We start from the raw sequence: 144,179 nt of genomic DNA on the forward strand, positions 1-144,179 counted from the left end.
TGATTGGGCTGCTTGCCCAGACAGCAGGAGATCTCTTACGGGCTACTGCATTTTTTTGGGACCTGCCTTAATCTCCTGGAAAATGAAGAAACAAAGTATAGTTTCTCGTTTTACAGCTGAAGCAGAATACGGAGCCATGGGACTTATGTGGATTTCTGCTCTTTTACAGGACCTCCACATTTCAATTCCTAAGCCCATTTCCTTCCTTTGCAGCAACAGAGAAGCACTATACATTGTTAGCAATCCCGTTTTTCATTAACGCACCAAACACCTTGAAATTGACTGTCACCTTGAATCCGGTTTTTTGGCCCTTCTTATGTTCCTTCTAATGAACAATTGGCTGACATTTTTACTAAGTCTTTAACAGGACCTCTCTTCCATTCTTTGCATGGCAAGCTTGGGCTCAATTGACTTTGTCCCAAGTCCAGCTTGAGGAGGGATTGAAGACAGACATTGATGACAGTGACGAAGCTTGGTGAAGACTCTGAAGCAATTTGAAGCTGGAGATCGTTGAGATCATGGAAAGTTGTTGTTTAAGCAAATACCACTAACCTTTTTATTAGTCATAGTTTTAGCAACCACATATTTTCGAGTAACCTACGTTAGCTCAAGTACCATCGAAAGATTTGGCCGGAAAAAAGTTATAGGACGCATTTTTGCCGACAGTTATCCATTTCAAAAGTGGAAACCTGCCATTTCTAATTTTCTAGGATGCAAAATGCATATTACATAAGTATATAATAGATATACAATTTAATTGCATTTAATTAGCGTCATGTATATAAGAAAGTGGCAAAATAAGGACCCTAATATAGGGTTGACAAATAATACTCTATATTTTTTTTTTTTGGTAATTATAGGATTTCAGCCACCTGAATTTTCAAAATGGTCGGAATTTGATTACATGGACGAAAATTAGGTTTTGGGGGGGCTTTTGCTTATTTGGATTTGTTTTGAAAACCAACTGCCACCTAAGCGCTGATGTGGAACAATCTTGCCACATAAGCCATGACATGGTGAAAAAATGATGAAACACTTTTATTTGGAGGTTTAAACCAACTAGACATTTTTTTTGTCTCCTTTACCATACAAATGCTTACGAATTATAAATTTATATAATATACTAGTTGTCGTTGCACAACGTCCTTAACTGCATATAATAAATAACCTTATACGCTTTAAAATATGTCATAAATTAGAAGAAAAAATATAATCCAATATACAATAGTTTCAACAAAACATTAAAATATCAACTTAATCGTATTATTGATACAAAAAAAAAAATACATATAAAATTATAAAACCTAAAGTTATTATTTTATAAACAAGTATAAACTTTAAAAAATAAAATTATTATTTTATATAATATAAATTTAATTTAAAAAAATTAACATCCTAACCACCCTCCTCTACCCCCTTACCTTGCCATCATACCTCCCCCCAATCCCTCGGGGGCGGCCCTCGAGAGGGGATGGATTGGGGGTGGGAGTTTTGTTTTAATTTTAATTTATATTATATAAAATAATAATTTAATTTTTATAATTTTTAATTATATATGTAATATAGATTGACGATAAAAAATATAAAATGCCCAACCAAAAAAAAATTCAAATTAAAAAAAAAAATTTTATCCATGTCAACAAATTCTGATTATTTTTAAAAATTTGATGGCCAAAGTCTTATAATTGTAAAAAAAAAATAATAATTTTGAGATATTATTTACCATCCCTATATTTTAGAATTTTTTTATATGTCACCCTATTATATACAGAATAATAAATGCAATTAATTCTTAGATATTTATAATATAAAAATATTTAAAAAATCGAGTTGGGTCGAATCCGGATCCACATCATCAAACCCGATTATCTTCGCTACCTCCTTCAATTGGGATGGCTATGGCTTTGGGGTCCGATGAGTTACGTGAATAGGACAAGACATGCTAAATGTAGTAAATGTCAAAGAAGCATTAATACTCGGCGGGGATAATTATATTTGTTTTCTCCTAAAATTTGATGTAATTATACACAAATTTTTTATTATTTGAAAAATTATATCTAGCACCTTAAAAATCTATTTTTCTCTAACAAATAAATCTCTCTATTAGTCAAAATTCACTAAATTTACTGATATTAACAAAAAGCAGATGCAAATTGTTATTTACCATTGATTTTGACTTATTACTGACTTACTGCAAGTCAAATAATATTTTTTGGACTACACTACCCTTATAACGATGAAAATATACGTTCTCACATATACTAATGCGTGAATGCGTATGAGGGTAATTTGTTATAAAAAAATTATTTGACTTGCAATAAGTCAATAGGGGGTAAATATATATTTAAATATATATTTTTTCTGTTTTTTTTTTTTTGTTAATATCAACAATTCAGTGAATTTTAACTAATAGAATGACTTATTTGTTATATAAAAATATATTTTAAAATACTAGATATAATTTTTTAAATCGTAAAAAATTTATATATAATGATATCAAATTTCACGAGAAAGGGTGTAAGTACCCTACTTTGTAAAGGACACTACCCCAAAACCCAAAGGTCAAAACTACACGTGGTAGTTGGACGGCATGAGAGTGTCATAATTCAAAGCTATGGGAAGTGGAGAGAAGCATTCATTGCCCACTCCGTTACCATCAACCACTCCGATTTACTCCTTACCTAAAATCGCCATGCACATTCTCTTTTTCCTTTTTAATAATATTTCAATTTATAGTTTCATTATTTTATTTTTTAAATACAATTTATAACGAGAAATTTCAAAATTCAAATAATTAAGGTAAAATTTAATTAAAAACACAAATTATAATTAATATCAAGACATGATTTTAATGAAATTTAATTTCAAACGTGATAATTGAAAAATTAATTAAAAATGTTCATGTTGGAAATGCATGGGTGATTTGCAGAGCTAAACCAACGCTAAGAAAAGTGGATGATAAAAAGTACAAATTTTGAGTTAATTGAAAATTATATCTAGCACCTCTAAAATATGCTTTCTTCTAATAAATAAATCCCTTCATTGAATCTGTTGATATTAACAAATAGTACCATTTTGGTTCAATTTTCAATTTTCAAAAATCCCGAATCGAATTTTTGATTAATCGAAAATTCGGTTCGATTCGATTCGTTTAATCGAAATGCATAGACCTATTAAGTATCCAGCTATCAGGGAGGGGAACCGGCCTACTGATTATTTGGCCAAATCAACCGTACTTGATTATTATTTAAAGAATTAAACATATATATATATGGTATAAAATTTAAATATAAATTTTGGGATTATATAATTTGGTATGAAATTCTTCTATAAAATTAAGTCTTTTTATTGAATCATTATATATATAATTTAAAAAATTAATTATATATTTAGCATTGCTGTACGATTTTTGGCGATTTTTTTAAGTTTTAAATTAAAATCAAACTAATAGTGTAATGCGATTTTATTCTAAATTTAAAATTGTGATTTTGAAAAAAAATCATGAAAAATAGTTTGATTCGATTTGATTCGGACAATTTTATAATTTTTTGATCACCCCTATATAGAAGGTCCCGTCGCGCTATTGCATTCGGATGGCACCTTGGCTATATTAGCTTTAGCAAATAGGAGTTTTTATTTTAATAAACAGGTAGGGGTCAGAGGCATCCGCCCAACTCCCGTCTTAGGTATAGGCGGTTTTATAAAAAAATTAATAATAATTATACTAACTAAGAGAATGTAATTGCCACAAAATGTTTCTTAATAGAAAACTTATTAAAATATTATTCGATTTGATCACCGTAAATTCATCAATATATTAGTAAATTAAGCAAATTTTTTTCAAAACATCAAATATTATGGACCAATCCCACCATTCCATAATATTTACATAAAATGACGAATGGATGAGGTTTGAATTTGTAATATTTGAATATTTAAAAAATAAATAAATTTATAAGATTTAAGTGAACAATTGAACATTTGACCATTAGATCGACCACCGTGTTGATGGAGAAAATTTTTAATCCAAATTGAGTTTGATCGGACCTGAATCAATTATATGGTAAGTATAATATATTTTTGAAAAAAATTCTAACCCAAACTGAGTTTGGTCGAACTTAAACCAATTATATATAAGTCCAATACACTTGCCGTATGATTAGAGCACAATACATGAACAGTGACTAGTCAAATAGCAAATATATCACAGTTGCTCTGTAATGAATTAGGTCAGGCCAAACCTGATCTGGGTAAGAATTTTTCGTAGTGTAATTAAAATATAATTTAAAAAAATTGACGAATCATATGATAAAATTATTATATTTACTTTGTAATTAATTTAATTGGAGAAAAGCTCCTTTGAGTAAGAATTGATGGTTGATGGCTTTGTGACTGCCTTTGATATGGAAAGAACAATTGAATAAGGTCATTTGAGTAAATTAGCTACCTTAATTTTCTTACTAAAATTGAAGGATATATATGTCGGAAAAAATGGAAGAAACCTGTCGACTGGCATACACCATGGCTGTAAACAACTCATCTTCCCCTTTCCTCGTACGAAAACGTTTTCTTATATAAAGGCAAAGAAACGCTTTACTTAAACAAGCGAAGTCGCATAAACACACCTAAAAAAAACACTTTGCGGTGTGTGTGTGTGTGTGAGAGAGAGAGACAGAGAGAGAGAGAGTGAGAGAGATGGAGGGCATTGAGCACAGAACTGTGAGCGTCAACGGCATAAACATGCACGTCGCGGAGAAAGGCCAAGGCCCCATCGTGCTGTTCCTCCACGGCTTCCCGGAACTGTGGTACACATGGCGCCACCAGATTGTGGCGTTCGCAGCCTTGGGCTACCGCGCGGTGGCGCCCGACCTCCGTGGATACGGCGACACGGATGCCCCGGCGGAGGTGTCGAGCTACTCGTGCCTCCACGTGGTGGGCGACATAGTGGCGCTGATTGAGTCCCTCGGCGGGGGCGATCAGGTTTTCTTGGTGGCGCATGACTGGGGCGCCATGATTGGGTGGTACCTCTGCTTGTTCCGGCCGGATTTGGTGAAGGCGTACGTGTCGTTGACGGTGCCCTTCCGGCCCAGGCATCCGAATGTCAAACCTGTTGAGGGAATGCGAGCTTTCTTTGGAGAAGATTATTACATGTGCAGATTCCAGGTTTCTCCTCTAGACCTCCCCCCACCCCACCCCACCCCACCCCACAATTGATTGGATTTTTTTTTATTTCAAATCTACCCTCTCCCACCAGTTTTTAATATATCTTGCTTTATTTTTCATATAATTTCAAGAACTCCAAGTAAATTATGTTGTGTTATCTCAATCCGTCAACCGAAAAATTACCCTGTCACTGCCATCACAAAAAAAAACAACAAATAATTTATTTTACTTGTTGTTCATGGTGATAGTACAACTTGATTTTTACTACTTCTGTATATTTTTTTTTATTTCACATACATCTCCATATACAATTTATATGAAAATAAGATAAAATAAACAAAACGATAGAAAACAAATAAATATAAGTTAATTTTAAGGGCAAAATATTATTTAGTTCAATAAAATGAGGGCAGTATTTGTTTGGTACCACAACTATGCATACAACACTTTTAGTTCCATAAAACCCAAAATCACATCTGTTTTAGTCCCCAAAAATATGATTTTGGACCTTTTTAGTTTGAAAATTACAACGCCTCTTTAGTATCAAACAATGTCTTTTAAGTCCCACAACCACAATGCACTTTTTTGGACTAAAAATACATGATTATGATGAGTTATACGACTAAAAACGACATCCGCCATAATTGTGGTATCAAAACGAATTCTGTCCTTATTTTATGGAACTAAAAAGCATATTTACCCTAATTTTAAATACGTATTAATAAAAAAATATTTATAGAATTAATTAATTAAAAGCATGTTTATTTATGAAAGAAAAGAATATATGAAGAGTATAAATTGACCCGTTTTGTAAAACAAATGTGGTAAAATTAAGGTTTGAGTTTTAATATATATATTAATACAGGATATATATATCTCTTTCGTTTTAGAAATGGAAATTTCTATATATGATTGTATTGTTTTGGTTTTTGTTTTTTTTTCGAGAGGTGTTTTCTTTTCTTTTATTTTTTCTGAACTGATTAAATTCTTCAACAGAATTAATTAGATTCATTAATTACCGAAATTAGAAGAAGAGAAGCTAAAGGTAGGGTGTGATATATATATAGAGAGAAAAAGTATTATTTTAGTCCGTTAAATATGCCTAATTTTAATTTTAATTCGATAACTATGTCCATTTTTATTTAGATCGAATAACTTACGAAATTGCTTACTTTTAGTCCTTTGGCTGATTTTTGGATAATTTTACCCCTATGAGTGCATATGGACTAAAACTGCATTTCAAAAAACTTGCATAGGCGTAAAATTATCTGAAAATCAGCCAGATGACTAAAAGTAAGCAATTTCGTAAGTTGCTGGACCTAAACAAAAATGGACATAATTATCGGACTAAAATTAAAATTAGGCATACTTAGCGGACTAAAATAATACTTTTCCCGATATATATATACATCGTGTTGATTTTTTACAATGTAAGTGTATTTAAAACACTAGTTTCCAATCTTGTATGGGTTTTTGCATGAAAATGTGACTACATTTCAATTAATTTATGAAATTCTATTTTATATTGTCAACCGCGTCAAAATAATATGTTTTTTTTCCTATATCATGTTTAATTTTTTGTTACTGTTGTAAAGTAAAGTAAAATTTTTATTCAAGTAATTTTATTAATTTAAAATTGTTAGTAATATTATATCAAAATATTTAAAAAAAAACATGTTATCAATTTAAAAAATTAATGATTGGAAAAACTATATATATATATATAATGAATCATATGTTAACAATTAATTAGTGTTTGGAATGACGTATTTATAGGAAAGAAAATTTAATAAGTCAAAATAAAGACGAAATAATTAGCCTTTATTTATTAAAATTTATTTGATATATATTTCGCCTTTTAATACTTAATTAGTCATAAAATAAATTAATTACGTTTGATTTTTTTTTTCTTGAATGATTAGTACGTAGTATATTTATATTCTTGTTTAATTATTAAAATAACATTATTGAGGTGCATGATATTTTTAATAATTGACAAATTATTAAACTATATAATCTTTTTAATTTTACTTATCATTGGTGGAAATTCCATCAACTTCGAGATTTCACTAGAACTCAACAGATGTAGATGATTGTAAGATTTATTTAAAAAATGAGGGACTATTAAAATATATTTGTAGGATTAAATTAAAAAAAAAACAAAATCGTGTTTTGGTACCATTAAGAAAGGTCAGTTTTATTTTTGGTATCACAAATTTTGCAAGTTCGGATTTTGGTACTATTAAACCAAAAATATATTTTGCTTCATGTTTATGAATTCTATTTTTTATTTTGGAATGTATTGTATTACTTATTTTGTGCCGCACATGATTTTATGGGACCAAAAAAGCTTATTTTTAGGTTTAATGGTACCAAAACAAATATTAGAAGACCAATTTTTCATCTTTTTTCTCAAACTTATGTGACGCCAAAATTGTGAGGTTGACGGCCGTTAAGGCTCATTTGCACGGCACATGGGCTCTACCGTTAAGTTGATACCAAAAATACTTATTTTTTTATTTAATGGTACCGAAATCCGAACTTGCAAAATTTGTTATACCAAAATTAAAACTAACCTTTTTTAATGGTACCAAAACACGATTTTGCCAAAAAAAAAATAAGTGAAGAGAACTGATTTTCTTTTATTTACACTACAAAAAATTGACTATTAGCTACAATATTAATAGCTATGGACTAAAAATCGTGGTAAATAATTTTTATTAACCACTGTTAAATAAAATCGATGCAAAAATATAGATTTTCCACTAAAAAAATTTATTTGCCACAACTAAAAGCCATAGTAAAAATACTTGTTATTGTTTTTAGACATGACAAATATTTTAACCACAATCGCAGACGCTACGGCCAATAACTGTTGCATTATCGTGATCAATGACTATTTGTTATTACTATTTATTTTTAACCATGGTTAACTAGTTTTAGTTAAAGAATTTAAAAATAAATTTGAATTTCTTACAATATTGTCTTCCCAAAAGCACTGTAGTCAGTGTAATTTGGTGAAGATTCAAAGCTTCGATTTCAGCTATTGGATGGGATTGGGAAGAATGGGTGGCGGATCTGATCAGTCATTGCAGCCACAACTGGCAAAACTGATGCATTCACATATGAAAGTATTTATGGTCACCTGCTATCATCCTTTCCAATATTGTAGTTGGAAATATAAATGATTCTCAGACCTATAATCCCGTGTCTGTTTTCTAGAAAAACATCCTTTATGTTATGTTTATAGGTAAAAAACCCCGTGTCGTGTTTATAAAAGAAAAATTTATTATGTTATTTAAACGACAGTAAAATATCCTCTTTTTATAATTTAATCGAGATTGATGAACATGTACGGGTGGTACGAAATGGCATCATTTTTGGCCGTTTTACTGTTATATTAATTAAGAAAATGTCCATTTTGTCTCGTTTGTTAGATATTTAAGTGTGTAAATATTTTTCCGCTCTCATTTTACAAAGCACGTCGTTTTAATAAGTTATATATTATCGATTGATTTAATATATTATTTATTTTTAATATGTTTTACTAAATTATATTTATTTATGAAATATATTAGCTAAATATTAAAATACCTAAAATGTATATAAGTTTTAAAGTTAAATTAACAAATCACAAACAAATATTAATACTAGTATTCACTTTTCAAATTAAATATTATATGAATATAAATAAGAATCAATTATAACAATTACATCTTACTAACTAAAATTATTATTTAGTTTGAATATATATGTTTCAATGAATTATATTTATTTATAGAGTATATTAATTAAATATCAAAGTATTAAAAGAGTATATAAAATATTTTTAGTTATATTATTTATACAAAGCATGGAGTGTTTGTACAAAATTATAAGTACAATCTTTATTCAGCGATAAAATTTTATAAACGCTTCCTAAGGCACATTATATTATCACTAACACCCTCTTCGAGTACCCTTTTAGAAGGTCTACTTATAACTTTACGAAGAGCATAGAGTGTTTGTGTAATTAGACCTAACCTTCGAAGATATTGTGTTATATACGATGTTAGTCCGCTTCTTGTACTAACAACCGTATTAATAAGCAATGCAACAGGAACCAGGGAAAATGGAATCAGAAATCGCAAGGTATGGAGCTGAGGCGGTGATCAAGAAGATCCTCACGGACCGTACACCTGGTCCGCCCTACTTACCTAAAGAAACCCCGTTTGGATCTAACATCGACGACATCAAATTGCCTCCATGGTTTACCGAAGACGATCTCAAATACTACGCTGAAAACTACGAGAAAAGAGGCTTCACGGGAGGGCTCAACTATTACCGCGCTCTTGATTTGTACGACAAACGTCCTTTTTTATTACCATATTGATATTCTTTCTTTTCGTTATTCCTGAAAATATGCTAAAATATTGATATGAAATGATTGTCCTCTCTAACAATTTAAAATTTCAGATGAAGTGGGCGTTTAACATATTATGAGAGTTAGGCCAGAAAGAAGTTTGAGTTTCAAATCTCATTGCCATCATTTATGAAAGAAACGTTCCACGTGCAGGACTTACACATGAGAGGAGTGTGTTAAAATATGAATATTAAATAATTCTTTGTCTGACAGTTAGAACACACACGACGTTTGTTCTTGTGGGTTGAATGATGCAGGAATTGGGAGCTAACTGCAGCATGGACGGGAGCAAAAGTGAGAGTCCCGGTGAAATTTGTGGTGGGGGATGTTGACATGGTGTACACTACGCCAGGGTTGAAGGAATATGTGCATGGAGGAGGGTTCAAGAATGATGTCCCGCTGTTGGAGGAATGTGTTGTGATGGACAACGTTGGACACTTCCTCAATCAAGAGAAAGCTGACGAGGTTAATGCTTATATTCACGAGTTTATTAAGAAATTTTGATCATTATCTTGATCGAGCTAGGGTTATGATTTAGTCCTGATCATGTTGACTATTGAGTACTTGCCCTTTTATTCCTTGGTAATCTTCAAAAAATATGTTATTAACTCTTGTACTTGAGAAGGTGAAGTGTATTTCATGCGTTTGTTTTTCCAGTTGTTAAATTGTCTGTTGCTTTATCGTTGAGGAAATTATCTCGACATTTTTTGAAATTAGATTTAATTACACTGATATTTTATCCTTTAATAAAATATATGTCCGTACTATATATTTGAGGGGGTGTTAGTGTAATGCATTTCAACTGAACATGGAATGTAGTATTACAATTATGATCTTGCTAGGTGTATTTTGCAATTTTATAAAATGCAGAAAGTATTTGTGTAAATAGACTTGACCCTAACGAGTATCAATATAATTTATTCTTAGGAAAAATGCACGTATTTCTAATGTACGTAACATATGTTAATATAGTAAAGATTGACATAAATTTAAAAATAGATATATCAAATAATGTTACAAGGAAAATTATATTTTACGTTTGAAAAGTTACTACTTTGCAATTTTGGTTCTATTGTTTTTAGACTCACCGTATTGCATATAATATTTTAAAAAAAATTACTATTTTAGTTTTAACCCTTGATTCCGTTAAATTTATGACTTAAACATTAGCAATACCCTTCAAGACTTCGGACCTCGTGCCATACATGTATTTTCATAAGAGAGTTGATGGATGGGCTAAAATTGTTATTTTTTGGACGTTGTTGTGTGCAGTATGATGACTTAAAAAATAATGGGTCTAAAATAGCAAAAATAAAATAAAATAATTTGTGGCACGTAAAATAGGATTAGTTTTAATGGTACACTATGGCGAATTTATTGATAGAAGAGAAAGAAAATTTGCCTTTGGTTTTATTTTTATTCTCAAATCTGCAGATTTTCACAGCGGTTTGGTTGGGTTTTCTCGTATTGGTTTTCTTGCAGAAATGAAATATTTTTAGATTATATATTATTAATGAGATATGTGTAAGTGTGGAAATGAAAATGTGGTTTAAGAAAGCCTATTTTCACTTCTTTGGTTGCATAAAAAGGAGTGGCAAACTTATAAATGTTGTTTATATATGAATGCTATTTCGTAAAGATTTTTTTCACGGGTTCGCAATATGCGATCTTCTTTGGGCGATGCAAATCAGCCATGTAATCTCCCCAAATTGCTAATGGGTCCTGAGAATTGAAACACGTATGTTAGGCTTACATGGTTTGTCCCCGACTAAAACCCTCCGACACGTAAGTTAGTTCCGATCGAAATAGAAATATGTAATTACAAGGTGTACGTTCGAAAGTAGTAAATGCAAAGTTACCTCAAATAATTTGTATTTGGATATTTATAGGGTCCAAATGTACACTGTTGACAAGGTCATGTGTCATAATCTGGATGTTCCTCCATTTTTATCGTACGGTGGACAATCCATCGTACCATTCTGGGTCGGTTTATGGCTTCTGGTTCGGGTTGGAGCTCCATAGACTTGACCCGCGAGCTGATACACGAATCCTGCTATATTTTGTCTGTTTCACCATTAAGACAAGGGCTTTTTTTGTCCTTTTGGTATGAAATAGGGGTAATTCCCATCATTACTCTCCCACTTCTTCTAAATGTAATTAATTACCTTAGAAGAAGGTGATCAGTTATAAGCCTTCATTCGAATTGTCGCCTCAATTCTCTCCCCTCCACGTGTCATCACCTAAATGGTCCTTTACGGGCGCGTCTCTTCATGTCGTAACCTATATATACCCCTCACTTTCAAATTCTTACTCACTGTCTGCACTACCTACTAGAGCTCGTTGCCTACTCCTCTTCGACCTTAGCAACTTTTCTAAGGTATTCATGTCTTCCTCTAACTCGAGGTCTTCTGCGACCTCCCCATGATTAAGGGAAGCGATCTCTCCACCTGTTGTAGGTCCCACTAGGGTTAAGTCAAAACATCATATAACTGATTCTGCGCAACAAGAAGTACCCATACACATTAAATGTCAAGAGATGTTAACTAGGAGCTCTTGGGCTAGCATCGTTAGTACTTAAAACTCCCTATTCATAGCATTAAGGAGAAATATTATAGTCCCAATAGTTATGAAGTCATCATTTCTAGGTAGTTTGATCGCATGCACCGTCCCCCTCAAGGTTTTTGCTCATTTTCTCTTCTTCATTTTGAAGTTGGTTTACATCTGCCTTTAGCGATGCCAGTAGCCTATATTCTTCAAGGTCTGAACCCCTGCCTCATGCAATTATCTCCTAACTTCATTTTTTTATTATAATAATGCGGGTTCATCACTTTGAACTGATAGGAGCGTATTTTGTGCTTATTTTATATAATATTTTAGCCTATTTTGTGATCAAATGCTCCTAATTAAATATTATTTTGCAGCATTAGGACAAAAGAAATAAAAAATGAAGAAAAGCACCAAAATAGAAATTCAAACAAGACTCAAACTCAATTTTTGGCAAGAGTTTGGAGCTGCTTGGACTACCTCTGATGAAGGAAGAGTTTAACTGGGATTATAATTTTATCTCTATAAGTCTTTTAGTTCAACTAGGAATCTACTTCTAATCCTAGTAGAACTAGGTATCTAGCTATTATAAATAGGTGATATAATTCACTTCAAGGGACAACTTTGGAACTCCTTTATTTCTCTACGTTTTTTTTGATATTTTCTTATTTTGCTTTTCATGCGTTCTTCCATGAGCATGTCTAGCTAAATCTCTCATTCCGGTTGAAGACTTGGTGAACGCTTAAATCCAACGAGTTGTGAGATCTAATTTATGCTTTCTACTTTTATTCATATTGGTATTTGTTTTGTTCTCTGTACTTTTATTACAAATAATTTGATTTATTGTCAAGAATATTTGCTTAGCCAATTGAACTTGCAAATCCGTAATTGTTTGTTTAGTTCAATAACTAGTGGTAACACAACATAATTGATTATGTAGAAGTTTTCGATTATGTTGTGGGGAATGCACAATCTAACTTAAATAAATCCTCGTAGGAATTTATTGGTTAGAATTGGGCCTTTCTAGTTCTTAATGCTGTCGGTAAATTAAATCTTGAGAACGTTCCCAAGGTTGTTTACTGATTAGGGATTTAGTCAACGGACGTTCCTTGACTATCTACAAGGTAAGAAAATGTGAGGTCGTTAGGTCGTACCAATTGCCATAACCAATTTATCTATCATGAATAATTGTTATCTTTGCATCTATCATCAATCGTGGAATTAAGCGTAATCCTATCTTTAACTGAAATACTCTTCTCTTATATTTATCTCCTCTAATTTTATTAGCTTTTTAGTTTTATTCTTCTTTACAATCAAAACTCCCCCTAATTATTTTTATTTTTGAAGGAATTAATTTAAAATCAATCTCTGTGGATTCGATCCTACTCACACATCTACAAAAATGTTCGTAGGAATTTTTTTTGGTGGATTCGACACCCATCATGAACCCAATTTTGACAACTTCTGGTCCTTGTATTTTTTTACTACCTCCAAGAGGAGATCTATCTGCTCGTAAATATTTTCGTTATTTAGATACTCTCAAATCCAATGTCGGTCCTTGGAAATAGAAGCTTATCTTTGTTCGACCTCCTCCTGGTCAAGAATAGCTTTTTCGTTGTGATCGGAGTGTCGACAAACCTGAACCTAAAACTGAAGGAGATCAAATTAATAGCCTCACTTCTTATCGGTATAACCCAAAAAAGCTTCTGGGAAAAGAAGTTTTATGGAGTGGTGGAAAGAGGCTCGACGGGAATTAAGGACTGATGCCCATCAATCGGCTAAAATGGAAGGGGATAGACTTATCCCTAGCTAGAAGGTTTCTGATCGCAGTTCTGTGCTACGCAACCAGGCAGGGTAGGACTCATGGGAACTATACAATGCCTGTTGTCTTCCTCGCAATCAAGCCGCTCTCCTTTATGCTCCTCACACTCGCCTTGAGAAGCATCATGTTAATTCTCTTATGCAGGTAAATCATTTACCTCCTCTTTTGACCTTGATTAAATATTCTAAAATTTAACCCTTCTAATACAGGCTGCTGCTTTCAACTGAGGTCTATCCCTCAAATGCACGGGCTTCCATTGGAAGCAAATTTTGTCGGATCACAAGACTCACGAATTGAGGAAGAGGCTTTCTGAAGTCACCACCTGCGAAAAAGATCTTGAGAGCCAATAAGCGATCTTAGAGGCCTGAGTTAAGGAGCTAGAAGATCAACTATCCCGATGAGTCTCTGAGGTCGCGAAAGCACGAGAAGCGATTTTTGCCAAGGGGATAGATGCTGGGTTTTCAACAGGACAGGCCAATGACGAGATAGAGGATATGATCGAGGGTCATGATGAATACCTTCAATATGAGGAGTTCGCAGCCGGAGTTCGCGAAACATGACTTCAAGGAGCCCGCGATTTCATTAAAGCCCTTGCCTTCAAAGTAGCCATGGAGATTAAAGCTGCAAAAGTGCAAGGCTCAACTGAACAAGTTGAAGGGTTCGTTGATGGCTTCAACCAGAACTTGCTCGACCTTTCATTAGATGGTAACCTCGAACCCTATCCTAAGGAAGAAGAAGGTCAAGGCTCCCAAGAAGATGAGTTTGCTGCCTTGGTGGACAAGATAGAAGATATGAAATTCTCCAGGGTTTATTTTGCTAGATCAACTAGCCCTTTGCATTAAGGCAATTTTGCTAAGTAGATGGTTCTTCGATCCTCTACCTGTAATTTTGAAAGCATACTTATGAGAATCCAGGAATACTGTTGTTTGAACAAATTTTTGATCAGTGATTGTTAATCGGTTCAACTATTTTGGTCAAAATATAGTTTGATGATTCTCTGAGTTCCTTCGATGATCTTTTCCAAATCAAAAAATTCGTATATTAGCCGACCTTTTCCAAGACCTGTCTTTTTCAGACATCTTTTTATATTGATTACAACTGTTCCATGATGACGTGATCTTTCTCAGATTAAAAACGACAGACTAAACTTGCGATCTCATTAAACAATTTATGCATATACCAGAAATTAAAGCGACAATTAATTTGAACGCCTTTTACTTGATCGTCTTTCTCAGGCTCAAAAAATTCGATTGCCTTTTCCAGGCTAAAAAATAGTGATCTTTTTCAGATCCCTTTACATTCAATAGCCTTTTTCGAGCTCAAAAAATAACAAACTTTTCCTTGCTTAAGCATAGAATTTCTTCAAGTTATGGATGGTCCAAGGTCGAGGTAGATTTTGCCCTTACATGTCTTGGAGTTTGTAAGTCATTTTTTTCTTGATTTCGACCACTTTAAAGGTTTTTCCCATTTAGGATCTAACTTACCGACATGCCTGGACACACTTCAATTTTTTTCAGTACCAAATCACCCACTTGAAATTGCCTTGGTTTCACCCTTCGGTTGTAGTTTTTCATCATTATTCCCTTGTGGTGCAGTATCCTTGCATAAGTTGCTTCTCTCTTCTCCTCGATCATGGTGAGATCGAAAATCTGCTCTCTCCATAAGTCGCTGGATCGTAAGCTATTACTCGTTGGGATTCTTCTCCTATTTCTGTAGGAATAATTGCTTCGGTACCATAAACTAAACAAAAACGAGTTTCACCTGTCGTTGTTCGCGTGGTCATCCGATATGCCCGTAACACTCCAGGTAGTTCTTAAACCACGATCCTTTTGATTCCTACCTTGTCTTCAAATGTTGTATGATAGTTCTGTTCGTGACTTCTGTTTGACCATTTGCCTGTGGGTTTCCCATAGCTGTGAAGTTCTGTTGTATCTTCAGCTCTTTGCACCAAGCCACGATTTGTTTTCCTTGGAATTGGGTTCTATTACTGATATCAATACTCTAGGGATCTCAAAACTGTAGATAATAACTTTCCAAATAAATAATCACCTCATTCTCCGATATCTTTGCTACCGCTTCAGCCTCGACCCATTTTGAAAAATACTCAACCGTGTTACAATTATGAACTTCTTTTGTGTAGGTGCTGGAAGAAAAGATTCTACAATGTCAATACCCTATTCATCGAACGGACATGCGATCTTGATGGACTCCATTGGGGTCGCTGGTAAGTGCATTAAAGATACGTTATCTCTGGCAACTTTCACATTTTTTCACGAACTCCATTGTGTCATTTGCCATAATTGGCTAGAAATATTCCTATCTCATAATCTTTTGTACTAGCGACCTTCCACCAGAGTGATTTCCACAGCTTCCCTCATGAATTTCTCTCATTACATACCTGGCGCTTTCATCATCCAAACACTTTAGAAACGGACCATCTACTGTTCTTCTATACAACTGATCTGCGATGAAAGTGAAACGAGTAGCTTTAAATTTTATACGTTTAGCTTGCATAGGATCTTCTAGCAGGGTACCCTCTTTCAGGTATCTCACTATCTTATTTTTCCACGACCTGGGCTCCTCTACCATCTGTACCTCTGAAGCTTCCTTATTCGCTAACATTTCTTTGACCATCACCATAGCCTTTCGATCTTTTATACCCGACATAATAACTCCGAACATAGATAATGCATCCGCTCAATCGTTTTCACATCTTAGGATCTACTAGATTGCACATCTATTGAATTTTTCCATCATGAACTTAGCTTTCTACTGATACAAAATCATAGACTTCTCTCTAGTTTCTTATGCCCCTTCAATTTGCATTGCCACTAATTGGGAGTCAGTGTAAACTTCTAAATTCCTCGCTCCTGCCTCATATTCCAATTCTAAACTCAATATTAGAGCTTCGTATTCAGCTTCGTTATTGGTGGTAGGGAATGAGAACCTAACAGCGACCTCGATCTCGATTCCATTTGGACTTTATAGCAATATTCTTGCTCCCCCCTTATTGGCATTAGATGAACCGTCTGCATGCAACATCCAACTTTCTTGTTGTTCTGGGGCCGGTTCTCTTGCGAGCTCAATCACAAAGTCTGCAAGCACTTGAGCCCTTTCTGCTGTTCTAGCTTGATATTCAATGTTATGCTCCCCCAACTCCACGACCCGCTTCACTAACCTTTCGAATGCTTTTGGTCGAGCCATAATGGGTGATTTGTCAACACTACTACCTTATGCAACTAGAAATATGGTCGCAGTTTGGGAGCGATTACAACTAAAGTCAAAGCTAACTTTTCTATCTCTGTTTATCTCTTATCTGCCCATGCAACATCTTGCTAACATAATATACACGGCATTGAACCCCTGCAGTCTCGCGTACCAACACAGAGCTCACTGCATTCTTAGAAACAACTAAGTACAAAAACAATGGCTCATTTTCTTTTGGATTTGTCAATAGCGGTGGTGAAGTTAAATATTTCTTCAAATCTTATAGAGCTTGTTCGCATTCTTCAATCTACTTAAAATCCTTGATCTTCTTCAATATTTTAAAGAAATGTAAAGTTTGATCAGCAGATCCAGATATAAAGCAATTAAAAAATGCTACCAAAAGCTTCTTAAAAAACATAGTTATAAAGCAACAAGGAGCGAAAGCTCATTGGACACAGTTTGGAGATTTTAACACTTAGTATTTTCACACATATACAAGCCACAAACGACGCACAAATTTTATTCAAAACATTAAAAATAATGAAAATCAATGGCTGCATTATCCTGTAGAAATAACCCAACTCTTTTCAACAATATTTTAAAACTTTTCCTATTGCCCCAACCCTACTCACTTTTTCTCATTCAGACTGAGTTTTTTTAATGGTCTTTTGCCACAAGACCAACAGTTGTCATTACGGATTAAATGCAATTTCTCATATAACATGTGAAATGAATAAATACCCTTTTACGAAAAATTTAGTAATGAGGCGGATGGAAGGCCAAGATTATTTGATTTATCTTGATTTCAAAAAATCTACTTTGCATTGTAATGTTTTTTCTTTCTCGTTTAGGATTTCGTCTTGAAATTGAAAATTTTGTACATATTGACATTGAACCGAAAATTTTGTTCAATATTTATTTTTTTAAAAATTCAGTATTCGATTCAATTGTAATTTTTAGTATTAATTTATCAAACTTTATCGAATATTAAAATATTATTCTTTTATATACATATTTTTTATATATTAATTAGTTTTGTAATAACTTTATTATTTTACTCGTAAAAAATATGAAAAAAAGTAAATAAAAAGTGTAATTATTATTTTTACTATACCAAATCAATACTACCCCTTTTTGGTGGCATCTATGAGGAGACAATTTTGCTCATTCCAAGCCTCTTGTTCGAGGATTTATATACTGTTGTCGTGGATTTTACATCGAGAATAGACAATGAATTTGAACGGCTTATAAATTTTAAAATCTCATTTTTCTAGCGAGACTTTTTTTAATAGTAAACTTTGAGGTATGTATTAATTGAAAATAGACAACACCCCATATAGGGAGTGTTTGCATAAATTTTGCTTTTTTGAAAAAGTAATTTTTGTAGAAAAGTTAAAAGTTGTAGTAGAATCAAAAGTGGGCAGTGTTTGTACAAAAAGTGAAAATCAGATAAAAGTTAAATTGGATAGTATTTGGAGAAAAAATCATTTCTAAAATAAACTTAATTGATGAAAAACTGTTTTGTCCATAGAATATACTACTTTTTTGCTTATTGTTTCACTTGTTTGTCACTAATAATTATTTTTTCTTCAAGAAAAATTATAAATTTTATTTTGATTAGTATTTCATATTTATGTTTTATAAAATATTAAGAAATATGATTAATTCAATAATGCTTCCACTAAGTAATATAATTATTCATTCATACACAATAATTAAACTTACATGATTGTAAAAAATAAGTATTTTATTAAAGTATGTGAACGAAATAATTAAATTAGATGATATAACACATAAAATATAAAAAACTTAAAATATTAAATATATGAAAGTGTAAATATAATTATTGTTAAAATATAAATTATTAAAAACTCTGATATCAACTTTAAATATATAATTATAAAAATAAATTAAAAATAAAAAAGTTGAATTAAGATTATTATAATAAGGGTAAAGTAGTCAAAAGTAAAATTAGATTTATTTACAAAAAAGCCAAAACAGCTAAAAAAGCACCTTCAAGGTACTTCTAACTTTTGGTTTAAAAACGCTTTTTTTGGTCGTTTTAAAAGTAGAAGTTGACATCTCAAATACTTCAAAACTGATTTTAGGAAGTGAGAAACCGAAAAACACTTTTCTAAAACGCTAGCAAACACTACTGTAATATAACACCAATCATATCACAACCACGTCAATATTAAATAAAATTCAATTATTCATATATTTTGGAATAAAAAAATTATTTATAAGACAAATAAAAAAGAAAATCATATAAGGAGTGCGTGTCACATTATGGGAGTTCGCCATTAGTTTTAAAATTAGAGAAAATTGCATAATACCCCATGTGTTATTGAAAAATTACTAAAAACTTCACCTGTGTTAATTAAATAGTAAAAAAAGACCCTTTATAATTATATACCTTATAAAAAAAATCCGTTCCGTTGGAGAAAAATGGAGAGTGCCTTACACGGGTTTGAAATGAGAGCTAAGTAATATTTTGACATATTTTCATCTTTCGACCTATTTGTATGGACAAAATTACCCTCACTTATGTAATTATATCCTCTCTCTATTTGTTTTGATTAATTTCTTTATTTTTTAATAATTTTTTAAAAAACCTATAATACTAATAATTAATATTCATCAATATTTATATATAAAAAATATTATGATATCGAATTAAATTATTATGCATATTTTACATATGAAAATATTATTTTTTATTACTATTTTAATATTATTTAAAAAAATAAAACCAAAAAACATTATTTAATTTCTAAATATTGTTAATTAATTTAATTTTATGTTGGATATATTTTCAAATAATATTATTTATATAAATCATAGTAATTTTTTTGAACTTTTTAAAATATAATATTTAAACATAAAAATAACATAATTAACTTTTTAAAATATTATATTTACACATAATAGTAACATGATTAAATTAATTTTTGTATTAAATTACAAAACAAAAAAATACAATAAATATATATTTATAAAAAGAAAAAGAAAAAATATGTGGTCTCCCCCATGTCGCAACCACCCTTCGCTTCCACCTCCTATCCTCAGCCTCCGCGTCCGCCACCATTTCGCCTCCCAACGTTTGGGCAATGGGGGTGCCGCACAAGATTTAAGTGGCGACAGACCTTGTCGCACACCTAGATCTGGGCACGATGTCGCCACCCAAAGGGGCGACGCCTGTTGAGACGAACGGTGGCGCTCCACGTCCCACCTCCATCGACGTAAATACATATATATATATATATAAATTATGTATGTATGATAAATATATATTTAATTATATATAAAATATATTTTTTAAATACTTAATATCTTGACCATTCATTTTAAAAAATGGAAGATTAATGATTACTAAAATTTGATTAGATACTACACTTCTAATGCAATCATATAAGATTCAACGGTCATTATAATAAAAATTATAATAAATAAGGGTATAACGAAAACTTACAAAAACATATTAATATTTCAAGTCAAATAAACGGAAAGGGGAGAGTGTTCGGATTTCGAAAAATACAAGAGATTTTTTTGTATATACTTTTAATACAGGAGGTTTTTAACTGAAATTCTATAACAGGTCTAGGTTTTATGTAATTTTCTTTTAAATTAAAAGGCCGGAAAAAGCATATGCACAGAAGATGAGAAAGCGAATCCCTAACAAACATAATTCCTTGAAATGTACAAGATACCAAGTCTGGATTCCCTGATGTGACCATTGCTATATTTAAAAGAGTAAATAAAATGCCGAATTGGGGACAAACCTTCTCACTTTCTGATTCTTGTTTTCGTACTATAATCCACAACACTTTCATTCCTCTTTTATTACCAACTCAAGCTTTCTAAATGGTGACAGATGCTGTGCGGCTGAGATAGGATTATCCGTTTTTTGGGTTGCAGTAAAAGAATAACTTTAGAAGCTAACATATTGGGAAAATTACAATAGTTTTTCTTGAAATTTAGTGTAATTATATATAAATGTCTTATAATTTAAAAAATTATATTTAGTATCCATGATATTTACTTTCGTCTAACAAATAAGTCTCTGCATTAATCAAAATTCATCGAATTTGCTGAAATTCACAAAAAATAAAAAAAATATATATTTACCCTCTATTGAGTTATTGCAGGTCAAATAAATATTTCTATGACCAAATTATCCTCATACATCTTCACGCGTTAATGCGTGTGAAGAGGTTCATCTTCATCGTTAGGAGTGGGAGACGCTCGCTAGCCGGCTCGATTTGGGGATTAAGCTCGAGATCAAGCTCAAAATACTCTGTTTAGAAGGCTGGCAAGCATTTCTCATTTTTTTAATTTTAATTTTATATATATATATATATTTAACTTATATATTATAATTATTAAGTATTATCACATATTTTCAAGTTAGCTAATAATAAAATCTGGTAGTTTTATTTATATTTCTAGTCTCTATAAAAAATAAGCTTAATCAACAAGTTAGTAAATTCATAGTATATTTTATTTTATATTAATTATTGATGTTTTAAATTATCTAATATATTTTTGTTAAAAAATAATTTGGGCTTGTCAATCAAACATAATAAAAAAAAATTCTAAAATAACTTTTATTTTAATGATAAAATAAAAAAAAAGAAAAAAATTAAAAAAGCTGAGCTCGAGCTTGTACTCATGCTCATTGTTACAATACTAACTATAGCATTGGGCTTCAATACTTGTGTTTGACAATATTAGGAATGCAGAAACTTCCAAATATTGGCATCCACATCTAAACAACCTATAAAAGCAACACCCCATTTCAATCAAGAATCTATAATTCAGGACCGAGGTTGTTTGTGCTGCATATATACTTCCGACAACCTCAGTTCGATCCAATGGTTGCATCAGACTTCATCGTTGGCATCATAGGTTCATTTCCATCTTTCCCTTTATTTCATGCAAAATCTAAAGTTTTTTCCTTTCTTTTCTGGCACTCCACATGTAATATATTTCCTATTGGAAGTTGGAACTAACTTAGGTACGTTCTTATTTTTTGCAGGCAACATTGTGTCTATCATAAGTTTTGCCTCTTCAATGTAAGTATGGATCCTAAATAGAGCAATATTAGGTTTATTAGGGCCTTACGAAAGTTAAATCTCATTTTACGCCCAGTGAAAATACTAATAGGCACAAAAATCTCTTGTCGAAAGGAAAAACGGCAACACGACTTTGGTTTTTGATTTCTTATAAGGTGCCGGCGGAGTCCTAAAACCAACATCAGTTGATCTTTGATCGACATCGTTTATGGTTGAGACTAGCACAGTATTTGATCGTCTTCGAGTCCCCCAACTTTCATTCTTGATTAATGAAAACATTCTTGACAAATACTTTTGCAGATGTTCGTCTTTCATAAATTCAAAAGTTTTACCTCTAATTATGAATGCCTCCGACTTTCCCTATATTCATCACTCCGATCCCGAAGGCCAACAAAATAGGACCGAAATCCTATAATTTTAACCATAGCTATTTGCCACAATAAATAGTCGTTGACCATGTAACGTTTGTTGGCGGGGTATTTGTGAGTATGGCTAAGAGCCATGATAAGTATTTTTGCTACGACGGGTAAACTAAATTTTTACATCGATTTAAATTAATCACAGTTAAAACAATCATTATCATACTTCTTAATTCATAACTATTAAAATATAGACAAAATAATTTTTTTTCCAGTGATCATGCTCCTTGTCAGAGGTAATTAGCACATGCTAGTGATAATCTAAGCATCATTACCAAGCTGGAACGAAGCCCTGGAAATTTGAAATATTTTCAGGCAGTACTGATTCATTTCACGTGGCTTTTAATTAATTTCAGAGGGACATTCCGGGAAATAGTGAAGAAGAAATCGTCGGAAAACTACAAAGGCGTGCCATATGTAACAACGCTTTTGAGCACGAGTCTTTGGACATTCTACGGAGCTCTCGACCCTGATGATGGTGTCCTCATAGTGACAGTCAATGTGGTTGGTGTTGTCTCACAGGCTGCCTACCTTGTTCTTTTTCTCTTCTATGCTTCCAAGGAGAGAAAGGTAATAAATACTCAGCATCCTACACTTGATGTTATAAAATGGGCTTAAATGCATCAAAAAATCATTTTTTTTTGAAAACTTAGTTAAAAATTCCTTTATATTTTAAAAATAGATTGAAAACCTCCTTCTATTTTTTTTAAATATAACTAAAATTGTTAACTTTTCTACAAATTGACTGTTATGCCCTTATTTACTATATATTTTTTTCTTATTTTAACGACTATTAAATCTTTTTTGAATGAATAAAAGCCGTAAATTTGATCAATTCATCTCGATACTTGATTTTAAAAGATTAAGTGTTAGATTTAATAAATTTATATTATTTTATTGAATATAAAATTAATAACCCCACCCTCAAACACACACATCCTCACCAACAACTTGGGTGACGTCGCTGTCGACCAGCGACCTGTGCGCGGTGTCGCTGGGGGCAGCAGTGACGCCATATTCCCCAATTTTGGAAAATAATAAAAATTCTTAAACAAAATTTTAATTAAAATTAAATTAAGAAAAAATGAGTTTGTTTTTTAAAAAAAAATAAGATTTTGTTAACATAAATTAGAAAATTAATTTAAAATTTAAAAACATAAAATATAGTATTTAAATTTTCGTTTTAAATTAATATAATAGGTATTATTATTATTGGTTAACATTTATATTAATATAGATTTATATTTGAAATATAAACTTTTATGTAGTATTTTTTATTGTGGCTTTAGTTTAATTTTTCAATTTAAGTTATAAATTAATAAAAAAATTATATATATTTTAATATTTTGATATTTAAATAAATATAGTTAAGAACTGAAAATTATAATTTTAGAAGGGTCGAAAAAGCAAAAAAAAAAGTCATTAAAAATAAGGTTAAACAAATAATTTTAAGAATATTAATTTTAAACACGATATAGGAACATAGTAATTTTAAACAATTTTAACCGCATCACTCACGTGTGTAATACACCTTCCCTTAATTACTAATGAAAAGAGTTTTTTTTGCTAAACTTTACAAAATACAGGAAGGTCTTTTGCCTATTTTTAAAACACAGAGAGATTTTCAGCATATTTTTAAAACATAATTTTTTTAACTATTTTAATAAAATACAGGGGTTAAATAAATTTTAGTCTTATTAAATTACTCTTAATTTCCCTTGGTTTTCAGCTGAAAAGAGCTTTATATTGTAACAATATAAATTGTAGTAAATTAATATTATCTAAAATAATAAGATAAAACCGAAGCGAGAACTTTAAATTTTGACCAGGATCAATCGACATTTTCTATGATCTTACCTATGACCAGAATATATGCCACGGTTTTTAGTTGTAACAAATATTTTCGACTTTGCTTGTAAAAAGAATTGTTTATAACCGTTGCACAAATTGTAATTAGTTAGTATTTTTTTTATAATTTTTTATTTTTAATCATGATAATTAACTGTAATTAAAAAGCAATATTTCTTTTAGTGGGAATAAAATTAGTTGAGTGGCAAAATAGTAATTTTCTTCAATGGCAAATAATTTGAAGCACACGACAAATCTTATTGCACAAGTCTCCAAATTGGCCCCTTATGTTCATTTTTTGGTGTAGTTAATATGAAACTCAATTTTATTAACCACAAAAATATAGATTTTTTCATTAAGAAAAAGTTATTTATCATGGCTTTTAGTCATGACAAATGTTTTAGCCACCTAGCAGATTTTACGGCAAACAACCGTTGTATGTCCGTGATTAATGACTATTTGTAATATAAAAAATAGGTGAAAAAATCTCTTGGAAAAAACATAGTAAATTATTTTTTATGTATTAAAAAATGAAGCAAATTACCCTGCTATCTAAATCATTGTTAGGGGGGTAATTTGTTTCATTTCTCAAAACACAGGGGGTAATGCTGAAACAAAAAATTTCGCTAGTAAGTCTTTTGCTCACTTCCCATATCACAGATATGTAAATTGCACTTAAGCCAACAGAAAAAGGGTCAAATACAATTTACATCTTGTGATATGAGAAATGATAAAAAAAGCCTCTATGAAAAAAAAATAGCAAATTACCCCCTGTATATTGAAAAATGAAGCAAATTATTACTTCTTATCTAAACCATTGTTGGGATTATTTGCTTCAATTTTCAAAATACGGAGGAATAGTTTGCTAATTTTATTTCTCACAAAATAATTTTTTTGCTCATTTTCCATATCACATGAAATAAACAATGGAAAAATGATTTATTTATCTTCATATCGTCAGGTGATAAAAAAAAAGAGGAAAATCCAAGGAACCCTTGTGATATTGAAAATGTTCACAAAACCGTCAATAAAAAATAAAATATCAATTACACCCCTGTAATATGAAAAAAAAATCCAAAAACCCCCAAAGGCCAGAGTTTGTGATACACTCGCGTTGAGCACAAGTATGGGTCTGAAAATTGTATTTTTTTAACGATTTTGCCCTTCTTTCTCTCATTTTAAAACTACACCCAATTATATAAAATACCATATATATATATATATATGAATATAATTATATTAATATTTTAATAACATAATTAAAATTTATTATTTTTTTTTTAAAAAAAACAGCTACGGAAAACAAAGAAGGGCGCGACCACGCCCTCAGTCGCCCCCTCACCCCTGGGCGACAATGGTTGCCCAGCAGCAAGGGCGATCGTAGTCGCCATTCGCTGCAAGGGCGACGGCGTTGCTGTTGCCTCCTCTATGAGGGTAGCAGGGGGGATTTACGAAGGGGCGTAGGTAGGGAGCCGGGGATGGAGGAGTGGGGGTGGGTGGGGGAAGGGGGTGCCAGTCTTGGGGTGTGGGTGGGGGAGGGGAGGTGAGGTGGGTTTGATTATTATTTTTTTAAATAATAATTTTATTTTTATAAATTATCATTATATAAAAATTATAATATTTTTATTATAATTATAATTATAATATTGTCATTTTATTTTTATAAATGATAATAATTCATATAATATGATTATATCCAACATGTCATCCAATTTATTTTCCAAAGCGAACTAGGACTAAAAGTCTCCAAAAACTATTCAATTGACATGCCATGTTATTTTTTCGGTTAAAAATCAAAATTTCAGTATGAGTCATTATTCACAATATAGGAGTGATTTTTTATATTAACATTTTTATAAGGGTTTCTTTTTTATATTTTATCATATCACAGGGGTCAAAATGAAATTAACTCGATAAAAAAATATGTTATTTTTTCAGACCAAGTATTTGGGGCTTGTACTCTTGGACTTGCTCTTCCTCGGAATAGTGATCGCTACAACCCTCACTGCATTCCACGGAAGTGCTCGGCGTACTTTCATAGGAGTACTGTGTGCAACATTCACTATAGCAATGTATGCTGCACCCCTATCGGCTGTGGTAAGAAAGCCCAAGTCGACATACCTATGTCGTTAAGATCTGAAATGTCGACATTCTAACCTTCTGTTCTCACAATTGTGTTTATCGTCCTATCATCGGACAGAGAGCGGTGATACGAACGAAGAGCGTTAAGTACATGCCGTTCCTCCTCTCTTTCTCCTTGCTTGTCAATGCTGCCGTTTGGTTTACGTTCGCGATGCTTCTCAAAGACTACTATGTCCTAGTAAGTTTTTTTGAATCTACTCTTTACCTTTGTCACGATACTTTTTTCGTTTTACCATGGGTTAATTGAATTTTACCCCACGTGGAAACACTAATAGACAAATTGTTCTTAACATAAAAAAAGAGCACTACAATCGCCGAAACTTTTAAAGTTTAGGAGGTCGTGTTATTCTTTCTTTTTGCAGTGGATTATTCGTCTTAATTTCCATATCTGGCACTATTATAGGTGCTTGCGAATTGGTATATTATTTCTGTAAATTTACAATTTGAGGACACATTTCGTCTTAAATTTTAAATCTGCCGAAAATCGGGACTTGCATGTCATATGCCTCGGGAATACACGTGTAGTTTTTCGCCCAATTTTTCATTTTTTCGCATTTCAGGTGCCAAATGCAGTTGGAATTGTGTTAGGTTCACTGCAGCTAATTGTCTACATTGTATATAAGAACAAGTCGTCTTCCTCAGCGTTCAAAGATACATTGGCCGACGGGGAAAAACTTGCAAACAAGGCCAAGTGTGCCACAGAAACACAGGATGTTGAACAGGGCAATGATATAAGCTGGAGAACTGGAAAGGGACTGGAAGGTTGATATTGAGAACTGACAGTGTAGATTGAACTCACGACAGTGCATACATAAATTGCTTGGTTTGTAGGAGGATGAAAGACCACGACAATTTGTACCTCAACAGTTTCATGAAAAGAAATTTAAGTGTACGAGGTTTTGCAATTCTCAAATAAACTACCTAGTATACTGAAATTAAGCACTGATATTCTCCATTAGTAATAAAAGTGAATTTGAGATCATTTGACTGGGTGTTGCGTAATATATGATCATTTGTCAAAAAAAAAAAAAAATATGCTGGGTCGAAAATTGACCATGTTGCGTAGTGCGATGAGTTGAGTTGGACTAGTCCCAGATGGATTGACCTATTTCAACTAGCGGGCCGATTTGGCCTAGGTTCAGTTGGAACCCGCTTGGTCCTGGGCTGAGCCTAGATCGGGTCTAATTGGGCCTTTTTTTTTTTTTTTTTAATAATTTGTGCTATTTTTTATTTTATTATTCTAAACATATTGGTAGGTTTTGAAACTTTAAAATTTTTATCTTTGTTGTTCTACTTCTGTATTTTTAGTACATTAATTTATTAATAGTACTTCTTATTTCTTGCAAAGTATATTTGAAGTATTTTTGGGGTTTGTTATTATTTAAGTTCTTATTGTAATCTTATTAGTCAAATTATTATTTAAATTCATTAATTATGTAATTTTAACTTTTTTGTTTTTAGTTATAAAATTTTATTATAAATTACTATTTGATTAAAATTCATTATTTATCTATTTTAACATACAGTCATAATTTAAGTATTGTTTAGAAGAATACCTCAATTATTAAATTGAATATAAATACATGTGAAATTAAAAAAGTAAATCAATAAATAGAAAAACTATTACATCTTAAAGAACATATAGTGCATATTGCAAAAAATTATTGGGTAATCATTTGTCCCTCATGCATATTTGATGATCATTTCCTATGCCAATATTGTCCGTGTAGATAACATAATCCTTCAAAATCGATATTTTCTACCACCTCGCTTCTGATTGAAAAATATGGGAAAAGTATTATTTTAGTCCTCTAAATATGTATAACTTTAATTTTAGTCCGATAACTATGTCCATTTTTGTTTAGGTTCAGTAACTTATGAAATTGCTTACTTTTAGTCCTCTGGCAGATTTTCGGACAATTTTTACCCCTATGAGTGCATACTAAAACTGCCTTTCAAAAGTTGCATAAGGGTAAAATTATCCAAAAATCTGCCAAAGAACTAAAAATAAGCAATTTCATAAGTTACTGGACCTAAACAAAAATGGATATAGTTATTGGACTAAAATTAAAATTAAGCATATTTAACGGACTAAAATAATACTTTTCCCGAAAAATATTGAAGGTACAAATGGTTCTTCATCTTCATTATCGTCATCCTCATCATTAAACGTTGAAAGTTTGTCTTTGTTCCCTTCATGTTCTATTTGTTTCTTCATCTTAATCTAACCATTCTTTCCATAAAACACAAAATTTCATCGATTTTGAACTTAATCGACTTCTTTTATCTGTAATTGTCCTTTCACCTGCACTAAAAGTATTTTCAGAAGCTACTAAAGATATTTGAGACGCTAGTACATCACGTGAAATAAAAAAAAAAATTGACAATTTTCTTTGTTCTGACTTCCAGCATCGCAAAATTTCAAATTTCCCTATCATCTTCTAATGGTAGTTATAAATAATGTGTTAATTCATATGAGGATTTACGTGTATTTATTGTTTTAGTTTTCTTACATCACTTAAAATAGAAAAAGTTTCAAATGGTAGACTTGATAATTTATATTTAAATAGAAAAATATTTATCTATCAAAATATCTAATGAAAATTTTATATCACTTATTTCTTGGTCTAGATTATTTTACTATTAAATTTAAGATATAAATAATAAGCTCTTGATAGATATTTACAATCATCAAATTTGCATCTAGGAATGCCATTTCTCTTCCATTTTTGTTATAATTGCATTTATAACATCATCGTATCCATACTCATCAAAATATTTTACAATTCAAAGCATATTATGCAATATTATATTAGAAGTAGTGTAATATATACAACTATTTTATATTTTAATTAAGTGGAGCAATTATATTTTATAATATAAAAATAGTATAAATGGACAAAATTTTGACCGTTGGAACCACATAATTCATCATTGTATAATTGTGTAATTACTTTATAATAGGATATATTTCTTTAAGGAATTCCACCAAAATTTAACATCAAGATTTATATAGAATTCTAAAAGTCATTTTCGCTAGTATATCAATCTTCTATGTTTTTGAGTTCTTACAAATAAGGACGTAATGTTTGATAAACAATACGTAATTTTTTCTTCGCTAAGATCTATGGCATGTGAACCATCGTTTAAACAAATATATAATATATGACAAACACACCTAACATGAAGCAATTTTTCACAAAATATTGAATAACTTTTATATCATTTGTTGCATTATCAAAAGTAATTGATAATTTTTTTCATTATTTTCCAACAATTTAACAATCATGAATGTCATTGCAACATGACCAATTGTAACAATTATTCCTTTTTCAAGAAAAAATTATTCATTAATCCAACTAGAATCACAAATATAATGAGCATTCACTACAAAAATATATGGGATTTGGAATGAGTTTCGAAATAATATTTTTTTATATAATTGGAACAAGAAATTACTAGCTAGATACTGTTGGATCGAATTTTGAAACGATCATAGAACGGAAGCTATTTCATCCTAGTTGTCGGTATACCTAATTATTTAGAACGGTAGTGTTGTGACCATTCTTAAGTAGTAACGAATTTTAAAATATGTATGACTATCTTAAAATGTAAATTTTCTTTTGAACTACTTCTTTTTCTATTTGGAACGGTTTTGTTTTTTTTATTTTTTTCATATTTTGGAACGGTCTTTATAAAATTATTTACATAAATTTGAATATAAGGAAGATGCATGCTCCCACTCCTTTAAAAATATATTTTGGCATGGTTGTTGTACGTCAAAGTGATATATATACTTTGGAATGGTTGTTTTCTTTGTTTGGAATACATTATTGAAACGGTTGTTGAATTTTATTTTGAAAAAGTTACCACCATATTTAGTCATTAAATTTGGAATGATATTTATTTTGTTTGAAAAAGTTGGAACAGTCGTTGGAACACAATTTGAATCTTTCATTGGAATACACTTTGGAACGACTGTGTCCTTTATTTGAAATACAATGTTCAATGATTTTAGGATTTGTTTTGGAATGGTTCAGACGATATTTAGTCATTACATTTGGAATGACATGCATTTCTTTTAATCACATTCAGAAACTGTTCAAAAGACCGTTTCTAAATTATTATATTTAAAAAAATATTTTTTAAACTTTTGAAATAATAATTTTTTAATTATAATTAAATAGTAATATTAATTATTTTCTTTAAGATGATTAATTAAATAAACACTAAATAATGGAATGAAATTAATATTAAAACATGGATAACTATGAAAAAAGTATTATGTTAATATAAAATGTTTTTGTTTACAAAAATTAAAAAAAAAACTAATCTACACTCCTTCGCCCTCGTCAGCGTGGTCCATGTCATCATCGTTTGGGAATGATGGTCTGGCGAAGGCTGTGATGGACCGTTACTAGAGGCGTTGGGCTGTGACGGGCCGATAGTTGAGGCGATGGCCTGCATTGACTTCATCATGCCCATCATGTCGATCATCATTTTATATATATATCTAAAATTAGAATGGGCACTGGAATGGTGTTTGGAACTTCAAAATTAGCCGTTGTAACGCAAGTGAAACAGGTATTTAATACAAAATTTTCTATTCACTAAGGCCGTTCCAAATTACAACTCAATTCAAAATGGTACTTGAAACACATACATTTTTCCACAAATACTATATTGAGGAAGGGTAGTGTAATATAAGTTTGTCTAAGTATCTAAATCGTTTCAAATTGTACCTTATTTTGAAATGATTTTTTCAACTGTCCCTTTTTTCAACGAATTTTAGACCTCATTTCGGAACAATAGATTCTATATATTGGCAGGCCGTTCCAATGTTTAAAAATCATTCTAAACTTTGTTACAATAGTTTTACCGTTCTAACTTTGGCATGACCGTAGAAACACAATTTGTAACACAAAATCTGGAACGTTGTTCGTAATGGTCTAGCTGTTCCAAAAATAAATGATGGCATATAAAGGATGATGACATTGTCGACCTGGTTCCATTCCTCAAGAGTTCCAATGTCCGTTCCAATTAGAAAAATCTTTTGGAACGATAGATTTATCCGCCCCAAGAGTTCCAACTATTAGAGTTGTTGGTCCGAAAAAAAAAGTGAAGAAAAATTATTCTGCAAATGTAGAGTTGGACAATGCAATTTTTTTAGTTGGTTGGAGCCAATCAGTGTATCCCGTAGAAACTCACAAAGTTTTCAAATGCCAAAAATGGAAAAAGAGGTAGAATCAAATTTAAGAGGTATTGGAAGAGAGATTTTCTGAATTGATCTCTGTATGGAGACCTCACTGGCAAAGTGAAGCAGCTAGATGGCAATTAGAAAATGGGCACTAATTGTAGCTATTTTATTTTGTATGATTGTTGTATTCTTTAAATGAATTTGTCAATGTAATGTTGTTAAGTGAATTTGTTAATGTAATGTTAATGAACCTACAATTAAAAAGCAACAAAATGCATAATCACAATTTTCCAACAGCAAAATCAACAACCATTATGAATTTCATTTCACTTTAAAATGGACAAAGTGCATTCACTGAATCATGTATATCAACTAGATTTTCATCCTGATTTACAACTAGATTTTCATGCCAACATCTATACATCCAAAAATCCTAATTTACACCATCAATTTTTGTAAAATTCATCACTAAACATCACAAAATAGACAAAAAATAGAACCACGGTTGCACCTTATACATTACTTGTGGGTTTTGATGTTCCTGAAGTATTTCTCATCATTTTTCTTGGTTTGTCCTGGCCTATATGAGTTATTCAAACCCTTTATCAGTGAAGAAATAGACAAACTTTTCTCGGCACAACATTTTCTCTTGAATTGGGAGGACTGATCTAGAGCATCTTGTTGTTGTCTCTTAAGTAATTTAGTTGGGGAAGATATGGACTTTTTCTGCTTTTAAAGAGCTTTAGGTTGTTGCTGTAGTTGCATGAAATTATTTTAATTCATAGTAATAAAGTTAAAGGGTCATATACTCAATGAAATATTTACGAAATTACCTGATGAGCTCCTGAGGATTGTGGATGTTGTTGTTAGATAGGTTGTTTAGTTATTTGCTCGGAATGAACAACCTAAAACACAATAAATGAGGCATTGGTATGAATAAATAGACCAGTAAATTCTACTTTATTAATACAACAAGTGACACACCTATTGATGTGATGGTTTATGCACATTAAATCCTCTAGTGATAGTCTCATCTGGTGTTGTCCTGCTACTCTGCTTAGGTATCTATAAAGTAGATTTTTCATTATAAAACCTCATAAATTGAAGCATGGTTGATATGCTAAAATTACTTACCTTAGAAGGTTGTCTTGGGGCTGTTTGAGGTGGTGGATCATGAGCTGAAAAATGGGATTGAACTGGAATTTGGGGCTGTGAATCTTGAGATGGTTGGGAATAAATTGGAGGTACCAGCAGCATAAGATAAAAAGTCAAAAAGTGGTGTAAAGCATTTAAAAAACTAATATTAAAATAGTATTACCTCTTATTTTTGTCTCATTCTCATTAAAAGGTGGATGGGGTAGGGTACTAGGTCCTCTAGATCCTGGTGCACCATGTAACGTGCTGGATTTTTGTCTGCTTTGGTTGAGATTCTGCAAAAAAATAATTAAAGTTAGACAAAAAATTAGTGACTGAAAGCTATTAAATAACGTCTATTAGGTAATAAATGAACAAATAAATAATTAAAGTTAGGAAAATACTTGTTTGAATTTGGAATTGGGGTCTGGGGGATTGGTGCAACTTCTTTTATTGTGCCATTTTCTCATGCATATTACACAGGTATGGGTAAGATATCTTCTTAAAACTGTTTCCTTCACATTATTTGTGTCCTTCCTTCTATATTTTTTTTTTGGCTTCCCATCTTGATTGTTACATGAGGAGGATCCACTGTTACCATCTTTGAATCTTCAAAATCATGCATCCTTGGCAATGGGTGGATCATGTGGCTGTATACCTTCAAATATACTTCCTTCTTGAAGCATTCATCAATGATATCCTCTACTTTCAATCTATGATAATCAATTGTAGCAATGGCATGACAACAAGGATATCCCACAAGTTGAAACATGCATAACTGCAAAACTTTTCCTTGAGGTAGACTATGTGGTTTTGCATAAAATGCATTACCTCATATTTGTCTTTCTCTGCCTAAGAAGGAAAGCAGTGTCTACTTTCTACCCTTTGCACTTCAATTTTCTTCATGATATCTGGACACACACAACCTCTTCATATTTCTTCATCCCCTCTCTTTTCACTTGAATTCTTCACATGAACTTCTTCCTTATCCATTCAAACATCTGAATTATTAGTAATTTTCTTGCCTCAAGGATAATATGATTGAAGGATTCATTCATATTATTCACAAGCACATCACACTTTGTCTTACTTGGAAAGAAGCATCTTGCACAATGCATTAGAGGTATTTCAGCCAACCATTCATATGGTGTTTGTTTAGTATCTTTTCTTGGGAACATTTTTTGAATTTCAACCTTTATTTTCAAGTGTTGGTTAACACAATAAGTTGAAGCAGCTCTCTAAAACATCTTTTTAAGTTATTGTCTTTTAAATTTTCCTTTAAAATTATTGTACATGTGCCTCAAACAGAATCTGTGTTCAGCTCCAGGTGTCAGTTCAGCAATAACCTCTAGTAATCCCTTCTGCCTATCTGAAATGAAGGCCATCCTCTCTTATTTTGTGACCCTATATCCCTGAGCAAAAGGTTCAAAAACCACTCCCAACTATCATATTTCTCAACCTCTACATATGCCACAGCAATTAGATAAATGTTGTTATTTGGATCCCTCTCAATAGCAGCCAACAATTGCCCTTTGAATAACCCCTTCAAAAAGCACCCATCCAACCCAATTAATGGTTTACACCCCTCAATGAAACCATTTCTCATCCTCTCAGTAAAAAATACAGTCTTTGTAAAATAGGTGAATTAACTTCTTTATCCAACTTTATTATTAGGGAGTTCCCAGGATTATGTTTGACTACTATATGACAATAGTCATAAAGTCTTGCATATTGCTCTTTCACATCACCTGTTACTAATTTGAGAGCATGTTTTTTTGGCTCTACACACTTTATGAGTTGAAACGTCAATCTGCAATTTTCTTCTGACTTTGTTCTTCAATGATTGAAGAGACTCATTTGGATTGTCTTTTACAAACCTTTCAAGTATCTTATCAAGGTACTTGTAATTGGCTTGCTTATTTTCAACTTTACGTGCACAAGCATGTTTTTCCTTAATAGACTTTATCTGAAATGTTATGGATTTCATGATAGAAGATGTCCTCAACTTTCAATTACACCCATTTTTACAAGTTGCAAGTATCAAGTATTTTTCATTCTTCACCAACTTCAAATCCATCCCCTCTTCACAGCCCAATCCCTCAGCACATCCTTAAATTTGGCTCTTGTCTCAAACTTCACACCTACTATCAAGTGTACTTCAGCTATATTCATCATCTCATCCCACAATGGACACCCATCTCCCTCATGACCCAGCTCTTCATCCTCACAATCGGTAAACCATTGTCCATCTAACCTACTACTCCCTTCACCCCTCTCATTTTGTTGCTCTTGCTGTCTTTTTTTTTCTTCTTTCTCTCATTAAAGACCTTAGAGTCTTTAGCATTGTTCTTGTATAGTTTTCAGGCCTACTAGTGAAAATATCATCATCCCAAAGACCCTCTAAGCCCTCTAACATTCATGAAGGGCAATCAAAAACTAATGATGAATTAGAATTTGACTCATTATTTTGCACTTCATTCTCAATTCCATTTTCTACCCCTATCTCTCCCCTACTTCTTCACCCTCTACACCCACCACCTCTTCCTCAACATTCCTAGCCTCAGCCCCAGCCCCAGCCCCTACACCCTCATTATCACCCTCAGCCCCTTCCTCAACTCTTACACCTTCACTATCACCCTCAACCCCTTCTTCAACCCTATCTCAACCCCTACACCCTAAAAAACAAACCCTACACTTTGATTCTCAGCCTCAATCCCTGCCTCACCCCTTGCACCCTCAATATCATACTGTAACAGTGGCACAAGTTCTTCAAAATTAAGAATATTATCAATAACATCTATAGACAACAAAGGGTCTGCTTTTTCTTCAATGTAAATTGATATAACATTATAGCCTTTATAGTTTCTCAATAACTCTCTAATCCTCTCATCCCCTTCTATCTTCTTTATAGACATTTGTAATGTTTGTTGAGAAAGTGAATAATCGATTACTACGTTGCTACCCTTGCCCCCAGCTTTAGTTTACATTGTTATTAAGTTATCATAGAATAATCTTTTTTTATCAACCCCTGGAAAAAAAGACCTTATACCCCCCTCCCCCAACATATCTAATGGTTGGTACCCATTCTATAGCCCCACCTAACCACACAAAAAAATCTGCAAAGTCTCTCAAAACCATTCTCCGCAAATTGATTAAGAAACTAACTTAGCCATAACATATAAAAGTAACCATGAATTATTACAAAAATTGTAAATATTTCTATGATTTACCAGTTATACATAGTGGGGGGGTGGGGGAAGGACCAAAAACAGTAATACACAAAAAAACTGGGTTTGAGGGGGGACCAAAATACAAAAACAAATATTAAACAACAAAGTACACAAATAAAAACAATAACAGTATGTTTTTCCCAAAACTTTTACAAGAATTACAACATTTTTCTCAAAATAAATAAAAATAACAAGCTATCGGCCTCCTTCAAGAACACGAACGGCCTCTCCTCGACCACAAACACCAAATCTAACCTACAAAATCTAAAATTGCGGTGTTTTTGGTTCTATTTAGGGTAAACAAAATTAAGTTTTTCGATCAAATTTCCTCATTTTCGCCCTCTCAATCTCAGACCCAAAAACCCTAATTTTTACTTTGGTAATTTCTCTCTTCTCTCTGTAACTCTTTCTCTCTCTTCGAATTCACTCTTTGACTGTAGTCAAAATGCAGTAAGTACATCAGAGCTATAACGGTCAAACAGGAAAAAAAATATAACGTCGTGTGCTCGTTTAAAGAAAGGGCACGTGAGCTGATTAAAACAAAATAGGAGGAGGTTTTTAGCCTATTCTCAAAATAGGAGGGTGTTTTTTACAGACTTTTTAAAATAAATGGGGGTTTTATGTATTTTGTTCAAAATGTTATTTTACAAATATGACAAATATCCCGTTTTTTTCTCATTATTAAACAAATAATAAATAAATTTTACTAGTTTATTTCTACAGGGTGGAAGACTATAACTCATAGAGATTTTTTTTTTTTTTCAATAAGAGGTGGTTGTTGTGCAAATTCATTAATTAATTCATTTTCTTCATAAATTGTTTGAGGTGACGGTGTAGTAAAAGTTTTAAGTGGACTATTGAAATATTCTATTTTTTGGTATTCAAAGCATATTTTGGTTTTATAGTAATCATAATAGGAGGGGGAGGATCGAGGGAAGGCCTTCTAGAAGAGGGTGAATAAGTAGAACTAACATTATAGGACCACCCAATATAGCACTCCCCATGGTTCTACACCTTATTACCACTAATTATCACCTTATCATATCCTTTCCTTAATTCCAACTCATTTTATAAAAAATTCCCATTTAACAAGTAAAATAAATTTAACTTTTATAAAAAAAAAAATATAAATGTCATAAGGGTTAATAGACATCATTAAAAGTCAATATTTACTTTTCATGGATGTACTCATGTGTACAACCTAAAAAGGAGATAACACAATATCCAACTATATAAAATTTTAAATACAAACCAGACAAAAGGAAATACCACATAGCCCTTCTCAACTTCATACATCACAACTGACCCACTTAATAAGAGTGACGGCACAGGCAAAATTCAATTTGGCTAGTCAGTGTGACCTATCTCCTACAAAAGTACGTGGCATGGAATAAGCTGTCTACGCAATAAGTATAACTAACCAGTATATATATATACATATGCAGCAAGCCAAGCATACAACAATCATACCAACCAACTAATATTCGTCATATAATAACAGCAGATGTAAGACATAACACTTGACTACAATCACATATCAATCCACAACATAATATCTGATGTTATCGTTTATTTTCTTAGGGCCCTGCTTACCCAATTAGGAGTGCATAGGGAGAATATATTTTTTTCCAAAAAGTTTTAGTTTACTATGTTTAAAAAACTAATATAATATAACGATTTAAATGCATTTTTAGTCCCTTGACTTGGGCTATTTGGCGTTCTCATACTTTAACTTTCTACTGTAGCATTTTGGTCATGCAACTTTTGTTTTGTTTTTTTTTTTGTTTTTTTTTTTTTGTTTAGAAAGGTCTTGCATCTTTTTAATTTTCGCAATTTAAGTTATTTTTCCTTGTGAATTTCACACTTCTCACTAAAAAAATGTATTTACATCTCACCTAACCTTTTAAAATTGGGGCTACTGTTCCTATTGTCTTTTAATTTTTCATGGTAGTATTTGGGTTTAAGACCTTTTTAATTTTCACGATTTTAGTCATTTTCTTTCGGAGTTCACTCTTCTCGCAGATGGGGGTGAACTCCGGTGAAAGAAAGGACCAATATAACAAAAAATTAAAAGCTGCAATACAATAATGTAGGAAAAATATTATTTTTTGTTCCATATATTAGGCCTTGTTTAATTTTGGTTCAATTCATTACAAAAATCTCAATTTTAGGATAATATCTTATGATTGGACGCACATGAGAGTATGTGAGACGCACGTGTTTATCCTGAAATTGAGATTTTTGTAAATTGAGACAAATCAAAATATATTGTCTTAAAATTAAGATGTTTATAATGAATGGGACCAAAATTGAACAGGGCCTAACATATGGAACGAAAAATGAGGTTTCTTCCAAAAATATTATAGTAGAAAGTTAAAAATCGAAAATGCCAGATAACCTTAGTTACATTACAAAAAATGCTTTTAATCCTAAAAAATTAAATAAATAAAATAATCAAGTAATTGCAAGACTAAGAAACAAAGTTACCAAACAATCGACGAAATCTTCAAAATCAATAGCCAAGTTTCACTTTGAAATATTACAACTTACAATCACAAGCTCAGAATTGATAATAAAAGAGATATTTTAGTGAAAATAATATAAAAACATCTCTACATATTTATAGGGAAAAAAAAGAAAAGAAAATAAAATAAAATGAGCAGTTTCCATTCAAACTTTTTTTTTTTGTCAACCATCTGAACTTTGTAAAATTTGCACTTTGCCATATACGAGCGATTTTTTGTTGATTTTTCTGCCGGAAAAATTTCACATGCTATGCATATGTGAAAAACATTGGATTATATAATCCTTAAATAACACATGTGAACTGCATGTGATATTTTTTTGACAAAAAACTTAGTTGAAAAAGAGTTATAAATAGCAAAATGTAAAATTTTATAAAATTAAGATGGTAAGTTGACACAAAAAAAATATATATATATGCCAAAGTGTAAAAACGTTCATAGTTCGGATGACAAGACGTATTTAACCCTATATTAAATGATAAGTTAGTTTTATTTTCTTTTTTTTATTTTTCAATATGATGTATTGATCTATATATTTTAATTTTATTTATAATATATTTAAAAATAACAAAAAAATATTTATTATATCCAGAAAGAACTTCGTGCCACGATAACTAAACGAAAAGGGGTTTAAGCCCACCAGCCCAGGTGGAATTCTTATTAAGCCTTCATCCTATTTAATTACCGGCCGATCTCACTAACATTGGACTCTCCTATTCGAATATCGGACAGAAGTCCTAAAAACAAACATGGCTAAGGGATAAATTCTTTTCTATACATACAAATGGAAGGTACAAACATAGAAAACGACGTTTGTTTATTTTATGTATACCTAATCGATTTAAGAGAGTTTCAATTCCTTACGTTTTCGTTCCATTTCATACAGCTTTTCCCAAAGTGTGATGGCTGCTTCCTCCCTTAAAAGGCAATTGAAAAAGACAAGTTTGATTGCCAAATTCGAACCACATAAAAACCCTAACTCACATTTTTGTTTTAAATATGTTACTCATTAAATTATTCAATTCATTTAAATTTAAAGATTAATGCAATACATTTAAAATTTAAATAGAAGAATACATTCAAATAATACAAAAAGAATAAAATAGCTGATGAGATCCAATTCAATTAGTGAAGATGAGGCCTATGACTCGAAGATCGTTGGTTCGAGCCCCACCAATGTGTCGAATGTTTATTCTAGCTATTTTAATAGTAGATGTTGATTAGATATGATTATTTGACATTAATAAATAGTATATAATTTTATTGTTGTTGGTAATTGTCAGATATTGATATATAACATTAATAATTGTAATTGAATTATTCAAAAATAAATAATAGTTCATCGCTTTTACTTCAAAAAAATAATACGAGAAAATCAACATGTTACTATAGAAATAGTCCCATTTTCCTCACAATATAGACATGTGATCTAGGTAGACTATTGGTGAGGATTATATGAAGCATACAAAATTCTTATAATTTTTATTAAATTATTGCAAATAAAAAAAATAGGGCAAAAAGGAATAACAAAAATAGCTGTTACATCACCAAAATGATTGAAATATGTTTCTTTATAATTTTTGATTAATTATATTATTTAATACATTTAAATTCAAAAACTATAGTTTAATACGATAATTTAAATTAATTTACATGTCCAAACAAAAAAAAAAAAAAAGAAATAAACCATTATAAAAATAGATATATATTCCATATTTGCAGCGTGTTGAAAATATGTACCACGGTTTTATGCAGATTTACTTCAGGCTTCTGTATTCCATTGCTAAACCTGTCGCAAATAAGGGACCAATTTGCGAATTATTTGCCAGGACTCACAAATTCACATGCCTATCGCAAAATTAATGGCTAGCAGTGACTGTCAGGATTACATGCATTTTTTTGTCGTAACTTGGATTGATTAACATTTTCGTCCTGTAGCATTCTAAAAAGAAGCATTCTCATCTTGATATTTTTGTTGATTTTTGTGATTCTAGTCTTTTTTGTGCTGAAGTTCACCTTCATAGAGAGATAGGAGAACTCCGGTGAAAAGGAAGATGAAATCTCGAAAATTAAAAGAATGGTGGGTCAGAATGCTACTCAAGAAAGTTACAAGATAAAAATGCTGATAAAAAATAAGTCAATAGGAACAGTAACCTCACTTTTAAAAGGTCATGTAAGATGCACATGTATGTTTCCGATTTACAGGGTAAACTCCGGTGAGAAAAGAATTCAAATTGTGAAAAATTAAAAAATAGCGGACTAAAGTACTACCCTAGAAAGTTAAAGGATAAAAATGCCAAATAATTTAAGTTACGGGACCAAAAATACATTTAAGCTAATCACTAAAACACAAATTTTATGTTTGGTTTTATTTTTGGAGTGTTTTATTTTGTAGTTTAGAGATAGAGAGAGAAAAATAGAAATAAATAAGTGTGTGCTGGAGATAGAGTGTATGCTTGGATTTGTTTTTAGATGTAATTTAAAATATTTTAAAATAAGTGGTGTATGTTTGTTGTTGGGATTTGAGAGACAAAAATTATTGTTCATCATCAAATCATGTCTCTTTTATATATTTTTTATGTATAAATATGTATATATATAAATATTGTATGTTTAATGTTGTATTTTTTTAAAACAAAAATTACTGTTCATTGTCAAATCATGAATCTTTTATATTATATTTATATATATAAGTGTGTATATATCTATTATATATAGAAAATTCAAAAATAAAAAAACACACAATCAAGGTGTGCAAACAAAGAGGCAAACATTGGATGTGTTTTATCTTGTCTCGAAAATTATCCAAAAATGAAACCAAACATAGTGAAACATTCTCTATCGCTCTCTAAAATTCAAGTACCTTATAAATAGAGTTAATGCAATTTACCCCTCTGTGATGTGTGAAATGAGCAAATACTCCCCTATGAAAAAAAATTTTAACAAAATTACCCTCTTGTGTTTCAAAAAATGAAGCAAATTACTCTCTATCAATGGTTTAGATACGGGGGTAATTTGCTATTTTTCTTTTCAAGAGGATTTCTTATTCATTTTTTATATCACAAGGGAGTAAATTTTATTTTTCCCCTTACAAATATTACCATCATTGCGTTATGTTGATCTCTTAGCTGAGTTTGGAGGAGGTGGATCCTGATTAACTAGGTAATAATTAGAATCTTTTTTCTGTCTTGTGTAGTTTAATTATTATTTTTTATTGATTTATTAAATATTTATTATTATTAGTGATAATAAATTAATTTATAGTTTAAAATATGTAAATGCATAACTTACAATAGTTATTTATATATAAAAAATATTATAGGATAATATGTGAGTTTTGCTTTGTTTAGAATTAGGGGTGGGCGTTGAATCGGGTAATAAAAATTTGGATAATAAAAAGTTAAGAGGCGAAATTTGCCTCTATCTACATTCATTGAGAGGCAAAATTTTGCCTCTGATTCATGAAGAACGAACAGAGGCAAAATTTTGCTCTGTTCGTTCTTATAGGGGCAAAAATTTTGCCTCTTTTTATTTTGTTGCTAATAAAATTAATAAAAGTTTTTTATTTAATTCTTTTTCAATTTTTATTAAAATTTAAGTGCTTGAGTTTACAATAAATACTAGAAATTTTAATATATAATTAACTAAACAACAAAAATAAAAATTTAATAATAACCTTTGGATTTAGTATTCTAATTCCATCATTTTTTTAAGACATTTTAGAAATTTAGAGTTTGAAAGAAAGAAAAAGGATTTCTTTTTGGGTTGAGAGTCTTGGGACATAGTTGTTGGGAGGGAAAAGAAGAATAGAGGATTAAAAAAAGGCAATGTATGTAACCCTAGACTCAATACTAAAAAGACACATCATTTTTTTAATAAAAAATTCCCGATCGGGTAGTTCGGGTAGGGGAATCCTACCCGAACACCGATCCAATTTTTTGAGTTCCCCGTTACCCGAATTTTTTTAAAAAAATCAGAAAAAGTATCCGAACTTGATCGGGTCAGGTCAGGACCCGAACTGCCCGACCTGAATGCCCACCCCTATTTAGGATATGTTTTTATGTGCATGTATTGTTTAAATGTATATGTAAGTAGTCTTGTTAAGACAATTAAAGTGGTGGATGTATATGAAAAACCTGCCGAGGAATATGAGGATAAGGCAAGAATTTGAGGTTGTTCATACTTTCATAGAATGGGTAAAGTGTCAACGTGCACATATGAATGGCGAGAAGATAAGGTACCCATAGCAGAAGTGTAAGAACGATAGGTTCATAGCAATGGATGAGGTTATGTATAACTTATCTATGAAAGGCTTTGTGGCGGAATATGATAATTGAACGTCATATGGTGAGGCAAGGGTGCAAGCTTACTATAAGGTAATGACTGCCTGGTTCATGAGCAAACCTCAGCGGCATACAAGACTAATACGCATTGAAATGATTACCAAATGATGAATTAGGATTAGTGGATGGTTCTTGATGTATGGAAATTTGTCTAATGGGGATTTGTGCCCCTATCCTACTAATATTGGTAAGGCCATCCTAGTTCGTGCTACAATGGGGAACATACTGTTACAACGTGTTTAGATAGTTGGACTGATTCTTTCATGTAATGTATGTTGTCGGCTAACCATTTTATAATGACTATGAATCCCAATTATTGGTGGTGGCTAAACTCGTAAACACCAACGTCGAGCACAACAGGTTCAAGAGATGCTATAATTAGGTGTCCCAATGCGCTAGTAATCTATTACCCCCCCTATTACCCCACTATTACACCCAACCCTCCTATTACTACAGCACGAAGCAAATGATTAGGGAATGGGTACTGATCAGAACGATTGTCGTTAGAAACTTATACCCAAAGAAAAGAACATCCAAAAATAAGGTCAAAAGCAGCTAAAAAAATACCCCCAAATGCAAAAAGAGCACTTGTAGTGCACTTTTCGTTAATTACTAAATGAAAGAGGTATTTTTTGTTGAATTTTACAAAATACGGCAGGATTTTAGCCTATAATGCACGGACATCTAAAAAATTACCCAATGCAGTGTCGAATAAGTGCCAAACATGGACGCAACTCGGACATGTCTTGCACACTCGACGAACAGGCATCGATATGTCCAAAAATTAAAAGAGAAAAAAGAGGCACAACGTCGGACATGCATTTTCGTGCAGCTCAAGATAATTCCCGACCTTTTTTCTTAATAAACATTACTTCATTTAATTATTCAAGACAACATTTAGTATGTTGTACTCTTTGGACTCAAGTTCTACTATTACTAGGGGTTGGCGTCGGGCCGGGTAGTTCAGGCCGGGTACCCGGCACGTCGGGTTTGAAAAAAATGACCCGAACCCGACTAAGTCGGATACCCGACCAATCGGGTACCCGACAGTCGGGTTCGGGTTTTTTAGCTTCAAAAAATATAGGTGGTCAATTTTTCAAAATGAAAGTAATTCACTCCATATAAATTTAAAATATGAGTTATGGGCACAAACACTTAAAGCTTTACATAAATACAGAAAAAAAAAAAAAAAAGAGTTCAATCACATCCATAAATTATCATAGGCTTTTGTAAATTATTTCAGTAACAACAATAAAGTCAAGGCCTCCTAAATCCTAATGCCTACAGACTGAAAAAGCAACTAGCTCAAATCACATTTTCATCCTCGAGTCCTCGACCTGTCAAGCATTAAATATACAAAGTGGAAGAACTATTAGAGAAAGTCAAACAGATTAAAAATTTAATATTACACAATGAAGTTCTACCGTTCTAATACCTTGTCAAAAATTTACAAATACCAGTTAGCACCATTAAATGTCAATAATTATTGAATCAACCCCCAACTTAGTCAACTCTACAACAAAATAGAAAGTAGTTAGACAAGTAAAATATATAAATAGAGTACATAGAATTGAACAATAATCAAAATACAAGAAAAAAAATAAATAAGTACCTTTCTCAACCACTTCAAGTTCACTCAAATCCTCCTCAATGCTAATTGGTTTGGAATTTTTCGTATCCAATCTTGAGTACAAATAAGCGCTTGCACTATTTTAGGAGACAAAGACCTCCTAAAAGTGTCAAAAACACGACCACTAGTACTAAATGAAGCCTATGCTCAAGTTTTTGCAATTATTAGTTATGCTCTTCTAATTCTTTTGCAGCATTTACATGATCAACTACAGTTGAAGATAAGAACTTCACATGTAAGCTTGTCTCATTTTTTTATTATTTCACACACTCATTCTGTTACCTTGTTTTTGTTAATGGCATGAAGTACCTTAGCCCCCATTCAGAAATTTGTTCTTTGTTGAAGACACATCCACACTCAGTCTACAAGCCACAGTATAAACGATAAAAACACACATATACTCGAAAATTTTCAGCAAAGAAGACGAAAGAAGAATGAAAAGCAAACAGAAGAAGGGCAACTGAGAAAAAATAGGAGATCACAAGGGCGAACACTTCAATTTAGAGCATTTCAAGTATAATCAACAAACACTTCAATTTGGCATTTCAACAAACACTTAACATGCATAGAAAGATAGAAATGTAACTTCAAATAAAAATGCAAAACAAACCCAACAACTAACCAAAAATCTAATCTAATTTCACAAAATATGCATCATCATTAGGTCCATTACATGATTACAAGTTTACAACTCCATTAGTCCATTATTAAAAAATTACCTAGCAAATAAGCGACGACGAACTCTATCGGCGAAGAACGAGAAGTCGCGGTGGTGGGTCGGTCGTCGAAGTTCTAGTCGTCGGCGGCAATAGTGAGAATAGGCTTGGCACCGGCGGCAATGGAGGAAGAAGATTGTGGGGAAGAAAGAGAGAAAGAAGAGAAATAACTGAGAATCCATTGTGAAGAGTGAAGACACAGATTGTGACTTATTTCTTTATCCCGATCGGGTTCTTCGGGTAGGGTTCTACAACCCGAACCCGAACCTGAACCCAACTACTCTTAGTCGGGTTATGGGTTAATCCAAACCCGTGCAAAAATCCGATATACCCGATCCGATTTATTGCTATTTGATCGGGTCGGGACCCGAACTACCCGACCCGTTCACCCACCCCGAACTATTACTACTTGGACGTGGAGATGCGGAAATCTACGGTAGCGATGCACCTGCGCTATACGTTCGATACGACCAAGGCTTCGATGAGGCCATCTGTGTGGTTGGTTGAAAACATTTGCTGCCAATTAATTGAGTATTGGGCCTCACCCGACTTCAAAGAGACGTCCACAAAAAATAAGGCCAACAAAATAGCCAACGTGGCAGCAGTGCTGACATTGTATCGTGGGCGGCCAATTTCTATTGGTGTGCACAACAGAAACTTATAAGTAACATGTCGGGCTATGTTGTGTAACATTATCGTACTCTCCAACTCTATTAACTTTAATATTTTTTTAACGATTAGACAAAAATATTTAAACAAGTAAAGATTATGAACAAAAATTATAATTACAATATACTATGGACCAAAATATATATATATATATATATATAACACTATACATAAGAATAGAAAATGTAATTAACCCCGACTTGAACACACAATATTTCCATTGTGAGGCCTTAACAGGGGTTAGAACGGCAAGAATCCAGAATCACAATAGCTAAATCCTCGTGACCTAATATGAAAAACGCGTTTATGGTAAAAAAGATCCGCGTGACTGAAAGTGAAATTAGTGGAGTGACAACATCAAAAGAATAGATCTCAACGTGGCAACATTCTGATGACCATAATCAGTTGTGTATCTAAACCCACCATCACATACCACATCCCTCCACTCAACTTCTTGCCATTCTCCTCTTAAATATTTAGGGTTAAATGCAATTTATTTCTGCAATATAAAAAATAAAAAAAAATATATTTTTTAAAAAAATAATAAATCAGTTTTTATATTTTTAAAAATCAAATAAAAATACTTTTGAAGCGTTCGGTAGGTTACTTACTTGTTTTTTTTTTTTTTAAGTTTGTAATTAACGTGAGGGAGAAGAGGACAGCCGCGGCAGTCCAGCCACTGGGGAGGAAGGTGGAGAAAGATAATATTTATTATTTATATAAAATTATATAAATATTAATATTATATATTTAAAATATTATTTTGTCTATACTGTTGTCTATTCTATATATAAAAGAAAGGTCCTCCATACTCACAAACAGCGTTAATGATATTGGCCCACCAATTTTATGTAAAGCCAAAGTTGCCCTTCAATAACTAACCTATTCAACTTTTCAAATTTTATATGAACTCATAAATTAATTTTCTTTTCTTTTCATGCAATATATTAATTTATATATTTTACTCTTATATAATATATTTTAAAGTATTAAAGATTAATATTTACTATTTACACACAAAAAATGGCGTACCACAACGTCTAGTATAAACAAAAGAAATTGTTATATATGCACACAAATTGGTAATTCTAATAGTACTGCACCAATTTTTTATAATTCCAAAAATGCCCTTCAAGTGGTAAGATAGCTAGCTACCATATTCAATTTCTCAATTTATATATTCTAAAGTGTAAAAAATTATTTATTATACACATATAAGAACGACGTGCCACTACAACTAATTATTTAAAAACCTTACATATAACTTAATATAAATAAAGATAAATTACAACGACCTTCCCTAAAGTGTGATATTATTACAAATACATCCCTTTTGTAATTTACTCTCTTTATATAGAGTTGCTTCTTATCTCTCATTCTCTCTGCATTCCTCTAAGTCTCTCTCTCTCTCTCTCAATCTATATACATATACATATATATCTTGCAGTATATTATATATATTGCATCCGCTATGGGAAGCTTAAGCTTCATCCTCGGAGTTATTGGTAATCATCACTTCTCTTTCTGCATTTTTAAGTATTTTTCTTCCAAATCCTCTATCGTTTCTTGGTATATATATATTCACGTTTAATATATATATATATATATATGTTATTATTCTGACCAAACCAACAATTCGTTTCCCAACTGCAGGGAATGTGATTTCTATACTCATGTTCATCTCTCCCGTGTAAGTATTATTTTTTCATCGGGTTAAAAGTAATTTATCAGCATGTAATATTAAAAATAAGCACATTACCCATCTATGAAAGAAATATAGCAATTTATCCCCCTTATACTTTTTAAATGAAGCAATTTACCTCCCAATATTAAAAAATACAGGAAAGTAAATTGCTATTTGTTTTTTCATAAGGGGATAATTTGCTCATTTACAATATCACAAAAGATTACTTGTATTTTTTTGTATTTTCGTCTGTAGGTGAGAGAAAGAAAGAGAGAGAAAGAGAGAATTTTAGCCATACGTTTGCTGGCAAAAAAACCAAGTAACTGATAAGGCTGCCTTCTTACGTAAAGTTGTAGTTAAAAGATTAATTGAACTTGAGACGAAACAATTATACTAATATAAGAATATAAGAATGCATCAATTTGCAATTTACTGCAGAGTAGTTTACTTGTATTAGAAATTGAAATTTTAATTTTTTTTTCGATGATATCAGTATCACTACAAGAAAATGATTCAATAGTTACGAAAAAATTTAACGCTAAAATCAAGATTGAACAAATTAGTAAGTGAAATTCGTTTGTTGATCTGCGTTATTGTATATATGCTTTAAACAATTCATTGTTAAATTCATTAGTAATTTCTTGTGTTGATTAAATAATATAATTACCAACGAATTTAACAAGAATTTTACTTATAATTAGCTCAACGCTAATTCTTTTTTATAGTTATTGAGTTATTTTCTTACGATACAATTTTGTTCTAGAAAACCTACTAACGACAAGAGTGTGATTGTAGATGCGGCTTGTTTTCGAAAGGGACGTTAATTAATAACTTTTTAGGAAAAAGTTTTAATTTTGTATTTTTAGAAGGAGATTAATTATAGAGGATGTTAGACTACGAATTCTGAGCATAAATCTTCCTAACTCTGTTAGTACTAGTGCACTTTATCGATTGTGGCGTATCCCTTGGTCTATTGAGGGAGAGCATAGTTTATGAGCACTGTTGTACTATACCCATTTTTTTCATCTATGAAACTTACCTTTTCCAAAAAAACAATTATTAACACAATTAGATCTTTTTTCTCTTTTGTTTGATTTTTCATTCTTTTTGTATAGCGGTAAGACATTGACTCTGATATTATTTTATAGATAAGTTACATTTTAGCATTCGAACTATGCCCGTTTTTGTATTTTGCCATCGAAATTCTTTTTTTTTTGGTCAATTTATCATCTCAATTTTACAAAATTTGTACTTTGCCACATCTGATCTTCTTTTAGTTGATTTTTTGGTGGAAAAAAAAAAGGGTGAATAGCAATTTATCCCCTGATATTGAAAATGAACACATTACTCCTCTATGAAAAAAAAATATAGCAATTTACCCTGTGTACTTTTGAAAATGAAACAATTTTTCTTCTTATATAGGGAGGTAAATTGCTTCATTTTAAAAAACATAGGGAGGTAAATTGTTATATTAAAAAAAATATAGGGAGGTAAATCACTATTTTTTTTTTCATAAAGCAATAATTTGCTCATTTGTCATATTAGGGGGTTGCTTGCATTTTTCCCAAAAAAATATATATTATGTATATGTGAAAAAAACCATATAACATAATCCTTATATATGACATGTGTGCATTGCATGTGATGTTTTTTCGACAAACAAAATTAATTGAAAAACAGTTATAAATGGCAAAATGCAAACTTTTTCATAAAGTTGAGATGGTAAATTGATACAAAAAAAAAATATCAAAATATAAAAACGATCATAAATGTAATTAACCTTATTATTATTATTATTTCAGAAAAACATTTAAGCAGGTGGTGAAGAAGAAATCAACAGAGAATTATAAAGGAATCCCTTACATAACAACACTGCTGAGCACCAGTTTGTGGACATTTTACGGACTCCTCAAGCCTGGAGGTTTGCTGGTGGTCACTGTCAATACTGTTGGAGCTGCTTTGCACGTTGTCTATGTTCTCATCTTTCTTGTCTATGCCCCAAAAAACATCAAGGTTAGGACACACTATAACAAAAACTAATATTGATGACAATATTAATAATTATAATTAAAAATTATAGTAAAATAATTATTATTAATCAGTGTTAAATAAAAAAAAAAAGTTAGCTTTCTATCATGAAAATTTATTAGCCAACCTAAGAGGCATGGCAAAATATTTGTCGTGGATTTTAGCCATCATAAAAATTTTAGCCACCTTTGTAAAAATTACGACTAACAACAGTTGCATGATTATAATAATTGACTATTTTCTATGACTATTTATTGTTAACCGTGACAATTAGTCATGATTAAAATACTAAATTTCTTGTAGTGACATATATAAAAAATACATTTTTTTATGTATATACATATATATTATTCTGGAGAAATATAGTTTTTTATCATAAAATTATAATAATTAAAAATTATAGTGATACTAATTAATAATTACGATTGCGTAATCACTGTAGCCGAATATATTAATCATACTTAAAAGTTATAGTAAATATTTTGGTCATAACTCAAACCATGACAAATATTAATTAACCTTGATCATAACTTTAGTTTTTATTTTAATTTTGTTTGATCAGAGTAAATAGTATTAATTAATTATATTTTTCTAAATATAATTTTTTAAAATGTAGGAAATTATTTATTTTTTGGTAGTGTACGTATATTTTTGTGTATAATTTTAGACTCTTTACACTGTAAATAAATAAATAAAGGTGCTTAAATGCATGATTAATTACAAAAATAGGATTTCATGGGATTAAAATTTCATTTCAATCTTGAAAATCTTGCCATAAAATTACTAAAATCGCTATTATTAATCATAGTCAAATAAAATTATTATAAAAATTTAAATTTTTATCTCGATTAATTAATATTTATCCTGATTTAACTATACTTAATATTTTGCTGTTACTTATAGAAACAACGGCTCATGACGTTTAAGGGAGTCATAATTAATTTGTATTCGTTATAATTTTTTTTTTTTTTGATTATAATAAAAAATTATATTTCTTTCTTGTGGGGAACATTTGTGGGTGTGCAGGTTAGGTCAGTGAAGTTGGTAGCAGCACTGAATGTCGGGTTTCTTGGGGCTGTAATAACTGTAACTCTGTTAGCTCTGCGAGGGGGTATGCGACTCACACTAGTCGGACTTCTATGTGCTGGATTAACCATTGGCATGTATGCAGCACCTCTCTCCGCCATGGTACGTAGTTACTATGACTCTCATTTATCAGTTTTGATAGTCAAATTTTGAGACAATTGAATCAATAAAAAAAATGGGCTAATTCGATCCAAGTCCGCTTGGGATCGGATCGGGCTGGTTCCAGAAAGACCACCTAATTTTAGATCGGGCTTGAGCCGAGTCTGTTGTGCCTTTTTGTTTTTAAGTTTATTATATATTTTTAACTATTATTTTTTATATATAATTTTCGTGTGATTTAATTTATTATTTATTTATTTTAAAAGGTAATTATAAATTTAAGTAATTATTTATGAAAAAATCTCAATATTATAAAAATAATAATAATAATGCACAAGCATATTTGGTGTTGATGCGGGCCTGGTTTGGACTTGGTCCGTATCTCAATCAAGCCTGAGTTTAAAAATGGACTAAGTTGGGGCCCACTTAGAGGCTCAGGACCGCCTCAAAACCGACTATAAACAATAATAGGTCGTTCTAGATCGAGCTTTTTCAAATTGATCCGTATCGATTTTGGACTGACCCAACCCACTTTGCACATTGAATTGATACCATCTTTTTTAGTTGATAAAAACGATACCATACAGACGGGAACTTTTGTTCAATAGATGTTGAGTTCTGAAATTGAACGGTGTACGTGACGATTAATTCTGATGGCTTAGGTAGTAAAAAAAGTGTGGCTGCTTGTTTAGAAGAGAAAATTGAGGATCCTAACATATTTCTACCCAATTTTCAATATTTCTTTACCAAATTCCATCCAATTTTTAATTTTTTTTCCTTTTGCGAACAGGTTGAAAATAATATTTTCATCAATATCACAAGTATCGAAACTTCATTCTTTAAGCAAACACAATAAAAAACAAGAAAAATTCAAGAACCCTCTGTGATATTGAGAATATTTAAAAAATTTTGAGAAAAAATAAAGTATCAATTACACCCCCAGTCATATAAAAAAATATATATATAATAACCCCCTAAGGCCAGAGAGTGGTGGTAACGGGCGCTGACTGCAAATATTGGTTTGAAAATACAATTTTTTTTATAATTTTACCCTTATCTCTCCATAATATAATATTATATGATATATAATTTAATAAATCTTAAAATAATACATGATACTTTATTAATAGTAAAATATATTTTATATGTAAATATATAATTATATTAATATTTCTAATATAATTTTTTAATTACATCATTAAATTAATTAAAATAATTTTTTTTTAAAAAATGACAGCAACGGCTTTGAAGGAGCACGGTCGCCCTCTGTCGCCCAAAGCAGCGAGAGTGACCGTCGTCGCCCATCCATTGAGGGTGACGCCATCATCAATCGCATCTGGGTGACCGTGTCACCCTCTACTTTTGAGCGATGCCGGTGGCCTCTGGTTCGGGCGATCGATTGTTGCCCTACGCCGCCGCCCCCTCTACTAGGGTGACATCGGGGGGGGGGGGGGGGGGACCAGGGGTGGGGATGAGGGGCGATTATTATTTTTTTAAAATAATATTTTAATTTTTATAAATTATAATAATACATATAATGTAATTATATCCAACCTATCATCTATCTAAAACCACAAAGGATTAAAAACTCCAAAAAACATTTAATTTACATGCCATGTCATTTTTCGATAAAATTCAAAATTTCGGGCCACCAAAAGACTGAATTTCATTAATTTTGAAACTTAATGCATAAAAAATAGGCATAATTATCGGATTAAAATTAATATTGGATATATGTAAAAGACCAAAAAATTATTTTTTTCATATAAAAATTTTAAGTTTATATATTATAGATATATTATAGGTATATTTTAATTAAAATTTATTTAATGTACTATATAAATATAAAATTTTCCTTATATGGACGCGTATTTAGCCATTGTCCTGAAAAAATTTAGCCCAAGTTGATCAGGGGGTTGTGTGAGTCATTGTTTATAACATAGGAGTGATTTTTTATATTTAAATTTTCACAGGGGGCTTTTTGATAATTTTTCATATCACACGGGGTCAAAATTAATTTAATTCAATAAAAAACTCTGCATACCACTCGAAAAAAAAATTACTATTGGCTATAATTGTATTAGTTATTGATTTAAATCATGGTAAATAACTATTATATAACCACGATTGAAACAAAAATCGATATAAAAACTCATCCATCATGAAAACTATTTTTGCCACTATAAATGTAAAGTCACACTCGCAAAAAATTACGGTCAACAACCACTTGATGGGATAAACGGGTCGAATTTCTTTTTATTTTTTAGTAGTAATTTCGTTTTACATGACATTTAAATGTCAAAACAACATGCTTAACGGCTATGTGCAGTGCATGCGATATTTTTTTAAAAACTTATTGTGCAAAACGACCCTATTTATAAAGTATTAAAAAAGTATAGTATGAACTGAGCAAATTGTCCGATAATAAAAACTTTTTTATTTCTTAATTACATAATAAAAATTAGATCATTGAGACGATAAAGACAACGCGACCTCAGAACCTTTTAAAAAAGAAACGCATTGTCTCCGTCGTCACGTATGCGAGTTTCTTTGCCTATTAGTGTGTTTTAATGGGTTAAATATGTATTTATTTTGCAGAGAACGGTGATGAAGATGAAAAGCGTCAAGTACATGCCTTTTCTCCTCTCGTTTTTCCAGTTTCTGAATGGCGCCGTGTGGTCCGCGTATGCGGTGCTTGAGAAAGATTACTACATTGGGGTAAGTTGAAAATCTCAACACACTTGCTTCATTTTATTTTATTTTTTTAAGAATTGGACAGAAAATAATAATCTTAACAAAAAAAGAAATACATAAATTTTCAATTTCATATATTCAGCATTTCACTTATAATATTTTTATGGTTACTCAAAAAAAAAAATCTCATAATAATTACGTTTACATCGTTGATCTATGGTCTGTTTACACAAACTATTCAGGTCTTTTAGATAGTTACACATACACCTATCAAAATGTCAATATCACTTACACAAATCATCCCTTACTTTTTAAAAAATACACACGCTCCTAAAAACTTTAGTATCATTACACAAACTATCCTAATTTTTTTTGCTGTTAGGAATAGTTTCTGTAATTATGTTAAAGATAAGGATGGTTTGTGTAAACAGATCACAGGTCAGGAAATGAAAATATAATTCTTTCTATTTTTATACTTGTACGGAGGTAAATTTTATATATATAAAAGTTGGATTGATTGAATTTATTACCCTGTATATATACGGGTGGAAAACAAGAACTTCAGATATAGGGATGACAAGTAGTAACCTACAATTAATTAAGTTTTTTTGGCAATTTTATGACTCCGGCTATCAAAATTTTAAAAGTGATCGGGATTTGTTAATGTGGACAAAACTACGACTTTTTGATTTGGGAGTTTTGCTGACTGGATATATTTTATTCTTTTCCATCACATAAGCACTTAGATGGAAAAAAATTTCGTACCGCATAAGCAATGACATGAAAAAAAAAATACTTTTTATTTGTTTTTTTTTTCCAGTGACTGGATATTTTTATTAATTCCTCAATATAAGCACTTACATGAAAAAAAAGGGTCAAATTACATAAAGATAAATTTTGAATTTATATTATATATATACTAACTATCGTGACATGACGTTTCTACATACATACAATAAATAATTTTACATGCGTTAAAATATATTATAAATTATAATAAAATATATAAGTCAATATATCAATTTAATAATTAAAAAAATTTACGTAAAGGTAATATTGATACAATATAAACATATAAATATATAAAATTATAAAAAAAATTAAACACCAGACCCTCACCTCCCCCTCGGGGGCAATGGCTACCCCTGAATGGGGGGTGATTGCAAGGATGGGGGATGGAAAAAATGTATTTGGTTTTATGTTTGGGTATTTTTCAAGACAAAATAAAGCACACATAATATTTATTTTTGTATTTTTTACATCTTATTTATATATTTTTTTATTTTTCAACTTTCTATATATAATATATATACACTTATATATAATATAAAAGAGACATAATTTGACAATGAACAGTGCTTTTTGTTTTCAAAAGATACAACATTAAACATACAATATATATATATTTATATATAAAAATATATAAAAAAAATATATGATTTGACAATGAACAATAATTTTTATCTCCAAAATCTCCACTTATTTTAAAATATTTTAAATTACCTCAAAACACAAATTCAAGCATACCATTTATTTCCAACACACACTTATTTATCTTTATTTTTCTCTCTCTATCTCCAAAACACCAAAACAGAACACTCAAAATGCAAATTCAAACACTATGTATAGGTTCTGATGTCTGGGTAGTGGGGGTGGGTGGAGATAGGGGGTTAGTTTTAATTCAAATTTATATCATGTAAAATAATAATTTTTTTATAATTTATAATACATAATTTTATTTATATAATTTATAATTTTAATTTTTTTTGTTGTAATTTGATTTTTTTTTCATGTTGGCATTGATGTGACGGATCAAAGATAAAAAAAAAAAACACAAAGTCAAATTAAAAAGCGCTAATTTTATCAACCTTAGCAACTTTAGGCCACTATTAAAATTTCGGTAATTACCAAAAATTAATTAGTTGTAGGTTATTATTTGCCACTCCAATATTTAAAGTCCTTATTTTACCAACTCTTTTAAGCCTACAAAGTGAAAAGGGTGTAATTTTAATAAAGTACAAAATAACTAGTTTTACCATTCATCAACGGCTACTTTTTAGTTTAGAAATAATATTTTATTATACTTATATTTTTTTTAACTTTATATATATTAATTTACCCTCCTTAGAAGTAAAAAAAATATTACTATGAAAATGCTGAATGAGGGCAAAATTAATAGTTTATGTAGTTTCATTACAAGAAAATGACTTAATAGTTACGAAAAAAATTTGATGCTAAACTCTGCATGGAGCTAATTACCAAGTAAAACTTTCGTTACTGATCTATATTATTTATTAGAAGATACTTATTTGCTAATGAATTTAGCAACGAACATTCACTTACAAATAAATTTAGCAATAAATTATTTAAAATATATATCAGATAATGTAGATTAGCAACAACAATTTTACTTACTAATTTTTTAACGCTAATTTCAATTTGTTGCTATTGAGGGATTTTCTTATAGTGCTTTTTTACTGACTTCGATATTTTGTTTTTAAATTCTAACAGACAATAGTAAAAAGTTGTACACAAAGAACGCCTAAAGAGGGTGTAAATATAATTTTAATTTCTTTGGGGGCTTGACACTTTCTCATGGGGTCGAAGTGTCATTAATCCTATAATATATAGTAATTAGTGGGTGAAGAATCTTTTGTTCTACTTTAATGTTATAGCAGTGGGTGTGACACACAAAAAATGAGTGTGCACAATAAATTACAAAACTAATATTTTTTTATTTTTAAAAGTATATTTCAATTCTATAAATTCAAATAGTAAATTAAAAAAAAGGGGGGGAAACAAAGTTCTAAATTTAAGAACTCAAAAAGTATGTGGGCGTTGAGAGGGGGGAAAAATTAAAAGTCAAGAAAAAAAATATTAAAATAGTAAAATATTTGGTCAAATAGAATTAAAAAACTAAAAAAAATATATAAAATCAGAAAAAAAATGTGTGTCACCAAAAGGCTGCTCTCCCTTAATAGTAAATTATAAATAATGATGTTATGCTAACACGTGCTTAGTACGCATCAACACAGGGAAGTGGGTTGTGTTTTTCTCCAATTATGTATTGTTACGCGAAAGTGTAATAGAAAATCTTAGAAGAAATTAGTGTCGACCCATAAGAAAGTCAGAAAATCTTAGAAGAAATTAGTGTCGACCCATAAGAATGCTGACTTTCGCAAATCTGATCTTTGACTTGCGGACGATATCCAGGTACCAAATGGGATCGGGTTCCTGTTGGGCTCAGCGCAGTTAATTTTGTACTGGATCTATAAAAGTAAGACGATGCCGGAAGAGTCGGAAGAGAGAATGGAAGACGAGGGGTCGGCCCACCTCTTCAAAGGGGCCATTCAAATGCAAGGTATTGATGAAGAAACCAACATGAAGAATCGAAGTCTCAACAAAGGGAATAGCCTTCCGAAGCCGTCTGTCGTTCGACAGTACAGCCAGAAAATTGTCAAAACAATTTCTTTGAGCCCATATGAGCTGCAAAAAGTCGCTGGAAACGATGTAGAAGGTCTCATGGAAAGTCGATAGGGACATGGGCTTCCATTCCATGCAATGGCCCAAGGGTTTTCTAGTACTTGACACATAGTGACCATATTTGTAGTAAATACGTGCAAGACTTTTGATGAGTTTTCAGCTGGACGCATTTCTTCCGATTTGCCTTTGTCTGAAATAGATCTAGTACTAAAAGGAAAATACCCGGTGTCGCCATGTCTAACTTTTACTTATGTCTGGAATTTCTATTCCAGACTCAGTTTGGTCGGATCTAAATCAATTATGTGGTAAGTGGTATACAGTATAAGGAAAGTGATTGATTATATAATTAGTAAGTGTATCACACTTACTCTGTGATTGATTTAGTTCGATCGAACCTGATCTGGGTAAAAATTTTCTACTCATGCATGGTTTTTAAAATCAGGTCTCGCCTGCTGGTTGACTGGTTTGTTGAGATATGATTAAAGTCCGATTTGATTTTTATTAAAAAAAAATCAGTGCGAATTGAAAAAAAATGGTGAACAAGTCAACTTGTCTGGCATTATTGCCATTAATTTCCTTTTCTTTTTTTTAAAAAAGGACAAAACTCATTTTATAAAATAAACTTAACCAATAAGGTTAAGTTACAGCCTTATTTTGAATTAACTAGTTAATATTTATTGATTTAATGTTAGGTGTTAGAATTCAAAATATTTAACCAAATAGCTTGTAATTTGGCTCTACTTTTTAGTTTAGTTAAATTACATATATAGTTAATATATATGTATTGACATCATAAACTTTAAAATAAATTATCAATTATTGGCTAATAAATTGTATTTCAAATTAAAATTCATAATAAATTTGGGTTATACACATGTCCAAAACAATAAGAAAAAATTGCACTTTTGATCCAATCGAATAAGTACTGCTGTAATTTTGGTCCTGCATGTTACGTGCTCAACACTTTTGGTCCCACAGAAAGAAAGATATTGTAGTTTTGGTCTCAAACCATTTTAAACCTTTTAGTGGAGGATGAAAAATCATTTTTGAAAAGTCAAATGTGGTTTTTTATGATTTGAAAACCACTAGACTATTTGGAGGGAATTATATCCGATTTTGTTCAAATTTTCATACATTCACTATAAAATTGCAATTTCCATACCCCAAGAGCATGCACCCATCCCCCAAAAACTTAACGTGGAGTTCGAGGAAATAGAAATTTCCAGGAGAAAAGAGAAAGGAAAAGAGAACCTCCCCACCACAGGAATAATAGAAGTTGTAATAGGTGGAACAATCGAAGGAGACTCAACTTGAGCATGAAAAACGTTGATTAAGGCAGCATCCCCCTCTCAAGAGATTTATGACTACAAAGAGGTAACCCTCGTTGGAGTACCAGATGAATAAATCACCTTCAGCTCGAAAGATTTGGAAAGAGGAATACCCCCACACAATGACGCCCTGGTAATCTTGGCAACAGTATCTAATTTTTGGGTGAAGAAAGGGCTAGTAGATAGCGAGAGTGTAGCTAGCATCTTATTCTTGAATGCTCTCTCCCAAATGAGAATAGTAGTTAACATGTTAAAGAAAGTTAACAAGCCAGTGCGATTCAATGGAAACGTTGTATAACCCCTTGGTGAAATCACTTTACCCATCTCGATAGGAACTGTTCCTCGACGAGCTATGTGGTGGACGCCCCTTCATCATACAATAATATAATGGATGCCCAAGCTTAAACTCTTTCAAAGTAAGTAGCATCAACGTACCATATGGAGTTGAAGTTCCTATTTATAGAGGGATAAGAGAAGAGAAACGTGATCATCGCCTTGCAAGAGAATATCATGCAAACATTCTCAAGAAAGAGTCCAACCCCCCAATAGAAAAAGAAAATCAAGTACCTAGGAAGGAAAATAACAATGCAAAAACGATCCATGAATATTCTCCACCATCACCTATGCTCGGGCAACCCGAGCAACTACAAAATAAGAGGAGGGTAGAAGAAGAAAAATTCACCACAGCGGAAGAATTAAAGTACGTGCAAGTAGTTGAAGGTGAAACAGAAAAAATCACCTCGATCGGGACAATCATGGAATAAGGGTTGGAAGAAAAACTAGTGCAATTTTTTTAAAACCAACTCAGATGCTTTTTCATGGACTATACATAATTTGGTCGGGATAGACCCTAAAGTTATGATTCATCGATTGAATGTCAACCCAGCTTACCGACCTATGAAACAAAAGAAATTTTGGACCAGACAGGAACGAAATAATAAGAGGTAAAAAAAACTGATAACATCTGGGTAAACCTGCCTAGTACACTACCCGAAATGGCTCACTAACGTTGTTTTGGTTCCTAAGCCAAACAAGAAGTGGAGATGTGCACTGACTTTAGGAATTTGAACCGAGCATGTCTCAAAGATTCATACTTCCTCCCGAGGATCGAGGCATTGGTAAACTTAACAGCAGGATGTGAAATGATAAGCTTTTTGGACGCCTTCCAAGGATATAACCAAATGGACCTTCGGAGTGCAAGAAGGAAAAATCATGAGATACTTGATTTCACATCGAGGGATAGAGGCAAATTCAAAAAAAATAAAAACAATACAAGAGATGAACCCTCCAACATCAAAGAGAGATGTCCAGAAGTTGATAGGAACAATGGTAGCCCTGAGCAGATTTAACTCTCGATGAGCAGAAAAAGGATTACACTTCTTCAAAATTTTAAGTAAAATAGAAATTTTTTTGTAGAATAAAGAGTGTTAAGAAGCATTTTACAATCTGAAGAAGTATTTATCCATGTCGTCATTACTAACCAAACCACAACCAGGAGTAAAGTTGTATGCATACTCTTTGATTTTTGAAGAAGCGATAAGTGTTGTACTAGTGAGAGCGAAAGGAAAAAACATCAGCCTATTTATTAAATCAACAAAGTACTGCAAGGAGCAGAGCCAGAATACCACCCCTCCTCCATTGAGAAACTTGCACTAGCGTTGGTAGTGACATCAAGGAAAATACGTTCGTACTTCCAATCCCACCAAGCGATCGTATTAACAAATCAACCTTTGAAACATATCCTGACAAGTCCGAATGGCTCTGGAAGAATGATCAAGTGGGCAATGGAGTTGAGCGAAGACAGTACTGAATTCCAGCTGAGGCCCTCCATAAAAGCGCAAGTCTTGGCAGATTTCTTCTCCGAGATTGCAGGGGGAGAAGACGATGCACAATACCAAGTATGAAAATGGTTCGTTAATGGATCATCCACTTCAACAAGGAGTGGAGTGGGCATAGTCATCAAGAACCCGAAAGCGGACAATATAGAATATGCCATCACCCTCAAATTCCCTCGTTCAAATAATGAGGCCAAATACAAGGTTATCTTGTTAGGTTGCAAATTGATTCATGTTGTAGGAGCTAGAAGACTACACACATTTAGTGACTCCCAGTTAGAGGTCAGTCAAGCTGAAGGGTAAAATGAAGCAAGGCAGGAGAAGATGACGAAATATTTGGCAAAACTACAGGAAAAAATGTAGATGTTTGAAGAATTCAAACTCAAATAAATTCCTAGAGAAGAAATTCAATAGCTGATCAGCTAGCTAAACTAGGCAGTTCGACCCACTTCATCAGCGGTAGAAGCATAACCCTATTGATCGAAAGCTAAACCCATAGTAAACTTGTCGAAAGAAAACGAAGAAAGAAGCAAAGAAGTGCTTGTGGGAGATAACCTCACCTTAACATAAGCAACCCCTATCGTCCTATTCGTCAAAGACGGGACTCTCCCACAACAACTGAAAGAAGCAAGAAAATGAAGTCGAGATCGGCCAAGTTCTTTCTTATAGACGATGATCTCTACAAAAGAGGGTTCTCGTCCCTGTTGCTTAAATGCTTGAACCCCGATGAAGAAGAATATGTCATGTGAGAAGTTCACAAAGACAACTGCGCGAACCATTCAAGAGTTGGTTCCCTCACTAGAAATGTTTTGAGACAAAGATACTACTGGCCAACTATGTTACGGAGGGTGACGCGACAATCTTAGATAGTTTGATTATAGAGATCCTCATCCTTTTGGTGAAGACACCAACTCAAATTCCCCCGATTTATCAAGCTCTTCTTTGAAATCAACTCGAATGCACTTAAGTCAATTTCGCTAACCTCGGACTTAAGGAATTTAGATCCTGAAGCAACCTCCCTGATGGGTACCGAAACCACTAAAAATAATTCCTACAACACTTGTGAAAGTGGGAGTAGGGTCGATTCCACAATGATTGGTATAAGTTGATTTCTTTAAGAAAAAGAAAATAATGAGGGGAGATTTGATTAAAAAGAAATAATTAAAAACTAAATAAACTAGAAAATAATTGAAATTACTTGATGAAGATATGAGAGAGAGATTTTTCGGTTAAAGCTAGGATCATGCTTGATTCTTGTGAGTTGATCATTAAACAAATAAATCAGTTATGGTTGTTGGTAGACCTAACAACCTCACATTTTCTTACCTTTTCGTCAGCCAAGGTACTATAGCACCGCCTACTCGCTACATCTAATTATTACTATTTCATCATTTCTTTAATCAGAACTCTTTCTATAAGAAATTCTCTTTCAACCCGTAAAATAAATTCTAATTTATCAATATATTATATATATCACAAAAGATAATATATAGCACCTAAAGTTTATATTACGCACACTAGATGTCTATGTATACATAACATCAAGGAAGATAGTATCACAATTTTAACCACAACCCGATAAAAGACGAGAATATTTAATAATCCAAACAGCTAAAAACTCTGACTTCAAATGTCACGGCTGACCCACCTAATAAAGACGTCGGCACCGCTCAAAGTCCAATATGGCTAATCAGTGTGACTTATTCCCCGAAAAGTACGTGGCAAGGAATGAGTTGTCTACTCAATAAGTATAGCTGATCAGTCTATATATATACACAGACAAAGATTCACGTACATGCAGTCACACCGACAACAGTCATTCGTTATACAACAACATCAGATATAAGCAGTAATACATACTCACAACTGTAAATCAATCCACGACATAATATTCATTCATTATCATTTATTAGTTAAGGGCCCCACTTACTCTAGCTGGGGTACATCAGTCAATGGTTTCGTCGGCCATCATCATATCATATACAACACAGGATACCCGTTGTGTGATATCCTCACACTCTTTTACTTCAGCTGTGTAGCAATATTAGCATAGAACATCACAACAAACATGGTATCCCCACACCACCCCAGTGTGTAGCTAATAGCACAGGATATTCCCCATTGCCCGGAATACCTCGGTACCCTACGCGCCATGGTACCTAGCTTAAATCATATATTTTTCATATCTCATTATCAATCACATTTTCATAAACCATTGACTGTGTTCCCAACTAGGTAAGCATCATCTTTTATTTCAACTCACAATCGTCATTCTATTCTTTATAATAATCACTTCCTCAATAACAACTCCCAATTTGATTTCATCAACAATCAATTATATGATTGTCACATAATCATATCCCGCATATCTCTACATTACCATCACATATCACATAGTAACAATTTCACCAATATTATGATAATCTAACAAATAATCCACAACTAATTATATAAACAATAAATATACGAAAGCCACGCATAATAATATAAAGCCAAGTGCACGTTCGAATTCAAGAAATCAATATATATAATATATACAATACTACACATATAGATATATATATATATATATATAAATCCAATTAGCTATACTTATCGTAAATCTCAAAATACTTCGATTCACAAGGGACTGCTCAACCCTCTACTTTGTCGTCACGTCCTATAATAGAATATTATACGCATAATCAATATATATATATATATATACACCATATCATAAACTCTAAATAAACTATTATATAATATTCGCACATTTTCTACCAATCTTTTAGTATTCCACTTATATTAAAGTCCAAACCCCTGTTCCATTTTATTTTAGATAACTATACTTTCTAGCTTCTCAATCATATAATTGATTTATCAACTAATTCATAAGAATTCATTTAATCAAACCCCATATATATTTATAATTGTCGTTTTTAATAACATTCGTAAATGAGATTATCATTAAAACCTCATCTTCCCTTCTTAATAACATAATATTCTTTAAATATAACTTTTTGAGACATTTCTATGAATTTTCTGTCAATTTATCGTTGCTATACAATTTAATTAAGCAATAATACATAAAATTACATATTTGGTTAACCATTCCTATGGAATTGTGTAAATTACCTATAATAATAATTAAATCTAACAAATTTAATATTTTAATCACCCAACTATATCATTTTTATATTAAATGTGATATTTAATTTGACACTAATTTAAATAGCCAAAATCATAAAATACTTCGATTAAATAGTTCACCGCTCAATATAATCAATATTTAATAAATGAACTAATTAAATAATATAATTATATAAATTATTATAATTTTTAAAATATAAATTCTTACCTCTGTTTGTTTTCCTTTTTCACCGAGAGAATTTCAAATTTACAAAGTGAATTTTTTGTGTGTGCTGCGTGCTATGTATGTGTGTGTGTGTGTGCAGTAAAGAGAGGAGAGAGAGAGCTGAGGCGGTGGCCACTCTCATCCTCGCTCTCTCTCTCTTCACTTTATATATATATTATTATATATATAATATTATTATTATTATTTTATTTATTTAATTAAATTTTTCTCAAAATACCCATTACGTCCTTCCTAATTTTCTTAATTAATAATTTACTTTCAAATATTATAACGAACTCCAATTTAATCTATTCAAGTTTTATTATATCCCAAATTCAATCTATAATTTATTTACTAATTAAATTTAAATTCCTAATAATTACCAATTAGTCTTCCAATTACGTACAAAATTCTACGGACGTCACAATTCTCCCCTCCTAATAAAAATTTCATCCCCAAAATTTAAGTAACTTACCCGTTCAATGGAATAAATAGAGATATTTCTCTTTCATATGCTCCTCAACCTCCCAAGTCGCCTCTCTTGGGGAATGATGACTCCATCTCACTTTTACCATCAGTATATCTTTTTTTCTTAATTTACATTTATATCCAAAATCTCTGCAGGCTCCTCCACATTCAAGTTTTGCATTAACACACATCCCAAACCCTGTTTAGAAGCATCCGTATACACTATATATCCACCACTACCAGACGGCAAAATCAAAATCGGATTGGAGGTTAGTCTCTTCTTCAACTCATCAAAACTTTATTGACACTGTTCCGTCTATTGAAATTCTACCCCCTTTCTGAGCAACTTGGTTAGAGGATTGGCAATTATAGAGAAACCCTCAACAAATTTCCTATAATATCCAGCTGACCCTAAGAAGTTTCGGACTTCAGTGGCATTCTTTGGCACTCTCCATTCCATAATAGCCTTTATTTTTGAAGGGTCAGACATAACCCCATCACCAGATATTACATGCCCAAGGAAAACCACTTGATTTATCCAAAATTCACATTTACTTAACTTAGCATATAACTCCTTCTCTTTCAAAATCTGTAACACTACCCTCAGATGTTGCTCATGCTCTTCTCTATTCTTCGAGTATACCAAGATGTCATCTATAAAAATAATAACAAAGTGATCCAAATATTCCTGAAATGTACAGTTCATCAACGCCATGAATGCCGCTGGTGCATTTGTTAACCCAAAGGGCATCACTAGAAACTCATAATGACCATAACGAGTACGAAAAGTTGTCTTCGGTATGTCATTCTCTGCTATCCTCAACTGCCAATAACCAGACCTAAATCGATCTTTGAAAATGTTGTAGCTCCCTTTAATTGGTCTAGCAGGTCATCAATCCTCGACAGTGGATATTTATTCTTCACTGTTACCCTGTTTAATTGGCGGTAATCGACGCATAACCTCATACTCCCATCTTTCTTCTTCACAAACAGCACTGGTGCTCCCCACAGTGAAGTACTCGGCCTAATAAATCCTTTCCCCAATAATTCTTTGATTTGCTTTTTGAGCTCATGTAATTCCACTGGGGCCATTTTGTACGGCGTAATAGAAATTGGGGCAACTCCTGGAAGAGTTTCTATGGCAAAATCCACTTCCCTATGCGGTGGCAATCCTGGTAAGTCGTCAGGAAATACTTCAGGGAAGTCTCTCACTATCGGGATTTCCTCCAATGTGGCATTAACCTTTTCGGTATCTACCACATGGGCTAGATATGCTTCACAACCCTCTAACATCAATCATCTTGCCTCCATGGCTGATATTACACAATCTGGTACTACTCGACGATCCCCCATAAATATTACTTTTGATTTGCTAGAACATTCGATCATTACTTCCTTTTTATAACAATCAACTATTGCTTTATGTTGCGCTAACCAATATATCCCTAGAATCACATCAAACTCCTTCAAATTCAGCACTAAAAGGTCTACAGGTAAATTTACATCTCCGATTCTCTCTAAGCTCTCTTTCCTAACACTGTTCACTACCACACCCCCTCCCACGGGCAAATAAACCATCAAATTACATCCCAATGGGCTATTCTCTCCCGGTATTTTAGATACAAATTCGGATGAAGTATATGAATGTGTAGAGCCAGGATCAATTAGAACATAAGCCGCAATGTCATATAACAATATCGTACCTGATATCACGTCATTCGATGCTGAGGCTTCCTCTCTGGTAATGTTATATATCCTTGCCTGGGTCTGTTCCTGAGTAACTTGTGCTCCAACCCCCCTCATACCGCTACCAATAGTGTGGCCACTCTCATCCTCTCTCTCTTCTTCGCTTTATATATATATATTATTATTATTATTATTTTATTTATTTAATTAAAATTTTCTCAAAATACCCTTTACGTCCTTCCTAATTTTCTTAATTAATAGAGTTTGCTTTCGAATATTATAAAGATCTCCAATTTAATCCATTCAAGTTTAATTATATCCCAAATTCAATCTATAATTTATTTACTAATTAAATTTAAATTCCTAATAATTACCAATTAGTCTTCCAATTACGTACAAAATTCTATGAACGTCACAGGTACGATGGTTGGCTTGATCTCTAATTAACAGACAATCCTGAAAACGTCAATAAGATTTAATCTATTAACATCATTAAGAATTAGAAATGGTGTGATCATGGAATGCTTCGGCTCTTTCCTTGTAGATTTTTGAATTCTCGTAGGCGTCATTCCGTAACTCCTCAAGTTCTTGTAATTGCAACTTTCTTTGCCCTCCCGCTACCAAATTGAATTGCTTGATTGCCCAATATGCCGTATGCTCATGTACGATGGGGAGGTGACAAGATTTACCATAAATCAAATGATATGGAGACATACCTATGGGGGTCTTGTACGCCGTATAATAGGCCCAAAGTGCGTCATCTAAGCGTGTACTCCAATCCTTTCGGTTAGGATTCACCTTTTCTCGAGTATTGATTTGATCTCTCGATTGGAGACTTTCGCTTGACCATTCATTTCGGGGTGGTAGGCAGTCGAGATTCGATGAGTGATATAGTATTTCTTGAACAATGCCTCAACCACCTTGTTGCAAAAATGTGTCCCTCGGTCGCTTATAATTGCTCTTGGCATACCAAACTTAGAGAAAATGTTAGCCTTGAACAAATTCCACCAACAGGTTTAGAATCATTGGCTTGAGTAGCCTTTGCCTCTACCCATTTGGACACATAATCTACTCCTAAAATGATGTAAGATTTGCCAAAAGAATATAGGAAAGGACCTATAAAGTCGATTCCCCACACATCAAACACTTCACACACAAGTATCGGGAAAGGGGCATTTGATTACGATGGCCAAGGTTTCCTACTTTTTGGCAACTTTCACATGATTTACAAAATAGATATGCATCTTTGAACATACTTGGCCAAAACAAACCGCATTCTAGCACTTTTCGTTGTCCTTTTTGGTCCAAAATGACCTCTACATGCATATGAATGAAAAAACTCAAGAATTGAGAAGATTTCAGTTTCAGGAATGCACCTTCGAAAGATTTGATCCGAACAAAATTTTCATAAGTAAGGCTCTCCCACACATAGTATTTGGCATCACTTTTGATTTTGTCTTTCCTTGCTCAAGTAAATCTTGTGGTAGAATGTCGATAACTAAGAAATTGACTATATCAGCGTACCATGGGGTGACTCCTTGAATGGTGTGAAGATGTTCGTCCGGGAACTTATCATTTAGAGGTGGTGGGTTTTCGTCGGTGACCAATCGGCTAAGATGGTCAGCTACAAGGTCCTCCGCTCCTTTCTTGTCTTTAATCGTTAGGTTAAATTCTTGTAGCAGCAGTATCTATCTTATCAGTCGTGGTTTTGTTTCTTTCTTTGACAACAAGTATCTCAACGCTGCATGACCAGAATACACAACAACTTTCGTTCCAAGTAAATAATGGTGAAATTTTTTTAAAGCAAAAATAATAGCCAAAAATTCTTTTTCCGTTGTGTAATTGCTTTGAGCGTTGTCCAACATTCGTGAGACATAGTATATCACGTGGGGATCTTTTCCAATCTTTTGGCCTAGGACAGCCCCGATGGCGTGGTTACTAGCGTCACACATTATCTCAAAAAGGTGGTTCCAGTCAGGGGGACGAATCACCGGTGCTGATGTTAGGGAATCCTTTAACTTGTCAAAGGCTTTCAGACAAGTCTCATCAAACTCAAAATTTGTGGCTTTCTGCAGCAGCGCACACAATGGTTGGGGGATTTTTTAGAAGTCCTTGATAAACCGTCGATAAAATCCTACATGTCCAAGAAATGAACAAATCTCCCACACGATAGTGGGATAAAGCAAGGATTTTATGACGTCTATCTACTTCTATCCCCCTAGAAGACACGATATGCCCTAGAATTAAACATTGATCTACCATGAAATGGCATTTTTCATAATTCAGAACAAGATTTTTTTCTATGCACCTTTCAAGTACTTTAGTTAACTTTTCCAAACAATCTTCAAATGAGTTTCCGTAAACAGTAAAATCATCCATGAAAACTTCAATGAAATGTTGAACAAAATTGGAAAAAATAATAACTATATATCTTTGAAAGGTAGCGGGTGCGTTGCACCAACCAAAGGACATTCTTCTATAGGCGAAAGTTCCGAATGGGCATGTGAATGTTGTTTTCTCTTAATCTTCCAGCGCCACTGGAATTTGATGAAAACCTGAATATCTATCAAGACAACAATAATGAGAACGACCGTTGGCATTGGGCCTCCCTTAAAGGTTTAGTGCTTTCCTCTAGGAGTGTTCTGTGCATGCAAGTCGAAGGACTTAAACCTTTAATGTCGGCGATAGTCCACCCAATGGATTCTCGGAACTCGCGAAGCACTCTGATTAGTTTTTCCTCCTCAAGATTAGTGAGTTTGCTTGAAATAATTACCAGTAATGTTTTGTTCTCCCCCAAGAAGGCGTACTTAAGGTGTTTTGGCAACTCCTTCAATTCCAATGTGGGCGCCTGCAATAAAGAGGGAACAATTTTGGTGTAAGAATGCGGTAATTCAATGAAAGCAACATGGGAGGCAAAGTTCGAAGAGCTTCGAGTTCAAGAATGGTGTCACCGATGCTCGGATCTATGACCATGTTTTCTTCAAAGATTTTTTCTTTCTCTAATGTGAGGTTTTCTTCCAATGCGTATTTCACATGGTCCTTGCTTTCAGTTGCTGTGGAATCCTGCACAAGAGGTCGAAAATATCTACAAGAAGGGCGGTAGGTAAATCAGTCGAATACCTCATGGATTCATAGAAGTTGAATTTTATTATTTCACCGTTGAATTCCATGGTGAGACTTCCACTATGCACATCGATTTTTGTTCTAGTTGTCTTGAGGAACGGTCTTTCGAGCAAGATTGATGTGGAATTGGGGGAGTTGTCCTCTCTCATATCCAACACGTAAAAGTCGGCGGGAAACACCAATTCATTTACCTGTAATAGAACATCTTCCAAGACTCCTTCCGGGTAGACTATAGAGCAACCTGCAAGTTGGATGACTACCCCTGTTTCCTTTAAAGGACCAACATTTAAAGACTCAAAGATGGTGGGAGGCATAACGTTTATAGAAGCTCCAAAGTCACACATAGCCATCTTTGTTCCAATCACACCAATTTTACAAGTTATAGAAAACGTACCTGGTTCTTTGCATTTTAGGAGTAGTTTTCGTTGGAGAATTGCAGAAACATTCTCCCCCATACTTACCCATTCGTTTCTTTGAGTTTTGTAGTGCACAGCTCTTTGAGGAATTTTGCGTAGCGTGGTATTTGCTTGATGGCATCAAGTAAAGGGATGTTTACCTCCACTTTGAGGAATGTCTCAAAACTCTCTTTTTCTTCCTTTTCCTTTTTCGCTTTGGTGAACCTTTCTGGGAAGGGGGGCCTGGTTACCAAAGGATTCAGATGGTCCTCTTCGGATTTAGCTTGTTTTTGTTGGACTTTAATTCTTTTTTCGGCTTTCTTTTCAAGGCGTGCCCATATTTAGTACCATCTTCATTCACATTTTCCTACAATTCCTTTCCAATACAAAGCACAATAGCACAAGCATTTTGTCTAGGGTTAATGACAGATTGAGAAGGTAGCTTACCTTGAGACTCTAGTTTGCTAACAGACGACGTCAGTTGGCTGATTTGAGATTCCAGATTTTGAATGCTCGTTTGGGTCTACTATTGAAACTGTTGTGCTTGTTGTTGGAATTGTTGTGTATTGGTCACTAGTGCTTTCATCATGTCTTCAAGATATGGACCAGGTGTGGGATTAGGCTGGGGAGGTGGTGGCCTGTATTGGGGTCTTTGAAGGTTTTGGTGTTGGTTACCGTAACTCAGATTCGGATGATCCCTCCATCTGGGGTTGTATGTGTTGGAGAAAGGATCATATCTTCTCTTTTGTTGTCCAGTAAATCCTCCTACAGCATCGGCATGCTCGGTGGTTGACACTTGAACAGTTGGGCACATGTCGGTGGCATGCCCCGTTAAAACGCAAATACCACATGCTTTGACTTGTTGATGTTTGTCTACAACAACTTTTTCAACAAGGGATGTGAATTTATTTCAACGATCTTCAAGAGTACTTACCTCATTACTTCTCCTTATGGATCATCGTATCTAACCCCATACTGTTGCGTGTTGGATGCCATAATTGAAATCAGACTACGCGCTTCGGTAGGGGTTTTATTGAACAGTGCTCCTCCACTTGCCGCGTCTATTAGTTTCCTATCCATGCTTGGTAGACCTTCATAGAAGTACTGAGCAACAAGTGATCCGGGATCTAATGATGAGGGCAACTTTCCACAAGTTGATTGAATTTTCACTAATATTCAAAAAGACTCTCTCCTGCAAATTGATGAATCGCGTTGATCTCCTTCCGGATTGTTGTGGCTCTTGAGGCAGGGAAATATTTCTCAATAAACTATCTCTTGAGATCATTCCATGCTGTAATCGATCCCGAAGGTAGAAAGTACAACCAATCCTTGGCTTGATCGGCAAGAGAGAAGGAGAATGCCCTCAATTTGACTTGTTCCTCGCTTATACCTTGTGGATGCATTCCGGAGCACACCACATGGAATTCCTTCAGATGTTTGTGTGGATCTTCACCAGCGAGACCACGGAAGGTAGGAAGTAAATGAATTAGTCCAGATTTCAGTTCAAAGTTTACCTCCAAGTTCGGGTACTCAATGCACAGTGGTTGCTGGTTCAGATCGGGCGACGTCATATCCTTGATCGATCTTTCAGGAATCAAAGCCATTATTTCTTCTCCGGATACGCTCGAGGACTCAGCAAAGTTATGTCTTTTTCGTCTTCGTAGGGAGTGGATGTTCCTTCAGATTGTTGCTTAGTCTCCCAACGAAGTCTTCGTACGGTCTTCTTGATTTCGGGGTTGTATTCTAATTTACCTGTATGAGAAGACCTTGGCCAAGTAACAAAAAAATAAATAAATAAATAAATCTACTTAGAAATGCGAGTCCCCGGCAACGACACCAAAATTTGATGGGTGTCGAAACTACCAAAATTTGATGGGTGCCGAAACCACAAAAAATAATTCCTCCAACACTTGTGAAAGTGGGACTAGGGTCGATTCCACAAGGACTAGTATAAGTTGATTTCTTTAAGAAAAAGAAAATAATAGCGGGAGATTTGATAATAAAAAAAAATAATTAAAAATTAAATAAATTAGAAAACAATTGAAATTACCTGACGAAGATATGAGAGATAGATTTTCCAATTAAGGCTAGGATCTTGCTTGATTCTTGTGAGTTGATAATTGATGTAAAAATAACACATATGTAAACAAATAAATCAGTTATGGTTGTTGGTACGACCTAACAACGTCACCTTTTCTTACCTTTTCGTCAGCCAAGGTACGATCGTTGGCTTGATCCCTAATTAACAGACAACCCTGGGAATGTGCACAAGATTTAATCTATTAACAGCATTAAGAATTAGAAAGGCCTGATTCTAATCACCAAATTCCTACGAGGATATTTCGTTTAAACTAGATCATACATTCCCCATAACATAACTAATTACTATGATATAATTAATCATGCTACGTTGCTACTAAGCATTAAACTAAACAAACAATTACAAGAATTTGTAAAGTCTAATTAGCTAAGCAAACCTTCTTGATAATGAACAATAGGCTATATCATTTAAAAATCAGATGTTTGTAATAAAAGCACAGAGAATAGCATGAATATTCATTTAACAAGTGTAAAAAGAACAGATTATATCTCACAGCATGTTACGAATCAAGCAATCACCATACCTTAACCAGAAAACAAAGAATTTAGCCAGACATGTTAATGGAAAAACACACTAAGAAGTGGAATTCTATTAACACTGGCAATGAATTCAAACTAAAGGAGAGAGTATGAGAGTGAAATAAGCTAATAAAATAAAGTATTCTATTGAATTCCAGGATCTCATTCAAATGAAGAGACCCTCCCCCCCCCTCTTATTTATAATAAAAGTCTCCTACGAATAATGAGAACGACCGGCTAACCTTTCTAATATTTGATCTATAAATGGGAGTGGAAAATGATCTTTCCTAGTGGCGGCATTAATCTTTCTATAGTCAATACAAACTCGCCATCCATTTTGAACACGTGTGGGTACTAAATTTCCAACAGAATTTTCGACTACAGTGATACATGTTTTCTTAGGCACTACTTGAGTCGGACTTACCCATTCGCTATTAGAAATTGGAAAGATCATACCTGCATTTCAAGATCTCCTTCTTTACCACTTCCATCGTCAGGGTAAGTACATGATTAGTTCTAAAAAAGTAAATAAATCACAAATAATATATTTTAAGGAATCCTTTCCAAATCTAAACACATCATTCATTTTTTCTCTTGTGGAAATCACGCCTTTCCTTTCTTCATCCATGTTGACCAAATCACTAAGCATGGACATGTTTAGTCAATCCCGCAAATCTGCCTTGAAGTCTTTTCTTCCCTTTTTGGTGCCTTCAATTTCCGGTTTTAGCTCGATTTTTGCCATCTGTATACCATATCATTCCCTTTTAGCTGAATATGTAATAAATTCACATGATTAGAAATATTTTGGCTAAAAAAGAAAGATTAAATCACTATAAAATCATGACAACACCCAAAAAGAAGAATGAGGAATACAATACAAAGAGGAAAAAAATACATACCTCGCAGACTCCACAAGTAACATACTCACAAAACCATCGTTTCGAGAGGGTGGAGAACTTCGACACATCATAATTGCTTATAACGGGATGAAGTTTCTCCCTCGCCAGTTGACCGCATCATCCCAATAAGAAGTAACACCCTATGGTTATTGGTCCCGTAGGTAAAGTAACCTTTCCCCATGCCATGAGAAACTAGATTAAAAGAAGCATCCCGCGGACGCTTCAAGCTACTCCCACCAAAAGCAAGAGGGGGGAACGTCGACCACTAGAAGCATCCCTTGCCCATTGAGGGCTAGATCCTCGCCTCTCACTAGAGACCTTCCCAAGAGAAGGAGGCAAACAAGTATTTCCTGAAGAATTTTTCTGAGAAATCTTAAACCGACGCTCCTCCTCCAAAGAGATCTTGCTTACAAGGGGTAGCAATCACATTAAAACTATAAGTACCGACCACACCAAAATAAATAAACATGTAAAAAAAGAAGAATACCATTATACAAGAGACCCTCAAGTCATAAACTTGGTCAAATAACCCAACCCCAATAAAAGACATCTTGAGGTTAGGCAGGGGAGTAGAAAAGAGGAGAATCAACCTCCGAAACACAAAGACCCTAACTGGAGTCACGAACATACAAAAATCCCTCATTCCACGGACCTCAAGAAGAAGTGTAATCCTCCAAAGACTAACGATTATTGCGGGGGTAAAAGCAGAAGAAAGAAACATTCACTATCTTCTTAATGGACAATAGAGTATAGAAGGCTTTGAGAGAAGGATCGAGATCTAGTTCGCTAAAACGATGAAGAAACCCAAAGAAAAACGTGAAGGCATCGGGAGTGAATTGACTGATACTGAGACAGACGCTTCTAACAATTTCTACCAACAAGGGGTGAGGAGGAAGGGTAAAACCCAAAAGAGAAATACACGGAATAAATCGTGAAGAAAACCAACGGAGGATGTTTTATCTGTCCCTAGTGGAAGGAATGAGGAACTCAACTGAAGGAGAAGAATTGTAGTTTCCCTCCAAGAAGTAAAATTCGTCATAACTCAATACACTATTGCACGAATCAACATCCATGACACAACATCGAACCCTAAGTGCGGAAGAACATTCTCCCCTAACCTCATCAGAAATCGAGTAGGAGAAAAAGAAGCAAAGGTGAAAGAAACATCTAGAGAATCAAAAAGACAAGTTGGAAGGTTGCATAAATATAGCTTGACCGACTTCTAAAGCAAGATTATCGTTGTCCTCATTTAAATCAATTAGGTTGGGAGTACGAGAAGAATTTGAAGAAAGACAACGTGGCAGACCCTCGCCTGAAGGAAGAAGAGAAAGGCGAGAAGAGGCCCCCGACTAACGAGCCAAGGCACATCGCCTCGGCCCTGTCGGTTGGAGCGTCCACCTCGATCAGCCTGCTAGTTGAGGTCTCATCACCCCTCCTGGCCAAGACCATCTTCGCTCCCTCCTTGGTCGGGACGGGCACGATTAGAGTTACTGGAGGATCCTACCCTACCCAATGGATTAACGGAAGATATCGCCGGTAATAGAAGTATTACGAGAAGCTAATGACAAACAAAGTACGAAGGAAACAATAGATACTTGTGAAATTAAAAAAGCAAATTTTAAAAATTAAAGAGTACCTTTTCAGTTGGACATTCCGAAAATGGATGAAGGATGAACTATGTTGCATCGAAAATAACACACTAAAAGAAGAGACACTCAGTGAAGATCAAACAACAAAAAATTCGGACAACCCAAACAATAGGTATATATACAAAACTGGAGAAGAACTTTCCAAATTCATGACGATACTACTTACCAAGTTCCAAATATTCCCTACCTCAAATATTCGGAACTTAAGGGGCAATTGATATGGAAAGATTATAAAGGCAATTGATACTCCCAATTGATATAGAAATTAATTATGCAAAAAAATCATATTTTTTTTAATTGACCATAATTTCAAATTTAATTAATTTCTTTTAAAAAAAGAAATGATGCCATGCGTGGTTCTACCAAATTCTTTTTATCGAGTTTTTTCTTTTAATATTATAATAAATAAATAATGAAAACCCCTCTAACTTGTTCATATAAATTTAATTAATTAAATTGCATAGTCGTCTTTGATGGACAGCTACAACATATATATCTTTTTTCGCAAAGTGGGAACTTTGGCCGTCAACTTTCTGTAATTATATATATAAAATCTTTGCTCAAATATTTATATTGAGGTGTGAAAACTTAGGGTCAAAATTTCGATATTATTTTAATTTCAAATGTGATAAAGTGGTGGGAGCAGCTGAGGATTTCCGTATCTGAAAGAAATTAGAAAAAGAAAAGTATATATTATGAATCCACATATTTTTTCTAAATTTATTTGAATAAACTATTGAAATATCTTATGACTTTTTGTCAGTCGGGCCAGTTTTAAAATATGTCACGTGAAACGTACTTTGAGTTGACATAAATCAAGATAAATAAATAAAAAAAAAAACTTATATATGCTTTCTTCACTAAAAAAAATTACAATTAATTATAATATTAATGACGTTGACTAAAAATTATGATGAATTACTATTCTTAACTATTATTAAATAAAATCAACGCAAAAAATTAATTTTTCCATCATGAAAAAATTATTTGTCACAGCTAAAAACCTATATCGAAACCCTTGACAAATATTTTAGCCATTCTTGACAAATATTGTAGCGATAATTACATATCACATGTTCACGAAAGCTTAATTAAACAAATAATTTTCACTATTTTTTTAAATTTTTTTTGAAGCGATAATTACATATCACATGAATTTTTAATAAGATTGAACAATTTATTTACTTACTATATTAATATAAAAATAAAAAAATAAATTAAATAATTCGCATAAAATGACAAATACTCATAAGCACTCCTACTTATTTATCACAACAATAAATATATGAATAAGCACTCGTATTCATTTACTTCTTAAAAATTCTAATTCGAAAACACGATTCAATCATATTCGAATCAATTATGCAATAATTATAATAAATTAACTATATATAATTACTATATAATTCAAATATAATAATTAATCACATAATAAATACATTATTAGTTATATTTATTATATAATATATCAACCAAATTTAACTAGACCTGATTTATATAAAAATTTATAGTATTTTATGTAATTGACCACTAGCTAGGGACTAGAGAGTCATTTTCAGAACAGCTGATGATGAGATCAAAATTTTCATTTTCACTTATATAATTCCCCATGTGATAATGGGTCATCACTCATCAACCATATACAATCATTCATTTCTTGTTAATAATTAAAATTATTCGTTTCTCTCTCTCTCTCTCTCTCTCTCTCTCTCTCTCTCTCTCTATATATATATATATATATATAACCTGTGGCCTTAGCCAGCATTGTTCTCAAACCATATCACTCTCTACGACACTCTTCCTCTTCAGCTTCCTTCTGCAGACCAAAACCTCTCCGGCCGGCCATGGATGGGTTAGTTTTCCTGGTCGGCTTCATAGGTAAGACGTCACTTCATTATATGTCCTACTATGTCTCTTTGTGTTTTACATTATCTATCTATATATATATATATATATATGCTAATTATACAATATGTTTGCAGGGAACATCATCTCATTCCTCGTGTTTCTTTCTCCAGTGTAAGTACGAAATATATATACAACACAAAAAATCATCTTGGAATTCCACGACAGGAAACGGCAAAAATTCTTACTCAATATTCGTTTTGATCGAACCAAACTATCTACAAATAAGATACACTTGTCAAGCGCCAATTATACGACAGGTGTATTGCTCTTGCTATATAATAAATTTAGATTCGACCAAACCCGATCCGGGATATAATTTCCGCTCGACGCACTTTCTTGAAAAATCTTGCTAAAACAGTAGTAGTGGTCCTGAGTTGTGGGAAATGTTGGTTGCAGGAAGACGTTCGTGAGGATAGCGAAAAGTGGGTCAACGGAGGAGTTCGACAGCCTTCCTTACATTTGTACACTGCTGAGTTCATCTCTGTGGACATACTACGGAATCATAAAGCCTGGGAGTTATCTTGTGGCCACTATCAATGGCTTTGGAGTGGTGGTTGAGATCATATATGTGGCCTTGTTTCTTCTCTTTGCCCCTCCTTGGAACAAGGTAACTTTATTTTTTTTTTTAATTTCTTTTCTTTGCACGGGCAAGCTAAACGATCTTTTATCACATATTCGTGTTATTGTGCACTGATGTTATATTTATATGGTGAATTAATATATATGATCCCACTTTTAAATTACAATCTAATTTTTTAATTTGAAAAAAACATGTGTGTCAATTACTTATTGGTGTAAAACGTGACACGTAAGTGTAATAGAACATTTGGGTCGTTCTGTAAATACATCCCCGTTCTCAAGTCCAGAAATGGGAGACTGTTCTTTTTTTTTTTTATCTTTTTTAAATTCTAAATAGCGATCGAAACATATTTGATTTGTGTGCGTAATTTAAGATTTTTTAATTTTTAATTAATTTAAATTATAATTCATGTATGGCAGCTAAAGGCAGATTTTTCTGTAGTGAGATAAAGTGAATAAATGATTGCAAGTGATTAAAAGTATGGATAGAAAATTATTGATACGACTAATTAGTCGAAAATAGATTGTTATTTGTGGGAGAAATAAGAAACTAAGGGTAATCGAGATAATTCATATTTTCTCGATCAAATTAGTTATCTTAAGGACTTGAATCTTAATAAATTTTGTATTTATCAATTATTTGATAATTCTGATTCTCGTGGAGTATACCCTTTATCCTAAATTTTTAGGTCGATTTTTTTAAATTCAAAAGATGAACTAAACGGAGATATGAGATATCAAACACTTTAGAACTGAATAGAAAATAAAAATATATAAATAATAAATTTTCTATGTGATTATATTTGAGGCAAAGACCTCTGATCGGCAAAGAAATATTTCTTTTCAAATAGAGATAATTACATTATTATTTCTTAAAATTTGATGCAACTACAACATATATAAATCTTTTATGATTTAAAATTATATTTAATATTCTTAATATAATTTTCGTCTAATAAATAAATTCGTGTGATTTATTGGGACAGCGTAGAACAGCAATACTGTTGGGAGTCGTAGATATTGGATTTTTCGCGGCAGCTTTGTCAGTCACATATTTACTGTTGCATGGGGACATGAGGATTAATGCTATTGGTTTCATGTGCTCAGGACTCAACATTATCATGTACGCTTCACCTCTTGCTGCCATGGTAAGAAACTTCTCCCTCTCTTGTCTCCCACTTTAAGTCTTACACATTATGTATTAATTATTGGGAAAAGTATTATTTTAATATGTTAAATATATCTAATTTTAATTTTAGTTCAATAATTATGTTCATTTTTTTTTAGATCCAGTAACTTACGAAATTGCTTACTTTTAGTCATCTGACATATTTTCGGCCAATTTTACCCCTAAAAGTGCATATGAAATAAAACTGCATTTTGAAAGTTGTATAGGGGTAAAATTATTCGAAAATCTACTAGAGGACTAAAAGTAAGTAATTTCATAAGTTACTGGACCTAAATAAAAATGGACATAGTTATTGGACTAAAATTAAAATTAGGCATACTTAGCGGACTAAAATAATAATTTTCTCTTAATTATTCATGCAAATGTCAATCCTAAAAAATTGGAGGAGATCACGCAAACCAATTAAACAATTCAATTATCTTTTTTAATTCCTACATATATATATATATATATTATCCGTAATCACACGTCACTCTGATTACATATAATAGATTATTTTTTATATTTTAAAATGTATTATAAATTAGAATAATAAAATATATAAATAAACATATTATATTTAAAAAATAAATAAATAAATAAAACCAACTTACGGATATTATTGACACAATCAAAAAATTAATATTACGGTATTACAAATTCTCATTTGCGAGTGAAAAAAAAAAGCCTTTTTATTATATATATATATTAGTATTTATACAATATATATATATAATAATTAAGGGTGAATAGCAATTTACTCCCCTGTGATATTGAAAATGAGCAGATTATCTCCTTATAAAAAAAATATAGCAATTTACCCCCCTATACTTTTTAAAATGAAGCAATTTACCTCATTATACAGGGAGGTAAATTGCTTCAGTTTAAAAATTATAGGGGGTAAATTGTTGTATTTTAAAAAATATAGGGAGGTAAATCGCTATTTGTTTTTTCATAAAGAGATAATTTGCACATTTGCGATATCACAATGAAGCTATTGTATTTTTCCCTAATAATTAAATAGTAACAATAAATTGTTGGGGTGTGAGAAATGCAGAAAACAGTGGTGACAACGAAGAGTGTGGAGTATATGCCATTTCTTCTCTCATTTTTCCTCTTCTTGAATGGAGGGGTTTGGACTTTCTACGCAGTGCTTGTCAAGGACTGGTTTCTCGGGGTAAGTATTTTTTTATCTTTTAATGATCCCCATAATTTATATTTACTAGCAATCGAAGCATATTCTCGACGTATATATATTATATAAATTTTATTATATTTATTTAATTAAATAAAATATAAAAAATAAAATAAAATAACTTTTAGTGTACATTAATAAAAAGTTATTGATGTAACTAATTAATCAAAGAGATGATTATTTATAATTGAAAAAAGTATAAGGGCATTTTAATCGATTCTTGTTTTGTCTGCCAAATGTATTTATGTCGCTACAAATAATTAACATTTAACCATAACTACTCGACAGAGTTAAAAATATATAATAGTAGTAAATTATCTGACCCTGCCACGCAACATTTGTTGGTCGTAGTTCTTGCAAGTATAGCTAAAATAGTTGCTATGGTGAACTACAAGAAATATATTATTTAACCATGATTTTTTGCCATTCGAATTATGCCCGTTTTTACACTTTTTTATTGAAACTTTTTTTTGGGTCAAATTACAATTTCAACTTTGCAAATTTACACTTTGCCATATACTATCATTTTTTTATTAATTTTTTAGCAAAAAAAGATCACATACTGTGCATATGTAAAAAATATCATATTAAATAATATTTAAATATTACATGTGCAATGCATGTGATGTTTTGAAATAAAAAATTTGATTGAAATATAGTTATAAACGCCAAAGTACAAATTGTCATAAAGTTGAGATGATAAATTAACACAAAACAAAGTTTAGAATACTAAAGTGTAAAAACAGTCATAGTTCGGATGCAAATAATTAACCCTAATTATAAATAGTCAGAGCAAATAGTAATTGACCATGATCATGCTATTTTTGTTCGTCGTGGTTTTTGAAATATGACTAAAATATTTGCTATGACTAAAAGTCACGATAAATATTTTTACAATGTTTTGCTGTAACAAATAATATTTTTATTAGAAAAATTAATTTTTTGTATTGATTTTATTTAACGATGGTTAATAATAATTATTTTATCATAATTTTTGCATTGAACAAATATTGATTAATTAATTAAGTCTAATTAATATATTAATTTTTGTTCATTATCACAACATGATATTTCTGGGACCTAGAAATTAGAGTGTCGGTCCATATATTTATTTATTCAATTTATTTCTGTATCGTTGTCCTATTGCTCGTAAACTTTAAGATATCACAATCATTATGTCCTATGTTTTGGGACCATTATGTATTAGATCCAAACAAGTTTACAGAATACCAGCTGTCGGAATACATTCAATATATATATATATATGTATGTATTTTTAAATTTTTATTATATTAATTTAATAATCTGAACATAAAAAGAATTCAATAAAACTTAAATATACTAATACTATAAATAAAATTGAGTTTTCGCTACATTATAAATAATCACAGCTTAAAAATCGTGGTAAATCAAGACTACTAACCACGACTAAACAAAATAAAAAAAAAATTTTAATTTTAATCATAATTAATCAATATTCTACATGGCTTTTAGCCATAGTCAAAATATTCGTCATGGGTTTAGTCATGGCTAATGTTTTGACCACAATTGTAGAAACAACGGCTAATGGCCGTCGCAAAGTCGTGGTTGATTTGTCTTTGCCATGATTTTTTTTTTACTGTAGGAATTAACGGTAGTGGAAAATTATATTTTTTCTAAAGGGGTGATAATAATTAGCTATAGACTAAAATTGTGGTAAAAAATCGATATAAAAACTTAGAATATTCACCATGAAAAATTATTCTTGTCATGGATGTGATGCTTTTGTCATGACTTGTAGCCATGACATATGTTTTTCTAACCATACTCGAAAAATCACGACCAACAACCGTTACATGACTGAGGTTAATAATTATGTACTGGAGCTATTCATTTTTAACTATGGAGCGATTAGCCATAGTTAAATATTGAATTTCTTCTACTGTGTCTAACTGTACAATCACTCACTACACGTCATTCAAAAATTTACAAGTATATCGCTATTAAGTGGCGAAATCTTATACAAAATACTCCCTTAAATACAATATACTAAGATGTATATCTATGATTTTTTAAAAAGTAATGAATATTTATGTAACTAGGCCTAATTGAAATAAATATTTGTATAATTTATCATAAAAATAAATATATTTTAAAAAATATTTTAAATCAAATCTATTTTGTCAACCAAAAGAATTACTCCATACGTAAATATAGTATATAAATAAAGAAGTTTTTAGCTGATTTAATTAAAGGTGTTATAAGGGCACGTTGTGAATATAACAATGAGAGTCGTAATCATCAGTACTGTATGAAAACGATGACAGCACTTCGGAATTGTCGGGACACACATTTCCACATGTGATTTTTAGGGCACCCCCCCCCTCCCCCCCCCCCCACCAAATCATTAATTCTACGTCCCTACTATTTATTGTTTGTTTGCCCTTTTTTCTTGTCTTTTTACATTATCAATATTTCTTCATTTTAGTGTATATCTTAAATAATTCATTCCATTAGTTTTTTATTAATTTTTTATAGGTAAATGAACCAAAATATTCCTGTAGATTACGAAATATCAAACATCGGGAGGTATTGGTATTTTTCGAATCATAAATTTTAAAGAAAATCATTGTAATTTACCATTTATTTATTAAATTAATATTAATTAATTTCATTTTTAGCATGATGAAGTTCAACAATTTTGAGATTTTTTAATTCTATCAAATTATTATTTATTTTTAAAAAAAAATTCAAAACATGTTGCTGCTGTTTTCAAAGAAAAGAATTAAATAGTACTTCTTATAGAGGGGAAAAAGAATTATTCCCTGCATTACAAACAGTTGTGATTTAAATTTATAAAATATCAGTACCATATACAACGGTTGAACGAAATTAATGTAAAAATTTAAATTTATTATGCGATCGTAATTAATTAATTTTCATCAAAAGTTAGACAGAGTATCGTTTTCCTTCTAAAATTTATATTTTATTTTTAAATCTTTCAATTAACTTTTTCCCCCTAAAATATCATTTTCAATAAACTAAACCAACTTGCAAATGGGAACAATTTAAATCAAGAAAAACAATTATGTCCATTTCTTTTCACGTTGTCCAAATCGAACTGTCCCATAGCTGTACTGTTGAATGATGCTAAGTTCAATGGTTTTGTTTCTCTGTGGTAGAGATTTAACGCCTCATCTGTCTACCCTTTCAACCACTACTTAATTTTAAGAATAAATTACACTGAATTTCTTTAAAATATGATATAATTATAAATATTTTATTTATTATTTGCATGTTCTTATTTTAATAATCGTTCAATTCATTAGTTTTCGTAAGTTTTCATTTATATTTTCTTAATTAGTCAAAATGTTATTGTGGACTATGAATTATAATTTTTAGAAAAAAATAAATTTATTTTTACGGACTAAGTGGATAAATTTTTAAAATTTTCCATCCACCTCGTCTGATTTAGTTTTATAACTTTATATGTTTTAGAAAAGTACATTAAGGCAAAATATGCTTCTGTCCGAGGATTATATATATAGGTTCAGAAAAATCAAGAAAGTGTTGGTAATTTTAAAACAATAAATGAATATTCATAATTATGCCGAATTTCACAAAATCACGTTGTAAGTTACCCTAATTTTACAGATTTTCTATTCTTCACTGCCCTATAGGATAAAGGTCATGGCAGACTCGATATGTACTTTAGATATAAAATGAAAAATATAATTATTTTAAATTCACGCGTTTTATATAAAAAAATTCACATGTTTTCTAGATGTACGGACTAAAATTGCTATTCATCAAATTTGTAAGACTAAAATTGGCACCACCTCTTAATGTATGATTAAGACTTAAAGTTGAAACATTATCAGCCACATAAATCGCAATTTTATTTTTTTCATTTTAGTCCCTCAAATTTGATAGGAATGAATTTCAGTCCTTAGGTGCAAAGCGCATGAGAATTTTCCCTTCAAAAAATGGCGAAATTCCTGATTTTGGATCATGTGTGCCTCACGTGATCAAGTTTTTTTTTTTTATTATTATTATTATTATTGTTGTTGTTGTTGTTGTTGTTGTTGTTGTTGTTGTTGTTGTTGTTGTTGTTGTCGTCGTCGTCGTCTTAATGGCTAATGAACTACACAAAATTAAAAATATAATGAGATAAATTTGTCACGTCAATATTTAATGTTCTGAGAGTGAGTACCACACGTCAATATGGTTGTTTTAATTGTTCACAATTATTAGATATAAATTTTGATACTAGCGATTTTAATCGACTTTTTCAATTAATTTCGTATTTTAAAAAATAAAGCAAATTAATCCCTTATTGATGATTTAAATAGCGAGATAATTTGTTTCATTTTTCAAAATATTGGAAGATAATTTACTATTTTATTTTTTTATAAAAAAATATTTACTAATTTTTCCCTATAATAAGGGGGTAAGTCGCATTTTTCCCTATTTATTTGATACGACACATATAGGATCATGACCAAAATCTCTGTGACCGTTAATCATCTTCAATCTCTATACATGTATGGTTGTAATTATCTATTATTCCTGTTTAATGACATTTAAAATACACGTTGTAAGTGTCGGAAGCCTTTGTCTTAAGTTAATTACCTGATGAAAACAGTTGCTCGTTATTAGGTTCTAACCCCCCCTCCCCCCCCTAAACAAGTGTTTTTTGAAATTTATTATAATTATAAATATCACCTTATTATTTAAAAAATTATAAATATTCTCTAAAATTAACGATTGTTTAACAAATACTCAATTAGTTCGAAAGTCATTAATTCCAGGAGGTATTTATAATTTTTTAAATTTCAAAAAAGTTCGTTGTAATTTACACTAAAATATATTAATAAAAAAACTCCGCAAACAAAAACGACAAAAGCATGGCAAAAAAATAATTTATTATCTATACAATAAATCACTACTACTTGTAAGACATGATAAATAAATATTATCTACTACTATCAAAAGAAACATTCGTCGTGATTTTACCTATGAACAAAAATATCTGCTGTAATTTTCAATTGTAATTAATGTTTCGATCTCATTTATCGAAACAACAGCTAATGATTATTATGCAATCGTAATTAATTAATATACGCCACAATTTTTTAGATTTTAAACCCTTTTATTTATTATTTATTTATTTACTGGTCTACAATCATTTTCAGAACTCTACTCCACCTTATTGGTGGTGGAGAAAAGGTTTGGTCCACATTCTTTCAACAACTCTATGATTTAATTGCCTTCACAGCCACAAAATTATTGTCACTTAATATATATTTTTTGTCATAATTTTAATATTGTTATTTACTCTCCTATTATTAATATTGTACCAGATAAATAATAACTATCTTTTTAAAATTTGACATAATTATGAATACCATCTATTGTCTGAGAAACTATTAATACTTTTTTTCAAATGAAAAATAATTGTATAGCCCATACACAGTGCAGCAAAAATTACTACTTTAACCTTATTGATTTTCTTTTGGAAAAAATATAAAAGAAATTGAAAGTGTGTAAAGTAATAATCTATAATGCATATTAGTCCCTAAAAATATCTAGAAAATTCTAAAAAAATATATAAAATGATATTCATAAATGAGCATTACGGCCAGTTCAATATAAAAATTGAATAAAAACCTAACGGAAGCTAACTGCATTGACTCGTTGTTAGACGGACATCGGAATCAGGGGTATTTACAATTTTTCAAAATAATAATAAAAAAAAATTCTAATCATGCTAAGTTTCAGAAGAGGTGTCTATAATTTATCGTATTTCACTTTTCCGCCGTGTCTCTCAATAATTTCTCATATTTTCTTTACATTTTCTACTTCTGTCTCCAACTCAATTTGTTACTTACTAAGATGGATGAGATTGGGGTGGCATGCAGGTACCAAATGGGACTGGATTTGTGCTGGGAACACTTCAACTGGTGCTCTATGCAATTTACACCAACTCTAGACCACAAAAGCATTCACCAGTGCAGAGATGGCAGAAAGAGCCCCTCCTTCCACCACCACCACCACCTCCTCCCCAAGAGTGTTGAGAAATGGAAATGGCAGCTCTACTCTTTTTCCAAAACCCTGTTTAATTAGTTGAAAAAATACAAGTCATTCTAATCAGTTTGTATGTATGCATGAGTGCTTATCTTTCACATAATTTCTTGCATTGTACTAAATATGTGGGTGTGGATTGGTAAGAGTTTGCACTATGAAATACTAGTGGTTTCCTTTTATTTTATTTTTACTTTTGGTATATTAAATTGACATGTCTTAATATTAGGACATAATACGCAACACTTTCTATCGTTTGCAAAATTATAGGTATATCTTCTTAGGGTGTTGCCGTCTTAGCTTAATGTACCTGAGGGCGTTTATACAAACGTTTGCCACTGAATAATGAGTATTTGTAATTACGACTATAAAATCCAGAAGTGTACTTAATTAAGTGTTTATATTTGAGCTTAATCTCATGGGGTATTAATATTTCTTTTAGTTTAGAAAAGGATATTGTGATAATTAAAAATATTTAAAGTTTCATTTATATCTTCAACAATTCCTATAACAATTTTCACATTTCTTCTGAAATCAACGCTGAAATTTTTGTATTCAGGAATTTTTCATTAAAAACTTTTAGTAAATTTATAGTTTTGAAGCAGGACTGTCGATGAGTAGAACAAGAGGGGGGGCCATGTCTATTGTACCCAATTTGAACCTATTAGATCCAAACACAAGCCCGGACACAGTTTGAGTCAGGTCACTGTCTAGCAATACCGATGGGTCATTGTACCCAATTTGGACCTAGCAAGCACAGAACATGTATGAAAACTAGTGAGTTTTAAGAAAGGATCCATCACCTATTATGAGATGATAGTGATTTCCTGTACGTTCAAATGTGAATTGTGCTTTCGGAAGTTTGTGGTCAGAGCGGGTGATCAAATAGGACAGTGATTTCCTGTGTTGATTAATTGGAGAAATACAATCAGAATATTAAACAGATGTCTAGTATAGGATGAAAAATGGGGGTAATTATTTTAATAATAATAAAAAAAAGAAAGTAACGTTGTTTGAAATTTTTAAAGGAATAGGTGGCACCATGATTTTTTAATCGTGGTGCCTGCCATTTTTATTTAAAAAAAAAAATTAGCGGTGAAATTGCAGTGCCTTTTTTTACTTAAAAAAATAAAAACAAAAATTCAGTGGCACCGCGATATCAGTTCGTGGTGCCATTTTCTATATATAAAAAAAACCTTGGATGTTTTTGTCCCTAAAAATTGTGTATTTTATCTTTAAATTAAAAATACACATGGTTTATCAATTAATATAATTCAGATGGTTTATCAATTTTCAATTTAGATGGTTAATAATATGGATAAACTACATTAATATTTTTTGAGGTTAGATCAAATCAAATTACACAAATACTGTTTGTGTTTCATTATAAATTAAAATTATGTTTTTCTATAAAAATATATTCTAATAATAATAATAATAATTTTTTGCTCGATATCGTTACTTTAATTCAGTCACACGATATAATTGTTGTCAGTTTTAATTTTATTTCTTTTAAAATATAAATACGAATAAATTGGCTCCTAAATGATTTAATTGGTCATTTAACTTCTTATTATATTACGTCGTTTCGAAATCTAATGAATTGAGCTAATTGTTATACGGCTGTTAAAATCAGGGAGTATTGGTGACAATTTTCAAACAATAAAAATGTATTTATAATTATACAAAATTTTAATAGAACTCGTTGCAATTTACTAAAAAAAACAAAAGAAGAAATGAAAAATGATAATATACATACACAATTAAATTATTATTCGAAACGACGTAATATAATAAGAAGGTAAATGATTAATTAAAATATTTAAGAGCCAATTAATTCGAGAAATTAAATGATGTGATCATTTAAACGAGAGAATCCATGTGACGGAAAGCCTAATATTTAATTAATGAGATTAATTAAATATAGGTTAGGTTAAATTAATTTGATAAGATGATGTTTAATAGGATCAGATGAATTAAATAAATTTAATGATATTAAATAAATTTGGTCAGACTCAATTGTATGATGGAATTAGTTAATTGGACTATGGGCTAGAATTTATTTGTCAATTCATGGTTTATTTGCCAAATCTATTTATGTCACTACAAAATATATTTAACCATAATTAATTGATATAATTAAAAATAAATAGTCGTAGTAAATAATCAACATTGATCACAATAACGAAATGTTTTCTGGTCATGGTTCTTGTAAATATGGCTAAAAATCTGTCAGGGTAGATATATGTCATATATTTTGGATTGTTGGCTGTAGTTTTTATAAGTGTGGCTAAAATATATGTCATGGCTCATAGTTATTTTCATAAAAAATAATCTAAGTTTATGCATCAATATAATAATTATTTAACACAATTTTAGTCTATAATCAATAGTAATTTTTTTTTAGTATCGATAAAATTAATTGGTTAGAGGGATGGTTGTTTTGTGAAAGAAATAAGAGTGAATTATATCGACACTTTGTGAGGTTAAATCTAATTGCACAAACACTTTATGTCATTTATAAAATTACAAATATTACCCTTTATTCAATAACAAAATTTGATACAAACATCCCCGAAGATATATTATACTAACACTTTCTTAGGGTGTGTGCCTGTAAATTTAGAAAATACAATGGGTGTTTGTATAAATAGACTTAACTCAAGGAGGCATTGATGTAATTTAGCAAAGAAATAAATATATTTATAGACATTTTGGTCCAAATTTATTTTGTCAACCAAAATAATTACTCCACACTTAAGTATCTATTACCTTCATTTCATTTCTTCTCTTTAAAAGCATCTGCTTAGATTAGTAATTTCAATATTTTTTAATAATTTTATAATTATTTTTTTTCTTAATTACCCACTATCCCACATTACTTCTCCATATTTATTATAATTTATAATTATAATTTATTTGTTTAATATTTTTTTTCTTATCATCTCACAACAAGGTTCTTTTTATATGCTCGTAGGAACCGCATGCGATGATAGCTAGTAGTATATAAAATAAAGATTGTTTTAGCTAATTTTTAATTAGTTTGTTTTTCTTGTTTTACAACAATTAATAAATTGAGAAAAATATAAACAAACCTCTCTAGGATACTGCAAATAAGGAAATTACCTCATATAAAAAAATATAATAATTTACTTTTTTGTATTTTTTAAAATACAACAATTTATCCCCTCTATTTTTTGTTTGCTTGCTCCTTTTTTTTTTCTTGTCTTTCTACATTTATTTTAGGGTAAATTACAGTGATCTCTCATTCAATTTTATATGATTATAAATACTTTATCGTATTTTTTAATTTTTATCAAATTATTTTTTTTAAAAAGAAATCCTTAAAACTTGTCCGCGCTTTTTCTTAAGAAAATAATAAAATATATATATATCGTTCTATATATTATAAATGACTGTTACTATCTATTACCACTAAATAAAATGAATGTAAAAATTTAAATTTTAACTATCGTTAATTAATATTTTAGTCCGATTGTAAAAATAACTACTAATAATCATTATGCGGCCATTGTTAAAAAAGAAATCATTTTGAAGACACTAATAACCAAATTGCAAGTGGAAACAATTCAAACCAAGATCGCGACTTGGCCATTTTTTAATTTTTTTGAATTAATTTATTGACGAGTCGTGATTTAAAATCACGACTCTTCATGTTTTTATTAATATATTAAATATAATTATAATATATATATATATTTATTAATAAAAAATTAAATAACTCCAATTATGTCCATTTCTTTTCAGGTTGCGCTGTACTGCTGAATGATGCTAATGTCAATGGTTTGGTGGAGATTTAATGCCATATGTCTGCCCTTCCAACCCCTAAATTTTAATGACTTCTTATTCTTCACTGCCCTACAAAATAAAGTTCACAGCAAACTCGATGAGTATTATTTGAAATTCGTACATTTTATATGAAAAATTTGCATAACACTCCCTATATTTTGATAAAATAGTGCAAAATTCCCCTATATTATTTTTATAGACAAAAATCCCCAGTATTATGAAAAAAGTAATAAAATATCCCATTTTCGTTAGAAATTAACGAAAAGTTCATGTCACATACCTGAAATAACAGTGGATCTTTTTTTTTTTTTTTGCACTTTTTTTTATATTATTTTCTGCATGCAAAATTCTATATTACCCTTTTTTTGGGGTGTATAAGAGAAAATCAATATTTTAGTTTAAATATATTTAATAAATTATATATTATTGATTAATTTATTTATTTAGTTTTAATATATTCTAATTAATTATATTTATTTATGAAATATATTAACTAAACATAAAAAATACCTAAACTGTATATAAAATTTTTAAAAGTTAAAAATTTAAATTAACAAATCACAATACAAAAATTAATATGCGAACTTAACTTTTCAAATTAAAAATTTATACGAATATAAATAAAATTCATTTATAATATTATATATTAGTAATTATATTAAATTATTATTTAATTTAAATATCTATTTATAAAATATACTAATTAAATATCAAAACACTAAAAAATTATCTATCAACTTTTTAATTTATATAATTTACTAAGTTAAGATAACTAATATATATTTAAACTAAAACTTTAATATTTTTTTTATTATTTTTAGATTTTGTATAATTAAATACTTTTGCTTAAATTTTTAAAATTTTATTTATTTATTTAACTTCTTCGAAGAACACTGGGTGACCTTCGTGGCCCTTCTTCTCTCGGCATTAAGGGCGATATCGCCCCGGATCTGGACAACGGCCCAAGTCACCCCCACGGCAATGGGGCGAAGCGAGGTCGCCCAGAATAGTCTGGGTGACTCGTTGTCGCGCCCATTGATATATACATATATAATATTATGTATGTATAATATATGTTTCAGTTTAAGTCTTACTTCCCTCTACCTTTGTGGTTTGTGTCTGAAACGAGAATGTATTTGAATTAATTGATGGAATTTTGTGTAATTATATTTAATTATGATGTCAAATCAATATATTTTTAATTAAAATATGTATATATAACATATTTTAAAATTAATTACTGTCCAAGAAATTAAAACTGAAAATGAAACCACAAAGTAGGACCAAAATTTGCATTACCTCTTAATGTGTGATTAAGACTTAAACTGAAACTTCACCAACCACATAAATCTCAAGTTTTCAAATTTTAGTCCCACGAGTTTGATGATTAACCAATTCAGTCCTTGTACAGTGTGAATGAGGGTTTTTTCCCTCCAAAAATGACGATATTCCCGGTTTCTAGTCATGGATCATGTGTCCGTCACGTGATCAAGTTCCGGTGATTATTATTATTATTATTTTATGAACAACAAATTAAAATTATACAAAATTAAAAATATAACAAGATAAATTTCAAATGTTAATATTTGAATGTTCTGAGACCAAGTGTCGCACCCCAAAAAATTACGGAATAAAAAATATAATTTTATCAAATATTCGTCAAATCTATCATAATTATCTATATTGTTTATATATTTTCTCAAGTGACAAGAAGTTACAACTATGTAGAATTATTATGAGTCCTAAAAATATTTTGGCATTTTTTCTAATTTTATGTCTATTTCATGAGGAAAAAACCAGACAGCCCTCCCCCCTTTTTCACATGCTCTTCTGAAATTTGTTATAATTTAAATATGTTTTATTATTTGAAAAATTATAATTATTCTTCTAAAATTAACTGTTGTTTAACAAATACCAATTTGTGACAGTCCAATGAAAGGATATTTGTTAAACGACCATTAATCTTAGGGAGGTATTTGCAGTTTTTCAAACAATAAGGGATATTTATAATTATAACAAATTTTAGAAATGTCTGTTGTAATTTTTTCTAAAAATATTAATAAAAAAACTCCACGACCAAAAAAGGAAAACACACTACCAAAAAGAATAAATTATTACCTACACAATAAATCTCTACGGCTTGTAAACCATGATAAATAAATATTATCTACTATTCTCAAACAAAACTGATGTGAAACTTTAAATTTTAACCACGATTAATCAACACTACTGTAGTTTTATCGGTGGAAAGAATATTTATCATAATTTTTAACTGTACCTAATGTTTCAATTCCTCTTGCAAAAATAACAGCTAATATCCATTGCACTATCACAGTTAATTAGTATTCATCGTAACTTTTCGGATTTAAACTTTTCTATTTCTTATTTATTTAGTTTTTGATCTACAATCATTTTCAAAACCCTACACCACATTATAAATGTAGTCATGCTATACCACAAAATATATATATATATATATATATAAACATAAAACAAAAAAGAAAAAAAATAAAAAGAAAAAAATGTTACGTCCACATTTACTGTAGTCTTTTGAGTAGGACTAAATGATTATTTATGGTTTGTCCATTTTCATTTATGTGTGGAAATCAACTTCTTTGTATATAGGACAGAGGGTTTATTGCTGAACGATGTTAATTGACAAAACTCATATATGTTATAATCATTAGTCTATTCTTTCAACGACTCCATGATTTAATTGCCTTCGTAGCGACAAAATATATTAATGGTGAAGCCAAACTTGATTTGTTGTTGTCGCGTAATAAAATCAAAATTATTGTCATTTAATATATTATTATAAATACATATATATGTATATATTTTTTGGTATTCCTTCATAATATTTATAACCTTTTGTATCTCCCATGATGTTTTGTAATTATCATATTTATCAGTATAGTTAAATACTACTATATAATTCATTTGTAGAAGAAGCTTTTGGTAGAATAAGAAAAGAGATTTGGAGAGAATACATATATTGGTTTTTATATTCTATTACGAGTGATATGCTAACAAACTTAATTTTTTTTTAAGTTTATAACACATTATCAGCACGATGTTACGTTCGATCAAGGTGAAATATCGATTCTCTTTACGGATAATTCTTATTCTCTTATTTGTTTATTTCTACAATATCATAATTACTTTTATTCTTGATTTTTTGATAATGAGATATGAATAGTCATATTTTATACATTTCAATGTCCTGAAGTGGACATATATAAATAAAAGATTTATTATAATTGATATTGCCTCCAAAAGTAGGCACACAATTCTTGATTCATCCCCTGAAGCGGACGTGTTTTATAAAATTTCCTTGCTTACTGAAGTGAGTAATGAGTTAAATTACCTCCAACAGTAGGTAAACTATTTTATACCAATTATTTGCAATATCATCCCTGAAGGCGATGATAAATATAATATTTGATTTTCTCACCACCTGAAGTATTTTAAGATAATGAACTTGGTCAAGGAGGCCGAAGCTTCTTCATTTATTTAATCGATCCATGATAATATTTTTGATGTCATAGTATCGATATTGTGATTAAAATTACTTTACCTACATAGTTTTCTTTTATATGCCGATGTATGTATTTTGAATGTTTTGTTAGCATATTCATATGCAATAAAATTTAATTACTAACAAAATAAAATTGACATGAATACCATTTAATTGTCATTTGTAACATTATAAGATTTAAGTCAAATCTAAAAATATTTAATTTCATGTATGCATGTCATAATAATTCAATCTAATTACATGGTGACTTATATATCCCTTATGGTTAGTAATGTTTTGTCATTTACATTATATTCATGTATCATACATTTGATTCTATTTATATGTATATATTAAATATTATGCTAAAAGTGCATATTAACTTATTGTAGCTTAATGGTCAATCTCATAAAGTTGGATTTCAATGCTCTTGATGTTTCTAAAATAAACTATTTGTCATGGGTCCTTGATGCGAACTACATTTGGCAAGTAGAAAATTGGGAGAAACAATAAAAGAAAATACTAATGCTTCTAAGCAAGATTGTGCTAAAGCGATGATTTTTCTTCGTCATCATCTCCACGAGAGCTTGAATTCTCAATCTTTAAAAGTCAAAAGTCCTTTTCAACTCTGAAAGAGTTGAGAGGATTGGTTTGACTATCAAAAGACTATAATATTACCACGTGCAAGATATGAGTGAAGACAATTGCAATTACAAGATTTTAAGACAATCGTGGAATATAATTTTGAGATGTTTCAAATTGTATTAAAAATGAGAATATGTGGAGATGACGTGCCATGTGAACAAATGTTAGAAAAAAGTGATGTTTACTTTAGTTTGTTTGGGTATTTCTTTTCAATATTGTAATGTCTTTTATATTTTTATGCATGAAGTATTTTTGTTACTTATTATATGTCTATTTCATTTATATAGAATGGATCAAACCATTACAAATCAATGAGCATGATGATTGTTTTGTTGCTAGTGCCACTACGCATACAATTATAAGAAATAAGAATTTTTCTCGAACTTGTTAATGACAAGAGCCAATGTGAATACTATTTCAAGAGTTAATAAACTTATTGAAGGCTCCAAAAGAGCTACTATCTTGTTAACTGAAGGAACAAGATTATACATAAATGATGCCTTATATTCTATTAAATCACAAAAGAACTTATTGAGTTTTAAGAATATTCGACAAAATGATTTTCATATTGAAACCATGAATAAAGATCATATCGAATACCTGAAACTTATAACTTATAAAATTGGCCAGAAGTAAGTTTTAGAAAGAATGCAAACATATATACCTAGTTTATATGACACATTAATAAGCTCCGGTGAAACAAATAGTATCACTAACCCGAAGTTAGTTGATCAAAGTACCACCCAGGTAAAACAATGATGTATAGGATCATTGAAGTTTCACATGGATACCCACTGAAGGACTTGAAGTTCCTTGTTAAAGGTGATTTTATATGTTCGGCTTGTTCTCTTGAAAACTTAATTACAAAGCCGCCTATAAAGAAAGTGAATGTAGAATCTCCTATATTTTTTGAACGAACTCAAGGAGACATGTGGGCCAATAACACCGTCATGTGGATCATTTAAATACTTTATGATCTTGATTGACACATCAACACGTTGGTCACATGTAAACTTATTGTCAACATGAAATGTTGCATTTGCATAGCTTTTAGCCCAAATTATTAAATTGAGAGCTCATTTTTCTAATTATCCTATTAAAAGGGTGAGGTTAGATAATGTGGGAGAATTTACTTCTAAATCCTTCAATGACTATTGCCAATCAATTGGGATAGTTGGAGCATCCAGTTGCTCATGTACATACTGAAAAAGGCCTGACAGAGTCGTTAATAAAGCGGTTATAATTAATAGCTAGACACTTGTTGATGAGGTCAAAATTGCCTTCATCGGCATGGGAGCATGCGATTTTGCATGTTGCGACTCTAATTTATCTTAGACCGATCGCTTAACATGAATTTTCTCCATTACAGTTGGTATCTGGAAGAAAACCAAATATTTTTCATTTAAAAGTATTTCCTTGTGCTGGTGTGTGTTCCGATACCTCCTCCTCAAAGAATTAAAATGGGACCATAAAGGTGACTGGGAATTTATATTGGTTTTGAGTCTATCTCAATTATTAATTACCTTGAACCGATAACCAGTGATCAATTTACTGCTAGGTACTTGGATTGTCATTTTGTTGAGACAATCTTCCCAGTGTTAAGGGGAGAAGATAAGGAGATTAAAAGGAAGATATTGAATAGAATGCAACATCTATGTCTTTTGTAGATCGACGGACAAATGATAGTGAACTTGAAGTTCAACAAATCATACATTTGCAAAGTGTTGCCAATAAGTTACCAGATGCGTTTATAGATATCAAAAGGGTCACAAAATCACATATTCCAGCTAAAAATGTTCCAGCTCGTTTAGAAATTCCTGAAGCGATTCTTACTCAATCAAAGATATCTGAGTCACAAATACGCCGGAAGCGTGGTGGACCACTTGGCTCTAAAGATGCAAATCCTAGAAATAAAAAGGAGCATATCATCTCAATTAATCATGACAGTAATGTGACCACTAGTAATGTCTTTAAGGATAAAATTCCTGAACCGATTTTATCTGAAAACTCAATATAATGAGCAAGATCTTGAAGACAGTTATGACATATTTATTAATTATGCTCACAACAGTTTAGTTGGTATCGAAAAAAGAAATAAATAAGATTTTTGCCTATTATGAAGCCGTTGAAATCATGGATGAAGATGAAAATGATCTTCAAACTATGGAGGAATGTCGACATCGAAATGATTGAAAATGTTGGAAAAAAACCATACAAGATGAGCTTGACTCGCTAAATAAGCGAGAAATATTTGGACCTATAACTCTAGCACCAAAAGGTGTCAAACCAGTTGGCAATAAGTGGGTGTTTGTACGAAAGAGAAATGAACAAAATGAAGCTGTAAAGTACAAAACTAGACTTGTGGCCCAATGCTTTATTCAAAAGCCAAGAATGGATTATACTAAAATGTATTCACCTGTAGTGGATGCAACAATACTTAGATTTTTAATCAGTTTATCAGTAATTGAACAACTGCAAATGCAACTCTTGGATGTGGTAACTGCATATTTGTATGGATCATTGGATACAAATATCTACATGAAAATCCCAAAAGGATTGAAAATGCCAGAAGCACTAAAGTCAAAGCCCTGTCATATGTACTCCATCAAGTTAAAAAGGTCCTTGTATTGACTCAAATAATTAGACGTGTGTGGCACAATCACCTTAATGAGTACTTAATAAAGAAAGGGTTTTGTCATAATCAAATAAGTCCTTGTTTATTCATAAAGAGGACAGACGGGATTTGTAATCATAGCTGTGTATGTTGATGATTTGAATATCATTGAATATCCTGAAAAGATTTGACAAGCAGCTAATTACTTAAAAGGTGAATTTGAGATGAAAGATTTAGGTACTATAAAGTATTGTCTCAGCTTTCCGTTCGAACATACCAAGGGCGGAATTTTTGTTAATCAATCGAACTATATAGAAAAGGTTCTTAACCATTTTCATATGAACAACCCTCACCCAATGAGTACACCTATGGTAGTTCGATAGCTTAATGTTAATAAAAATCTGTTCCATCATCCAGCATATAATAATGAGATTTTGGGTCCAAAAGTACCATATCTCAATGCAATTAGTGCATTTATGTACCTTGCTAATAGTACCCAACCAGATATAGCATTTTCAGTTAATCTTCTAGCAAGATATAGCTCAACACCAACAAAAAGACACTGGAATAGTGTCAAACACATTCTACATTATTTATGTGGAATAAATGACATGGGATTATATTTTCAATGGCATTATGATGCCAAAGCAACCGATTTAGTTAGCTATTCAGATGCGGGGTATTCGTCTGATCCACATAAAATTATATCTCAATTTGAATATTTATTCATGTATGGTAGAACTGTTACTTCATGGCGTTCAACCAAATAGATTTTGGTAGCCACCTCATCAAATCATGCAGAGTTAATTGCATTGTACGAGGCTGTACGTGAATGTGTACGGCTTAGATCATTGATACATCATGTTCATAAATCATGTGGACTAGAATCAATCGAGAAAAGTACCATTGTAATATATGAAGACAATGCGGAGTGCATCACCCAAATCAATGATGATTATATCAAAAGCGACAGAATCAAGCACATATCACCAAAATTTTTCTGCACTCATGAGCTTCAAGTGGAAGGCAAAGTTGATGCTAACGGATTCCATCAAGTCAAAATTTAGCATAATTATTTATGAAGGCATTATCGACGAAGGTGTTCAAGCAACTCGTACATAATATTAGCATGCGATATCTAAAAGATATCTGCTTGAATTGAGGGGGAGATTATACAACTATACTCTTTTCCTTAGCCTTGATTTTTGTCCTATTGAATTTTTCCAGGCAAGGTTTTCAAATGAGGCAGGATGTATATAATAAGAGGTATGCATTCCAGAGGAGCATTATACATACATGTATATATGAATACATACACCTGTTGGTATTTGTTCATATGCTTATAACATTTTGTATCCCCATGATGTTTTGTAATTATCATATTTGTCAGTATAGTTTGTAACCACAATTTTTATGGTCTTTAAATACCATTATGTAATTCATTTGTAAAAGAAGCTTATGGAAGAATAAGAAAAAAGATTTGGAGAGAACACATATATTGTTTCTTATATTCTATTAGGAGTGAGATGCTAATAAATTTAATCTAAGTTTATAACATATATATCTTTTGTTGAAGTTCAAGAAATCTTGAGCTGAAGAAGTCGAAGCGCTGATCTTCTGTTGGAAGGAGCAGAGTATACTGGAGAAGATGGCTCTACAGTAAAAATGCGCCACTTCACTTACAAAGTCGTGTTTTTCTTTTGACGACCCTTTATAGCCGTTTGACTCCTTCTTTGTTAGTTGGTTAGTTAGTTTACTTGCTCTGTATATATATATAGAGGTTCACAGAGCATCAGTGCTGTAACTTTTGTTTTCCTCTGAAATCTTCCAATTTCAATAATACAAAGAGAGTTTCCCTTCTTGTTTTGTGATCCGTTGTGTTTGCCGATTGAATGGTTCTTCCAATTCTTGGAATTTAGCATGGTATCAAGAGCAGGAAAGATCCGCAATTACTTGTAGCCCAACAAGAAAGGCAAAGAAAGAAGAAAATGGCTGACAAGAAGCCAACAGAAACAAGAAAGCAAGACGATTCGAGGCTATTTTCAGAAAACACGAAACTACAGAACAATGATCATGCCACCATAAGCTTGGTGACAACCCCTTTCGACGGCAACAACTATTTCACATGGGCTAGATCAATCAGATTTGCCCTTGGTGCTAGAGGAAAAGAAAGGTTCATAGACGGAACCTGCACAAAGCCTGAACAAGACAAAACAGAAATCGAACAATGGAGGAGAGCAGACTGTATGGTCATCACCTGGATTCTCAACTCAATTTCAAAAGACATCGCTGAAGCCTTCTTGTGCACCACCTCTTCAAGAAACCTCTGGCTCGACTTAGAAGCAAGATTTGGCGCAAGCAACGGACCACTCTTGTACCAATTGCAAAAGGAAGTCAGTTCTGTGTCTCAGGGAAACACAAGTCTTGCTGCATATTCCATCAAACTCAAGAAGTTGTGGGATGAACAAGCCACCTTGGATCCACCGCCAATATGCTCCTGTGGAGCTGGAACGAAATTCGCAGAGAAAACCAATTTCACTCAACTCATCCAATTTTTGATGGGCTTGAATGATGCTTATGATCACATCCGTAACCAAATTTTGGTGATGGATCCACTGCCTTTGATGGGAAGGGCATATTCCATGGTTCTACAAGTCGAAAAACAAAGGGAAGTAAATGCCAAGAGCCTTGATTTTAATAAATAAGAAGTCATGGCAGTACAAACCGCAGACACGAGGAGACAAAATGGTTTCAAGAATCCCATCAAGAAGAGGAGTGCAGCTGAAAAGAAGCAGATGTATTGCACACACTGCAAGAAATCTGGTCACATGAGGGAACAATGTTTTGAAATAAATGGCTACCCGAAATGGTATGAAGAGCTGATGAAGCAAAGAAAGGGTGCCAACAAACCTGTGATCAATAAAACCTTCAACGTACAACTGGAAAATGGTAAAGGGACATACAAGCCTCTTCTCAGAATGAGAACAATCTGACCGAATTGATCAAGGCTGAAGTAAAGAAAATTCTACATAATCCAGAATTTTCTCAGAGTTACTCCAACAGCATATATGCAGATAATTCTGTAAATTTTGCAGGTACACTTCTTCACAAAACTAACTTTAATTCTAAAGAAGATTGGATCATGGACAGTGGTGCCGGCACATATGTCCATGAACCAAGACTTGTTCCATAATTTGAGGCCCCTTGACACTGTTAATTCTGTCAAATTACCTGATGGCAGCATGTACAATGTGAAAAAGGTAGGAGATATATACATATCTGACAAACTTACTCTTAAAAATGTGTTATATATCCCTGACTTCAAGCATAACCTTTTATCTGTCAATGCATTGTGTGAAGCTGAAAATGTTAGTATCATTTTTACCAACTCTCAGTGCTTTGTGCAGGACCTTGTGACTAAAAAGGTCATTGCCATAGGTATTAAAAGAGGGAGACTGTATCTGCTTAAACACACTCAAAACTGCAAGAAGCATGATCCGCACAAACACATGGCTCATTTCATTGAGGATTTGAAACATCTGAAAAGGGAAAATAAACATGTTGATCTATGGCACAATAGACTAGGGCATCTTAGCAAAGAAGTTATGTTTCATTTGCCCTTTAAAGTAGATAGGAATGAACCTCTTACTTGTTGTGAAGTATGTCCCCTTGCTAAACAAAACAGACTTCCTTTCAAGCTTAATGAAAATCACTCTAGCACTGTTTTTGATCTTATACATGTTGATGTTTGGGGCCCTTATAATCAATACTCTGTCACAAATTGCACATATATGCTCACAATTGTTGATGATTGTAGTAGAGCCACATGAATTTACATGAGGGTCCATAAATCTCAAGTATAACAAAACCTGGAATATTTCTTGAACATGGTTGAAACTCAATTCAATTTTAAGGTTAAAAAGATAAGAAGTGACAATGATACTGAGTTTACCAACAAACAATGCCAAGACTTAAAATAGAGGGATTCTTCATCAAAGAACATGTGTATACAGCCCACAACAAAACGGTGTAGTTGAAAGAAAGCACCAACATCTACTACAAGTTGCCAGGTTTATCATGTTTCATGCTAAACTCCCTCAGAAATTTTGGGTTGAATCACTGTTGACTGCTACTTACCTGATAAATAGAATGCCTACACCTACCTTGAAGTGGAAAAGCCCTTATGAAGTCCTTCACAATAAAATACCTGATTTTTCACACCTTTAGGTTTTTGGCTGTCTATGTTTTGCTACAAATGTTCTTCCTCACAAAGGAAAATTTGAGCCAAGAGCTATGAGGTGTGTCTTTTTAGGTTATGCTCAAGGGAAGAAAGGATACAAGGTTTTAGATTTGGACACTAACATAATGCATATAGCTAGAGATGTGGTGTTCCATGAGAATAATCTCCCTTTTGAAAACATGAAATCAGAAGATAACTCATGCCCTTTACCCACTGTTGAATATGAGCAAAATGATGAAGATACTCGGCCATTAGAACAGGAAGCCATTCCCCAAGAGGATGTCAGCCACCTTAGGAGATATACCAGGAACACTCACAAACTTGTGTGGATGAATGATTTCTTGTATTATTGTTATTCTGATTGCATGTCTAATAACTGTGCTAATCAGGTTCAAGGCTGTTTTGTAGAGAAAATTTATGTTGTGCAGGAACCAAAGTGCTTCTCAGAAGCTCAAATGCACCTGGAATGGAGGAATGCCATGAAACAAGAGATTGATGCTCTTGAAAAGAACAATACCTGGGAACTTTGTGCATTGCCTGAGGGAAAAGGACCAATAGGTTGTAAATGGGTTTTTAAGACAAAACTGAGACCTAATGGTAGTGTAGAAAGACACAAAGCAAGGCTGGTGGCTAAGGGTTTCAATCAAGTTGAAGGGGAGGACTACAGTGATTATTTTGCTCTAGTTGCAAAGACAGCCACTGTAAGGACCTTCCTTGGTGCTGCAGTTGCTAAGGGATGGCATTTACACCATTTGGATGTAAATAATGCCTTTCTTCATGGGACTCTAGATGAGACTATATACATGAAGCCACCAGAAGGCTATGAGGTACGAAAGGAAATGGTTTGTAAACTTAAAAAATCCTTGTATGGATTGAAACAAGCATCAAGGCAGTGGAAGAATGAGTTCACTGAAAGAATAAAGGGACTGGGGTTCAAACAATCCAAATATGATTATTGCTTGTTTACAAAAAGCACTAATGATGATTTCATTGCTTTACTTATCTATGTAGATGACATCCTCATTGCTGCAGCTACAAAGGAGCTGATACAGGAAGTAAAGAAGTACCTTGATAGTCTTTTCACCATCAAGGACCTTGGTGAGGCACAATACTTCCTTGGCCTTGAATTTTTTAGAACTCAAAAGGGGCTTATTCTGTCACAGAAGAAATATACTCGAGATATAATAAGGGACATTGGATTGCTTGAAGGCAAGTCTGTGGCAACACCATTGCCCTCAGGATTGAATTTCTCCTCAAAACCAGAGAGACCCTTGAAGGATGCAAGTAGGTACAGAAGACTCATAGGAAGGTTTTTGTATTTAGCATTCACAAGGCCATATATTTGTTTTGCTACGCAGCAACTAAGCCAGTTTGTCCAGGAGCCTTGTGAAGAACATTGGCAAGCTGCCATTCACTTGATCAGATATTTGAAAGGAAATCAGACATCAGGTTTGTTCTTTCCTTCTAATAATGAGCTTAAACTTACTGCATTCTCTGATGCAGATTGGGCAACTTGCAAGAGGACCAGAAGGTCAACCACAAGTTACTGTATTTACATGGGGAGAACACCAATATCGTGGAAATCAAAAAAACAAACTACAATCTCAAGGTCATCAGCCGAAGCCGAGTACAGGAGCATGGCAGCAACGGTATGCGAAATTATTTGGGTTAACAACCTGCTTAAGGACTTGCACATACAAGTTCAGACACCTATACCGTTCTATTGTGACAACAAGGCAGCACTACATATAACTGAGAACCCAATTTTCCATGAGCGGACAAAACACGTTGAAATTGACTGCCATGTTGAGAGGGACAAGTTCAAGGAAGGATTGATCTCACCCACATACCTGGTCTCGAGGAATCAAATAGCAGATATCTTCACAAAAGTTCTCACAGGAAATGCCTTCTCTCATCTATATTCCAAGCTGGGTCTGATCCCCAGTGATGCAGTTCCAGCTTGAAGGGGGGCTGTTGAAGTTCGAGAAGTCTTGAGCTGAAGAAGTCGAAGCTCTGTCAGCTGATCTTCTGTTGGAAGGAGCAGAGTATACTGGAGAAGATGGCTCTACAGTAAAAAGGCGCCACTTCACTTACAAAGTCGTGTTTTTCTTTTGACGACCCTTTATAGCCGTTTGACTCCTTCTTTGTTAGTTGGTTAGTTAGTTTACTTGCTCTGTATATATATATAGAGGTTCACAGAGCATCAGTGCTGTAACTTTTGTTTTCCTCTGAAATCTTCCAATTTCAATAATACAAAGAGAGTTTCTCTTCTTGTTTTGTGATCCGTTGTGTTTGCCAATTGAAAGGTTCTTCCAATTCTTGGAATTTAGCATCTTTATTCATAGTTTTAAAAGTATCGCTTGTTCTCTTGTCATCAATATTGTATTGGATAAATTGCAGCTACTTCTCCTAAAGTTTGGGATGACTATGAATACTTTTTCGTTGTTTAGAAAACTGCAAATATTTTCCTCAAAAGAAAAATAATTATAACTGCAAGCTGAAATTTACTACTTTACTTTTACTAGAATTTTCTTTTTGAAAAGTGTAAAATAAAAAAAATTGAGGGTAGGTAAAGTAAATAATCCATAGGGCATATTACTCCATAATTCATAGTTCTAAGGGCATTATGGCCAGTTCACTATAAAAATTGAATGAAAACCTAACGCGGGCAAAAGGAATGGGCATATTGTTAGGCGGTCATTAAAAATATGGGTATTTGCAATTTTTCAAAACAATAAGATGATATTTCTCATTATGTCAAATATTACAGGAGGTGTCTGTAATTTATCCTGTTATATTTTTCCGCAGTGTCTCTCAATAATTTCTCATATTTTCTTTAATATTAAGTTAAAATACAAAATACATTTTGTCACTGGTAAAAATTATAGGTACACCCTTTGAGGAGTGTTATCGTGTTAGTATAATGTACTTTAGGGGTGTTTGTGTGAACTTTTTTTCTTAAATGGAGAGTGTACTTGTAATTACGGCTATAATATTTAGGAATATACTTGTAATTTTGTAAACACATATCATATTTGTACATTTGAATCTGACCTCAAAGGTATCAATATAATTTGTCCCTTTTTTTGGCCTCCAACATTCTAATGAACAATAAGTAAGAATAGATGTTCTCGCTTACAATGACAAAAATTTCGGCTCTATTTTTTCAAGGGTAGACTATGTACATACTTCTTGATGTTTAGTTTTAATTATAAATACATCTCTATTAAATTAAAAATAATAATTATCGCTCTTGAGATTTAATTTAATTGAGATTTTTTTCCAAGTTTATTCCTAATCATATATACGCTTAGTATAGTTGATGAAAAAATATATTTTTGATCCCTCAACTTTATCACAAAAATGGATCTTATGCCCCATGTCCTACAACTAGTAATTTTGGACCTCGAGTTGTTTATTTTAAATACATTTAACCGCTGTGGTTTATAATTCATTAAAATATAATAAAAAATAGCACGTGCAGATCACATGCAGCTAGTTTTTATGAGGTTTACATGGAATTCATCACCAAATAAATTTAGTTTTATTGTTTAGTTCTTGACTATATTTATTTACTAAATCTTACCATACCTACATCATATATTAATATTTCTTTTATTTTAGAGAAAATGCATAATTGTGATAATTAAAAATATCTAAAGTTTCATTTGTATCTTTAACCATTCTTATTAAAAAAAATTCATATTTCTTCTCAATTCAACACTTAAAACCAATTTGAACATACTAAATCTAGATTTAAGTCTAAATCCATTAAAAGAGTACAGATTGAGTCACTACCCATTAAACGGGTCATTTTACCTAATTTAGTACAATTTTTTTTTCATAAATCAATTGAATTATTATTAATTTATATATTAAATTAAAGTGAATAAATCTTAAAACTTAAGATATCACAAAATTATTTATTACATAATTTTGATCCATGTACAAGGTTTTATCAATAAATAATTGAATTATTAGTTATATAAATATACCAATTATGCTATGTATATTTTTCAACATTTTCATAAACAATAATATTTAGTTGAAGTGATAATCAATAATATTTAGATGAAGTGATAAAAATCCTATAATATTAAATTCGAATGTATTAAATATGTATTTTTTTTAAAATAATACATTTTGCAATAAATTTCAACCAAAAAAGAGTCTTGTGAATTGGATTTCAATAATAGTGAATTTATAGATAAATTATTGATTAAAATAGAAAATAACAAAATACAAAGATATTGAAAATCTAATATATATATATATATATAGTAAATTATTGCTAATCACTCTGACGATTTTGATCTAAGTAATTTTTTGTTGAATACAATCCATATTTTATCATTTTTGCTTTAGTTTAAAATTGAATTTTTGGTCTGCCTCAGCTGTAAAAACCGCGTTTATGGTACTGCTATCAAATATTATCCAATAATATTATGGATGGAAGAAAAACAATTGAATTTAGGACCAACGTGATCCAAAAAATCAAGTTTCATATAGTGGGCTTGAGAGAGCTGTTATGTCTTGAAGAAGTTGGGTAGGATTTGAATATTAGTGAATACATTTTGTCTCTTTTCAATATGAACCAATGTAGAGTAAGGCTTTACCATAACAGCCCTATCTTAAAAGGGTGAATAGTAACTTATCCCCCTATTATATTGAAAATAAGTATATTATCTTTCTATGAAAAAATTATAGAAATTTATCCTCCTGTATTTTTTATAATGAAGCAATTTACCTCTTTATATAGGGGTGTAAATTGCTTCAGTTTAAAAATTATAAGGGGGTAAATTATTGTATTTTAAAAAAATATTGGGAGGTAAATTGCTATTTATTTTTTCATTAAGGGGTAATTTGTTCATTTGCGATATTAGAAGGGGCATTTTTCCCTATTTCAAAATATCCATTACAACTTGATATTTGGAGGATATTAGTAAAAACTTAAAGTTTATGCAGTGGTTTATGGATTGAAAAGAAATGTTTGCAAATCTGACTTTTAATTTCCAATATTTAAGTGGAAAAAAGGAGCTTAAAATTCAAAGTTGGGACTGGGATGCTTTTCTTTTTGCCCATTTTGGAAACATTTGAACTGATGGAAGTTGAAATACAATGCTTTAAATGTATGTTATGATTGTGGTATTTTTTTTTTTATAATTTTTGATACTAATAAAAAAGTTATAGAACAATTTATTTATTATTCTGATCGTCTTTTTGAGCAGAATCTAACCCTCAAAACATTTGAAGGGCCATCATTTGTTACGAATTTCAATCATTCTGACCATTATTTAAGCATTTCTCTAATATTTTTCATGTTGCGGTCGATTTCAATTAATTTTTATATTTTTTTGTAGTTGTCGTTGGAGCCTCATGTTTACCAAATATTGCTAGAACGTTGGGAAATTTTAAACCAAATTTCATATCTTTATTAAAATAGAAAAAAGATTAGTTGGCTTAAGGCCTATTTAACCTAGTTTAGGACTATTTTCTTTAAATACCTACAAATTTTTTTATCTTACACGAATTCAGTGATCTCGATGAACAACCTCCTCACAGATAGCTAACCCGTCCAAGATCAAGTGTTGGATTTCTGAGAATAAGACAAGAACGGTGAGCTCGTCGGGCACGTCCCCGACAACGACCCTTCGACGCTCAAATTAGGTAGATTGAGTTAAAATGTAGAGATCAAAGGTTTAGATCGAAAAGGACTTGGTATCAGTTATGTCGAAATATGGCGTCTTGGAGGTATTTATAGGGTTTAGGTGGATACTGTTGAATGGGCCATGTGGCCTTATCCTGTGAGCCCTCGCCCGTGATCAGACGGTATCCGTTGTTGGGATCTTCTACCGGGTATTCGGATTTGGATAAAGGGTCTTTTCTGACCAGCCTGATCAAAGGGCGCAAATCCAAGGTGCGGATAGACTAAACTGCCCTTCATTAAGGGCATTTTGGGCATTTTGTACTTTATTTTGAATAGATATTCATCACTTCCCAATTTCAAGTTTATAAAATATTGGAAACGCTTTTTCAATTAACTTCTCAATTCTTAATATAAGTTGAAATAAGATCTTTTCTGTAGCAGATCTGCTTACCACAAGAGAGTTGAAAAAAATACTTGACCATCATCTGTAGTACCATGTATGCTTTCTAGATAATGATTTTATTCAACTTTTGACACTGAAAACAAATAGGGATTATTACACTGGCACTTCTTCATATTTGGTGTAATTACACATAAATCCTTTATAGTTTGCAAAATAATATCTAGCACCTTCAAGATTTGCTTCCATCTAACAAATAAGTCATTCCGTTAATAAAAAATCCACCAAATTTATTGATATTAACAAAAAAAAAATTATTTTTACCACCAATTAACTGATCACTAATTTATTGCAGGTCAAATAATTTTTTTATAAACAATTGTTCTCATACGTCTTCACGCGTTAATGCATGTGAAAAAGGTATATCTTAATCGTTACAATGGTAAGTTTATTCGAAAGAAAATATATTTAACCTGAATAAATCAATAATAAATTAATTGAGTTTTAATACCAATTTTCATTCAACTTTTTGATTAATATCAACAAATTCAGTGAATAAATGGAAAGATTTATTTGTTAGACGGAAGTAAACTTCATGAGTGCTAGATGAAAATTTTCAAACCAAAAGAGGTCTTCGTATAATTACACCCAACCTCCGAAAAACAAAAAAAAAAAAGTGTAATTATCCCAAACAAATAATTAAAAGACCGGAAAGGCTCCTGTTCGACTCTTTGTTGTAATTCTTGATAATAATTAATTCTGTTACAGAAACTATCTACAAAGAAAGCAAAGCAAGCATAAGAAGAGGGGACAAAAACCAAGCCATGTTAACCTTCACAAGGTTCTTCCTGAGCTAAGCACACAACCATCCAGATACAATAGACCACATACAGGTCCGACTAGAATGAAGGTTGTGATTGCTCCTATGAAAATTAATACTTGTAAATACAGCTTATGAACGTAGCCGGAACGACAAGTGTGTTACGGAGAGAAGCATACAGTAGTCAGAAGTGATGGATATACAAAATGGTATTAAGAGAACACACTGCTTTATATTTTCTCCACACTTGCTTGATTTTAGCTAGCCAAATGCAATAAACAAACGCTGCTTAAATTTCTCAACGCTATAAGGGTACCTGGTCAACCAAGTGAAGTCACCAGGGTTCTTTCTCCAATTTACAGATCTTCTGCTTGGTAAGTCGTTCTGATGATAAAACGTCTCAAGCTCGAAACACACCTCCAAAAACCCTTAAGAGCTATGAACAGAGAAAAAAGCGGGAACTATGATGCATTCTTGTTTATCCTACTCAATATGACAAGCTTTCATATACAATTTGTGGTCTGTCAGTGGGCTCCAGCTTTAGGAGGCTGTCAATGGGAGAGGAAAGGGAATAGACGATGAGAGAAAGTTTCAATTTTAACCATTTATGTTTCAAGTGGAGAAGCGTTGAAAAACAAACAGGAATTGAGATATAAAGGAATTAGCCACTTTGGTGAAAAACGGATATAAGAATGGAGATATACCTTTTTCAGTGGTGTCTTCGAACTGCTTGCTGCAGATTTTAGTATCTCAAAAGAACATACTAGTGCTTCGTCAACGCTCAAAAGAGCACCAGCATTGTCGAATTCTCCACCATAGTTTGGAGCCGAAAATATCGTGACAACTCTTCTTTTAGCAAAGAATTCATACCCATCCTCCACAACCTGCAATAAAGAAATAAGTAGAGGGTAAATCTCATTTCTGCACATGATTGGCATGGCAAAACTGTTAAGAAAAGGTAAGGACCATGAGTAATGAATGAAATTCTGAGACGTGCGAAAAGAAGATGAGTAGCAATCCGACTTCCTAAGTTAGACTGAGTGGTTATCTTAGAATGCCAATATTATGCATGCCATTATTTCCCATTGCATTCTTTCCAGTTTTTGTGACTGGCAGGTTAGCAAGTGCCCCTCCCACAAACACAGAAATAAAGAAAACAAGGAAAGAAAGAAAAAGTGCCAAACATTATCAAGAAGAAATTTTTATACCTGATGACCTCTGCAAATGAGGTCCAAGTCATTTTTCTTCAAAAACTCAGCAACTGCATCGGCTCCAAAAGTACACGAAACGCCCCTATCACTATCAGCCCAACCACTTATCCTAGGATCGGGATCAGACCAGAGCAAATCGCACAGGAGACCATTATCGGGAATCTCAGTAGGCCTAGGAAGTTCATTAATTTGATCCACCTTTTCCAGCTCTGGAGAAAGTCCTCCATGCATGCAGAGTATCTTTTCATCTATGAGTGCAGAAACGGGCAGACAATTAAAGCAGTCAGTAAATATCTTCCAAAGCCGAACATTAAATCTCCTCTTGCATTCGTCATAAAATCCATAGACACGGTTGATTTTGGCATCTTCATGGTTTCCCCTTAAGAGGAAAACTTTATCAGGATACCTTATTTTGTAAGCCAATAGCAAGCATATTGTTTCCAGACTCTGCTTGCCTCTATCAACATAATCACCTAGAAAAAGGTAATTTGCTGAAGGGGGGTATCCACCATACTCGAAGAGCCTCAAAAGGTCTTGGTACTGTCCATGAATGTCACCTGTAATGAAATAGTTCCCATTAGGGCCGCAAGCAACAATATAAGAAGCATTGAGTTTAGCATATATAGCCAGAAATGATAATTCTGAATATATTGTTAAATTGTTAAGTCCATTCGAGCTGGTGAGACTTATTATGACAAGAGTTCTCAGTTTCCTCAGATCCCCTCTTTACCTCCTAGAAAAATGTTAACATTGAATGCAAATCAAAATGCAATTACATAGTGGCATGGCAAATTTTAATATGCGAAGCTATCTATTGACAATAGAAAACTCTTGAGAAACCAATTCAGCTAGCAGACATCTTAACATGCAGGGAAGAAGTCAAACATGGACAGAATGGTAGATTTGTTTTCCATCCTCCATAGCTCCGTTCTTCTCAAAAACTATACTTTCCTTATCAGTTTCTAAAGAGGTACAACATAAACGCATGAAAAGATCATAATGGTGAAAAAAGCAGTAAAAACACCATAAGTCTGATGCGCTAGTTCATCATATTTAATCTAAGGACTTCGTTGCTTCAACAAAAAACCTACTATCGTAAAAGAAGCGGGATGTTTCTTCTAATCATTTCAATGCATTGTAAGGTGCGGAACTAAAAGTGCTAAAACTCAATACAAATTCTTAGAGAAGTTATTTTTTTATGTTGATATGCTTTCAACGGTTAATCATGCCCCACGACAAGCGTAATTGAATGGGAAGTGAATTTTTGTCCGCTTTGACCTCAATATATCTAATCCATTATTAACCATCTAATATACCTTTCCATAAACACAACCGAAAGGAAGAAAAGAAACAAAAGATTGGGTAAATAAAAACTCATCAGATTGCATTGCAACCCCAAGAATTACTTGATCAGATAGATACAGCCCAATTTCACCAAACAACCATAAATCCAATTCATAATTCTGCACATCAATATTGAATTTCTCCCGACACAAGCCAAATTTCTTCATTTCCCAATATCAAACACCTTAACTCAATATCCACACACAGCCACCTTACTCTTCAACATAATTCCATATATTAACGCCCTAAAACCACGCAGTATCACATATCAAAATTCAGAAATAGAAACATAAAAAACTGGAGAAGGAGCAAGCAAACAACAAAAAAGAAAAGAAAAGAGACAGAGGGCAGAGGGCAGACGGCAGACCGCAGATCCTGATAGGGGCACGGAGCTGGAGGAGATTGGGCTGAGAGAGGAAGATTTGGCGGGAGTTGACGCAGAGCTGGCGGATCTCCGCCTCCGAGAGCTGCACCTGTTTCCCACCTTTCCCTTCCAACAGCCGCCTTATTATATCATCCAACACCCCCTCATCCATCATCCCTTCCATTGTCATCATCTTTTTCTCTCTTTGAAGGATTATCAATCAAATTGCACCAGGAAAAGGGCAAGAAATCAAAAGGGTTGTCATCTAACTATTTGTTTGGTGCTGAGAATATATGGTTGGTCTGGATAATTGAAAAAGAAATGAGAAATGACGATTATTGTGATGATGATAATAAGGATCAGGAAGCAAATTAAAGAAATGGGTTACTTTTCTTGGTTTTCATTTGGCTAACTTATGTACGAAGACAGATTATTCTGTTGGGTCGTTTGCCCATGTTGTCATTGACCCTTGATGCGTGTTCTCCTCGTTTCTCTCTCTCTCTCTCTCTCTCTTGCATACTCTCTCTCTCTCTCTTCGTAATACGAGGGTGAGTTTCCTTCAAGTCTTTTTATATGAGGATAAGTTTGGTTTAAGTATTTTTTTTAAGAAGATAAAATATACACAATTAATGAATATTATATGGGATTTTAAAATTTTTTGAAACTTTAATTTTTTCTTGCTTGACCCAAAATTGAAAATTTTAAAGAATGATATAAGGCAGTGTTTGGCTTCTGATTCTTTTAGAGGTGCTTGCTATAAAAATAAAAATAACAGTAGAATTGAAAGTTAAGAGTTCATTAAAAAATATGGTAAATTGTATTTCACCATCCGAATTATGCCCTATTTTATACTTTATCATTGAAATTTTTTTCGTGACAACTTACTATATCGACTTTGTAAAATTTGAACTTTGTCATATATGATCATCTTTTTGTTGCCCTTTTTAAAGAAGAATATCACATCCTCTACGTATGTGAAAAATATCACATTGCATAACCCTTAAATATTACATGTGTACTGCATGTAATATTTTTTAAACTGACTCAAAAAAAAAAATAGATGTTAAAACCTAAAAGTGACTATAGTTCTGATGGCAAAGTGTAATTAACCCTGAGAAATAAAAAAATCAGATAAAAGTTAAATTGTGAGTGTTTGTGTTTGTGTTGAGATATAAAGGTCGTTTTCCCGTGCCTAGGCCTCTTGGTATAAAGGTATAAGTTTGAAATCAATAACACACAATAGAGATGTCTTGATGCTACTAACGAAAACACTCCGACGATCAAATTAGAAATGATCTCAAGATCTAAGGTCAAAGTTATAAAGTAATAGTAAAGCATTTAAGATACATGAATATTCAATCTGCGAAGTATTTATCGGATTGAATTTTCTGTTGCAAATCGTGTTCCATCTCCTACTTTATTCAACGTACACACGTTACGTGTATAAAGATGATATTATGTATCCTATTTAGAAAAAAAATTTATACACGTGGCATGTATATATTGAATGAAATAGGGAACGAATATGATTTACAACAAAAATTTCAATCCAGAAGATATCAAGCATTCCTAAGGTGGTGTCACGTGTCCCCTATCTAAGAGTCTAGGTGGATCGATTTATGAAGACATTCGGGTTGACACAATGGGTTGGCCCGTGGACCATCTCTTGAGAAGGGCCTCTATTGGGCCTAATTCCCTTCCTACAATTCTAAGAAGGACTTGGGCCTTGGCAAGGGCTTAAGATAATAATGTTTCGGCTCAATATTTACACTTGTAATTTGCAGATATAGTTGTTCTTTTGAAACATAATAAAATTTATTCTAAATAGTACATTCATATTTAACCATGTACAAATAATTGTCATTTATATTATGAAATACTAATTTAAATTTAACATTAATTAAATAAAGATTTTACTCTCTAATATGATTGTTAATTGGATGCAAAACGAGTAAATTTGAATTATTATAAAAATTACTTTCCCATTAACTAAATATTGCAACTTAATTGAAATTTTTCTTTAGTATAAGGATAATATTATAATGTAGTGAATAAAATATAAAAATTCTAAAATGTAAAATTACAAAAACTAGGAAATCAAATTTGTTTCCATCAAGCATATCCGACACATTTTGGTCATTTTTCACACGCATCCTTAGGAAACAACTAGGTGTACTGCCAGTGAGGCTAAAATTAGTACTTTGTATCCCATACATATCACATCTATAGAAATACATAAAAAAAAAAAGGGACATCCATACTTACAAATAACGATTAATGAAAACCTGAAAACCGACACACCAATTTTATGTAAAGTAAAAAATGACCTTCAACCAATATGTAAACTAACTTATTCAACTGTCTAAATTTTTATTTTTTTTTCTTTTTTTTTACTCTTATTTGTAATATATTTTAAAGCGTAAAAGATTATTTATTATATGCATATAAGAACAATGTGCCACAGTGGTTAATATATCTTTAAATAAATCCAGATAGCTAATTAGTGCTGTCTAGCTTAGCCTTTTGGACTATATAATACACCACAATGAAGAACACTTTATCGCCCAAAATAAAAAATAATAAATGCCTCAAAGCAATAAAAACACTAACATATATAGAGAAAAACGAACACAAGAAACACAATAGAGAAATCAAAGACAAAAAATGTTGTTGGGAAAATTACATAAACAATTTTAATTTCATTTTGAAATTGACAATTGGATATATTAATTAGTTTTGAAATCAAAATACAAACACCCACATTGAAACAAAATAACAGAGATAATAGTTAGATATGTTGTTTTACGATAAAGTAAAGGAGAACTTACACTAAGAGTTGCAGCGTAACAATTCTCGGTCCTACGAAAATTGCATACTAACCGAATAGCAGAAAATCTGCTTGCGTTGAAGAAATTATACGTCCCATCCAAAGTGCACCAGGTACTATGCAATTCCTTTCAGGATAAGTCGGTTACCGTTTTTTCAGTATCCTTACTGACAAACACCTCAACCAACACTCAGAACCTTTTTACCGGAACTAGAGCTCAAAACTTGAAGTTTTGATAGAGAAACCCGAGAGCTAGAGATGAGAGAAGAAGATTTTGGTTTGAGATGTGTTGAAATGAGGAATCAACAGTTTTTTTATAGGCTCTACATGCAGCAAATCATTAATCCCGGACATTAAAAACCATTTGATCGAAAAACCTGTTTTTGTTCATTTCTGATAAATTTAAATATTTCTCCTACAAAAAGATATATCCAAAGACTAAGACATTCGCCCTAATGCCCGTGCCCGGATCTGGGACGGGCGGGCAGCGGTGGTGGCGCGTGTGTGGGGCAACCCTATGTTCACTCTAGTCTCCATAACATTTTAAACACAACTTGGACTTAAACTTATTATAAAGAGCTTATTTTGAATAACTGCCAATGTGGGACAAACTTGAGTGTAGAAACACTCATCCCCACATTTACCTTATATACACATCAATTACCACCTTAGTTCCCATTATTTTTCTATGTGGTACAAATGCATTTATCTCAATTTCTTACTTAATCTATGAATTTTAACATGTAATTTAATTCTAACTTACAACGATCTCCCATAAATCCATAGATTTGAACTCAAGTTTATGTAGCTTGTTTTTAATAATGGTACCTTTCGGTTTGAACCACTAACCAAGTTATCTAACGTCAGCAATCACCAGGTCAAATGGAACTAAGCCTTGAATTTGAGCCTATGATTGTGATAGCGCCTGTCAGTAACAACAAGCCATCGACTTTGTGTTGATCTTTAGGGTCGACACTTTAGTCCATGTGTCCTGATCCTGTTCATGAATGTTTTCAAGAACAACCTAATTTCTTAATTGCAGCCAAACAACCACATTCACTTAGCTGGGTGTTTTCAGGGTTGCACTGCTAGCATCTTGTCTAATGGAGTTGATCGCATTCAAAGTTAAACTCTTATTATACTTGCAGTATCAGCACCTTCCAGAATTATATGGATAGAATCCAGATACAAAGTATTAGTCTATTTTTGGTGCTTTGACATACCTATGACTTGTTAATACCACATTGAACCTTCTTTTGTAGAATCTCCACTTAAAAGGTTGGGTTACTATCATAGGCATGTGACTGACCAGTTTCAGTTCAATCCTCAATCTAGATTTTTGTATTTGTGACAAATCTAGTCCTTTGGTCAAAGGATCAACCATATTGTCCTTTATTACCACAAAGTCAATGCCTATAACTCTGTCTGACACTAACGCCTTTATAGACTTAAGTCTAACTTGGATGTGTCTTTTTATCTTTTAGTTGTATTTAGGACTCAGAATCTTAGCAATTGTGGTTTGAGTATGACAATGTACAACAACGGGTGGAAGAGGCTAGCTTACAATGAGAAGTTGTGGTAACAACCCATATAACTATTCTTCCTAGGTACGAGTTGTATCCAACGAACATAACTTGGCTTAAAAAATAAACCAGGTTATCAAAGTTTGTTTTGCAGATTTCTAGGAGACTGCGTCCTCACTTAAGGTAAATACATATTCTGAACACCTATTACTCCCGGAGTTTTTGATTATCCAATTAGCATCACTGTATTCCTCAAGAACAACAGGGAATTTTGCCATAATGTATGGCTAGTGATATTGTGCCCTTCAAGTATCTTAGTACCCTATCCAAAACTCTCCAATGGGTTATGTCCGGACAATTTGTATATCTAGCCAGTTTTTAGACAAAAAAAATATATAACTGGTCTCATGCCATTTGCCAGATACTGCAAACTCCCAATGATTTGGGAATATCTTAATTGTGCTATCAGAACACCACTTTTATTTTTGAATAGAGCCACAGAAGGATCTTATAGGGTCTTAGCAATTCTACTTTTCTAATAACCAAATTTCTCAATTATCTTGTCAACATAATGAGACTGAGAAATGACTATCCCATCAGTTGAACGAATTAACTTGATACCAAGAATTACATCGGCTTCACCTAAGTCCTTAGTTTCAAACTTATTTTTCAAAAATGACTTGGTTTCGATTATTATATCTAAATAGGATCCTTTTAACAAAATGTCATCTATATAGAAGCATAAAATAATAATTTTATCTCCTTTAACCTTACAGTAGATACATTTATCACTCTCATTTATAATGAAACCAAATGTAAGAATAGTTTTATCAAACTTTTCATGCCACTGTTTGGATGCTTGTTTTAGTCTACAGAGAAACTTAACAAGTATGCAAATTTTGTGCTCGTCACCATGAGCTATAAATCCGTCAGGCTGATCCATGTATATTGTTTCTCGAGTTCACCATACTAGAAAGCTATTTTTACATTCATCTAGTAAATCGGCAGACTATACACTGAAGTAAGTGCTATGAGCACCCGGATTGTAGTCAATCGAGCTACTGGAGAATAGGTATCAAATTAATCTATTTCCTCCTATTGTTTAAAACCCTTAGTCACCAATCTGACCTTTTCAGTTTCTTCTTAAAAAAATCCACTTGCACCCAATTGTAGTACATCCCGAAGGGAAATTGACTAGCACTCATGTTCCATTAGAATCAACTGAGTCCATCTTACTTTTGACAACTTCCATCCACTACTTGACTTCTGAAAAAGCCATAGCATCTTTGAAGGTTACCGAATCGTCCTCAATATTGTAAGTGACAGAATAATTTCCAAAATCCTTGACAACCCTAGCTTTCTTACTCCGTATAGGTTCATCTAACTCCTCATGAGTCGGATTAATACTATTAGAATTAATCCCCATAGTTGACATCTTTTCCATATGTTCAGAAATAGAAGTAGAGGCAAGTGAGTCATCAAGTGAAGCACTTGAAGGTATTCCTGTTATCATAGGAAATACATCTTCCAAAAAAATAGCATCATAAAATTCGACTATTGTATTGACCTTGATGCCTGGAATTTCTAATTTAATAACAAAAAATCTCAATGCATAACTTGTCTCCACATAATTCAAGAACACAACATCAACAGTGTTAGGGCCCAATTTCTTTCTTTTGTATTTTAGGACCAACGTTTTTGTTAGGCACCCCCACACTCGAAAGTATTTGAGGCTTGATTTTCTACCTTCCCAAAACTCGAAAGGAGTACTCGTATTGTGTCTTGGAGGGATTCTGTTCAGAATATGACAAGAAGTCTCTCCCCACAAATACTTAGAAAACCTAGATGTTAACAGAAGACTGTTCATCATATCTTTAAAAGTTCTATTCTGTCATTTAGTTACTCCATTAGATAAGGGGAATATGGAGGAGTTCTTCATGAATAATGCCAAATTTTTGAAAATATTCATTAAACTTACTCGACATATTTTCCTCCTCTATCAGGCCTTAATCGTTTAAGTTTCTTATCAATTTGGGTTTCTACTTTATTTTTAAACAAAATAAATTTATCTAAGGCCTCATTTTTATTTTTTGAGGAGAAAAACATAACAGTATCTACTCAAATCATCTATAGAGGTGATAAAATAACATTTATAACCCCTAGTCAAAATTCCATTGAACTCACAAATATCAATATGAGCTAAGTCAAGTATTTCCGAATCTATTACAATTGTTTGATAGGATTTTCTAACTTGTTTAGTTTCTACACAAACTTGGCATTTGTGACCTCGTTTAATATTATGACTAAAAATTAAATCAAGATTCATCATTTTTTTGATTGAACCCAAGTTTAAATGACCTAATCTACTATGCCACAAAGTGGAAGATTCAACTTTCAAAATAATAGGATCAGAAATATCAACTTTATTACTTTCAACTTGAACTTTAAACAAACCATCAGATAGATAACCTTTGCCAACAAAAATACCAAATTGTTGAATTACAACTTTATTAAATTTAAAGAATAATTCATAGCCCTCACTAACTATTACAAAACCACTTATTATAATCTCCTAACAGTAGGTACATGATGAACTCTTTTCAAAGACAGAATGTGCCTTGAAGGAAATTTCAAGTCCACACTTCTTATCCCAAGTACTTCAGTTGTACTGGAGTTCCCCGTACTTAGTGTCCTTCCATTGATGGCCTAGTAGACATAAACAAAGATTTATCAACACAAATATGCACATTTGCTCCAATGTCAATCAACCAATCAAAATGTTCATAAATAGTCAGGAGTTCGGATTGGTAGAAACATACGTTTCAATTGCTCCTGAGGTGCTAGCATCACTAGAAGTTCCTACAACCATATTGGTAATTGCCTGCCCAGTCTTGGCCTTTTTAGTAGGACAATCCTTGGCCCATTGTCCAATCTGCCCACAGTTCCAGTAGAGTTTGTTTATCTTTGATTTTTTATTTTTTACGGCTTTGCCTTTATTAATGATTTTTGAGTTTGGGTTCATTTTATTCACTTTTTTATTCCCCATTATTACATTTGCCTTGTGTTGATGCCCAATAGATATCTATGAGTCTGATTTCTGTGCTCTTCCTCAATAGTGGTCGCGATCATGAGGTTATCTAGAGACAGTCTTCCTTCCTGATGTTTGAGCGTCATGCCAAAACTTTTCTAGAATTTAGAAAATTTATCTATTATGGACATGTCTTGGCATCAGACAGAGCATGCTTCAGATTTACAATCTCATGTGTCTGTTCAGCCACAGACCATCCGTCGACTATCTGATACCTCATGACCTTGGAAACATATACTTTTCAAGCCCTTTCACTTCAGTATTATATTTCCTATCGAACTCATCCCACAAAGATTTTGCAGTGTAAGAGTCATAATAATAGACATCAAAGAGTGTATTTGACAGTGCTGACAAAGTAACTCCTCTGCCTATTTGATCCCGCTTAGTCCACTGCGCGATCACCGCAGTTTTGGGATCAATTTCAGTTAGTTTGACTCTAGTTACCTGAATCACTGTAAAAAACCCTTTCATTGTCAACAACATTTTCATTCGTTATTGCCAGCGTTCGAAAAATTGGCTTGAGAATTTATTCGGTAGACCGAACAAGTTGACTTTTGGGTGATCGGAATAGCAACAGAAATAGCCTCAACTGTTTAATAATTAGAGAATAAATAACAGATTTTAACCACAAAATCCGAATTCAAAAACAACAATATAAAACTATTTATGTTCCAAAAAATCCAATTTTCAAAATTGTATAATTTCTTCAAAATTGTTGGAAAAATTGCATAAACAAATTTAATTTTATGTTAAAATTAACAATCGAATACATTAATCGGTTTTCAAGCCAAAATATAAATACCCATGTTGCAACAAAACAATAGAGATAATAGTTAGATATGTTGTTTTATGATAAAATTAAAGGAGAACTTACAATGAGAGTTGTAGCATAACAACTATCGATCCAATGGAAATTGCACACTAACCGAATCGTAGAAATCTGCTTGCCTTGAAAAAATTATAAGGCCCATGCAAAGTGCACAAGGTACTATGCAATTCCTTCCAAGATAAGACGGTTACTGTTTATTCAATATTGCACTTATATTGACAAACACCTCAACCAACACTCAGAAACTTTCTACCGAAAATAGAGCTTAAGACTTGGAGTTTTAGAGAAACCCCGAGAGCTAGAGATGAGAGAAGAAGATTTTGGTTTGAGGTGTGTTGAAATGAGAAATCAACAACCTTTTTATTTTTCATCAGTTTTCTATGTGGGACAAAGGCACTTCTCAATATTTCTCACTTCTTAGTCTATGGATTTTAACATGTAATTTAATTCTAAATTACAACAGCTGCTTCATAAAAAGAGTGACACTAAGCAACCTTAAATCAATCAAATGTTCGAAGCCATAGTATATCAGCACATGAAAACCCTAGTAACACTAAAATATAGCATAAAATCATAAGATTTTGCATGATTAATCATCTTCTAACAAGAATCCTCAATTTCTGACCTAATACCGTAACTCACATTTGGGGTGTGTTTTTTTGGTTTTTTTTCAAAAACTAAAATCACACACGAACAAGAGATAAAATAGTATATAAATTTCACACATCATTTATCATTCAAATATTACTCCAACCTAAAAAATAAAACATAGAATCGAGTTCTTTTGAATAATTTAAGAAACACCTTTTTTGGTGAAAACAAAAAAGGAAAGTAAATTAACTTTATATGTAACATTTATCATCTCCAACAAAACATGGTCAATAGGGTAGAGCATTCTTACCTAATGCCTCCATAACAAACAAAATGTGACTACCTCTATACAACCACAACTGCGGGCCACCTTCAAACTCTTGAATAATGACATTTCATTTGATTTGTAGGCGAAAATGAGAGAAAAGAGGGTGAAGAGACGATGGAAAGTAGACTTTTTTTTGCTTGTTTGTTGCTTCTTCTTCTCATATGACGTGGAAAATGAACAAAAACACATAAAAGGGCGTTTAAGTCTTGAACTTTCAAAGATATTTTCTTGGAGTGTTTCAGATTTTTTTAGTTTATAAAAGGCAAATATGTCCTTTATTTCTTATCATAATTTCCTCACTTTTTAAATGTATATGAAAGAGCACTTGAAGAAGTAGATTAACACCTGAAGAAGTAGAACGCGACCTCGCGACTTATGGGTGCGGGTCTTTAATCTTTTCCAGATAACTTGCAAATAATTGCTTTAGCATGTGACCTAGAAACCTCGAAGGGAGTAGGTACTAAACCCTTTTTTGATGACTTTAAAATAATTGCTTTCAATGCAACTTGGTGACCTCATGGGTGTGGGTCTTGAATCTTTTTTAGATGTTTTGGGAATAATTGCTTTAGCATGCGACTTCAAAGGGTGTGGGTCTTGAATTTTTTAGATGACTTTGAAATAATTGATTTAAAATGAGATCTAACGACCTCATGGGTGTAGGCCTTGAATATCTTTTCCAGATGATTTAAAAATAATGGATTGGGAATGCAACCTAACGACCTCCTAGATTCAATTTCTTTGTGCAATAAATTTGGTTAGGGAAACCCTCGACCTGACCCCAGGACCTGATAGTTGCGCATCCTTGACTCTTTTTCAAACTACTTGATTCAAGAGTAATATGACATTACGATCTCATCGTTGTGGGTCCTTGGATCTTTTTCGGACTAAAATAATGGTGAATGCAATTTTGCAACCTCATGCATGCTTTTCCATTTGATCATCCATCAGCTAAATTAATAGAGTATGCGATTTCACGATGTCGTAGCGTGGCTTTTCTTCAAACCTTTTGCAGACTAATCTAGTTAATGACAACTGGATTCATAATTAAAGATAATCTTTTTCATATTTTCAATTCTAACATCTTTTAGATAACTACGTACCCTCCATGAATATGATCGTCTTAGATTTTTCATTTCCAATCTTTCTCAGATAATAACGCAACCTTATTAGAGGTATGTGACCTCCTTGAAGATAATGTTTTTTCAGATTTTTAATGATAATTTTTTTAAATAATTACACTCCTTTGTTGGAGGTATGCGACCTCCATGAAGATGATCTTTTCAAAATTTTCAATTCTAAATTTTTTCAAATAATAACTGGACGTCATTAATAGTACGCTACCTCCAGAAAGATGATCTTTTTACAGGTTTTTCAATTCTAATCTTTTCAGGTAATAACGCAATCTCATTGGTGGTACACGGCCTTGTTGGAGGTATATGACCTCTATGTAGATAATCTTTTTCAAGATTTTTCAGCTTTAATATTTTTTAGATATTAGAACGACATCATTGGAGGTACGCGACCTTATTGGAGTATGCAAATTCCATGAAGATAACTTTTTTAGATTGTTTTTATATGAAATTCCTTGATCCTGGTCATCTTGGAACCTGTATGTGTCTTACCTCACTACTGTCATTGGGATATAATTTTTTTTATATATTTTGAGACCTCTACCTTTTCCAGGATAAGGTCATCTGCAAATATCTCGGCTTCACTTTCTTGTAGTTATGTATCATCGTGTTTTCATGATGTAGCATTTGTGTTGAGCTTGATTTCTCCTTTTTCTAACATGGTCTTTTGAAAAATACAAACTTCTTGTTTCGAATGGGATCATAATTTAGTATACTTGTAGTTTCTTCCCCTATACTGGGATCCATCACGACTTTGCGATCTATAAATCATTATAAAAGGGGATCAGAGTTTTGCTGTATTTTTAGCTCCTTATATTATGCTACTATTTTCTTCCATTGGAATTGGGTTCCATTACCAGAGAATGTGATTTTTAGGATTTCGAGCCTACAAATGATATTTTTCCATAGGAAGCAATAACCTTTACCTTCGTAATCTTTGCTAGGGTTTCTGCTTCAACACAGCTCGATAAATATTCGGCTATCACTATTATATATTTTCTCTGTCGTTCGTCCATGAGAAAAGGACCCAACCCATACTCCATTGGTCAAATAGACATTGACCTCATTGGTCTACATTGGCAAATGTAATTGATAAATAAATTAGCATGCTTCTGGTAGCTCTCACATCTTTCTATGTCGTCCATTACATTTCATGCTAACGCTGGCTAAAAGTACCCATGCTTACTACTTTTCATGCTAGAGCTCGAGCTCCTAACTGATTATCAAAGCTCCCTTTGTGTACCTACATCATATATTGGGTTTGTTCCCGATTCTATCATTGGAAGAGAGGTCCAAATGTACTCCGTTTTTGCATATCTTCTTGTAGAATGACAAACTTAGTTTCCCTGGTTTTAATCTTCCTATCTCCTTTTGGTTCTTCAATAGTACCTTGTTCTCGAGATACTCTACTATCTTGAATCTTTTCTTCACCCTTCATTTATAGGAGTTACTTGTTTCTCATTCGAGGTCTTTTGTTCCTCTACCATTGTCTCTGGTGTGTCATTTATCAATTGCAATATCTATTAACTAGTTACTCCCCTCATTCCTGTTCCAATTTTGATAAAGTATCTACTCTTTTATTTTTTTTTCTCTTGAAATCTATTATAATCACCATCTTGCAAAGTTTCCTAATATGCCTGCATCTTTTTCAAGTTGGAGATCCTCAATTGTTCCATTTTTTCATAAGATCCCTTAATTCGCATCGATATCCATTCTAAATTTGGGTAACTATTTGTGTTTCAAACAAAGCTTGCTTACCTATCAGGTGATTCATCTTTGGCCACTTCACTAGGAAAAATACTAAAGCTGAAGTTTCTATAGCCAATCTTCATTCGTAGGATATATTGAACCAACCAACTCTTATTCCGCACCTAATCAAGCAAAGGAGTTAGACCTTGTTTTCTCTTGCCTTAATAGATCATTCATCAACACTAGTGATTCAATTAGAAGTATGACCTTAACTTTCTTGCAGTTGTTAATAAGGTGAGAGCCAACTTTTCCATTTGAATATTTTTCTTCTCGGCTCCTTGCAACATCTTGCTTACCTAGTATATTGGGTTGTGCAGACTTATATTCTCATGCATCAGGACTGAGCTTACTACATTTTCAATGAGACAAGTCTATAAAAATAATGTTTCTTATGGGTTAGGTTTTGAGAACAACGGTGATGACATCAAGTAGCTTTAAGGTCTTAATACCTTTCTGCATTTATCATTCCATTTGAAAATCTCCATGTTCCTCGATACATTTAACAAAAGCTGGTCTCTGTCCTTAGCAATTCATTTACTTATTCTCCATGATTTTATTCCTTTTTCATCCCCAACACTTCCTTTTTGTTTTGCCGGTCTTACCTTGGGATCCACATTCAATCTATGTACAATCAGTTCATGGTTAGTTCCTTGAAAATCATCTGACCTCTAGGCAGAATACCTCACAAAGTTGATTGTGAACATCTCTACTCCAGGATCATCTGCGATCTGATACAACAATAATTCCAAGAGTCATCTACGACCCAATCCTAGTAGTTCATTTCTTGGCCTATTCCTTTTGGCAATATCCTTGCACCTCCATCTTTTGAGGACATTTGCGATTCGATCCTATGATAACCTCCAAGGTCATCTGCGATCCAATCCGAGTAGTTCATTTCTTGGCCTATTCTGTTTTGCAATATCCTTGCACCTCCATCTCTAGGGTCATTTGTGACCCGATTCTATGATAATCTCCAAGGTTATCTACGACCTAAACCAAGTACATCTTGTGGCCTATTTTTTTATGCAATATCCTTGTACCTCATCTTCGGGTCATTTGTGACCCGGTCTTTGTGGTTTTCTTAGGATAATTTGGAATATGTTCTATATCTTATACTTCTCTGTTGGATTCATATGAACCTTATTTTTCTTCTTTTATTTTTTCCCTAAACATGCAATTATGGGATGTCTGCTATTGAACTCACATGATTCCACCCCCCCCCCCCAAGGGAGGATTCTTTCCTGTTTCACTATTCTTTTTCAGAGACATTGTAGCATTTTCTAGACTCCTTCTAGTTGCAACAAACCTCTCAAATTCCAACTGTTGTTGGGAATTTTATTTATAAGTGGTATGTTAACACCACAGCTTGGAACAAATTTAGAGTGAGCCTTCCTAGTATCACATTATAAGTAAATCAAATTTCTACCACTAAGAACTTTATCATCACTGTTTTTCTATTTGAATTACATCCTAAACAAATTGGTAAATCCACTGTGCCCAAGGGGTTATCTCTCACCCCCAAAATCCTACTAATGGGGGTGTATGTGGGATTGACGTTGGTTGTCCAACTCCATCTTTTTAACTACATCCGTAGATATTATGTCCATGGAACTTTTATTAGATACCACCTCCTTCTTCAATGTGAAGTTAGCTATGTGCATCCTCATCACCATTAGGTCATTATGGGGTCTCATTACATGCCCCAAATCCTTTCTCCGAGAACTTTTTTTTCTTGTTCACATCCTATATTCATAACTATACGTCCTATAGCCTTTTCTTTTCCTTCCCAATTCCTAGATATTTCTTCCTTGCCCTATGAGAATCCTATATTGTGGGATCTCTTATTATCATATATTTGAGTCATTTCCTTGGCATATTACATACTGGGCTTTCTTACCTTTTTCCCTCATTCATTGGTTTATTTCTATTTTCCTTCCTCACAAACCTTTGTACTGTAGGGTCTAGTCCTTGATCCCCTCATTTTTTTTCAACATTTTTCTCCTCACCTCCACCCTTCTTAACATACTCTTTGAAATATCCCTGTCTGAGTAACTTTCTATATCATCTGGTAACTGCTATCAATTCTTTGTATCATGCCCTTTATCTTTATGAAAATGATAGTAATATCTTTATGAAACTAATAGTACTTACTTGATCTTGCTTTTGTCGAAGTGTCCCTCGTCTTTTCTGGCCGCTTGATAACATTACTGTTCTCCGCCATCACCAATGCTTATGCCCGTGTCATGGAAAATAGGGTATACTCTGGTGCTTTGCATGATAATTCTTGTGATAGTCTTTTTCAGACCTCAACCTTTTATGTCCTCTCTGAGATCTCGATCTTGATCTCTAAATTCTTAGCCTTTTACAGGCCTTGCCCACATAGCATCTTTCATCATATTCACCTACTCCTCTTGTATATGTCTTATCATGTTGATATCGAGATCATGTATTTCTAGTATCTTTTGACTTCAGTAGTACTTTGGCATGTTGGGTAGTTTGGAACTCGATCAATTATTTTAACTAGAATTTCAACTGTAAATGAATGAGCCCTTTTGCAAAGCAGTTGTCCATTTTTTTCTTCAAGTTCCAATTGTGCTAATGCTTTCTACCTCCTCTTTGGGGATGGTGAGCGCATTTTGTCTCCTACACACCTTGCTTGAACCCTTTTGAGATGTAGATGACCTTTTTTTACCCGACGCCTTGTTCCTTCTGTTGTTGTAGGGTTAATCTGGGTTATGTCTCCTATTACGATTCCCTTTTCTTGATTGTTATTTGAGGGACCTATATTCTTTTGGAATAGAGGTCTTCTCAAGATGAGATTTGTGCCACCATAGGGATATTAATTATATGATATTCTTGCAAAAGTTGTCTACTATCTTCTGATAAATGGGTTGTAGTTCCCCTCGATTGATTTGTATGGCTTGATTTTCTTCTCTTTCTCGTTGTGGCATCCTTTAAAACGAAAGCGATTATTTGTCTTCCCTATAACTTCTTTGTACGCCTCCAAGTGATTGATTCATTGCATATATGTTGTTCCAACATACAACGCCAACTGATCTGGGTCAAGGTCCTCTACAACCTGGTGATGACTTGGCGCTGACTTGGAGATTATCTAGTGATGATATGTCAACTTCTTGGGGGACGAGTTTGAGTGATTACTTAGATCTGGATGAGTAAGGTCGCCTGTACACAAATCATTAGGTTTGTGGAAGGCGATCCTCCGATGATTAAGTTAGTATAGAATTCGAGGTTATAGGGGTTGTAAAGTGCGATTAGTAACAAAAGACATACCTTATAAAATGGTTCAAGTGGTATTGACAGAGGTTTATGCGCCAAAATTCACAAGGGCCACGTGCCTTTTAAATAGCCATCGGATGAGTTGGAGATCTATGGTTGATAATTCGGGTCTAGGTCAGGCAGCGTGAATCCATAGGGTGTTTGGGAATTTTCTCATTTCTGGAGGGCAAATATGTCCGTTCGGACTTATTCATTGTGTTTCCTCTATTACTCATTGTGACCTAAAAAATGCAACTTTTAAATTCAAATTAAATACTTATTAAATTTGGATAAACAATACTCCAAAATCACGCGATAAAAAATCTGGTGAAAATATTAGACACAAATAATTGTCTAGAAAAAATATTAAAAATAAACAATGTTCACTCAAAAATAAAAACTTCATAAACACCAAAATAATGATCAAATTAAAACATAGGAACTCCACAGTGAACCACAACCCTCCAATGTTATAGTCGTTTGAGTTGCATCATCTCATTAACTCCTTTGAGATTAAACGTTACAGTCATTTGAAGTTTGGCAAACCATGTATATATATTTAGAAAAATAGCATTTTTCATCTCATAATTTAGGATTTTTACACTTTTGATATCATTGATTACAAGATTATCACTTTTAATCTCACAACTTTCAAAACATAGTACTTTTGGTCACATAGCACCTTTTATCTAGAACTTTAACACGAAAAAAAAAGGTTATGTGCTTAGCACGTGACCATTGAGTGTTAAATCTAAAACTTAATAGTCACATGGCCGTTTTCATTAAGTATCTAACCGAAAATACCATAGAACTAAATATTTATTTTTTAAAAATTATGGAACTAAAAATACAAATATCCTAATTAAATTACTAAAGTGGACCTAAACCACGTATTCACTGGTACACGCCACTTCCACCGCCCAACCATCTCGATTTGATATATATATATATATATATATATATATACGAGTTTTTAGACTAAATAAATTTATTTTGTTGATCAATGGGATAAACCATTGGTGGGTGAAAGAGATATTGAAGAAGAAAACAAAAGTAAGTTCGAGTTTAGGAAGATTAGTGGCTAAAATAAAGACCCTGAATAGCAGGCTGTAAATGGAACCCAGAGAAGAAAAGTTGCTAACGTTATGAACCATTGACTAGTGCTCGAAAAATTGGTGTCCATCAAAATAAAATTCTAATCAAAATCAATTTTGGTCAATTTATTAAAAAAAGAATTATTATTAGCTACAATATTAACGGTTATGGTTAAAAATCATAATAAATAATTACTATTAACTAGTAAAATTAAATAGTGAAAAGAAAATTTTAAATCAGAGAGAGAGAGTGTGTGTGTGGGTGTGTGTGAGATGGAGCGTGTCGGTGTATAAAAGAGGATATTTTTGTCTTATAATATATTAATTTTATATTAACTTATAAAATCTTATAAAAAAAAGTTAGGAAAGTTAACATTTTTTTTAAAGAGCTTCTAAAAGATCAAAAACATTTTATTTTGAAATCTTATAAATTCTTTAAAAAAATAAATTGCTAAACACTTTATTGGAACTTATAAATTCTCTAATATTTTATACGATATTTTTAAAAATTTATAAATTTAGCCAAACACCTTCTTAGTCGGACGTTTGTATGATTGGATGATGAGACAACAATCTCAATCAAGGGCTCCAAAAGCAACTCTTGAACCCCATTGGAAGTAACTCAATTGTTAGGCTAAGCCAATTCAACTTTCATTTGTCTGCTTTTGTGTTGAGCGTGTTGCCTTGGTCAAAACAAAACCTTTCTTTAATGACCAAATCTAATTTGAATTAAGAAAAATCCACAAAATAATTGTATTTTACATTAATCTATGATGGTCCGACCAAGTTTTAAAGTGACGTGTCGGAAAGTCGTTTCTTCATGCTGGGGCTAAAGTGGGGAAACAATAGGATAATGAACGAAAAAATGGACTATGATAGAAATTTTGAATTTATATATATATACATATATGAAAAAATATAATTTACCTCTCTATAATATAAGAAATGAGCAAAAAAATTCCCTATAAAAAATAAAACAACAAATTATCAATTGTGTTAGTTGAAGAGATTAGACAAGCCATACTTAGTCATACCCTCCCCTCACAGTTTGTACACGTGCTCTTTACCGACTTTGGAGGATCCCTTGGTTTGAGGGAATCTCAACTACTTGAACCGTATTGTTGTATTTTTCTTTTTATCTATTTATGTAATTTACCTTTATCGAAAAAAAAATTATCAATGGTGTTCTGAAAATGAAGTAAATTGCTCTCTATTTAAACTATTGGGGGGGGGGGGAGAATTTGCTTTATTTTTTAAAACACAGGAGGTTAATTTACTAATTCTTTTTTTGTAGAGGGGTATTTCTTCATTTCACATATCATCGGATGAATTGTATTTAAACCTATATATATGTGTAATGGGATTTTTCCTAATAAAGGCATGAAAGCATATTATTACATAATTATAAGAACAAAAAAAGGCAAAAAGATCCCACAATACACAAGAACAAATTTATAAGTAACGGAAACTTTTGAGAGCTGATGAAATTTTGCATCAGAATTCTTAGGGTAGAATGGTAAGAACTGAAAATGTGGCGTGTGACGAAATAAAAGGGAACAAGGGTCGAAAAATGTCTGCGGGAGACACGCACGCAGAAGGCAAAGAAGAAGCAAGGAGGGAGAGGCAGAGGATAGCCTGGAGGTACGTGCATTGCGTGTTGAAGCGGCGTCGCACAGACAGATGTAGAGAAATGCTCATTCCGTGTTCCCTGTCTCACTATTTGCCGTCAACACTTGTTTCTGTCGCTTCGCCCCTTTGCTTGTATGCCCCTTTTCAATTTCCAACACAGCAAAGCCCCCACTTTCTAAGGCAGAATCCGAGTACAGGTAATTTGCTTGTGGGTAGGCCTTTCCTTTTCAACTGCCACATCGATCGAGGTGACTTCTTACGCCATCCTCATGCCTTTTTAAACTGTAAAAATGGGAGCATTGGGCGTGCGCTTTTACCAAGAATCGTCCCGCCTGCACGGCGGAGGGGAGAGAGATGAACGCATGCATACACTGCACGTGTAACACATATTTTCATGTGGCATGAATTTTGTTGTTGATATAGTAATTTTTAGGTTGAAATACATTTTGAACCCACTTTTATGTTTACAATGTAGAAAAAAGAAGACTTCGTTCAACAATTTTGGTCTGAATTTATTTGTTTTTTATTTTTTAAATATTAGATTTAGTCATTTATTTATCAATTTTATGTAGGTTTGATTCTTTAATTTAATTATGATTCTTTTGCCCTTTTGATGATAAACGCTAATAGTCCATTCTAATGCTCTAAGTGTAATATAAACAAATAATTTTTTCAATAAAGCTAGAATTTTATACCATTTTAGACGAATATTAGCTACGAGATGCAAAATGAATGGATATATATGGACTAAAATTATTTTGAAAAGCTGTGTAGGATAAAATTGTCCAAAACTGAGTCAAATGACTAAAATTAAGTAATTTAAAAAATTGCTGGACTAAAACTAAAATAGATAAATCTAAAGGATTAAAATTAATAGCAAACAAACTTAAAGGACTAAATAAATAATTACAATTTTTAGGTTTAAATATATTTATAATTGCATTTGTCCCTTAAATTAAACATGAAAGAGAACAAAATACACTAACAAAATAATACCCCTAGCTTACACTAGAGGAAATAATATTCTTTATCTTGTAATTTAATGTATTTTTACTTTTGGTCTCATTGATTGAGGAATTTTCAGTTTTGGTCTCGTAAATTTATAAAAGTAATATTTTTAGTCTCATAGCATCTTTCTGGTACATATCAAACGGGCAAAATCATACTTTTGGATCCACTAGATAAGATAGTTCTCACTTTTGATCCCAAACTTTATGAATCGACACATATTGTCACAAAATCCTAAAATTTGACACTTATGGTCATCTGACATTAAGCGTTTAACAAAGTCATATGTTTGGTATCGTGTCGTTGGTCAATGACTGTTAACCTGATTAATAAATAGCTAAATTTTATTTTACCCTCTATACTTTTCAAAACAGGCAAAAGACCCCATGTGTTTTCAAAATAGGCTAAAACTCCTTATTGGACTCAAGTTGACTAAAATACCTTTCTTGACAAAATAAAATCATCCTGCTTTAATTTTTTTTTACTTTGAGATTTTTTTTTCTCCTTCGTAAAGTAAATATTTCTTTTTTAAAATCTCTATTTAAAGAAGTATACAGGCCAGCAGTACATAGGTCCCGGCGAGACCGTGGGATGCACCACCACTACTTCCCCCAGTGGTCCAGAGGCGTTTCATCAGCCTCTCAGATACGAGGTACGCAAAATTGTTTAGTTAATTGATTTAATATTTTTTTAATTTTGAATTGATTTTAATATTTAATTATTATTTTCAGGTCCGACCGCGATTTTCACACGGCCATCAATAATGCGGTCAAAGGACATTATCCGCATCCCTGTACCAACATATTGCAGATCCCACAGGAGCACCAACTATTCTGGTTCCAAAAATTGAAGGTAATAATAATATTATTTAATTTTGAGTAATGGTTATATTTCTAAAATTAAATATTTATATAATCTTTTTTTCAATTTTTCAGATGTTGAAGTAGTGGGACTGCGACGACGAGTTGATGTTCAACATCACTTGAGGATATTTCGAGCAACATCATTAATGGTCGGTGTTATTTCTATTATAATAAAAATTATTAAATATTCTTTAACAGCACCATCTCACAATTAACAGCTCGTATAAACATTGTCTCACCCTCATTCACAGCTATAAAATTAATCAATGCTTTTCTTTTCTTTGCATTGCTTCATCTTATAATTTTGTCATCTCAATTATTTGACTGACATTTGCTTTCGGACATACTTTGATTTCAATTCCTCCAATTTTCAGTAAGTGTGCTTAGTTTTATGGGAGTTGAGTTTAATATAAAAAGACAAAAAAAGATAGAAAATGATAGTCAGTGACAATACAAACTTCGTAATTGTGAAAAATACAAATTAAACACTTCATTAATCAATAACAATGACCTAAGTGTAAACAATCCAATGACTAGTTTTAGTATTTATGCCCATATGAAATTAGCGGGTTAATTATTTAAAATATATAATATAAATATGTCGAATCGCAGACTCGCAGATCACAACTTAAAAGTTAACTTTTTTAAAAAAAATTAGCAAGTCGCGAACTGAATTCACGACTTGTTATCAATTGTGAATTAAATCTAATTCACAATTCTTTTTTATTTTTATTTAATTAATTTTTAAATGTATTAATTTTAAAAATATAATAAATCATACAAATATGATAATGTATATTTTTTTTATACAATTCTAAAAAAATACAATTAACTATATTGATAAGTTTGCGACAGTGTTGGAACCCTTCGATTGAAGCCCGAGACCAAATCCAAAATGTAAGAAAAAATATAAATAATTTCTGTGATATTATAAATATATAAATTATTATCTTATAAAAAAAATTGGCAATTTAGTTTCGTTCATTTTTTAAATACAATAATTCATAAAGCAATTGAAAGAAGAGAAAGAAGAGAAAGAAGAGAAAGAAAAAAGATAGGGAGAGAAGAAGATGAGTCAACCTGCTGAAGAGTAAAGAGAAACTTATTCAGATTTTGCCCAAATTTTTTTAAAATCGTAAAATAACCCCTAAGACATCGTGTCTTTTTTTTTTTTTTCTTAAATTTTTTGTTATCAGCATGTCCGAGCCATGTTCGTATAACACATGTCCGACATTGTATCGAGTAATTTTTCGAAATGTCCATGTATTATAGATTGCAAACACCCCTTAATTTGAGCATCGGGAGCTTTTCACCAAGCCCATCCTGTTGTCTCTAACGTTTGTTCATATTACAAGCTAACTCTAAGAAAAATAAAGTTAGATGCAATTTACATCATGTGATGTGTGAAATGAGCAAATAATCCCTGTGAAAAAAGAATTAACAAATTACCCCCTATCAATAATTTAGGCTTTAGACAGGGAGGTAATTTGCTTTATTTTTCAAACATACATAAAGTAATTTACTGTTTTTTTATAAAAAATTTTTGCTCATTTTTCATATAACATAAAGATAAATTGCATTTTTTTTCAAGAAAAATATGGATAGAGGAATTTTTTGAGGATATTTCGAGCAACATCACTCCACAACAAAATATTGTGATCAAATGTATTAAGTGCCAGTATCAAAATTATTATAAATTATTAATAATTAGAAAATATTTTTTGTATTTTTATTATAATAAAGGTTGTTAACGATCCAACATATCTTATTAGCTAGTAATGATGCAATCCCCGCAATTTTTTTTGCAAAGTTATCAAGAAAAAACTCTGAAGTAGTAACTTTAAACATGTCGGAAACCCATAAATTCATTTCAGCAACTTTTGATAAAATACTACATTTGGAAGGAACGAAATTTGAGACGCTTTGAGCATACAGAACGACCACCGAATATAATAGCCGCCATTATTGTAAAAGATATTAGACAGAGGATTATCAGTGTTAATTTATCTCGTTCTGTTAGTTCATGTGCGTTATATAGATTATAGCGTATCCCTTGGCCTGTTGAGGGAGAAACCACCAGTTGAGCATTGTTGTACTGTATGATCTTGTTTTATTAATGAAACTTACATTTACCTAAAAATAAAAAAACTTTTGATAAAATAAATCGAGCGTCAGTTCTTAGGGCAACACTGTTAAAGTTTAATGATTTTTAAATTGAATTGTCCTATTTAATTTTATCCGTCGATAAAGAAAACAATGAATCATAATTTCTATTTCAATTATAATATTAGTTTATAATGTTTCCGAGTTTTAAGTGTCAAAAAGAAAATATGTGAATGATAAAAAAAATTAAATTTCAAGAATATTAAAATCAGGAATACTTACATTGGCATCCTTGACATATAGTAATATTACGGAAATTACTTTTCGCTTTTGCATAATACAAAGGTGTATTTGTAATATATATTATTTTCTTGTTAGACAATTTCATCTCGAAAAATACTGATGTAAAAAAAAAAAAAAATTAGAGAGATCTAACCAAACATTCTTTATATTGTTTATTGGAGTGTACCTTGCTTGATTACTTGGCTACGCGCAATAATTCATCCTATTCGACATCTGTAATAGTAATTAATTTGCTTACGGAGCGACCATCGAATATCATAGCCACTATTATTGTGGAAGATATTGGACAGAGGATTATCAGTATTAATTTATCTCGTACGATTAGTTCATATGCGTTATATAGATTATGGCGTATCCCTTAGCCTGTCGAGGGATAAACCACCAGTTGAGCACTGTTGTACTCTACGATCTTGTTTTATTAATAAAACTTACATTTACCCAAAAAAAAAAAATTAATTTGCTTAACTGTAGTTCCCACATCTTGTATATACGGTGGTGTGGCAGTTTGGATCCTACCATATATTGATCATTGTTGTATTGTACGTCTATATTTTTACTTAATGAAATTTACATTTATCAAAAAAAAAAAAAATGATTTAACAGTTTAATTCATCAATTTATTAATTTTCATTGATTGAGGACTCTTTTTCGGCAAAATCCTCAGTTTCATGTCATCATTTAACATGCACATGATGGAAATCATTGAATTTTGAAAATTGCAAAAAAAAAATAAAAAATAATGATCAGATCTCCACAAAAATTAATAAACTAGTGAGCTAAATCGTCAAATCAACTTTTTACACGACCAAAACAACCCTCTCCCCCGTTCATCAATTTTCTGCGTTGGGGACTTTTTTGTCATCCGATTTTTCGATTAAGATCCCTAATTTTATGCCCCCGTGTTACGTACACGTGCAAAAAACATGACGAAAATTATGAATATTCCAACAAAAAAAATAATCTCAAATACGCAAAATTAACAGATTATTAGACTAAATTGTTAAAATCAACTTTTCACGAGACCAAAATACAGACCCTCGTGTTTGCAGGAGTCCAGGACGAGAACTGCAATTTATGATACTAAAATGTAGGATGTCCAATTGTCCATGTGTGAGTGGAATCCCACTCTTAGACAAACACATAATTCCCATAAGAGGATAAATAAGGGAGAAACAAGATCACTGCATAATTACCTAAAAACACATTACATTAATGTCGTTTCATCCAATGAAAACTAACAGGTTGCAAGAAAAATCCAACAACTTTGTCATGATTGCAAGTAGAAAACCCATAGTGAATGTAGCTGACAAAAGATATGGAGTACGTCAGAATACAAAGATTCGAAGACGCACTATTAATATATATCATACGCCTTTTCTTTTAAAGCTATTTTTGTCAATTTGAATTTATTGGTTTTTGTTGTTATTTTAAATATATATGTAAATGAATCATAACTTGTAATAATAAACTCAATGTATAAGAAAACAATACACTATCCCCGTAAACAAACACGCAAATGTGTGTGCACAGTTAATTTTAGAAAATTAAAAAATATGTATATATTTTAGTTGAATAAATAAAAAAATATTAAGAAAAAAATGAGAGAAGAAATAGAATGCAGAAGTTGATAGGAGAGAGAAAAATGGTGAATTAAATAAATTTTATATAAAAATAATATATGAATTAAAAATTTGAAGAGTAAAAATTAAGGTTGAAATGGAGAAGTTTTATCCATTTTCTACAAAATTAATTAAAAGGAAAAAAAAAAAAAAAGAGTGAAAAGATTTGGGCTTCCTCAGGTACATTAATTGGAATGCTTATTGAGTCTGCTATTCATTGCACAGTAGCTCAGAAATCCAGTGGATCTCTGCTCCCAAAATCTAAGCAAAGCATTTAGATTTCCATGGGCCACACAACATTTTAAGACATTACCTGACAGATCATCACACTATTATACACACACTGCCACACACACATACATATATATATATATAGCCCGCCCACCCTCACCCCCACCCCACCTCCTGAGGAGCTCATTTGTACTTCACAATGAACTATTTTGTATCATAATCCCTGACAAAAGTTGTTGACATCTACCAAAAACGAAAACACACACACAACACACACTAACAAAATAGTAATAAGTAGGTGAGTGTATAAATATATTACAGCAGCAGTGGGAGAAGCTGGAGTTGGGAAGTGGAGTGAGTAGCCCGTGTTGGAGAAGGGGAGCACGTGCAGTTTCGATTTTCGACGAGTCCCGAGAAACTATTGCACGTGCCCTGCTTCTCCAACGAGAGCTGCCCACCCATTCATAATCCACACCACAGAAACTAGAAAACCCTAAGCAGTAATCAATTTGTTGATGCGCGCAGCTGCAGGAAAAAGAAGGGAGAGGAGATGTATTTATAGAGGGGGAGGGGATGAGAGAGAGAGAGAGAGAGAAGAGAGAGTTATTAGATAGGATGAGAGAAAGTAAAGGGCAATGGAGTCTTGGAGTGGGCATTCTTTAAAGGCTCTATGTATCATCATCATGCAAGAAAAGCAATCAAGTAGACTTTCATATATATATATATGTGTGTGTGTGTGTGTGTGTTGATTGATTTTTGAGGGGGTTGGAGTGAAAGGAAGAATTTGAGACAGAGAGTCTTTTTGCCCATGCAAACTCCTTTAATGTAATTTGAATTTGTTGGGACTAAATTGATTGCATGAGCTTCAAAAGCAAGCAATGAAAATATGAAATGATGATGAGACAACTTTTTCTCTTTTTTCCCCCTTTCTTTTTGGGGTTTTTTCTCTACAAGATTTGACCTCAATTTGACACTGCCCCAGTGAATCTTTTTCTTAGAACTTTTGCATTTTTCAACATTTAATGTATATCAATTATTGTATATATATATAAGTAACCACTACATCTACACGGTTTGAAGCCAATTGATAATATTTATTTAGTATAATGAGAATATTTTAATGAAAATGATATTAAATATAACTTTTATTATTTAAATAACATGAAAAAAACAGCCTCGTTAGCAACTATGTGTACACATTTTTCGTGGGAAAATCATAATTTTTGTTGTATAAGTATGAGATGGTATTTTCGGTATATTTAAAAATTATTTTGATAATAAAGAACAATAATTTAAAAAAAAACACACGTTAAAAATATTTATCATAAAAAATTGTGAATTTAACGTAAAAATATCTCCAATTTGCAACGACCACACGACTGACCAACTTGACATTTTCCATTTTCGGAGTTGATCAACAATGGTATTATTTTTCGATATATGGGAGAAAAGCAAATATTAAAAGAAGGTGCGATTCGAAGTTGGTTTAGCCCCCCAATTAGGCAAATAAAGAAGAGGTTAATTACTCGAGAAATATAAAATTATAAGTTCATGTTCCATCAAATCAATAGTTCCCATAGTATATATTCTACAATGATCTAAGTGTTTATATTTTCATTGCTCGATGGAAGTAAGTGGATAATGATGTTGAGTTAATAATTGATTGATACATATTATTATAATTAGTACAATTACCCCTTCTTCAAAAATCATTTTATTACTAATGATGTATTAGCTTTGTGATCAAGATTGAGGTTATATGAACTAATCATAGATCATGGATTCGAATGCGCTTAGATGTCTGGATATTTGTCTCACTTTATATAAGTCTATCGTAATTTATTTCATATTTTTTTTGTTATATTGCTCAATTTATTGAAATACTTATGTAACCATATAATTTTCGCTTCTAAATTTTTTTTTTAATATAAATGAGCTAATGAGGCTTAATTTAGTTGGCGAAACGGGGCCTCATGACAAAAAAAAAAAAAAAAAATCATATATTGGAGCCCTACCAATATGCAGTAATAATTGTTGATCAATTATAATAGTAATTATTAATTAATTATATATATTTAATATTAATAATTAACATTTATTATTAATAGTTGATGATGGAAAATTATGATGTAATTGTAATAAATTTTACTGCAAAACATAATATCATTTAATTAAGGATGGATTCAGCATGGAAGATGAAAGGCTTGTGCCTCAATAGTAGAAGCATTAACACTGTCCCCATGAGATTGGACACCATGAAACACAAGAAAAAGCAAATTTCCACTAGCTATGGTACCTAAGCAAATAGGTGCCTCACAATTATTGGTAAATATTTGATAATTTCCATGGAAAGTCAACCATTGAATTATCTTTTAGGGAAGAAAATTTCATTTTTCAACATGTACAATAACTTGCTGGTTTAATATTTTAATCTGCAAGAATTATTTGAGAGTTCTGCTCTACACCGTTCTCTTTTAAAATTTGGTATAATTATATATAATTTTTTTATAATATATAAAATTATATTTAATATTTATGATATTTATTTCTATCCAACAAATAGATTCATTTATTAATAAAAATCTACAGAATTTGTTAATATCAACAAAAAAGTTGAATTAATATTTAATCGTAATTGACTTATATATAGGCTTATTGTAGATCGAATAATCTTTTTTGACCAAAAAACAATCCTTATAAGGGTGAAGATGCACCTCATCATATGTATTACAGTATGAAAATATATAAGGGTAGTTTAGTAAAAAAAATTTATTTTACATATAATAAGTCAGTAAGAAGTCAATTGGAGTAAATATGAATTTTCTTCAATCTTTATGTTTATATAATAAATTCTGTCAATTTTGACTGATGAATAATTCTATTTGTTGGACGGAAACAAGCATAAGGGTATTATACACGAGAAGAAATATGATTTTTACTATGAATAAAAGTAAAAAAAGATGGGATACTAATTAACCAAGACTATGTAATGGGCTTATTAGCCGTTGTTTTTGTAAGTGAGGCTCAAATATTTCCTACAGCTAAAAATAGTGGCAAATATTTTGGTCACGTAAAACCATAATGGATGTTTATCAACCATGGCCAAACTTAAGTTTTCACATCGATTTTATCTAACTTTATTCGATAGATGTACTATGATTTTTAAACTATAGTGAAATATAGTAGAGGGAATTAATAATTGTTTTTTGGGATGATTACACTCCCCTCTCCTGAGACTTGGTGTAATTACAAGTAGACCCCCTGTGGTTAAATTACATCTAGCACATTTGAGGTTTGTTTTACGTCTAACAAATAAGTTCATTTGTTAGTCAAAGTTTACTCAATTTGCTGATATTAACAAAGAAACTAAATGAAAATCGATATTGCCTTCGATTGACTTATTACTAACAGGTCAATTAATTTTTTTCGAACTAAACTATTCTTATAACTGTGAAGATTTGTGAAGACGTATAAGGGTAATTTGCTTATGAAAAAATTATTTGACTTGTAATAAATTAGTAATAAGTCAATTAAGGCTAAATACAAATATTTTCAATTTTTTTTTTTGTCAATATCAGCAGATTTGATGAATTTTGACTAACAGATAAACTTATTTGTTAGATACAAGCAAACATTATGGGGTATTAGATATAATTTATCAAACCATAGGGGCCCATGTATAATCACACCAAACCTCAGGGGATGGGATCGTGATTTTCCTTATTCTTTTAATAGTGAAAAATAATTTCTCAGATCACAGAGGATAAATAATATTTTTTGCCCCATAAGTTAGGCCCATGTCACTTTTGATCCCATTCGTTACGGATTAGCACTTTTAGTCTCATAATTTATAAAAATTAGCACTTTTGGTCCTTTAATTGTAGATCATGTGTTTAGCATGTTGCCGTTAAGTATTTTTTATTGGAGAAAAATAGGCCCTTTTCTCAATAGTAATATATAGTACTTCATTTGGCCTACTTAATTCATTTATGAAAGACTTGATTAATCTTTGTATTGTTTTACTTTGCTTCAACTTATAGAAACATGGAAATGATACGATTCAATTTTTGTGAGAGAAGAGAGAAATCGTTATGCTTTTTACCCTAATTTCCTTCAAAATTTATTTTTCCCCTAAAATGTAGTTATATTTTTTCCCCAAAAATGGTTTTAAGCTAGAAAACAAACCAATTTTCTCTCTAGCAAAAAATACTAACAATCAAAGGCTAGGCGCGCGTGCTACACCGTTAAATTATAGACAAAAAAGTGGATGAGGACAAAAAGTGCTAATTTTTATAAGTTACGAGACTAAAAGTGCTAATTTTTACAAATTACGAGACTAAAAGTGCCAATCCCGTAATTAAATTGGCCAACTGTTATTTGTATTAGCATCATCCACACACTCGAGTTACGTATGTGCTTAGTTAATCCCTAAATTCAAAATATTTATTAAAATATGTTATGAAATTAATTTTTCCAATTATCTGAATATTTATTTTATGATAACTTAAATAAAGAATAAACAATAATGAAACAATAAAAATAAACAGGAGATGGAAAAGTAAAACCTTACATACGAAAAATGAGATGATAGATGAAAAAAAACAAAATTAAATAATAAGAGGTTAGTGAAATAGGAGAAAGGAAGAAAAAAAATTACAGAGAGAAAACTAATTTGGTATCAACTTTTTCTTTTTTTCTTTTGAAGAAGAAGAAGAAAAAGAGATCCATCTTATAGATATTAACTAGGAATTGTGGAAAAATTGAAGTCTAGTTGTGAGAGAAGTTCCCGACCAGCAGATTTGGCCAAAGCATGAGCCAACGAATTCAAAGGAATTGAAAGCAAGGACATTATAATATCCATAATTGCAGATTGGTCCTCCTCACAGTGGTTGATCTTTAGTATGAGACCCTGGCAATCCCCCTCCAAGATCACATTCTGCCGCAAGCTCCACCTCCTCCCTTGTCGCTAGTGCCTATTTATGACACCACTACGCTCATCCTCCGTTCAACCTATTGCGAGATCCAAACCACAACCATGCTTGAATCATCTCTTGCCACCACCCCAATCCCCGTGGCCCGTCCTGAGTTGAGAACAACTCCATCGAAATTTATCTTAATAGCTCCAGTCGGCGGCGATAACGACCAAGTAACAACCTCCTCCCCTTTTTACCACTATGCCCCAAAGCTGCCTCAAGTTAAGAGTAGGCCTAGTGGAATGATAGACCTTGAGACACCAATTGTGCAGACCCAATCACCCACCCCTTTGCCCCCTTCCTGTTGCGTGCCCACCAAATAAACCAACACACACAAAAAATAGCTCAAACTCACCCTTGTCGAGGCATTTTGCAACTTGTTGCACCCATCCTTCACAGTCCTCCCTGCAACAGTCAATAGTCGCCCATCCAAGTCCAATTAGTGCCCAGACCTGCCATGCCAAGTGATAGCAAAGAAAAGCATGCACAATGTCCATCTCTGGCCTGTCACAGGCTGTTCTAGCCGCCTCCACCAGCCCCATCTGCCTTTGTAGATTCTAGAAAGTAGGGATGGCATTAGCATAAAGCTTCTAGCCAATAATTGCACTTCCCTGGAACTTGGCCACCCAACAGGAACTTCCACGATTCCGGACTAGTCTCCTTTCTCCCCTTGCTGTTGACAGAGGCCAATGAACTTAGCTGCAGCATGCACTACTTACAAAAAAGAGCCCATTGTTTGTATAATGCATAACATCCTGCAATGTTGAACGCCGAAGGGGTATGGAAAGAATAGCCTCTCTGTCCTCAGTCAATAACAATGGATCAATAATGGTATGATCCCACGCCCCCGATTGAGGATCGAGCAATGCAGCCACACATACATGCTCAAACCTCTCAAGTGGTGGTGCAGTAACCCAAAAAGTGGTAGGTCATGGAATCCAAGGATCCTTCCAAACTCTCACCCTTACCCCCGAGCCAATCCGCCGGCTCAGCCCCGATGTCACAACCTCCTTCACTCCAAGAACCGAAGGCCATATTCAGTACGGTCTATAGCCCACCTGAGCTTCCAAAAACGATTAGTGGGGATAGTATTTTGTCTTCAAAACCTGGGCAAACAAGTTGTCTAGATGCGTGAAGGGACGTCAAAGTTGTTTCACAACCATTGCCTAGTTGAGAGCCCGGAGTGACTGGAAACCAACACTCCCGTCCTGCTTCCTATGGCACAACCTATCCTAAGCAATCCAATAAGGTTTCAGGTACCTCTATTGTGCCAACCAGAAGTTGACTATCATCAACATCTGAAACACACTCATCCTGTACGTGAGAATAGCTTGTACAACCTGTTAAGTTGTGAAGATTGATTTGAAGAAGAAAAGGATAACCTGATTCAACTTAGAATTCCCAAGTTGAGTTGGAGAAGGATAACCCGATTCAAAATTGAGTTGGAGAAGGATAACCCCATTCAACTTAAAAATCCCAAGTTGAGTTGGAAAAAGGATAAGTCATGGCTATATATATACTACTCTTATTAGCATTGTTTATAGAGCAAAATAGAATAGAGTAGAGAGAAAAGAAAGAGTTGAGACGAGGGTGAGTATTGTCTTTCACGTGTGGTGAAGACTTGCATACAAGTGTGTGTGTGTTGTACTCCTCAATTTTCCTCCTCTTTGAGTGTTTTCTCCTGGCTTGGTATCGCCCCCAGACATAGGATTTATATCCAAACTGGGTTAACAAATTCGTGTGTCTTTTATCGCCTTCATATTCCACCTGTTATCCATCTTAACCCGATCCATTTCCTAACAACTGGTATCAAGAGCCTGGTTCAAGGAGTTAAGATGGAGGGAAAGTTTCCAGTCGAACGGTTCAATGGTTCCGACTTTGGGTTTTGGCGTATGCAGATGGAGGCCTACCTGTATGGGAAGGACCTGTACGAACCACTTGCAGAGAAGTCCGAGAAGACGAGTGATGAAGAATGGAAGGTGCTCGATCGAAAGGCGATGAGCGCAATAATCCTGTCGCTCTCTCGGAATGTCGCCTATCATGTGAAGGGAGCAAAGAGCACGAAGGAAGTTCTACAGACTCTTGCCGATATGTACGAGAAACCCTCAGCAATGAACAAGGTTATGCTGATGAAAAAACTATTCAGGTTGCAAATGGAGGAGTGGAAGTCGGTGGCCGATCACCTCAATGACTTCAACCAACTCACGACACAGCTGGCGTCTGTGGATATCGTGTTTGACGATGAGGTAAAAGTGTTAATTTTGCTTTCATCTTTACCTGACAGTTGGGATGTGGTTGTTACTTCGGTGAGCACTTCGTCTGGGAAGGAGAAGATGAAGTTCGACAACATCAGGGACATGATGTTGAACGAGGAAACCCGTAGAAAGCAAACGGGTGGATCATCTGGCTCTGCACTACATACAGAGTCCAGAGGGAGACCTGACACACGGGGTAAATACCGTGGAAGGTCAAGGTCCAGGGGGAAGAATAAAGGCAAGAAGGAGATGGTGTGCTGGAACTGCGAGAAGCCCGGACACATGAAAAGCGAATGTCGGGCGCCAAAGAAGGAAAAGGAGGGCCGGACAGCGAATGCCGCGACGGAAGAGATCACGGATGCACTCTTGTTGAGTGTGAGCAGTTCTTCCGATGATTGGGTTGTGGATTCAGGGGCCTCATTCCACTCATGCAGCAACAAAGACATCATGGAGCCATACACCTCAGGTGATTTTGGCTTAGTTTATCTTGCAGATAACAAACCCCTCAAGATTGTAGGAAAGGGAGATGTGCGGATCAAATCAATGAATGGGTCATGTTGGACCCTACATGATGTGAGACACATACCAGGACTGAAGAGGAACTTGATCTCAGTCGGACAGCTGGATAGTGATGGATTCCACACGACGTTTGGAGACGCGAAGTGGAAGATCAGTCGGGGAGCAATGACTTTGGCACGAGGACTAAAGTCGGGAACGCTCTACATGGCGGGAGGATCCAGTTCAAACATCCCCTTTGCAGGAACTGTATCGCAGGCTAACCTGTGGCACAATCGCTTGGGCCACATGAGCGAGAAAGGAATGAACGTGCTGAAGTCGAAAGGACGGTTGCCCGAGTTAAAATCGGTGGAGGTGGGTCATTGTGAACACTGCGTGTTCGGAAAGCAGAAACGGGTGAGCTTCTTGACCACAGGAAGAACTCCGAGGAAAGAAAAGTTGGAGCTTGTTCACACCGATTTGTGGGGGCCAGCACCAGTGTCATCTCTTGGTGGATCAACGTACTACATGACATTCGTCGATGACTCCACTAGAAAGGTATGGGTGTATTTCTTAAAAAGAAAATCTGATGCCTTTGATACATTCAGGAGATGGAGGGCACTAGTGGAAAATGAGACAGGTCTACAAGTGAAATGTCTCAGATCGGATAACGGTGGCGAGTACAGCAGTGAAGGTATCAAGAATTACTGCGCCGACCATGGAATCCGAATGCAAAAAATAATCCCGGGGACACCTCAGCAAAATGGCGTTGCTGAGAGGATGAACAGAACACTGAATGAGCGTGCGAGATGCATGCGATTGAAGAGCGGACTACCAAAGATGTTTTGGGCAGATGCAGTCAACACGGCTGCTTTCTTGATCAATCGAGGGCCTTCTGTCCCGTTGAACAACATGATACCGGAAGAGGTATGGAGTGGTAAGAAAGTGGATCTTTCTTTCTTACGTACGTTTGGTTGTTCAGCCTATATTTTGAACGATGATCGGACTAAGCTGGATGCTAAGTCGATTAAATGTACATTCATTGGGTATGGGACTGACGAATTTGGGTATAGATTCTGGGATGATCAAAACCGAAAAATAATTCGTAGCAGGAATGTTATATTCAATGAGGATGTAATGTACAACGACAGGAAGGTAAGCCCGGACGATGACAAGAAGGAAAGGGAATTTGTTGATCTCGATATTTCAAATTCCGGGATCATGAGACCAGCAGATACGGATTCAGTGGGAGTTCAGACGGACGAAACCGAACAAACGGAGATAGAGCCAGAACCAGTATCGGAGGAACCGATTACTGAAAGCAGCACACCCTTGGCACTAGGTCGAGAACCGAGGCTGAGAAGGGCCCCGGATAGGTACTCCCCCTCTCTTTATTACTTGCTTTTGTCTGATTGTGGAGAACCCGAATGTTACGCAGAGGCAGTCAATGATGTCCACAAGAGCAAGTGGGAGCTTGTGATGAACGACGAGATGAACTCGTTGAAGAAAAACAACACATGGGAATTGTGTCAGCTCCCAAAAGGAAAGAAGGCCCTACAGAACAGATGGGTCTATCGGGTTAAGGAAGAATCAGACGGGAAGAAGCGGTACAAGGCAAGACTCGTAGTAAAGGGATTCTAACAAAGATACGGTATTGACTTTACTGATGTTTTTACACCTGTTGTCAAGTTAACTACTATTCGTCTTGTGTTGAGCATGGTAGCGGCAGAGAACTTGGAGTTACAACAGATGGATGTAAAGACAGCCTTCCTACACGGGGATCTTGAGGAGGAGATATACATGGTACAACCAGAGGGGTATAAGGAGATGATCAGCAGGTGTGTCGCCTGAAGAAAAGCCTGTATGGATTGAAACAGGCTCCGTGGCAGTGGTACAGGAAGTTTGACAACTTCATGCTAGAGATAGGTTTCTCTAGATGCAATGCTGATCATTGCTGCTACGTGAAGAGGTTCGATGAGTTTTTTATCATTATACTCCTGTATGTTGATGACATGTTGATAGCAGGATCAAATGTCAAGGAGATCAATAGGCTCAAGGATCAGTTATCGAGGAAGTTTGACATGAAAGATCTTGGCGAAGCAAGACAGATATTGGGCATGAAAATCACAAGGGACAAAGGTATTGGTAAATTATGGTTATCTCAATCTGATTATATTGAGAAGGTATTATGCAGATTCAAGATGGAAAATGCAAAACCGGTTGGAACGCCATTGGGAAATCAGTTCAAACTATCCAATAGTGAT

The 144,179-nt window shown here is 32.6% G+C and overlaps 8 protein-coding genes, 1 long non-coding RNA gene and 1 pseudogene across 9 annotated transcripts; 7 read left to right on the plus strand and 3 right to left on the minus strand.

The window, feature by feature from the left end:
- The first annotated feature begins 4,493 nt into the window (after positions 1-4,493).
- LOC105172397 (alpha/beta-Hydrolases superfamily protein) lies at positions 4,494-10,221 on the plus strand. Its single transcript, XM_011093795.3, has 3 exons — positions 4,494-5,163; positions 9,263-9,501; positions 9,823-10,221. The coding sequence occupies exons 1-3, from the start codon at positions 4,696-4,698 to the stop codon at positions 10,067-10,069; spliced, it is 954 nt and encodes a 317-aa protein (XP_011092097.1). The 5' UTR covers positions 4,494-4,695; the 3' UTR covers positions 10,070-10,221.
- Positions 10,222-22,012: 11,791 nt separating this feature from the next.
- LOC105172791 (bidirectional sugar transporter SWEET16-like) lies at positions 22,013-27,389 on the plus strand. Its single transcript, XM_011094369.3, has 6 exons — positions 22,013-22,046; positions 22,177-22,213; positions 22,989-23,202; positions 26,419-26,577; positions 26,681-26,800; positions 27,183-27,389. Exons 1-6 carry the CDS (start codon positions 22,013-22,015, stop codon positions 27,387-27,389), a joined length of 771 nt encoding a protein of 256 aa, XP_011092671.1.
- A 5,414-nt stretch (positions 27,390-32,803) lies between these two features.
- On the minus strand, positions 32,804-35,868 carry LOC148785198 (uncharacterized; annotated as a pseudogene).
- An 11,548-nt stretch (positions 35,869-47,416) lies between these two features.
- LOC105172396 (bidirectional sugar transporter SWEET16) lies at positions 47,417-57,486 on the plus strand. Its single transcript, XM_011093794.3, has 6 exons — positions 47,417-47,571; positions 47,720-47,756; positions 49,553-49,763; positions 50,805-50,966; positions 53,562-53,681; positions 56,871-57,486. The coding sequence occupies exons 1-6, from the start codon at positions 47,538-47,540 to the stop codon at positions 57,192-57,194; spliced, it is 888 nt and encodes a 295-aa protein (XP_011092096.2). The 5' UTR covers positions 47,417-47,537; the 3' UTR covers positions 57,195-57,486.
- Positions 57,487-68,820: 11,334 nt separating this feature from the next.
- LOC148785199 (uncharacterized) lies at positions 68,821-69,264 on the minus strand. The gene has a single exon (XM_088885908.1). It carries the CDS (start codon positions 69,262-69,264, stop codon positions 68,821-68,823), a length of 444 nt encoding a protein of 147 aa, XP_088742034.1.
- Positions 69,265-76,211: 6,947 nt separating this feature from the next.
- LOC105172394 (bidirectional sugar transporter SWEET17) lies at positions 76,212-85,576 on the plus strand. Its single transcript, XM_011093793.3, has 6 exons — positions 76,212-76,354; positions 76,459-76,495; positions 76,781-76,991; positions 77,950-78,111; positions 79,189-79,308; positions 85,227-85,576. Exons 1-6 carry the CDS (start codon positions 76,321-76,323, stop codon positions 85,380-85,382), a joined length of 720 nt encoding a protein of 239 aa, XP_011092095.2. The 5' UTR covers positions 76,212-76,320; the 3' UTR covers positions 85,383-85,576.
- An 8,540-nt stretch (positions 85,577-94,116) lies between these two features.
- LOC105172789 (uncharacterized) lies at positions 94,117-95,378 on the plus strand. The gene is made up of 2 exons (XM_011094368.1): positions 94,117-94,183; positions 95,029-95,378. Exons 1-2 carry the CDS (start codon positions 94,117-94,119, stop codon positions 95,376-95,378), a joined length of 417 nt encoding a protein of 138 aa, XP_011092670.1.
- Positions 95,379-97,963: 2,585 nt separating this feature from the next.
- LOC110012715 (uncharacterized) lies at positions 97,964-98,680 on the plus strand. Its single transcript, XM_020697415.2, has one exon. It carries the CDS (start codon positions 97,964-97,966, stop codon positions 98,678-98,680), a length of 717 nt encoding a protein of 238 aa, XP_020553074.2.
- Positions 98,681-107,071: 8,391 nt separating this feature from the next.
- On the minus strand, positions 107,072-110,541 carry TOPP9 (Calcineurin-like metallo-phosphoesterase superfamily protein). The gene is made up of 4 exons (XM_011093792.3): positions 110,005-110,541; positions 108,291-108,850; positions 107,787-107,966; positions 107,072-107,630 (listed from the first exon to the last, which is right to left on the minus strand). Exons 1-4 carry the CDS (start codon positions 110,192-110,194, stop codon positions 107,607-107,609), a joined length of 954 nt encoding a protein of 317 aa, XP_011092094.1. The 5' UTR covers positions 110,195-110,541; the 3' UTR covers positions 107,072-107,606.
- A 19,108-nt stretch (positions 110,542-129,649) lies between these two features.
- LOC148785200 (uncharacterized) lies at positions 129,650-130,190 on the plus strand. Its single transcript, XR_016067720.1, has 3 exons — positions 129,650-129,725; positions 129,805-129,925; positions 130,009-130,190. It is a non-coding gene; the product is annotated as an uncharacterized LOC148785200 (long non-coding RNA).
- The last annotated feature ends 13,989 nt before the right edge of the window (positions 130,191-144,179 follow it).

This window comes from Sesamum indicum, linkage group LG10 (assembly GCF_026168435.1).
Source record: "Sesamum indicum cultivar Baizhima isolate 11 linkage group LG10, ASM2616843v1, whole genome shotgun sequence".
Lineage (NCBI taxonomy): Eukaryota > Viridiplantae > Streptophyta > Magnoliopsida > Lamiales > Pedaliaceae > Sesamum > Sesamum indicum.

Coding starts and splice junctions, on each gene's coding strand:
- LOC148785199 (XM_088885908.1), bottom strand. CDS start 69,264: ATGGCTATGTGTGACTTTGGAGCTTCTATAAACGTTATGCCTCCCACC.
- LOC105172791 (XM_011094369.3), top strand. CDS start 22,013: ATGGTTGCATCAGACTTCATCGTTGGCATCATAG. Junction 26,578..26,680: donor CTGCACCCCTATCGGCTGTG/GTAAGAAAGCCC, acceptor ATCATCGGACAG/AGAGCGGTGATACGAACGAA. Junction 26,801..27,182: donor TCAAAGACTACTATGTCCTA/GTAAGTTTTTTT, acceptor TTCGCATTTCAG/GTGCCAAATGCAGTTGGAAT.
- TOPP9 (XM_011093792.3), bottom strand. CDS start 110,194: ATGATGACAATGGAAGGGATGATGGATGAGGGGGTGTTGGATGATATA. Junction 107,967..108,290: donor TCATTTGCAGAGGTCATCAG/GTATAAAAATTT, acceptor TCTTTATTGCAG/GTTGTGGAGGATGGGTATGA. Junction 107,631..107,786: donor CGAAGACACCACTGAAAAAG/GTATATCTCCAT, acceptor TCCCATTGACAG/CCTCCTAAAGCTGGAGCCCA.
- LOC105172396 (XM_011093794.3), top strand. CDS start 47,538: ATGGGAAGCTTAAGCTTCATCCTCGGAGTTATTG. Junction 49,764..50,804: donor ATGCCCCAAAAAACATCAAG/GTTAGGACACAC, acceptor GTGGGTGTGCAG/GTTAGGTCAGTGAAGTTGGT. Junction 53,682..56,870: donor AGAAAGATTACTACATTGGG/GTAAGTTGAAAA, acceptor GACGATATCCAG/GTACCAAATGGGATCGGGTT.
- LOC105172394 (XM_011093793.3), top strand. CDS start 76,321: ATGGATGGGTTAGTTTTCCTGGTCGGCTTCATAG. Junction 76,992..77,949: donor TTGCCCCTCCTTGGAACAAG/GTAACTTTATTT, acceptor TTATTGGGACAG/CGTAGAACAGCAATACTGTT. Junction 78,112..79,188: donor CTTCACCTCTTGCTGCCATG/GTAAGAAACTTC, acceptor TGAGAAATGCAG/AAAACAGTGGTGACAACGAA.
- LOC110012715 (XM_020697415.2), top strand. CDS start 97,964: ATGGCTGACAAGAAGCCAACAGAAACAAGAAAGCAAGACGATTCGAGG.
- LOC105172789 (XM_011094368.1), top strand. CDS start 94,117: ATGATGTATAGGATCATTGAAGTTTCACATGGATACCCACTGAAGGAC. Junction 94,184..95,028: donor CTTGAAGTTCCTTGTTAAAG/GTGATTTTATAT, acceptor TGTCTTTTGTAG/ATCGACGGACAAATGATAGT.
- LOC105172397 (XM_011093795.3), top strand. CDS start 4,696: ATGGAGGGCATTGAGCACAGAACTGTGAGCGTCAACGGCATAAACATG. Junction 5,164..9,262: donor ATTACATGTGCAGATTCCAG/GTTTCTCCTCTA, acceptor GCAATGCAACAG/GAACCAGGGAAAATGGAATC. Junction 9,502..9,822: donor TATTACCGCGCTCTTGATTT/GTACGACAAACG, acceptor TGAATGATGCAG/GAATTGGGAGCTAACTGCAG.